The 117,386-nt window shown below is 39.4% G+C and overlaps 1 protein-coding gene and 1 long non-coding RNA gene across 11 annotated transcripts; one reads left to right on the top strand and one right to left on the bottom strand.

The window, feature by feature from the left end:
* Nucleotides 1-14,170: 14,170 nt before the first annotated feature.
* DISP1 (dispatched RND transporter family member 1) lies at nucleotides 14,171-101,852 on the bottom strand. Of its 10 annotated transcripts, XM_068676068.1 has the most exons (12): nucleotides 101,700-101,815; nucleotides 97,825-97,915; nucleotides 88,415-88,558; nucleotides 68,912-68,940; nucleotides 68,029-68,104; nucleotides 48,888-49,424; nucleotides 30,511-30,540; nucleotides 26,650-26,773; nucleotides 25,289-25,416; nucleotides 24,840-24,937; nucleotides 22,781-22,878; nucleotides 14,171-17,829 (listed from the first exon to the last, which is right to left on the bottom strand). In XM_068676068.1, exons 5-12 carry the CDS (start codon nucleotides 68,037-68,039, stop codon nucleotides 14,182-14,184), a joined length of 4,674 nt encoding a protein of 1,557 aa, XP_068532169.1. In that variant the 5' UTR covers nucleotides 68,040-68,104; nucleotides 68,912-68,940; nucleotides 88,415-88,558; nucleotides 97,825-97,915; nucleotides 101,700-101,815; the 3' UTR covers nucleotides 14,171-14,181. The 10 variants fall into 10 exon arrangements, with proteins under 10 accessions (XP_068532169.1, XP_068532166.1, XP_068532168.1 ...); XM_068676065.1 differs by lacking the exon at nucleotides 97,825-97,915 and having other exon boundaries at nucleotides 101,700-101,839; XM_068676067.1 differs by lacking the exons at nucleotides 97,825-97,915; nucleotides 101,700-101,815 and adding an exon at nucleotides 101,566-101,690.
* Nucleotides 101,853-104,813: 2,961 nt separating this feature from the next.
* On the top strand, nucleotides 104,814-105,832 carry LOC137853572 (uncharacterized). The gene is made up of 3 exons (XR_011094581.1): nucleotides 104,814-105,033; nucleotides 105,286-105,357; nucleotides 105,436-105,832. It is a non-coding gene; the product is annotated as an uncharacterized lncRNA (long non-coding RNA).
* The last annotated feature ends 11,554 nt before the right edge of the window (nucleotides 105,833-117,386 follow it).

Genomic DNA, 117,386 nt, shown 5'->3' with positions numbered 1-117,386 from the left:
GTGATAAGATTTTGGAACTTTTCAGCCTGAGATTTTTGGTAGGTTGCCTTCAGTAACTAGGGAGTGTCTGGATGATTTCTGGATGAAACTATCAATGATTTGTGCTATATAACAACCTACAGTTCCAGACTACTTTTTAAACTTTCCTCAGTTCTCTGAATTGTCAACATTGTCCTTCCCACTGCTCAAACTTGAGAGGTAAGGCACAGAGAAATTAAATAGTGCAAATCTCTGGAGAGGCCAGGATCCAGGCCAGAATCACAGGCCTTCTGATTCTTCTGATTCTTGCTTTAACCACCCCTTGGACCATCCAAACAAAAAGAATTTGGAAGAATAATCCAATAATTTACTTTTTGCGTCACTTAGTCATTGAACTCACTTTTTGCCAAGGACTGGGTGGACACACAAAACACATCAGTAGGGAATATAATTTTCTCTGATAGCAGTTTCACTGTATGGTTTTCATGACCTGTCTTTTCTCAAGTTCTAAAAGCTTTTGCTTCACAGGGAAGGAGGCTTTGTTTAGAGAAGAAAAAAAAAAAAAAAAAAAAAAGGCCAAAAAAAAGCAATTGCACTGCAGTTATTCTTATAATGTCTCAAATTTCAAAGTGCTTTTGCTAAGCAAAATATCACAAACAATTTTTGTATGAAAAATGGAAATTAGCAAAGTAGCAGACCTACTGCTACCACAGGGATGGTCTAATTTTAGATTAGAAAAGATGGTAATTGAAAATAAAAATGCAGGTATAGGGAAAACAAGAATACAAGGAAAATAAGAATACAAGGAATACAAGGGAAATTGGCACCATGTTCTGAACATCTTGATGAGAATAAAAAATTCCAGATAACCTCACTAAAACTGCATAGTGATCTATGATTTTTTGATAGGCTGTGGGGATGCCATAACCTAAAAGAAGATGCAACTTTTCCTGAGGAAAAAAAGAAGAAAAGAAGGTAAAGGATTCTGGAGATTTAGTCGTCTCCACGTACAAAGTTCATCAGTATGGTAGAAAGAAAGATATTGTTCTTCAAATCCTACAGTGCTAAAGTTGACATGAATTCAGACCTCACCGGAGCTGTATTTCACCTGTGGTCTTGGTTTGTGGGGACTCATGTTGCCACACACACAGCAGAGCAGAGCAGAGCAGTCTGGGCAGATACTGATTTTAATCAAGTTAGCTGAAAAAAATCATCTTAGAAGGTGACTTTACACTTAGAAGAGACAGAGCTAAAACAGATACCTTAGGCTTTGTGACACAGAGGCAACTTAGTGCCAGTGTGAGCCTTAAAGCTGCGAAGGTTATGTGGACAATTTGACACAGGCATACCTGACATTCTTCTCAAATTGGAGTGAAAAGACCAGGCTGTGATTTATACAAAGGGGAGACAAAGCTGCACAAAGGCCAGGGGCAGAAAAGAGATCAAAGTTCTCAGACAGAACAAGCTAACCTTATCAGATTGAAGGTTTTATTCATTTCAGAAAATGTGTAAAATATTACTTTCTACAGCACCAATCTGATCGTTATAATCATCTTCCTATAAAACTAAACATGTTTCAGCCTTATAATCCTTTTTTGTTCAGCTGTGTTTTCTTAATCACTTTTCCTTTCTTTTACTTTTTCTGAGGCAAAATGGAAGATTCAGGAAAAGAGACAAAAAGAGAAAATGACACACAGCCACACAGAAACCTGGGTATTTTCTGTGAAAATGTTGGTGAAAATTTTGAATTATTAAGGTGCTTGTGCTATACACAAAGGTCTTCAAAAGTAAAACATTTTTTAAAAACCATTTTTCACCTATCATTATTTTTCTACTTCATAAACACTAAAATAACACTCTGAGCTTTACAGAGCATTTCAAGATTTTCCAAGCTGTATTTGAACAAAATCATGGTAATAAAAGCTTAAATATTAATTCTGGAGGTCCAAGTATCTGAATTTGAGTATCACTCAGCATTAGTTTAAAAACCAAGTGGGTAACAAGACTTGTATTTCTTATTCTCTCTTCAGCTTCTCTTTTTAAAGGCAACATTTACAGGAGCACAGGGCTTATTGTATTTCTTATTAGTGCCCAGTATCCCATGCTGAATGGCAACCAGACTAAAACTAGCACTTGCTACTGCCAATCTGTGGCCACTTCCACTGAAGTCAGTAATTTCTAGGGCTGATGTACAGAGTTAATTTCTCTGTCATCAAAATTTCAGTGTTGAAATTTCTTTTATTTGTGCTTTCCTTAAGAGTTTTCTACTTCAGTCATTGTGCTGGGGTTTTCTCTTACAGCTCAGACCTCCCAAATACTGAGATTTCTGACAACTCTATGCACATTCCAGAACTTTGACTCTGTTAATTCTCTGCAGGCTGATGGAAAGACAAGGTAGAACAGCAGTCAGTCAGCAAGACACACTTATTTTCATCTCTCATGCAGCTGGTATCTGAGAGCATCTCAGTGAGGCCCTAAGGGCAGCAAGGATTTTGATTTACTCCAGAAACTGCTTTATTAGACAAGTGGCTTTCTTGGCAAAATTTAGAACAATCTCTTAAGCTATAAAGGCTCAGGGAAGGTTTTGACTTCCTGTGTCACTCTAGCAAATATTGCTTGCAGTGTATTTTGTATAACCTCCCACAGTGACAGCACTTAAAATTTCCTGATGGAATGTCAATATCTTGTGTGTTTAAAACCTTCATTGTTCGTAATATCAATAATCATTACACAAACACAGTAATGACTAATTATTTCAAATCTTCATTAACTTCAGTACCAACAGGAAGGGGAAACCAGGGCAGGAAAAACCTGCAAGAGCTGTTACACATTGCCCATAACATCAGTCACATCACATCAGTACACTGTCTTCCTTGTTCTTCATTTCTCTCCAGCTCGGATATCCTCTGGCAGAACCAGCTCAGAGAACAAAAGCTGCGTTAGACATTTGTATGAATAAGAATAGTATCTAATATTATACTAGCTAATGAAAAATGACCAAAGATAGCAGCTGTAATGCTTCAAGGGGATAAACTGATCGCCAGCTGAGGTCAAGAAAAAATAGCTTCCCCACCCTCACCCCCACAACACTTCAATGCAATTACAACAGGAGCACAATGAGAATTTAAACCTTTTCTGAGGTAGCCACAACTGGAAGCACTGGAATTGAAAACATTTTCTCCTTTGCCTTGAAAATTCTTATAGCAGAACAAAGAGTAGAGATGGTGGCAATTAAGGTAAAGAAGATTAAGGTAAAAGAAGGAATTTTCTCTTTCCTCTTTAAGTGCTGGCAGATGAGCCACACGTGGTGGTTTGATGTAATTCTTGCCAACACATTCATGAGTGACTGTTAATGAACTACAGGTAATTCCCAGCATATTGTCTGCTTATCCACCAAGAACCCATAATGCAGTTCCAATAATTTTCTGCACACACTGTTTAATTCTAACTGTTCTAACTGCAGGTCTTGCAAGGCACCTTGTGAAGTCTGGCTTCCTAACTCAACTTTAAAGCACTGAAGCCCACTACTCAACAAGGTAGTAATAGACACTCCCAGAGGCACATGTACAACTCATGATCAGCTCATCTGCCTCTGCATACACCCATTTTATTCCTGTTCAATTAAACACTCCTCTGAGCAGCTAGTTCTGTCTCTACTTTATTTACTGGGCAGAAGAAAGATTCTTCTCTCTGCCAGTGCTGTAGATTTAACCCATGATCTGAAAATTAGGCTCGTCTTTCAATTTCTTACATAATTTTTAATAAAAGTAGTCTTGCGATCACAGTTAAGATGTAATTTAACTCCAAGCCTTCTCTTGGAGCCATGTAACTCCTGAAACAGGAGTAGTAAATATGTATATTATTTACCTGGCTCTCCTTACTGCATGTATTTATGCCTCTCTGGTAATATCCTTGCCTTCCATAGTTGATCTTATATTTATGTTTAAAGTCTAGAACTACCACAAAGAGCCGTAGAAGCAATGCAGAACAAAAATGCTGGACAACCAAACTACCAGCCTTATTTTGGCACTCTTTTTATTGTTGTTCTATCCATAATAATGCAGAAATCAAGCAAATACCATTTACTGCCTTGCAGTCTTCCCTCTTGAGGGACAGCATTCTTCTGTGCTTGGGGTGAACATTTTAGTAGAGGAAAGGTGGTTTGGAGATTTAGAAGTACTAGGAAGAAGTTCACAGTTTAAGTACCCAAGTATGAAAAAGCTTTCTAAGGAAGCTCTGAAACCTATCCTCAAGGAGTTCTGAATCTGGATTCATCTGATATCTTTTGAGAGGTTTTTCCTCTTCAATCATCAACAAAATGCATACACCTGGGCTGTGTGCTTGGTGTGGTCCTAGAAGAGTACAGCAGTTGCTGTGCTCAGAAATAGATTAATGTTCACCTTCTAATGTTGCTGAAGCTTGAACCATTTATTCATTTAAAAACTAGACCAATACCGTATATTGGTATTGAAATTAAATGGGAAGAGACCAAGAGCAGGCTTTAGGTGTCCACTGTGGCTTCAAGCCTAGAGAAGAGGGACAAGCAAGCACATGGTTTCTCCACTGAAATGTGTGCATCGTCCTCAAATTCAGCTTTAGATAAAACAAATTAGCATAGCACAAACTGGAGGTAATGAATGAATTGACATACTGTGGCCAGATCCGCATAAGGGAAGAAAGGACAAACTTTCTTAGAAAGCTGGAAGTAAAAGATGACATTTTAAGAAACTGATGTAAACCTAAGCTTCCTCAAGGAAAGTGTGCTGATGTCTTTCAAAGCTTGATCTGCATAAGCACTTTAAGTAAACACCATAAGAAAAGGATTTTTTTTAACAGCTTCACCTTTATGATCATATCTAACTTTTAAAACAAGCTGAGTTTATGCCTGCTTATTTATTTTCTATTTTTATACAGACATTCACATCTACATATATGATGCTAGAACTTTACAAGAACTGTTTTTGACTTGAAATTGCTCACTTTTCTTCATCCCTTGTTACAAGAAAAGATGACTGTAAATTCTGTGTTCAGAGAAGCTTTGTTCAAAACCTAATTTATTAATCTTGTCTTGTGGTGACAAGAGGAACAGGGTGAGTATCCCAAGTGAGAACAGCAACCCTTTCCATTGCCTGGTCAAATAAAAAATTTCACAGAAATGAAGTAACCCCTTTGCCAAGCTTGGTACCTCAGAGAGGAAAGAAAATACTTCACCTGTTCTTCAGCTTGTTCAACTTTCCCATGTTATCCGAAATCCGGGTTCAACCCACTGATACATTAGTTAACAGGACAGAAAAAGACTATGTTGCACGGTTAGTCAGAAAGACGCTGCAAGCTTCTGGGGCCATTCCAAGGGAGATGTTCCACATTAGGTACAATTCACTGCTCCTAAATTAGGATTCTGGGCTCCCTGGATAGTCTCTGGGAAGAGACACAAGTGTTTCCAGAAGGTTGCACCTGGACTGGATGTCTGAAGAAGACAGTGCTAGTACATCTCAGTTTGTTATGACATAGTCAGTAGCTTCTGTTCCGCCTTTAATTTGTGTGTTTTCTACAGTGAGAACAGGGGGGTTTCAGGCAGGACATCACAGCCCAGGATGCACACCCACATAGCAGCAGCAATCAGCTCTAGGTGCTGGCATTCTTTTTGTCTGTACGTCTTATTTCATTTTACTGAACTATTTCAGCATATAGCAAAAATTCCTACCAGGGAGCCAGATCTGAGCTCAAATCACCAATTACAGATCAGCGACTATCCTACAGAAAAGGAATATCAGAGGCTGAGAACAAGAGTGTTTTGGCACAGTTCCAGTTTGTGTTCCCCATTTCCCCTCAACTGTAGGAGAGGTTACAAATGAGGTTTGTCTAGTTAGATACTCTGGAAACAAGACTTCAGACCTTCTAAAGAATAAAATAAAATAAAATAAAATAAAATAAAATAAAATAAAATAAAATAAAATAAAATAAAATAAAATAAAATAAAATAAAATAAAATAAAATAAAATAAAATAAAATAAAATAAAATAAAATAAAATAAAATAAAATAAAATGGAAAAAGAAAAAAGAAAAAAGAAAACATCATTCTGAGGGTTGTGATAGCTTTAAGGAAATCCAAATTCAGTTAGGCACATCTAAATGTAAAAACACAAAGAGGCTGTGGCTTCCTTGCTGTCTGGGTTTCCTAAGGAAGGGTGGACCCATTTCCAGATAGCATGAACTTGGGTGGAAGGAAGGGGGAAGACACTGGCAGTGACATCCGACATGGATCTTTGCTCTCCTTATCTTAAAATACAACAATGTGAAACGAGAGCAAGTGTGAAAGCCGAAGACTCCAGCAGGGTTTCACATCAGTCAGGCTTTTCAGGCTAAAGTGTATCAAAAACCAGGAATGAGACAACAAATGTTAGACGTCAGGACGATTTCTGAGCTCTTGCATAGTGAGAAGGCAAAACAGATTTAAATCTGCAGCCTTTTAGATTTACAGTCTCTCCCAGAAGCTCATGCTGCCCCTGCTCCATTCCCAGTCCCCAGGTGGCAGAGGAGGTTACAATACAAACAATAGCCATCACTGGGGCAAGGACACTTAAATAAATGAGTCCTGCCAGCTCTCCTCCACTGACAAGAGGCTCCAACAAGGCTGTACACAAGTAGAGGGGGAGGCTTCTCCTGCAGCAAGGCCTTTTTGCATGCAGCACGACTGCATGGATTTGAGGAACACACGCACCAGGAGGGAGCCGCTCTTGGATGCCCGAAGGAGGGGGAGTAACACACAGAGCAGCACAATGACAGTGGACAAAAGGCAAATTTAGACCTAATATCAGGAAGATAAATTGCTGAGAGTTCTCAGGACTGGAGACTAATCCTCAAGGGGGCACAGTGCCCTCCCTCCCCACGCACACGGCTCCATTGCATAGGCTTATCACACCTGCTCTGCTGCTTGAGATCAATCACTCTCTCATGGTCAGAGAACCAGGAGAGAGATAATAGTGCCATATTCAAGGTCTGTGTCTGGGAACGTATATTTAAAAACCAGGCACACAAAGGCATAATTGCAGCCCCTCTGAACGAGTTGGCCCCTCGCGGTGTGATAACCAGCTCATGGCCTTGGGGCTGCGTGGTCAGGCACTGCAAGGGAAGCTGAGCTGGGCCGGGAAGGAGAACAAAGGTGGAGGTGGTCCTGACGGGAGGGCTGTGAAAAGGGCAAGTTAGACATGAGGCACGCGTGTAGACACTCACTAGCAATGAAGTATATCGTGCTTTTGTTTTACTGCTATGGGTCAAGTTGTTATTTTTTCTGCCAGTTGTTTCAGGGAGTTTTAAATCTAAATGTAGATACTTTGAATCATCTTTGTGTGCAGACCTGGCATTTACACTTTTTTATTTTAAAGGCATCATGAAATACAATCATGAAGCACTAAAAATGGTAAATGCAAACAGAGTTTATAAGTCCCTGCAGTGCTGGGCTATATATAAAAATACTGAAGTAATGATAACAACTTTAAACATAAGTTTATAATAATAGGAGTTTAAGACCGGGGAATATTATTTTAGATTTTATATATTCAAAGTAAATATGAATTTAAACATAAGAGCATAGTATTTCTCTTAGCACACCAAAACAGAAACAGATCAGGACACTTTTTACATGTAACCTGGGTGAAGTGAAAAAATTGGACAATCAGTTTAAAAGCCAGGAACTTACCTATGAACATCCAAGTGTGTATTTGGACCACCAAGATATCCAAGCACTTAGACGCAGTTTCAGCTACATCTACACAGCATCACGAGGCCTTTTGACTTTTGAAACATCTGTGCAAGTCAAAGTTATCAGCTTCTTTCTTCAGGGGATAAACACAAACACAGATTTCCTCTGCCCTCCTACACTGCCCATAACAAGTAATCATTGTTATCATGCTATTATTAGCTACTGTGTTTAATGCTTATTAATCTGAGATCATAAGAGTTCTTGTAGTCTTAAATATTATGGCTTATACACATTTTCAAGTTATTTAGTCCCTCTGTATTATCTACAAGAACATTTCAATGCAAACAAAGATTTGGGGTACCTCTCTCTGCGTCTCCCACTCCATCTTAGCTAGAATAATTGAAGGCTATCAATCTAAGCAATTCAGTGCACCTATGGAGCTGTCTCAGACTCTTGTGTACAGGCTTGAGCACCTTGCAGTTAAAATATATTAGTTCAAGTCCCACATTGCTTTTCAGCTGCAAAAAAGGGAAATACCAGGCAGAGCTACAGTTGAATTATAGTCTTCATTAGGACACCTTTTGGCAAGGTATCTTTCTCCAGTGATGTTAAAATTATTTCACATATTCTTCTCTGGAAAGTGATACCATCAAGAGGTGTCAGAGGAGAATTTCTTGAATTCTTCTTCTACAGCAGTATGCTGCTCATCTGGGACATATTAAGCAAGGTCCTTATAGAACTGAGAAAGTAGCAGAGCTTATCTCCTGGCAAGCCACTGTAATCCTAGCATTTTTCAATTTTATGACGTTTTGTTTAATACTTCTTGAATTACTTTTTTTTTTTTTTTTAACTTTCTTTGTGTGAAAATAAGGTTACACAAAAGTATATGAGAGTAAGTCATTATCTGTCATTTATGTTACAATTCATAATGCTTTAGAACAGGGACTCATCTCTTTTTGAGGATTATACTATTTCAGTGCTATGCCAAATAAAACACCTCCTAATGATGTAACTATGACTGCTGTAAGTATTCAAACTAGTGTCAATGTAACACTGCACTCTTTATTTCTGCCTGTTTAGTGGTGAAATACTGCTATGAACTGTTAAAAAAGCTGAAATTTTGTACTCCCCAAATGTAAATAAGTTTCTCTAGTGAAAAAGAAGCTTATGATAAACAAACTGTATTTCAAAAACTTCAGAAAAAAAAAAAGGGGGGGAATCAACAAAAGGAGAGGAAGGCCTGCTACATGCAGTTTTATCAGTACAAGAAATAGAGAAAAAATAGTTGCCGTCAGTGTATAGTAATGTCAAAACGAACTACATTTGTCACTTAACAGATTCAGTACTATGTCATGAAAGAAACAAAGCTACTAATGCATGTAAGAAAAAGCAAAAATTTTAGTCAGATGAGACAGATCTATGAGTAACAACACAGAATAGAAGAAAGGGTGAATAAGGACATCGGACAGCCTTGCTTCTATGACAGCCATGAATTTAATTTTTGTCAGATTGGAAGGAACATATGGTAGGAAACGGATTGATATTCAACCATGCCATATCAGATCACTTGGAAAAGATCTGGGGCAAAGCTCGAATGTATTATAAAATAGATATTTGAAACAAGGATTGAAAACATAAATAAAGTACGTATATGAGCATAGATTATTCCTGTAAGAAAAAGTGAAGGAGAGTATCTAACATTGTATTGCAGGATGGCACTGACAGAACTCCCCACTGAAAGCACTGCTACACCCATTCTTTCTGTATCGTGAATCTTTTCAGCACTGAGTTAACGTGCCTAAATTTGACGATTTCTATTCATTTTTGCATAGCACAAAAACATCTCCCTTAGAAAGTGGGTTTAGGCCCAAACATTAAAGTGTACTACTAAGTTTTATGAGAGCCAAAACCTCAGCATAATCATACGCAGAAAACACTGTTTATGATTTTGCTTAAAACATAATGTGCTCTGAGGATCAGGGCACTGTAAAATAGTCTTATTATAATTACGAGTCAGGAATGAATGATTTGCTCCTTTCCTAAACCATAGAGAAATATGCTAGAAATGATACTAAGATGAATCTAGGAACAATTCTTAGTTAAGTGTTTACAAGGGTTGAAGAAAGTTTAACCCCCAGAGAAAAACCATCTATCTGATCTGAAGACCCATTGCTGGAAGAGTTCATCTTATAACACTACAGTCACTGTGGCCAGCCCACAGCAAGAGAACAAATGCTACCCCTGTTGCTTTTAATACAAATCTGCACAAGTTTTAATTAACAGTAAAGGTTTGGGAACTAGAATCAACACACATTATCAAACAGCACAATTTCAATAAAAGCAACCACCACCTGCTGCTCTGAAATGTGTTTACCTATTTGCAGGTAAATTGACATCTATCAATACCTTAAAAAATCAAATCCAAATACAAGTTGGGCATATCATCTTTAATACACTTCAGGAATCAGATGAAAATTTCGTGTCTTCAGGAAGTACTTGAGTCTACAAAACTTTCTAAAGTGGAGACCTTAGAAAAAAAACCCTCAGAACACAAGCTGCCAAATAAAGGGAGACAGCAGAGTCCTCAGCCTGTGAGACTACTTGGTGCTCAGTAGTTGTGGCACAGTGGTACCTAAAAACTGCAGTCAACACCAGGGCCTGTCTGAGCTCTGCATCATCTATTTTATGGGCTCTCCAGGCTTCAGAGACGTTATTCTGATAACGTAAGTGAGAAGGTGAGATATAGGAGGAGAGTGGAATGATTGATGCCAGGCTGATACTACCTATGAAGTAAGCAGCCAAAGGATAATGACATTACGTGAGGGTGGTTTTGTGATAGTGACACTGGATCCAAATTCAGAAGTCTGAGCAGGTATATTACACGCTCAGAAAAGCTATTGTCTTTCTTGCAGTCTCTCTTACTTATTTAGACTGATCTTTTTTGTAAAGGCAAGCATGATTTAACACTCCGGGAGTACTCAATACTTAGAGAGGTACAGCATCCCAGCTGACCACTGTAAATCAACTGCTAGATGTACAGGCACTTCAGATATTACTGGCAGAAGTAAAATTTAATATAGTTTGCCAGCATGTGGAAAAAATTTAAGGTCTGATTCAATGAAGTCAGTGTGAGTTTGGCTTGAATCAGCCATCTGCTACCTATATTAAGTAGTATAACATAAAGTAGTATAACATAAAGAAACTCAATTCTGATCACATTTGACATTTCTTACAGTGCTAAAATTTTGTCATTTGTCAACTTGTATTTTTAGACCTCTCTTGGACTGACTGCCAGGGCTCCATATGGCAAAATTAGAAGTGTTCCTAATCCAAAGCATTTTAAAGGAACACTACCACATTAGTTAATAAAGAACAAATTAAAGCGATTGCAGATGGTTGTAAATTGATGGATTTTTTTTTTTTTTTTTTTTTTTTTTTTTCTTAAAAAACACGATGGAATAATAACATAATAATTCTAAAAATCCTTTATGTTAGTATACTACCTACTGACCCATCTACAAACACTTTGTATGAAGTTGCTGCATTCAGAGTGATTTTGACTATGGTGTAATATTTTAAAGGGCTTACTTTAAATTACCATATCTTTTGTTGTTGTTGTTGTTAAACTAATCAGCCTATTACCCATACTATAAATGTTATTGTAACCTAAGTAACAGAGACTAAGGCCAACAAAGACAACTACAGTGTCTAATATGTTAAATAGTTTCACGGAGGAAATGCTAGGTAGTGACCTGGCAGCACCCTTACCCCAAGTGAGCAGGCTGCAAGAGAAGCACGACCACACTTGGGCACCACACCGCATGCACATCCAGATGCACTGCGAAATCCCAGCAACAGCAAATCAAATCCTGGAAATTAGAGTGCCCAAAGCTCATCATCTTCACTTGGGACTTGGTAATCTTTGGCAACTCTTAAAAAGGCACGTCCTAGCAGGATACAGTGCTCTTTGCTAAGCTTGCATGCAGTGGAACAGGATCCCACCTATCCTAGCTTGCTCATAAAACCTATAAAAACTTAATTATTTTTTTTTCTCTCATGAGTTTCCGGGTATAGGGTAATACATAACATCACTAGCCTTCACTGGAACCAGCTTCTCTTCTCTTCTCTACCATTCTCCAAGAGTCTTGTGCTGGCTTGAATTTTGAGTCTGTGCATGAATGGACAGAGACGACACATGCACACACACACACAAACAATTATTAAACTTGCTCTACTTCATTGATTGCTTCTTTTCCAGCTATGTGATTTAGAAAGATAAAGAGGTTAGTAGGGAGGCAATGGCAAAGTCACAAAAGACAAATACAACAGTGATAATGTTCATTAGCCAAGTACACTAGCTCATTTTAAGCTCTTCTAAGAGTACATCACAACTCCTTATCTGCCCCTATTATTTTTTAACTATATCAACTTTTAAGAACCTATAAATTATAATGAAAATACAACATCAACCTTCATTGCTTACCTCACCATTATAAAAGCATTTATTAATATAAGCCATAGGAAGGGGTCTCCTTATGCAGAACGCTGTTATGGAGAGCTCACCCAGAATAAATCTCAACTTTGAGCTCCCTAGCTCAAAACGTCCCATGTTCTGTAGAGGTAGTAGCTGGGATGTCCCTAAGGCCCATGTCTCAAAGGCACAGCTGTGAGTAACAGCTGATGTGACAGGCACTACGTGAGTGTTACACACTGCTTTGGAAAGGTCTGACTGAAGGTCAATTAAACTATCAAAACACTGGTTTATTTGCGCCTTACTGTTGTCTAATGGATTTATTGCCCAGCATGTTACATACACCCCTCACAGCAATTGCACTCGGTCAGGTGCAACGGTTAAGGAGAAAGCTGGATAATAATGCATGGCAGCAGCACAGTTTATTTCTTAACCTTTTTATTTTCCTTAGATTACTAGCACTGCAAGTCTTAGCTCTCGATAATTAAAGGCCTCTGTGGTGCACAGAAATCCTCAAATTGCTCTCGTTACAAGCATTTAGAAGGAATCTGGCTCTAAATTCAGTTAGGAGTTTTAAAAGACCTAAAAAATATTTCATTATATACCTAGGAAAGAATGCTACTCTACTTAAACCACGTAAAATCAGTTTATCTTTTTCTGTAGAGTTCAAGCTTTTACCCTCTTCCAGTCACTGGGATATACATGTAGAAGCAGTAACATCACTACCCTCAGACAAACCGAAGTGGTTTGATAGTCATCTTCTATGTCCCTTCACTATGAACATCAGAACAGAAAAAGCCAGGCTTTTCCTCCAGTGATTCATAACACACCCAGTATATGATATCACAACACTCTATGAAATCTATCTTCTGATATCTATGTCACATAAATTAACACAATCAGCGTAACCGAACCATTACACAGATTCGGCACGAGGGTACATACCAGTTATGACATACTATACAGTTCCACCTCTCAAATTCAGTTTCTCTGAATGATGATGTAGACCAGCTAGCATCTCCATGACCAAATGGTTATCTGTCATTTGAGTAAACACTGTAGTTAGACAAATACAGTGTCTGAAACCTATTTTCTCAGTCACAGGGTTTAGATCAATATTTCTAACTACATCTTGGAACTTCTCTGGGTAAGCAAAACTCAGAGCACGATGTTTTACTTTATGCATTTGAGCCTTCTAAACTGACTTTGTCTGATACTACTGAGAGTAAGCCTGGAACACATGCTTTAACTATGCCTTTCTCTACACTATTACTTCTCATTTATATGCTTTGTGGGAATAAGCACAGTATTACAAGGCACTTTATGCCCATTTTTATAACTCCTGATGTTACATATGTCATATACATGAATTATTCATCTCTCGTCATCATTGAGATGTAAATAACTTTCACTTACTGTTGTTTCCACCCGTATTCTCTAGTATTTAATAGTAGGTCTAGAGAGTAACTGGCAGAAAGAGCGGTTTAAAATGTTTTACTGCACTATATACATAGATTCATAACAATGGCAGTGAGAGCACAGCTGACCTCCACAAGAGTTTATTTTTGTTAGGATTTGGATAGGATTAATGGTTAAAAATATTCCCAAAACACGTTCCACTGCTCCAATCCTGAATGAACAGTTACAGCCCTGCCGTTGTTTAAGGTTCGCACAATGGTCTGAACAAAAGCCTGTAAGACAACAGCGGAATACGGGAAATGCACTTAAAAAAAAGCGGCAACCATGCTTCATCCCAAATATTACTGACCTCTCAAGCCCTGGCTTCAGCAAAGGGAGAGTTTATTTGCAATACTTTATATTCTGGAGATGGTTTATATGGAGAAAAAATCTAGACAACATCAGGCTTTACGACATGTAATGCTTTTATGAAATATATAAAGGTTACTCTTATATAAAATATATATTTTTCATTCCAAAATGCAAATTTTAATTCATATTTACTCAGGACTTTCTCGTTTAATGTCTTAAACTTCTATAAGAAGGACACAGTGGCCAAATTAAAGATTTATTATAGTGTTTTTATTAACAAACTTTCATTGGAAAGTTCTGGGCGCATTAACATAGGAGGCACATTGGCTTCGATGTTTGGCATTTGACAATCAACAGAATTGCACTTCACTGTCACAGCCTTGCTACAACAGTGTGAATTTTCATGGCAACCTTCACAGTGAGCCTCTCCCACTGACCTATTCAGCAGGTGGTTTTCATCATTTTGGTCAGCATTCAAAACCTGGTCATTCTGCAAAGAACGCTGATCTATCATCTTGCTCTCAGCTTTCTTTTTCTGCTTTGACATAGAGGCTTTCTTGCTTTCAACCCCGTTTGCTTCTGTGCCGCCCTTTTCATCACACTTGTCTGTCTTCTGGCAGAACCCCTTGTGGTTGTTGGATACGCTGTTCTCACATTCGGAGCAATGCACAAAGAGGGGACCTACACTGCGGCAGAGAAATTGCGAGGAACTCATTACCTTTGGAACTGTTCTAATGTTTTCCTCGGGGTTTTGGTGAGCGTGTGAATCTGTCCTGTTTATTCTCTGTTGTGCCTGAAACTGTTGCACTGACTGGAGGAAAAAATTTTTAGGCAGCGAGTTCTGCGTCATCGTTCTTTTGAGCCTTCCTTGGAGGCAGCTGCAGTGGAGGACATGCTGGACTGGGTGCACATAACCTTCAGCAGCTTGCTGTAAAGCGTTTATGGGACCCACAGGGTTTGGGAGCTGTACAGTTCCAGGTGAAGGAGAGCACTGGTAACAGAAGGGATCGCTTAGCTGTTGACAGGAGTGAGGACTCCACTTGACTGCTACTTGTTGATACGGATCTGGACAGCTGCACTGCCTGTTTTGAGAGAAAATTGGGCATAGAGCATGTTGGTCGATAGACGACTGTAACACAGCTGAACCAGCAACGTTTTTTATGCTTTTGCTCACTTCACTATTATATACCGAATGCATAGGCATACAGGTGTTTTGGGGCATGCTACCAAAGAGTTCTGAGCAAATATGAGTTTCCTCGTATGTCACTTTCTCTGCAGGGTTACAGATACCCGCTTGTGATGCCAGTGGCTCAAGCTCATAGTGCTCATGCTCCATTTCTGGTTTTTGACTTCTGGAGTCCAGCTGATACTTGCTAATAGGATGCGATTTATTTTGACCTCTGCCTGCTTGGGCTCCTGAAAGGGTCTGAGAGAAGGCATTACACCGCAGTTTTTTTGGTAGCGGGATTTGGCCACAAGTGCCCTGAGGTCCAAGGCATCGGCACATGCACTGGAAGAAGAACGTTGCAAAAGCCCAACTAATGCACATTATAAGCATCATGAAAGTGCCAAGCTGCGTGTATGCCAACACTGTGGAGGGCATCATCATTGCTCCAGCTACAAATGTTGTCAAGGCAGCCATTGCAATAGCAGAACCCATACGGCTTAAAGAAAAAATCACTTTTCCCTCTCGGTCAGGGTCAGGAGCAAGGCGATAAGCCACTCCATAATGAACAGCAAAGTCTACTGATAAGCCCACAGCCACTGAAATAGTGACAGATTCTAGCACATTCAGCTCCCATCCAAGAAGAACCAGAGAACCTACAGTGACAAAAATAGTTCCAGCTATTGAAACTATTGCGTAAAGGCTTATAATTATATTCCAAGTTGTAAGAAGCATTACACTAAATGCAACAGCAACTGAAAGACCCATGGCGATAAGAGTACCATCAGAAAGACTGTCCTGAAGATCATAGAATTCTAAATTGCTCACAAACCAGCCATTGCTAAGGCCTTCAGGAGCAGAACTAAGCTCATTTGAAATCCATGAGTCAACCTCTTTGTAGAACTGATGCATTTTCTCATAAGCCAGTGTGAAGAGGTAGGTGCTTTGGAACTCCAGCACCACTGCCCTGATGGTGTCATTAAGGTCAAAGCGAGGCCCCGGGGTTTTGCTATCTAAATGGTACCCTGTGCTTCTTTCTAGCTCCATTATAGCTCTCTTGATGCATAACTCAAAAACTTCTTGTTTGTATGGAAAGCTCCAGTGGCTGCAGCAGGGGTAAAGAGATGGCTCATCACAGTCCTGATTTTCCATCCACTGCTTAAATGTTTCAATAAAACAGCTTGTGAAGTCTTGTTCCTCAGTCTGATAAAAGAATGTTTGATTTCTTAACTTCTGACAGAAGCGCAAAATCCAAACCTGTGAAGCGGGGCTAGCAATATTAAAACTGCTATCTAGCTGCAGCTTTCCTTTACTTTTAGGATTTAAAGGGTCGCCATTATCTTCAGGAGTGACACCCCAGATTACTGTAATAGGCATGTGGAGCTCCTCTCCGTGGTGGACACGTTCAAACATAAAAAGTTTTTTGTATTCTGCATCATATCGTTCAAATGGGTGAGAAGACCTAAATACCTGAAACTCAGAGAGCTCCAATGACGGCAGTTTCATCTTTGGATTTACACACACAATATATGCTCCACCGATTGTTAAGGCAAGGAACCAGAAAAGCCAAATGTAACGGAATTTGATAACAATGCATGGCAAAACTTTTTCAAAAAATATCCTGGATGCTTCTGAGACTGCAAAAATAATCTTGTGAAACATTTGGCACAACACTGTCCAGCAGTTTTTGTTGTTGTACACCCTCTGCTGAGGTTTTTTAAAGCAACTGAAAATATTGAGAAGATACCGTTCATGTAATACAACTACAGCAGGTAGCCAGGTAACCATCAGAACATAATTTACCAATATGGCAGTGCCGGCATAAACACCAAAACATCTGATTGCTGTGATATTGCTGACATAATTAGCATAGAAGGCAGCAGCGGTAGTAAAACTGGTGACAAACATGGAAAGAGCAGCGTGCTGCAATGTGATGCTCACTGTCTCAGAAGTTCCAGCATGAGGTTTATCAAATTTTGTGTAGTTCCAAACATCACATAATACAAAAGCATCATCCGCTCCGATCCCAACAAGAATAATTAATGCTGTGAGATTCATGAATGGAAAGAACTCAAAATTAAATACTACCCGATAGAGAAAATAAGAAACAATCAAGGAACTAATTATTGCAAACATAGTCATCAGCGTGATAAACATGGACTTCGTGTATACACACATAACTAATAAAACAATTACAATGGCTATGGCAGGATACACAGTATCCATCAATAGGTAATCTTGAAACAAACTATGTTTTATTCCAAACTCAATCCCTGTGACAGTTGTTACACCATCAGAAGAGTTCCAGTTCTCGAAGTTGTCTAGGTAAATACTCATCATGCTTTCTCCTTTCTCAGTTGGAGAGAAGAGCATGCTATATTTTAAAGCTGGTAAGACATAGTCAGCTGTCTTTGGGCTTAGGAAATCCTTGTCCACTAGATAGTGAAGGATCTGGTAAACAGCATTGTACTTGGTACATTTGCGAGGCACGTTTGTACACTTGAGTTGGTCCTTCCTTTTGGCATTCATATCCCAGCAGTCCGGCCCCAGGGTCCCATTGTAGTAGTATTTGGCACATGTGCGAAGCAGCTTTAGGGTGTGAGAGACATCTCGTTCTACGATTTTTTGACACGATGACCTGTTGTTTAGAATGGCAATATAGTTGCCCAGGGTCCAGCTGGGACAGCACGAAGCAGCAGTGGCTCTCTGGCAGAGATCGCCAAACTGGGAATGGGATCTGATCTGTATAAAAACAGGCAGAGCCAAAAATTCATTTTAAAGTAACAATCTGAATTTTTAGAAACACTCAGACACACAAAAAAATCCTTAAGTGATAAAAATTCAGTTTACAGTCCTTTCGTGTTAACATTTTAAATTCCTATTTCTGCATGCATTGGTTTTGATCAGCGTCCTCCTATATATACCAGACTGAACCAGCAGTAATTCAGTGTTCTGACTTGCTGACGCAGCACAGATTTGGCAGAAGAGTTAAGAATACTGTATTTCTATTGTTTGAAGATGTCTTTTTTCCAGACTGAGGACGGTTAATTCTCTTCTATTATCTCGTACTATAGTCCTGAAAAGAGACCATCAGCTATACCTTAACAGAGCTTCATTCTGCTTTCAATCACATCCTGACGTTCCTAGCAGAAGCAGGGATTTATGATCCAGAAGAAAGGATATGACAGCTTTTACAATGACTACCACTGCCTGACCTATCTTCCACAATCCTCACTTTTGAGTTTTTTCTTGTTCTCATATAGCTGACAGACATTTCTCCTGAACAGGTCAGCGTTCTACTGCTTAGGCATCGCTTGTCCAAGTCATGCAGGGATTTCCAAGGTGCAACATAATTCATCTGTGGCATGAAGCCCCATAAAGTAAGCGCTGTTGCACAGAGATGGCAGTTGTGCCTCTGAACATTGCACCCACCATGGGATTCTTCCCATGTCCCATGGGTCAGCACAAGAGTGAAAAAAACAGAGAAAGATGCAGCAGGAAGGACAGAGAAGTTACAGGAACAACCAGGCACCAGTGGCAAATGCAGACAAGGCATAGAGCTAGGTCACAGTGAGGGGAATCTCTGTTGTCAGCTCAAGTGAATGCCCCATGCCATGGAACTTCTACCAGAGCTTTATGAAAACGATAGCAATTTTAACATCTTGGTTAAGGAACCTCCTTAGCTAAATGAGTGTTAATCTGGTATGTGGATAGCTTCATTTCACTTTAAGAATATGCCAGATTTAGTTGAAACTACTAAGTGCAGGACTTAACTAAACTGCCATATGACGCTTTTGGCAAAACTAAAGCATCTTTAAGTAAAATTGAAACTGCTAAGTAACAATGTTAGATCATGGAAATTTTTTTAAGTTGGTAAAACTCATCCTTTATCCAGCAGAGGGAATTTAAGTCTTAAAATTTTCATGTCTGTTGCTACACAAAACTTTCTGGCTTGTTGTATGTGCTGAATTAGAATTAATCCTTCAAATACTTAGATATATTTAAAATTTCAGTCTTAATCAAGTTGCCTATAATGAACACATTTTAATAAAGTTACTAAAGCTATTTGCTAAAGAGTTTACAGGACTGGGACCAGAAATAATTAACCATGTATATTTTAGATCACCTCAATTCAAAACATACTACTTTGCTTTTCTAACAAAATTGCATGGGTTTATTATTAGCCATCATTTATAATGCAGACAAAACCTTGCACTTGGGGATTCTCGTGACGGTTACAAAAGCTCTAATATGGACTTAATTTTGTCAACCAATTTCTGAACAATAACAAAGTGGCATTCCAAAAAACCAGGATAATTCACATTTGATTGTTTCCAGATAAAAACACTCACACATGCAAACACAGGAAAAACTGAACAACCTATTAAATAAAAGGAAGCACTGGAATAGCCTATCTGTGTTTTTCATGGCACACCTCCAGGTTTATCTTATGAGGATATAATAGGCAAACCCTTGGGTCAGGCAGGCAAATTGGTAGGAAAGGATTGTATTGTCTTCTCTGCATACTCGAGTTCAAAACAGGACAATGAGGGTTATATGCTGTTCTTCAACACTTGCTGCAGGCCATAAACATTCACCGGTAAAGTAACTGCTGCCAAAGATAAAGTAACATGAGCTGGCAGCTGGAAATGAAAAATTAAAATGCAAAATTTAGCTTGGGATAGCTTATTAAAACACTATGTAAAATGTTAATATATTGTAGCACTGGGCTTTGTTAGCGATCCAAAGGTATCGCAAAGGCCATTTTGCTGTTGCCAAACTTGGTCTGCCACTGGCAAGACTTCCATTTATTTTGGAACAACTAAAGAAACCAAGCAGTGCAACCTGCGCACATGCTGCGTCTGTAGGCAGGTCTGCCCAAATGGATATATGCAGTGACGGAAATCGCAAATACATGTTTTGGGGGAAGCAGTCTGAGGAGATAATTTACGGTCTTTGAAGTTTATAAAATAACTGTTTATGGTTTATAGGGAAAACATCCTGCAATTACCAGGTGAAAGAAAGGGCTCTTCTCATTCAAGTAGTTACAACGTTTCTTACAGCTATTTTGTATATAGTATTTCCATGAAGATTATAGGACTATCATATGCTGAGCAGCTGTACAATGAAGCCCCTGACTGTCAGTAAAATATACAGTTGAAGTAGATACAAGCAGATGGGAATAAAATTATCACATGGGGTATATTGTTAGCTCATATTAAAAGCAAATACTCTGTGGTGCTGAAATCCCACTTATCATTCAAAAATTACATAAACACTAAGGTTCACATTTCCAGAAACCACTGTCCAATACAGAAAATTTTGCCACTAATTTAAACAGAAACAGAATTTTGACCCTCAACAGTGATGAATTCAACAACAAAACTGACAACAGCCAGAGGAGATTTGGTAAGACTGGAAGGCCACGGGAAGTGTCAATTTCTTCTGATAGCTACAGTGCAAGTCAGCCTCCTCTCTAGAGGCTGGTTGTTAGCTGAACTTCACATTTAGAAGTGGGACTTAAGTCAGCACTTCATTTGAGTTCTAAAAAGTGTTAGAAATGCTCATAAGTTGCTAGAATTGTTTAGAAATGTTACTTGTAAATAGCAAGCATTAAAAAAAAAATAAAGAAAAAAGCTTCAGGCTTTTCTCAATCCCAAGTCTCTTATTTTTATTACACATTTACATATATAGACCAGCAATAATTAAAACACCTAACCATATCAGTTTATTTTATCAACTACCTAGCTAAAAGACCATGCCACTATTCATGCTGCACTACTGCTGTCCTCAGCTGATGTGCCTGATTATTCTCAAGTAAATATGTAAATTACAACAAAGATCCATAGAAACATTATCTGCAAAAAATACTCTTTACAAAATTTACATCATTCTGGATGTAGCTGGAGCAGACAATATTTTATTTTCTCAGGTGTTCTTATTCTGAAGGATGAGCTACTTTCATGGAGTCAAGATGTGTGGTGCTTGGTTTTTTACTTTCATGCTTCCCTCAGAATGTAAAGCCATACTTGAAATAACATTTTACTATAGAAGTATGTGTATAGGGAGGCAAAAAGTCATCAGAAGTAATGAGAGCATTAAAACAGTATTTTCCAGAGGTAATTAACTGTCTTTATTTTCTTACAGATATATTATTTTTTATTCAGACAGCAGTGTTTTGCAATGATCTCTATCATCTGCAATTTGCCTGCATCAGCTGTGACTGAACGTCTACAGTGAAACACAAAGATTAGCATCTCCTCCCTAACTCTCAATTTTCACCCTTGCAGAAGGTTATTCTCAACTATACCTCCTGACTGAACCAGCCATCTGATTACTCCCTAGCTCAAATTATTCAAAAATGGAGCTGGACTAATTTAAGTATTACACTTTCTTCTCCTGGCTCATTCTGACCAAAAAAGATAATGGCTAATCACACAAGCCATCCTGGTAGTGCAATGATCTCTGATGGGGAGATAAAGAATATTTCACAAGCATGTGAGGACAAAAACCGCTTACAATAACAGAGGCCAACCAGAACAAAATGCATGTCAGCAGACTTGTAGGGAGGTTCATTATACAACATTTCACTACAGCTTTACATCTTAAGCAGACAAATGCAAGCTATTAGTGAAAGCAGTTTGGGAGATTTGCTGAATTAAGACAGTTGTCTGAGGTGCAATCATAAATTAATAATAAGTATTAATAAGTATTCCTCATTGAAGAAATCTGGTTTATTAATTGTTATCATTTTTGTTCTGGAGGAGAAAAAAAAAAGTATCTTACCAGGAAATCAACGCATTATTATTAACAGAAGCAAAACTTATTGCTTAATTTCCATATGAAATCACCAAAATTTATAGTTACTCAGCAGTTCAAAGAAAAAATGTACTCATATCCAGCAACGACACTTACATTTTACAAATATATCACCTGAATGCCTACTTTAGTTCAGCCTGTGTCAGTTAACTTCTATCAGTTGAAACCAGACATTGATTTAAATCAGTGTGCTAAATTATTTTCTAACACGTGTTAACAGAAGCTATGGTAGCCTCTGAACTTGGTTGTTAAAATAGTTATTTTGGCTATGCAAGGCACTGAGTACAAGAAAAGCCATACTTATACTGCCCAAGAAAAATTACAATGGAGCCAGACAGACAAGTCCAAAATATCTTTGTCCTCTTTCTAAATTTAAAGAGAAAACTATTATTACAGTATCAGTATCAAGAGGTAATTAACTGGGCTATATTTCTAGCTACTGTATCCATGTTCTTTGATGTCCAGATGCCGACATCTTTTCTTTTGACCCCATAAATCTGAGTGACCCACTGGCTGCATATACTATAAGGATTTGAGAAATAATTTATGGGAAAGAAGAACGAAAATCCATGGAATAATACTCTAAGAGGAAACACAGAAAAGGTTATGACAGTCCTTCCTGCACAGAAACTTCTAAAGTAATCCTCCTCCACCCCATTCTGGATGGCATTAGTAGCAAAAACAAATTCCTCTGTATAATCTAATTGTAGAGATCGTTTGATAGCTTCCTCTGTACACAAACTGACAATTTTACAAAGATGTGAACAATGTCAAATGCTCTCATATACTGCTGGATGACAATGAGCAGCAAAATAAAGCTCAAATAAACACTTTCTATCTGCATATTAAATAATGGTACAACATCTCTACTTACCCTCAAGTTATCTACATTGCACATTGACTTAATTGCATTCAAATTCCATAAATTCTCTCCTTCTGTTGATGTAAACACCACTCGTGAATAGCGATCACCTGAAATTACAGAAGGATGGTTTATGGACTATTTGGTTGCGTCTAACATCAAATACCGATGTAAAATCCCACCATTCCGATGATGCCAATGAATTTTTTTTCAGGTTATGGGAATCTACCTCTTTTTCAAGATAATATATTTATCTGTAAGACTTAATCCACATGAAAGTTTCAGTTTCCTTAAAGTGCTGATAACAAATATGGCATCTTAAATATTACATACCACTTAGAAGCTCTACACACTACTATTCAAGCAAGCTATCTTCTGAACTATGACAAACAAACAAACAAAATCCAACAACAGAAGATCTAATCAGCAAACTACAAAATTCTTGGCACAGCATAATGGCAGTGCATAGATAACAGAAATCAAAGGCTGATTTAGTAAGACATTCGGGAATATAAATAATAATTATAAAGATGTTTCTATAAGACTTTTTGCTTTAGAAGCAAATGACTGCAGTGGAAATTGTGCTATCTGTAAGGCCATTTAAAATAATTCTACAGTTTAGATACATACAGCTTAAAATAAAAATTAAATCATATTTATTAGAAGACAGCTTTTAGGAAAAGAAATCATTACTTAGTGGCAGAAGTCCTTTATGCATAGATGACAAGGGAAACGTATATTCATGGACATACATATGGTGCTGAGGAACAGTATATGGTACCTTGGGTTAAGAAACGTTATCACTTAATTATAGTATTTCCAAAAACAAAAGGCTGATTTTTTCCCACTGCTGAGAATATGCAGAGTTGTTGCCCTTCACAGAACTGCAATGAAAAGACTCAGTGGTAGTGCCTTATGATCTCTGGCTGTGCTTTAGGATCAAGGAAATGGAAATCTGCTGATCCTAGAGCAGACATAGGATACCAATGACCAATATGGGTCAAGAGGAAAACAAGTGTTTTCTTTACATAACAAACTGGAAACTCCCATAGAAGCACAATTCCTTCACAACTGACACAACTGAGACTATGCAGGAACAGTAATGGAAAGAATGAGACTATACAGAAATAGCTGGCAGGAGTTAATTCTGCTTCAAGCTGTAGTTAATGCTCAGTAGTGTTTCTAATACATTTCCTCTTCCTTATGAAATAACTTTTCAGTCTAATTTGGTTCTGCTCACAATGATGACATTGTTCATATTGTCTCACTTTACATGTAAAACCTCAGTGTAATTGAAAAATAAATAAATCTGGTTTTCACCCGTTTTTACTGCTCATTGCTCTCTCTCAGGTCAATAATATAAATAAATAATTTCGTAACTATATTTTTGTGCTCTGTTGTCAATCCTGACATATACAAGTACCAGCAACAGAGCCCATGTAGGCATTCTTTGAATAAAGGTGAGATCTAGATGACAATGTTTTGTCATATGCTTTGTAAAAAGTTCAATAAAGACTTCTTTGTCCTCCAGTTTAATTTAAATCTTTTCAAAAGCCTTTACTACTTTAAGAATTTGTGTGATTTTTGATTGTTTTTGCGATCTTTTGGTTTTGTTTTTATAAACAGCCTAAATTCTGGGCAGGATATGACCTGTGGATGTCTTTTAGGAAAGAGTCTCATATAAACATCTAGAGGAAAAGTAATTTGTTTTAGGTGTTTTTTTTAGAGTTGATGGCACAGACAAAACACAACTTCTTCCCCAGTGTGAGTTAAGTGCTATGTCTATAGGCATACATAAAACACTGCCCTTACAGTGATTACAGCGTTATCAACAACGGGATATCTTTACAGGAAATGGAACCACTTTAAGGATGTAATTGCTTCCTAGGAAGAACCAATAGAATATAAAATTTTAGCCCAATAACTTCAAAGGCTTCTGCACACATAAAGAAGGTGTTTATCATGAATATAAGCAAAAATATTTTCCTAATCAGGCATACAATAGACAGAAGAGCTCAGATATGATTCAACTGTCAGAAGCTTATTCTCCTTACATTATTTCTCCACTTACTTGGAATATCACAGAAAAAGGTATCCTTGTGAAAGTTCCATTCTGCTTGCCTCTTTTCTCTTTCGTAGTGATCATCTGACCATCTGTCATCTTGATGACTGAAATGGAATAAATGGCTTTAACTTACTTTCCCAAAGAAACTGTTAAAAGACGTATCCAAACAAGTTACACATCTCAGTAGCTCTTCTATTACAGTGTGACCTCTTTATTCAGGAACTGAAACATTCACTGCATTTTTTGTTATTAGAGACTTCAAAGGTTGACACAATATTTCAAAAAATCTTACCATGGGAAGTATCTAGGTCCTTGAAAATTGTAGACGACTAGAACCAGTATGTATTGAAACCACTGACACTATATACAGTAAATTCAGTGGGTATTAGAGCAAGTGCTATGTACACACAAAAAAACATAATAGAATAAAATGAATCTTTAATATAAATTCTTACCTTTTAGCTTGCTCATCTGCATATTTAAAAGGATAATTTGCAAGTGTTGCTTTGTACCCTGTGTTTTTCACCATATTGTTCCATGTAACCAGTCTCTGTCCTATTGCTGTCCCTCGTGGTTCAAAACCCTAAGAAAGAGTGTTATAAAATTCCATTAATACTTTTCATTGTTTAGCTTAAACAGGAAAGTGGAAACATGACCAAAGTGATGCATAGTTTTCATTACAAAGCATAGTTACTCCGGGCATCTGCTCTAAATGTAAAATGCTTTATGACAGGCCAGTTTGACAAAATAATGACCAACTATATAAACTGACAAGGGATTATAAATTCTTGCACATATTACTTATCTCCCCAAAAAATGGTGATTATTTAGTCTACTAAATGTTCAACTTACTTTTCAGAGTAAGGGAATTCTGTAACGTCCTCTTCTGTATCTTAATTACAACTCTTTACTGATTTTTATGATCTTTATGATCTTTTTTTAAAATGATATTTATGATTAAAAACTTTCAAATATACATATTTCCCCAAAAACTAGGCAGGTCTTCCATTTCAAAAGTGACTCTGAAATATAATTAGAATAACTTGACTGTTTTCAGTAAACAGCCATTCCATATGGATATGTACAGATACATGCTACTAAAATACAACTAACAATAAATTACAGGAGTAGTATAATCATATTTGAGGATGGAAAAAAATGTATTTTTCCATAAAGCTACTCATGGGTAAAATAGCTGAAGAAAAATAAGAAATGAGCATAGTATTTAACAGAATCTGATATAGATTACTTTCAGTCTTTCAATATGGATATCATTTCATCCCCAGAAGGCACTTAGAATACCCTTTCCTTTAATGGATTCTGGCCCTCACTCTTTGAAACTTGATTTAGAACGTATGGTCTGTGTTGTACTGTGCTGTACATCTAAAACTGGGATGAATTTACATTATTCAATGTACAGCAGTTCTGTTGTGGGGCACATGAGATTCAAATGACAACATGCAGAACTAACTGAAACTCATGGATAACACACACTGATGGCAACTGCATCTTTGTTATCACTCTTTGTTACCAATGTCAAAATCTAATACTTTGAATATTATTTAGGCTCTTTAACATTTCATTTCTTTCATGGATCTATTAGACAAAGCTTGATTTTGCAAGCTTACTGCTGATGGAAACTCAATGGAAATTGGTTCCCAACGAGATTCAAAGTACAGGGAATCTTTTCAGGCACATTAAGTGTCAGGGGAATATATCAGTTGCTGTACTTGCATCCACTGTTTACCGCTAATATTGAAAAAACATCAAGCCAAAAATACTTATTGGACAGTACAAGTGACTACTATTCACTTACCAGCAATGGATCAGAGAAATCTGGAAGATCTGGAACTAATATTCCAACCAGTGCACACACCACTATTAACACAGTACACATGCCCAGGACCACCACGGGCCAGTCAGCTATCAGCGCAGCATAGCTACATGGAGAGGAGCAGAGAAAAATATGTTACATAAAAGAAAGTCATGCACAAACAAACCTCCTCCCTCCTGAAGCACTCTACTCGTATATGAAAAAGCTTTTCACATCAGATCCAGGAAAAATGCAGTCTTTATCTTAGATTTTATTTATACTGCTACAGAGGTGATTAATTATGGGCTACTGAAATAGATATTTCTGTTGTTCAGTACCCGTTAGGAATTTAAACTGCCATAGGAGTCATTTATGTAACATTTTTATATTAAAAATGAAAACCAAACATATGTGAAATTAAACCTCTAAGTCTAAATACAAGTTTTTGAGATTAGTATTTCTTCCTTAACATTACACTTAATTTCTGGCATGGATATTATCCTTGTTCGGGACCACTAGAAAATGAATGTTTTGTTAAAAAATTCAGGATAGAAAACATCAATTTCTTCTTTGAAAGTTTAAGCTTTTTTAAGAAAAAATATCAGAGGAAAAACAGATTTTTAAGCAGAATGCAAAAGAAAACATTTCCTCCATATTTAAAACTACCATTTAAAAACTATACTCAAAACCTATATCCTAACTATCCACGAAATCTGTTTTAAATTCAAAGATGAAAGGAGTTGCAACATGACACAAGTTAATCAGCATTAATGTTTTAGTCTTCTAGAATAACATGTATCCTTGGACTTTAACTCCCAGTATGTTCTCAACTTTGAGAGTGCAGGAGTTTTACAACCAAATCTAATTTTCACTATTTTTGGAAGATATTTTTATTTCTGTTAAGTTGACAAAAGGTATCAGGAAAGAAAACAAAACCCAGAAACCTTAATTCCTTAACATTTTTTCTTCAAGTGAAGAGTTGAACTCATACAGCTTATGTTTCAAGAGTAACATTGTCTAATCTGGGGATCAAAGAGTACTGAGAGTCCCACAAAGTTTAAAAGGCATTTAAAAAAAGAATTGTAGGCTATGAATCATTCTGCACTGATTGTCTCTGTACACACTAAATATTGATCATGAAGATTTATACCCCATTTCCTCCTCAACTTGGCTGCAACGTAACATGAAAGCAACTTTATAGCAGAGCTAGATTATTGTACTACCTACTACTATTGTATTACTATCTTAAAAGGTTGTTTCTTTTTCAGTTTTAGGCCAACCCGTTACCTAATCACAATTTGATCATCTGCTCTAGAGAAATTTTCCATCCCATTCCTAAAATGGGATGTAATGCCCAGCTTCTCGCTCCAGCAAAAGCTTCCCATTTTTCTAAGTGTATCAACAGCAACGAGCAAGCTCATTGCTGACTTTCTGTAGCATGTGGAAGTCAGTATGCTCCAGGGGTCTAAGCACAGCTTTAAGGAGCAAGGGAGTCCAAAGCACTGGGTGTATCCCAATATCCCATTTGGTAAATGTGGAATCATTCTTACATTCTCACACAAGAGGTTAATTAGCAAAAGCTTGAAAAGCAATCTGAAGCATTAGTTTTTATTAAAGTGAATCACAAGGGGGCAGCTTGCCAAATGAGCAATTGTACAAAGTAGGAGTGAAGGGAAGTAAATGACCTAATAGAATTTTCCTATTTATAGGATTAAATGTTTTCATAAACACCAAGTGCTAGACTGACTGGTTATTACAGACATTTGCTCTGCAGTCATAAAATTCTACCTAATTTATTTATATTTTCCTATTCACTAGAGCCAGATATCCCTTTGTCATGTTGTTTCTGTGCTTCCATTGTCACCTGAGCAGCCCTTTGGACACTAGCAAAAGAAAATGTGTCCTAGGTGAATTGTTTAGCAAGTTAATAAGTCACATACAGAAGACAGCAAGTGTTTGCTTACACTTGTACAACTGTCCTGCTTCTGACAACATGCACTGAAATTCAGACAAAGTAGGCTGACCTGAGATGGAACATTAAAAAAGTCCTAACCATGCTACGTTTTGATTTTATCTGAACATAATTCGGTGCCACTGAGGGCTCTGGTTCCAACCAAGGTGCCTACAGGCATCCTAGATGTTGTCTCCCTCTGAGTGGCTAAACACATGGCAGTTCCTTTAGTTTTCACCCATTAAAAAGCCAGAAAATTAGTCTAATTACAGCAAAGCCAATGCCCTGAATTAGATTCTGTGTCTGATAATTTTCAAATCCAAGAGAAAAATCTCTTCCAAATCTATTCCTCAGTTAAGGCATCACTCCCATTCAGAAGGCACATCCTTAGTGCCATGCATGGGCCTTAGCACTTTGCCATAGCGTGGTAACGCCTCGTGCTTTTTGATGCCTAATTAAAACTACTCTTGAACAACAAATCAGGCATATTGTGACATTACTACACTAGATTTTTTTTTCTCCTTCTAAGTATTCAAGCACTACATGATGAATTTTTTGTATCTATGATGTTGACTGAAATCTTTTAGGCCACTCATTCACTGCTTTCCATCTAGTTGTTAGAATGGCTGTAAATATGTGCAGTTTCCACTAATTTCTTTCCTCCTGATATTTCACACACATGACGAAGTATTTCTTCTTCATGTTTTAAACAAATACAAATGCTCAGGAGATTCAGTAAGTAATTCAATCTAGGCTAATTTCACAATTTTGGCACCACTAAAGACTAGTTTCAAGCACTTTACCCCAAGGTGATCTAGACTCCAGGCATTTTCTTAAAAATTAGGAAAAAAATAAAAAGCATTTTGCTTTCCCTTCCATTTTAAGCAAAAGCATAAAACTTGGATAGTGTCAAGCTTTTCAGTTCAGCACTTATATGCAGACATACTCAGTTTAAACCATTGCTCAGTCTCACATAGAGAGACAGAAACATATCACATACAAATTCAATACAAGTAATCACGAGCAATGGCTGTTTGTGTGACTGCACTTGTATTACCACAGATTTATGCAACTCACACTAGATAGTCAGTGAACAAGCCTGTTTTTTACTGAAGATAAATCCTACAGGTGGATTATGTTTTTAATGTATGTTCACTTGCAATGATTTCTTGTTGCTATTACTGATACGTGAACAGTTTAGGTGAGTTGCTCTACTGTTTTCTAAGATCCCGCCATTCCTCAGAGCACATGCTGTCCAAACCCAGCACTCTTGATTGTGTGGGGTTTCTGCTTTGGTTTTAGGAAGCAGTGAAGTTCACTACGATGAAATTATCTGAACTCTTCTGTCAGGTTATCATTCTCGCTGACACAACCAAGCTGCTTCTCAGAATAACCCTTCATCGGAACAGTAATAAGCCACAGAGTTTTTAAGCTTCTGCTGACAGTGTACATGTATAGAACAAGAATGGCATTGACTGTAGTAAAAATTACAATAAGATATTTGCCAGAAAAGCAGTCTGCATAGTTTTAAAATTCTGGCCTGGTATTTTGTCTCTAAAAGCCTCTCCCAAAGCAGCTATTTACAGAAAGCCTACTTAGGCCACTTTCTGTGGTCTATTCTCTTCCTGTTCCCACCGGATCCACAGCTGTTTGATTACGGATGTCAAGGGGCAAGTCCCTGGCTACACCTTTCTGTGTTTATGTAGGGACCCGTTGAAGACCAGTTCTCCTAAATGCTTCAGAAATCCACTACCCACTGTGTGAAGAAATACTTTCAATATAAATGTTTTTAATTTGATGGCCTACTATTTTTCTCAAATGAACCTCATTCTTGCATGGGGAACAACAACTTCATGATCACTTCCTGTCTTTATGATTCTGTAAATGTCTCAAGTGATGGTATTATACCTTACCTTTTTGGTAACTTGAATGGTCTGGCTGGCCTGGAAAAGGAGGAAAAAAGAGTAATTGAAAATATATGAAATATATGTGCACATGCCAATTTGGTTAATTTTTCTCATACATGGATAAGCAACTAAATGATAAAAATCAGCTGTTTCAGAATATGAATTATTTTAGAAGGCATACAATCATACTCAATTGAGCCTTTGCAAACATGTAATTCAGAGAATAATTATAGCTACAAAGACAGCTGGGTTTTCAAAAGTGGAATTTTATGCAGCTGATTTTTGGGATTACTATTTAAGAGGCTGTTCCAGTTTTCAACAAAAGACCAAATAAACAAGATAAAAATTCAGTACCATTAAAAATCATGAGAAAGTTTGCATATGATGGGAAAGGACAACCAAAACACCATGTTCTGATACTGCAATTCATGGACCTTCTTAATTGTCCTTCATAATTCCATTACAGAAAATGATTTTGGCCAGGATTTTTGTCTTACCATAATACAGAGAATAGCATGACAAAACGTACCTACATAAAATAACTTTTCTATGCATGTTTCTGTTTTTTATTAAAAATGTAATATAAACAACTTGATGAGGAGACTGCAAACCCAAATGCAAATTATTCAAATTATTTGTCAGCTATTGATCAGCAAGTCCAGCATACATTTCACTTTTAAAAATTCCCATGAAGTCCTTTCAAGATTTTCCTGTCTATGAACATGACATACAATCACTCTGAAAATGTAACCATGCTCTAGCCTGATTTAGTTATGAACTTGCTTTACCATCATGGCCATATTTAATACTATTTCTTTAAAAAGTATAGAGAACAATTTAAGAAACAGCTGCTTGCATAAAATAGGGCACTAGGTACTTCTGCACTGTGGTCTCCAAAAGAGTGAAGATTTGCATATTTTCATACCACTGGATTAATAGCTCAAACTTTGGATCCTCCAAAGGTTTTCACACAAATTTAAAGCTGAATTCAGTGCTCAAAATTTGCCATCATGTGAGGAATAAGATTTGTCACATTGGGTTGAAATTGTAGTCCAGGGGAATAAACATTCTGACATAAGCACTCTGAGGTAGCTACAACCATGCCTGTGATAGGTGACGGTACTGCTTAGGCTATTTCTAATTCAGAGCAACTATAAGGGTCAAGGGGAAATAATTCATATAAAACTGAGCCTCCAACTCTACACTCTGTTACAGCAAATAAGAAGTATATAATCATGCAAAACAGCTCCTAACACAGCAGGAGGTCACTTCAGACATACATTCAAAGTGTTGCAAAATAACATGATAGCAAAAGGTATGATAAAAATATAATTGACAGAGTAATATAAATTCTGCAATTCATGTTATCCTTTTCTTCAGCAGAGACCATGGAAGAAAAACTTAAATTAGCAAAGGTAACAATGATGTTAAGCCCTCTTCTATTCTATATCCTCATTCATTGTATATCTCAGGCAATATAGCACAAATACAACTGCGATGTAACATTTCATCAATGGCCTGTATCAGGAATGGTGCAGCCAGCAGGAGCAGGGAGGTGATCGTCCCCCTGCACTCTGCTCTAGTGAGGCCGCACCTCGAGTGCTGTGTTCAGCTTTGGGCCCCTCACTACAAGAAGGACATCGAGGCCCTGGAGCATGTCCAGAGAAGGGCTACGAAGCTGGTGAAGGGCCTGGAGCACAAGGCCTGTGAGGAGCGGCTCGGGGAGCTGGGGGTGTTTGGTCTGGAGAAGAGGAGGCTCAGGGGAGACCTCATTGCTCTCTGCAACTGCCTGAAAGGAAGGAGTGGGGAGCTGGGGGTCGGCCTCTTCTCACAGGTAACTAACAGTAGGACTTGAGGCCATTCCCTCTGGTTGTGCCAGGGTAGGTTCAGGTTGGAAATGAGGAGACATTTCTGCTCAGAAAGAGCAGTCAGGCACTGGGACGGGTTGCCCAGGGAGGTGGTGGAGTCACCGCCCCTGGGGGTGTTCAAGGAAAGGTTGGACGTGGTGTTTGGGGACATCGTTTAGTGGGTGATAGAGGTGGTAGGGGGATGGTTTGACCAGATGGTCTTGAAGGTCTTTTCCAACCTTAATGATTCTATATATATATATATATATATATATATATATATATAATATATTATATATATTATATATATATGTATGTATTTCCTCAAGAGAATTTAACTTTGAAAATAAATAAGAATTAAAACAAAAACAACAGATTTCTATCAGTTCTAACCCACTGCTGTCTGGAATTGCTCCAACCTGCCAAGTAGTGGAGATGCTAAATGGAACACGAATGTAGGGAGCAGAGTAATACAAATTGCTCCTAGCAGCCAGGAGGAAGCTGGAGAAAGGGATAAGGAAAGCAGAATACACAATTTGCAGTTACAGTAACTCAGTTTGAGGAAGTGTACGGACAAGAACTTTCTCTTAAATTTAGCCACAGAAATGAAGGCTAAATTTATGAAGTATCACCAACCTTTAGTTTGTAGTCCAACATGCACTAATCTGTATTTCAGAGATACTGAACACACTAATTCTAACAACTAATACCAAAAAATTTTCTGGTTCTCCTGGTGCCAAGAGAAGAACAGCATACTTGTCAGAAACCAAAATTCACAGAAGCCCAAACAAACTCATTTCTGAAATGATTTTGCAACAGTAAGTTGCCTGAGGCTGAAAGAGAAGCTGTGGCAGGCTCATGAGGCTTCTCATCATCCTGACTAAACCTTTAACCACAAAACAAACTTTTCTCAACAGAGGCTAGACTGGACAAAAAGAAAGTAGGTATTGGGGTTGGAAACCACTAAACCTGAACCTTGAGGGAGTTGTAATGGGACTCTATATGAGAGAAATGCTTAAACAGGGAAACCTTTCACGGACAAATTCAGCACCAGTGAAGAACATTAACTGAGTCTGTGCTTCCACACCTGCATGGAAAGGGGTAAAACGACATAGTCAGAAAACAGATTTTTGTAATTACAAGATATGCTTTTTGGGTTTCCAGATTAGAGAGGAACATACCCACACATTTACTGTTAATACAGTGACCCAAAGATTAATTTCTACCTTTTATTTTTTAAGATCTGCATTTCCACATATGCTCAGTTACTTGTGAAAGCAAGTCTCTTTCTCATCTGTGCCGTAATGCAGTTCACCACAAGCAACAATGCCATGCAATTATTTAGCACAAAGAACAGCCAAGCAAGGACCACAATTTCAGCACTAGTGGCCATAATTCAGGTCTCTACTGACCTGTATAGAAGTGTATACGGCAATTCCAGTTTATATGGACAGATAAAATTGCCTTCTGTATGCTTGGATTCTGTCAATTTTAGTGCCGCTTTTCCAACAAAGTTAATCTACAAGGCTGAAAAAAAACACCAGGTTCTTTAGTTGATTATTAACTCCCACAGAGGTAATGTTTTCCTCTGCACAGACTGTAGCACCGCTCTCCACATCACCTCACACTATGCTGTATGATTGTTCAGTGGTCTGCATGAGCCTGTAAAGGGTTATCTGGTTCATCCAGAGAGCTGTGTCCACATCACGATGCAATCCCCCAGATCTGAGGGTTTGCTCAGACTGGGAGGTACAGAGCAGCCACAGAACCATCTGAGCTCCTAAAAAAGCTGGTGAGATAAAATTTAGTTAGAAAGGACCAACATGTAATTGATCCTGCTGTGGGGATGATGCAGGCACCTTCTCAATGTATCTTTGTGTGTATTCTCTTTTTCCACTGCTCTCACAGTCCCTTCTGCATGCAAAATCTTAGTAAACATGCACATCTTAAATCTTCACCCAACTTTATCCCCCATTTTAATTATGTCTCTGTAACTATACGGCAAAACAAGTTTTCTCAACAGAATCTAAAATTTGTTTTAGATAGGACTTCCAAAATTAACTTTGGCTGATTTGATTTACATAAAAAGAGTAAAAACACCAACATAACTGTTTCCTATCCTCTCTCTTTCCCATCAAAACCAAACTACATTTCCCTCTGTTTCCTCCACCTGCAAAATGTATTCAGTGCTGAACAAATGATGATGATTAAGTTCTTCAAAGTTAGGGAGGGTTAAAGGTCACACCTGCTATCAAACTGTTTTGTTTCGAAAAGCGTGCATTAAAAAAACCTGTGTGTACCGGAGTGAATTCCAGCAGTGTAACCAATCCCTTGCAGCTGTTGTGATGACTCTATTGTATCAGTCAATAAGAAAAGTTATCCCTGAAAACTATGCACAAAAATTCTTTAGTTATGCTCTAAAATACAGAAATGCATGGTAAAACCAGATCTTTCCCACTTAATTAAAGCTGCTGTGTCTAATTTTTGAAGTATTATACTTCCACTTAGTTTAAATAACACCCCCAAGCTCTAAAAAAAGTCTAGAAAAAAAAAAAATAATAAACAAGAACAGCAACAAAAAAAAAACAGTTTTCATGAGAAAGAAATGGTGAATTCCATAACTGTATTGGGACAAAAGCCAAGCTGATGTTTGTATTGAATTACCCTTGTAGTTCTCACAAGTTTGATACCAGAAAGTGACAATTGCATTTGTTTATGACATGACTAGCAGAACAAAGGTATTACATAAATTACACTCACTGATTAAAATCCAGTATAAGCTATGCCAAGGGGAAATAAAAGGATGAGCAATATTCTACTACCATTACTGCAAACCTCATCTCTACTCAACTGACGCTTTGCTTTAAGCTTTTCTTTTCTAATGGCTAGTTTAGCTTGAGCATCACACAATTAGGAAGTACAAAATGAAAAGATAAATAGATTCGCTAAAAAGCTCCTAAGTTCTTCAACATGAAACTCATTTGGTTGACCAGCATCCTTCTGTGCGAGATGGTGAAAAGGAGTGGTGTTTTTAAAAAGTGTTGCTGTAATATTAGACTGCTTATTAGGCAAGCATTATTGTCTAAAAGCAACGTGTCGTGAGCGTGTTCCTTCAGCATGGAACTTCTCCAAATTAACTTAACACTTAATAAAATTGTGGATGCCTTATTGTTTACATAGTGCATTTGTTTTGCTTGTCTAGTGAGATTCAGAGGAATACAAACCTGGATGTAACAGATGACAGTACAATTACCTAGATATGCCAAGACATTCTTTTTGCAGTCCTCTCTCAACAAATCTCAATTGTGAAAAAACTATCAATTAAAGTAACCACTTTCACCTCACACCAAAAAGAAGCAATGCCAGCTGCTTCACGAGTGGATGCAAGAAAAGCTGCAGGAAGTAGCTATGACAGAAAATTACAAAAACAGACTATGTTTTGAAGCATACTTTGATGAGAGCTTTTTACCTACTGTGGAGTAAGCAACATGTAAAAATGCATTGGTGGCTATCAGTAAACTAAAAGGTAGAAAAAGATACTAATACAATTTTTGACCACAAGCATTCCTGCCTACTTGTTTTAAGTGTATTAACTTGTTTATACAGTAACTTGTTTTATCAAGTCAGTTAAAGAGGGTCGATACATTTCAAAACATGCTTTTGTATTAACTTGGCTAAACGGGGTACTCCTAAATCACATTAAATCCCTATTATAATTCTGGATAAAGCCCTGGTTAAATATTTGGCTTCTGAGTTATTTCATGACACTTACACACAATTAATTTCTGTTACACTGTGTGCAGATAGAGACTGAAGCTCAGATGTAGAGGCACTTTTCCCCTTTGTTCCTTGGAGGAACCACGAATGAGTCAGACTAAGCTGAAATGAATGCCTGTCGGGCTATCACCCCAGATACGAAGCAGCACAAAGGCACCGACTGGGACTGCTGCACCCTGTTCTAAGGAATAAGGCAACAACTACAAGAACCATAGATAAAGCTAAAAGAACCATCGATAAACCTGAAACTGCCAGGGCAGGTGCTTCCTGGGTAAGAGAAGCAGGAGAACTTCCAGCCTTGGCTAAACGGTGCCGTTGTAGAGAACCACACAACAGCTGAGGCTTGAAGGAGCCTCTGGAGGTCCAACCCTCCCTGCCCAAGCAGGGACACCCAGAGCAGGTTGCCCAAGACCACGTCCCGGTGGCATTTGACCATCTCCAGGAAGACTCCGCAGTCTCACTAGGCAACCTGTGCCAGTGCTCCATCACCTGCACTGCTAAGAAGTGATTCCTGATGTTTACGTGGTTGCTGCTGGTACAGGCATTTCTTGATGATGCACTGCTCTTCTTCATCCCGTTACCTGCCATCAAGCAGTTCATTTCTGACTTTCGGATGGATGGGCAATAAGCATCTCAAAAAGATAAACACCGGTATTTGCAGCCACTTTTCCTACTTCCCTGTGGAAACTGGTCTCAGATGAAAAAGTACCAACTGCTGAGAAATGCAGCACATCCAGCAGAGATCCACGCTCAGCTGCTTTTAAATTACAAACAGCAACAATGGACCATAATTTCAGGGTTCAAATGTGTGTCCAAGTGTAGCACACAAACGGTCTCTGACAGAAACTTGGCAGATGAGGAAAAGCCCAGTTTTCTAAACGAGAAAACTAACTGGTCAGATTGCCAGCCTTTGTCATTTCAGCTCTGAGCTCCATAAAGTTTTGAAAATAAAAGCTTAGTTTGCAGCTATTTATCATAGAAGCAACTGAAGAAATTGTCACAGGGATGCAAAGTGATCCCCAATGGTACTGCAGAGAGCAGAGCCACAGGGGCAACCACGACAACTGCTCTAGTAAAATGGGATCCGGAGCAAATGCAGCAGATCTGTAAGAACTTACCTTCTGGCAGCATGGACAAACACCGAAAGTTTGCTTAGTCTTAATTCTGCTTTCCTCATGCAGCTATTCTTAAAAGGCTTGCATTGTTTTTCTCAGTACAAATAATAGCATGTCCATAAAAACACACAGCATATTTGTGAAATAGTGTACTCTACAGGACACAAACTGTACCTTCGTTTTGAAGCACCATGTATATACCACAGGTGTCTAAACATAGTGATACAAAAAAATCATTAAAAAATAATTTCATCTTGTATTTAATTTAAAGAGGAGTCCAAAATGTTAAATTAACTGTGCTTACTGAAAAAAAAATAGTATCAAGAAATTATCCGTGGAAAAAAAAATGAATTTCAGTTAAATAGAAAAAAAAAATAGAATGGAGAAATTAGACTTTCCTTCTAGCAAGCAACTCAAGAAGTTGAAGAAGCTTTAGTTTACTGAACTTAAATCATTCCTGGCTGATCTGGAAGAAACTGAAGATTTCAGGCATTTCATCTAAGCACAAAACATACTTTTCAACAACAAAAACAAATCATTTGCGTCGGGGCCAAGAATTATGAGGTGCTTAACCTCAATGCTTTGCTTTGCTAGAGGGACACTATTCCATTTGTTTGTAGCTCTGGTTACAAGAAGTGATAAAACAGCCTTTTGTCATTATTACACTCAAGAATAAGCTAAATCCCTGCAGGACAGAACAAGATACGCATCACGGTGTACAAGCTCCATTAGAACATACAATACAAAGCAAATTTCTACAAAGGAAGAAAATCCTACGGTTTTTAGGATGTTCTTGACCCATGAGTACCATTTCAATTGCTCTAAAGTATCGAGATAGCTTTCGCCACTTTGTGAGGTAACAACACCTACCTGCTTTATCATTTTAACAGTCAGTGCAACCACTCAAACAACAAATGCAACTGCTTAAGTTGCCAAAAAACTTTCTGTAAGCCTCCAAATTAAGTTTTTTACTATGATGTGCAGTTTTCCCCAACTCTAACCATGAACTTTCTCTAGATATTCTTTAAACATGCAGTATTTATTGTCTTTGCATGTAGTTAGCTTTACTTATTTACATCTGTAAAGGAAACAGGACAAGCCACAGCAGAGGGATGCTGTTAAGATGGAACTCTTTTTTTTGATGGACTATTGGTTTTCACATCTTATCGAAAGTGAGAAAAATGCAAAGAATTTTCTTGTTCTTTCCCACATAAAGTATCAATAAAAACCCATGAGGATTTAATTTTATCTCTAGATTATCAGGGAGAGATGATCTGAAACTAACTGCTATTTCATCCCACCAAAAAGTGTAAAATCCCAGTTATATTAACGTTATATTTACGAATTATGTCTGCTAAAACTTTATTCTTATAAATTATTATAAATTATTATGAAATATTCTTATGCATAAATTTAAGCAAAACGGAAGACGTAGAAGAAACCAAAAATCAATAAGCTGTCAATTCACATTTTTATAGTTGAGGTATCAAACTTTGTAAAGGTTTTGTCTCATCTTCTTGTATTCTTACCTACCTCTTCAGTCCCAAATGAGGATATGTTCTATGTTTACAGAAGTATGAGCAAATAACATTGCCTTTCTGAAAGGAAAACAACTATGAAGGAAGGTGTTACCAATAATAAAATCACTGTCCAAGTGATTCTTAAACTGAATCATAGAATGGTTTGGGTTGGAAGGGACCTTAAAGATCATCTAGTTCCAATTTGCCTGCCATGGACAGGGATACCTACCACTAGATCAGTTTGCTCAAAGCCCCATCCAACCTGGCCTTGAGCACCTCCAGGGATGGGGATTCCACAACTTCTCTAGGCAACTTGTTCCAGTGCCTCACCACCCTCCGAGTGAAGAGTTTCTTCCTAATATCTAATCTAAGTCTAACCTCTTCTAGTTTAAAACCATTACTCCTTGTCCTATCACTTCACTCCCTGAACAAAGGGACCTCTTCAGCTTTCTTGCAGGCCCTCTTTAAGTACTGGAAACTTGGGATTACCCTGAAACACGTGCAGGACCTTCTGGAATTTCATGAGGTTCACACATGCCCACCTCTCCAGCCTGTGTACATCCCCCTGGATGGCATCCCTTCCCTCCATCATGTTGACCGCATTACACAGCTTAGTGTCATCCACAAACTTGCTGAGGGTGCACTTGATCCCACTGCCCATGTCACTGACAAAGATGTTAAACAACGCATGTCCAAATACAGACCCCTGAGGAACACCACTCGTCACTGGTCTCCACTCAGACATTGAGCTGTTGACTGCAACTCTTCGAGTGTGACCATCCAGCGAATTCCTTACCCACCAAGTGGTCCACCCATCAGATCCACGTCTCTCCAATCTAGAGACAAGGATATCATGCAGGGCAATGTCAAATGCTTTGTACAAAACCCAGGTAGATGATGTCAGTTGCTGTTCCCCTATCCAACAATGCTGTAACCCCAGTGTAGAAGGCCAACAGACTTGTCTTCCTACGGTAGAGGTACTGATTTAAATTTACCACAAAAGTGCCTGCTCTGCTGGCCTAGAGCATGCACACAGTGCAAAACCAGACTCTTTTAACATCAGTGGCAAAACCCTACATAACTGAGATGGATTTTGCCCACTTTCTGCTTTGAAAACATCATTTAACTTTATGAACCTACTTTGCAAAAGTAAAAGGTAGTTTTGGCATCTCCCAATCACAGGTTTCCAGCTAATGGCAGCATACAACAGATTGCTTTAGTGGGAAAATACACTTCTATCAAGTCAATATATGGGGGAGGTCAATGCAATATTAACACCCTATCTGTATGCACTTTAATTTGGAAGTTACTTCAATGAATTAAATATCCCAGTATGATTTATTCTATGCTAAAATTATAATACAATTTTTTAAACATAGAGATGACTTAGAATTGAAACGCTCCTACAAATATCTTCAAGGTTTGGGGTTCCTGGCTATTTTTTTCCTTTTCTTTTGCTGCTCCATAGGAACTGGATACATTGCAGGAGCCTGTGTTAACTGAAAACCTATGTGTAAAGGTTCTACAGAACCTCATTTTTGCAATACTGACTTCTGATTGCTTCCCTCTTTCATCTTGAAGAACTGACTGAATATTATCAACTGCTAAGAAAGCTGGCTCTGTTCCTTAATAGAGTCGAGCTTGTTCACTTGTCTTCAACAGGACGTAAATCATCTCCTCTGTAGGAAAATCTGACAGTCTATGAGGGACCTAAATAACATACACCCTAAAATATTTTTTCTTATACTCTTCTTTCCCTCAAACTCTTCTCCAATGAGTGCAGCCAGTTTTGAAGAGTTCTCAGTCTACCAAAAAGAAAATTGCCAAACATACTTAAAATGGATTGTCCCAATTCTAAATGGCACTGTTTATATACAATTTAAAGTATATTCTTCTTCAAAACGTTTACTTGAAGCTATATATACATAAATATATATTCCTTTAATTTCTGAAGCACTGAAGGCACGTATAGTACTGCTTGGCAAGTTAAACAAAAGTTCTGAACTATTCAAGACAATAAAAAAGCATAGTAAAATACCACCATGAATCATTATCTGAAAACAAGCCAGCAGCTAATTTGGTGCAGACTAATATTATTTCAAGATCCTTCACAAGTCTAAAACCATTAGTCTTTTTTCTTTTCTTTGAAATCACAGTGAAATTAATAGATATGTTCTGGGATTTAACTGATGACTAGAGTAGTTTTCAGCCGTTTAACTGGCAAAAATTTCCTTCCTGAGAAATATTCTATTTCAAAGCTGTTTATATTACACTCCCAAGTTGAATGGAGCAATGCAAGGTCATGGTCACATCTTATATTTCTCTGACAGATGGGAAATTAACGTGACCCAACAAATCACAACATACATACACAAAAGGCTCCATCAGATGATACCAAAGACAATGAGAGAGGTGTACAAGAGCACCTATTTTTGTAAAGGTATTTCTCTGCAAAGGCTGAAGCCTGTGTTTTTATAGGCATTAATGATGTTAAGTATATATAAATTTGACTCTGGAACAGGGAGACTTCAGACTGCTGTATACTGTGCTTCAACTGGTACATGCTTCAGTCTTCCTTCCTGGGCAGCTACAAGAATTTGTGACTGCAAGTCACCAGAGGGTTCATTTTTGCTCTCAGAAGCTTGAAAGATACCCTTTGAACAAAGCTTTTTTTCAAGACATTTGTTTATTCAACAGATATACTGAACAGAAAACTCATACCAGAGTAACAAAATTAATGTCAAATTGCTCAGGTATATTCCCCCTCTTGCCACACCCTCCTCCCCCCCATCTGTGTTGTTTTTTTTTTTGTTTTGTTTTTGTCTTTTGTTTGTTGTTTTTACTGCTCAAGCACAACTGATTACTTAAAAGCATGTACATCGATTATTACTTCCTAGGAGATGAAGAACACATTGAAATATCATCAGAGAGGAAGGACAAGTGATTTTAGAATGACCTACAGACAATTACGGAAGCTTACAAAAAGCTTTGAAAAAGTCCACTCCTCATGCAGCACATTTCCTCCCATTCAGGAAAACTGAAAGCTTTCAAGAAACAGGAATACTCAAGTATTTCGTTTCTTTAATGATGTGGAAAATGAGGTAACTGGCTATGTTTAGTTTAGACTTCTGTTCTTCATTGACTATTATCTTGTTTCACACGTGAACCTTATCACAACCCAGTATTAAGTTAACGGTGCATGAGAACAACTACACATGGGCAAAGCACTTCAATGAACTGCCACTGAATTTAGCTGTTCTGCTGTATTTTTTCTAAATATAATGTGTACATAAATGGTCAGTTTTAAAAGTTGTCTCAACACACAGACTAGTCCTTTTCAAGAGGAAACACAGCTGATGCTGTTTTTCCACTCAATTTAATTCAAAAGGAAGGACTTTTTTTTTTGTATGTTTCTCTCACATTATCAGCTAATTACACCTTCTGAAGACTACAGTTCAAAGGCCCAGCAGATTGCTAGTTTAAGTACTAGCTACCCTATTGTTCAAGGAAAGGTGAGGGATGCAGGGCACGGGAAATTCATTTTTCAAGCACACCGAACCTGGAGTCGGTAAGTGGCAGGGACTAAAGGTCACAACACTGCCCAGCTGGTACTCAGCTGTACTCGGGGCATAGCACAAGCTTTAGGCATCTTTTTTTGCTGTTGCATTAGTGCTTGATTCAAAGCAATGCTTGGTAGACAATTACTAATGCTTAATTAATACTACTAAAAGCCTACAAGAATCCCTTAAACTGCCTAATGAATTTGATTTTAAGTGCACTTATTTTTTTCCCTACAGATGTTATTATTAATGTGGTCTGCCAGTAGATTATAAATAACATTTTTTATTCTCTGCATGTTGTTTTTTGCTTTCAGCTCTGTGCAATATTAACCAAGTTATTTTATGTTTGCAGAACTGACAATGAACAGTAATCATCATGGGAATAGTAAATGAATTAACAAAACCACCATAAACCTCTTAAGTCATTGGTGAACACGGTACCTTAAGGCTAAGGAAAACTGAATAAAATAAGTCAAAATGAGAAAGCACAGCTCAAACTGAAAGCAAAATCCAGATAAAGAATGTATTTGGTCACAGGCAGAGCTCTTCCTGCACATCTGCACAACAGAGAACCTGCAGTCGGACTCAGATCCAGAAAGATGCACCAAATTGCTATACATTCCCTTTCCGTTCATCACCTGTATTAAAATCCAGGTACGCCACTGGGCTGTTAATACTGAGACACAAAAGGGAGCACCTAATTTGTGGTTCACATTTGCCTCCATCCTCTTCATTCTGGGAAACCATGGGATAAAGAATTCCTATTTTACCATGGAATAAAGGAGAATAAAGTCAGAATTGGAGTGTTTCCATGCAACTTACTAACACGCAGGTATTCCCCATCTACAGCATGAATCACGATATTTGTAACATCGTGTACCTTGAATGAAACAACAGGAACAGCTTCTGCCTTTCAGCTAAAGAAGGTTGATAAAATGGTTCAGAAACAACCTTCAAAAATCTCACCTAAAAGATTTTTTGTTTTAATATACATATTTAATCTTCCTATGGGAAGGAAGTTAAGCTTTTAATTAATCTACAGCACAGTACATGCACACTTATTATAAAGACATTAATGCACATTATGCATATATATAAACATATGCATATACATTATGCGTAATGCATAAAAATTAAAACAAAAGAATCCTTGAATGTGTCGAATATAGTAGAAGCTAAGAATTTTCAGAACAGAAAATATTTATATAGGTGGAAAACATTTTGTTTCAAAATCTCTATGTAGGAGTTCTCATGAACAGTTAATGTTGCTGAAATGAGAGACTATATTCAAAACTATTATATACGCATGTATACGCATAATCAGCTCTGCGAGCCCTGCAGAATGTACCAGATAACAATTATCCTTTTCCTGGAATCAAGCAGGGAGCTGTTTCATAACAAAGTCTTGTTACTACGATTGGTATTTGGCAAATATTCCCTTGCTTTTTGAGGAAAAAAAGAAAAGAGCTTTTTATTTCTTTCTGGTTCTAATATTTGTGCCAAGTAACTAGAAGCAAAATAGAAAATGGGTAATTCTACCTTCACTTCACAGCCTTTTCATTTTCATAGCATCCCTTTTTAAATTATCAAAATAAAAGTACTGAAGTGTAGCTGCAGTAATGTTTAAACAGTGTGTGGCACACAACCCTCTGAGATACAGCAGAACTCAGAATCCCAGAGCCTAACATAAATCCGCAATGTCAAAACAGTTCAAAAGAAGGCTTAAATCTAACTGGAAGGAAGATGCGCAAGAAAATCTTAAGATACCAACACTTTACCATTTTCCTGACTCTGCAGTACCATGTTTTTGCCTTGCTCAGTCTCGCAAGTGAAAATTTGGAAGCCAGCAATTCAGATGTGAATTGCAGCCTGGTTATTTGTGCTGCTCTGCTCACCTCACAGGATTTTGGGTGCTCAAAGAATTTTAGTTCATGAAGACAGGAAATAACATGAGCAGCTCCACTTCTCTCATTCTCTGATGATTCTCCTCATTCTCTGATGAGGAGCAATTCACAAATATCCCAGTTTTCAATGTTAGCCAAACTAATGATTCTGTAAGGCTTCAAACTGATTTTATTTTCATGTTCTAGCTTGATATGACTATATGGTCACGGAGAGACCATTCCATGTGTCCTTTCATCCTGGTCTTTTTAAAAGAGATTATTCAGATGTTTCACAGAGCAGTTTTCTTTACTTATCTGCTTTAGTCAAAAGCATTAACATTATAGTCCTGAAATGTAAATAATGCTAGATGATATAAAGCAGGTCTACTCTAAGAAAAGAGAACTTGTGTGAATTTATGGGTCCAATACTGCAGAACTGCAAGCAGTACATGCCCTGGCAGATTGGAGCCATTTCCTTATCACCACTTCTTACAGCTCCGTGACCTCTTCTCCCTTACCTTTTGTCTCTGAGTTCATAGATTCAAGTTTTCTAAATTGTATCACAAAACACAATTCCAAAAGAGTTATCATCAAGATTAGTAAGGATACAGTTACTTTTTAATTAGTGTTTTCCCATCAAAAAGTGCACATACAAATCTGAAAGAAGCAATTTAATTGGGTAGCAGACACAACAGCTATAGACAGCATTGTTACCACATGCTTTCCACAAATCTGTGACAACTTACTGAACCATTTCTGCACATTCTTCCTCTTCTGCCCCTATTTACATGTATACATTCATATATAAATAACAGATTTTGAAAAAGACCAGGAATGCTCAAGAGTTTTCTGGTTAGACATTTCTGCAGTGTTTAGATCTGCTGGAATATGGAATTGTTCATTATTTATTTTATCCTTCTTTCATCCCAATAAACATGCTACTAGGCTGCATGGTTTCACTCTTCCCTAGTGACTCCTAACTCGGTCCTTCCAGTTGTCAAACATCAGTCTTCATGATTTTTCCACTTCTTTTGGGTAACAACAGATTAACAGCCTTGCTTGGATCCTCTTTCTTATTTCTACTGCCTACCCGGTGAAGGTTGCTGATAATTACAGAAGCAGATGGAAGCAAAGGAGAGGCAATAACCACCCACCTTCCAGGGCCACACATTTGTTGATACGTAAGCACTTTCAGACATAAAGGATTACTTCAACACGAGCCTTTTTAAGGGACATGGTGGAAAAGTCTTCCAGTAGTACCTGAACAGAAGAACTAATCACACCATGTTCCCAACTGGTAAGTCGAAAAACCATTTGTTAGAAAGCAAACCGAGCCCCTTCGACCATTACATTCTGATATGAACAGACAGCTGGAATTTCACAGGGCGTGTTTGTGCTGTCAAGATATTCTGCCTACTGGAAAAGAGGTATGAACATGTTAAAATGCATAGCACCTTAAAAATGTACACAAAATAACACAAAATTTTGTTCAGTATCTTTCAACCTCAAAAAGATCTAAAAATCAGAATCATTATGGGCAACAGTTACCTACTTTACCTGCTTTCATAATAGACTTAGAGTTGTTTGCCACCTTTACATCGTATACCACCAATCACTACAAATGTTTTGTTTAATTTATGTTACAAGCCTTTTTCACCCATCTGAAAAACTACCAGTTGCCTAGACATTCAAGTTATGGTGCACAGTTGACATTTCTATGTAATTTAGTTTACACTTCAAAGCTGAACACTACAAAATTCCACATCTAGTCACCTTTAAGAGGACAGGACAAGCGTGGCATTATTTCAATTTGTCTTCTTTATATACTACAATCCCCAATGATACACCAGACCCACATTCCTTTAACATTAGGTCACTAGCAAATGTTAAGCCTTGGGCTTAAAAACCTGACAAAACCTGTCGTGCTGAAATAATTGGTTACCTGCCCGGAGCTGTAAGCATTAGTGATATAGTTTGCAGAAAGCATTCGCCCCCCTCTATCAAATCACACCCCCCAGACCTAAAACTTTAACAATACTCGAATGCATATTTTTAAATTATGAAGGACCAAAATGAAAGCTAGTTTGACTGCATTCTGAATTTAGTTAATGTATCATATGAGAACCTGCATTTTAAATAACCATGTTAAAACATGCACATATTATAGAACTGGATGATTTCCAGTTAGCCTAGAAAAATTAGGAAAAATATCTAGAGAAGGAGATGTTGTGCAGATTATAGGCTCAAAATATAATAATATCAGAGTGTGGAACAAATCATTTAAAAATATGTCATGTACAGTGTTAATCTTCTCTTTAGCACTGCAAAGTAACTACTGATGAATAAGACTGCTGCTTCTTGAGCATAGAGCCATTCCTCTGCAAGGCTGCATCCAGTTGCAATGCCCCCCCCCCCCTTTTTTTTTTTTTTTAACATCTACCAACGTACTTTCATTGGCAATGGTCTTACAGCATGATAAACTGGATTCACAATGCAACAGAAGGCTGTAATATTCAGACACACTTTGTAGGCTGTTCAGAGAGAAAAAGTGGTTGGTTCCATGCTAATAACTGATGCATGCATTTTCCATCAGTGTAGATACTGCCAGTTTAAGGCGGTAAAATGTATGTGAAAGTCCAGTTTTCTCAGCATGGCAAGAGACTTGAGTCCTATTTACCATGTTTAGAGCTAGAAACAGGTGACAGCAACTATAGGCTGGGTGGCATTTAGAAGACTGATGAAAATATTTAATTTGCATCTTGCAAGCATCTTCTTGATGACAAGATTCAGTTCTAGAAGGAATTCCAGAAAATAAACAAACTTTTGATAGCGATATGTAGAGTATGCTAGTGCAGATAGCTAATAACTACTAACTACAGGTGCTTTAAAGGCCAGATTCTATCCTTATTTTGACTGTTTGACTGCTAACATTAAGACGAACATTTATCAAATGATAAATAACTTATGTACATTTATGTACTAATGTATGTCATGGTAATGTAGTGCAAGATTAAAAAAGCATCTTGGTTCAAGATCCTAATCAGAATAGCTCAAACAAAAACATACTATTTCTGAAATACTATGGAAATCATTATTCTATCATATCTTAATTAACTTTTCAGTTCTCTTATCTGGAGTAAAAACAGAAACACAGATTCTGCATCAAATTTGTTCCCTTCCTCAAGACCATGGAATACAGATGAAGTTTAACAGACCTGTTTCAGAATGAGAAAAACAGCAAAATTAGTGCTGCCATTTTGACACTAGAAAGTACAACTGACCGATTCAATAATAGTTCAACTTCCCTCCATACCTCTGCATACAGAATTATATGCAAGTTTTCAACTTTTCTTAATAGTTAAACACATATGGAATGGGGGATTGAAGCAGTTCCAACAATAAAGATTTTTTCCTTTTGTAAGAGGAACGACTGGCAGGGGAAAGCTGATTTATACTTTGTATTATCCTTATTTTCATCTGCTTTTACCTTAAGGAAAAAAGCTTTATTCACTTTGACATTTTCCACATTGGATATCTGTCCCAGTCTGTCCCACTATTCTCAGAAGTTTAAAATTAGTGCATACATTCCATTGAGGCAAAATGCATATAACTGTCTGAGAATAACTTGTAGCTCCAAGTTTTAGAGCAAGGATGCAAATGTTGGACAACAGGGAGATGGGTAGCTTTTATTGCTCCAGTGAAAGACCATCCAATCTGGCTTAAGTGCAACTCACAAAAAAATAAACTTGCATAAAAAAGATGTTTACATGTAGAGCTTAGGGATATGGTTTAGTGGGGACTGTTAGCGTTAGGTCAGAGGTTGGACTCGATGATCTTGAGGTCTCTTCCAACCTAGAAATCCTGTGATTCTGTGAAAAAGCTTAGAGGTGTCTTACTGCAACAGGGAATTTGATTTTTACAAACTGCCTCTTGGACTGACAGTGATCTCCCCCAGAACCAGCAGGCTGTAGCAGATTTTCCTTGTGATTGTTGCTCCCCCTAGCTAGGATCACTGTCACTGGATCTCCAAAACTAACAGATAGAGGCAAGTTTCTCTAAAGTGGAGGACAGAAAGGTTCAAAACATGGAACAATCCAAAGTTTCTCAGTCCTAGCACAACTTTAAAGTTTAGCAGATAAGCTGAAAACACATGGAGGCAACTCACTGAGAAAGCTGATTTGACAAAGAGAAAAAAAACAGCCAACACATTTATGAGTGGCGATGTTGAAAATAGTTTCTAAAGCACCTTTTGAGGTAAATATGGGTTTTGTTTAGACAATGTAGATATGCCAGTTCTTTCAGTGCTGTCTTAGCTACCTCTGCATTAGTTCATTTCACATAATGCAGGTGTTTATTGTGTCTTTGAAAAGAGTTAAAGGGCTTCCAAACAATCCCCAAGAATTAAAAACAGCTTTTTTTTTTTTTTCAGAAAGAACTCATTCATTTCAGTAATATCCATGTAGCAAAACAAAATTATTTTCCTGACTTGGATACTTCCAAAAAAACCATGCTGTTAACAAATAAAAGATTAGCTTGTAAAAACACTAGAGAAAAAATTTTGTTCATCTTCCTTTTCTGATGTGTTTTTTTTGTTTGTTTGTTCTTAAGAAAATGACATATTTATGGAAACAGCTACCCACCCAAAGAACTAAAAACAACCACAAACCTGCAATCTGCTTACCTTATCCTGGCTATGTGTTGCTGCACAGGCTGATGCTGAAAATGGTCAGGCCACTGATGGTGAAGGCAGAAGGATGGGGAGGGCTGAAGACAGCAGGCAGGTTGATATATGGGTGGGTGTTTTTGGCAAATAGATGCTGAGTACTCAGTGTGTGGCTGCATGCAGCACGAAGTCATAGGAGATGATGCTGAGCTGCCAACCACCGAATGACATTCTTGCTTGTTATTATGGCTACTTAAAGAGTGATGGTATGGGCAGGGGTGGCAGCATTGCGACAACATCTGCTGAGTTCTTTGGTTGTCTAAAGGCAGGAAGGAGGGTTTGATTGTACCGTTGAGTTGCAGGCAGCCGTTTGGACTTGCTTTTGTTCTTGGTGTTTCCTTGGAAGAGAGCTGTTGGACAGCAACGTCTCCATCATTAGCTGCAATGATGCCTGGGCCAGAAGCATTTGACAAGATGCTGCCATTGCTCAGAATCACCGACTCGCTGACATCACTCATTGCCATGCTCCAAGTTCTTGATGGATAGGAGATGTTCCTGAAGAAACAAAAATAAAGCTTACAGAGCTGCAGTGTTTTCAGACGCTCAGAAATAGCTTTAGCTTTAAATTAGTAACGCTCTTCTCATCTCTCTTAACACAGGGCAATGGTCACATGTCATCAGGAAGGTTTTGAAGGACATTCTTGTTCAACTAAAAGTTACATTAAGTAATTAAAGCAAAACGCAAGTCAAATGACAGTCTCTGGGTCACAGCCAACAAGTAATGGCTGAGAAGCAGGGGAACAAGATCATTTTGTGTAAGACTAAGTAATGGCCACTATTTATGAAAGCAGACTTCCGTATAAACTGCCTAACGATCCACAACTTCGCACTGCAGCTTTGCCTGTGTGCTTTGAAAGCCAGCAGGAGAGAGGACCACACAGTATAAACTGTTTAATCACCACTAATGTGTGGCTTTGGTAGCTTTCCTTCTTATCCTCCCATTTCTGCTGAAAACCGGGCATGTTCATATCTTTGAAGATGTTCTTTGAAAAATCCTTATTTAAATAAATCAAGCATCTGTCAAAATTGCTGGGTGGTAGACTAGCTCTTTAGCAAAAGTTCAAAATGAACTATTACAAATAATAAAAATATATAATATGACAACACGCTTTTCCTAAGCTTAAAAAATAAAAATCCTAGCATTCAATTATGGCGGATTGAGAAGCTGATCCTTACAAGTGACGTATTCTATAAGCAATCAAGAAATGCACTGTGCTGAAAATAAAGGATATTAAAGATTTTGTTCTAAAGTTGTTTGTTTGTTTGTTTGTTGAGGAAAACATAAATAAGTGAAAACTATTAGTTTTGGAGAAGGAAACTATTGATTTTGAAGGAGCTTGTCTCAAACTCAAAACTGACAATAGATAATTTCCCCATGTTATCTCCAGTTGTATTTTACTAAGATTTGGAAATAAGCTAGAGATGATTTTGATAAATAACAAGGAAGGTCAAACATCACACTTATCTAGGGTAAGAATTTGTTTCCCAAGTTACATGGCTTTTTTGGAGGGGGAGGATGGAGGAGTAAGGAGAAAGAAGAATGAAGGACAAACTAATTATAAGCTATTTACACTAACAACCCAACATTTGCTTAAAAATTAGGATCAGCTCATTATAACTATTTTAGCTAGTCACATTAACCTTCCAGTACCGAATTCAAACAGCAACATTCCAAGTTGAAATTGCAAGGCTTGCCTTACAGACGCTGAACTTTGCAGAGAGACACAACACAAAGGTTAAGACAGATAAGCGAGAAAGTTTCTAACTCATTTTCTTCTCTGTTACCTTTGCCGAGTGCTCAGAGCTAAGCCTTCCCAGCCAGCTGAGCTATTTAATTGCCTGAATGCTAATTCTGAGCAGAAAGCGCTCTGCACAGAGGAATGCTGCCCCCAGCAGCCCCCCTGCGCAGGATCTCCCCGAGACATAACTAAATCCTTCGCTGCTGAAACAAAAATTAATCCCGCGCTATTTGTTCTAGATCATGTGCGGAGTCAGATTCCCTGGGAAGTCACTTTCATTTAGATAAGCAGTCAGAGCAGGAGAATATGTGCTAAACAAGGTGATTTTTCCCGAGTCCAATTCCACACATTCCTGCCCGATACCCCCTCCCGGGGCCAAGCGAGTCAAGCCCATTGAAGACTTTTCACAGAGCACAGAGAGTAAATTCAAGTGCTTGGCTAAAGTTTGGTTCAGCCTGAAGAGATGCATTAGTCATGTGAAATGGTGCTGTGTTTGAACAGTCAAGTTTTGTCGCAAACTGGAGGCAGCTTCAAAGGCTGCTGGAGTGGACGAGAGCAAGACAGAGGGACAGCGAGGCAGAGAAAGCTCCCATTGAGTCGGCTGGCAGCATTTTAGGAATTTCTGCCTGATTGTTTTCATTCGCTCGTGTAACAGATTCATTGCATGCTGGTGTTGTCGCATTTCTTTTTCTATGTTAGTTGGACTAAATATCATTATTTGAGACTGCTGGAAACTGCTGAAAGTTACAGCTCTGCAGGCTATTATTGTAATTGAAAATCAGGTATGGAGATCCTGCAGATACCGAGTCCTTGGAGATGAAAGACCACATTCTTTTTGCTTTAAACCCAGGACATCTGTGCACGCAGCAATTGAGATAACACTGCATAATTTTTAGTGGCTGTTTCGAATCACTTTATGAAGGAATCACTTTACGAGGTGTGCCTGCAGCACGGAGATGCAAGTGTTACAACTCACACCCTTGGGAGCTGGTGCTCTCCGTGCAGAGACATTCGCAGTGTCTGTGCTGCTGAACACCAACACAGGGATTATGACTTTAGTTTCAGACAGCACCACAGCCTGCATTTAATGTGATGAAAAATAAAATGCCTTATTTTCAGTGGATGTAATATCTACCTGCATCTTTTTCAGTTTAAACTCAATTTTCAGAAAATAGAACTACAGATACTAGTAAATTCCAAGAAATGCCAGAAATCACCATCAGCAGTACAACATGAGCGATATAACTCTGCCTTTGTTCCCCTGGTGAACAGATCATCCATGAACTATTTCAAGCTATAAAAAAATAACAGGTTAAACTGATTCTTCCTTCAGAAGCATTGAAAAGCGCTTGAGCTCTACCCATTTTCATCGAGTCTGATCAAGACGTGGAAGTATCTGCTCACCCTGAGCCTCTTTCCATGTTCTCTTAAAGTCAGCAAAACTACTTTGCATGCTTAAGGCAGTCCCATGATTAGGTGTTTTATTCCAACAGAGCTTAGAAGAATTGTTGCTAAAACTAATTGCCAAAAATCGGTTGAACCGCTTGTTTTCATTTGCTTTGGTAACATTGTGTGCTCTGCTTTTTTTTTAAACGAAATGTAAGATGGCTGATGTTACTTGACAAGTCCAGTGTTATCTCAATTCGTCTTGCCCATTTGAAGGTACTATATATTATGTCCTGTGATATTCCCTGTGTCATGCTTTATACAAGTGTGCTGCTCCACTGGCACCAAAATTTCACCAGCAGTTGTTGTATCTCTGCTGCGTTTTGTCTCCGCTACCCCAACTGCAATGACTGGGAAGTTTACTGTGAAACGGAATGGCCCAAGGAAACAGGTAACTGAGAATCTCGCCTTTAGAGGATGCACAGATAGGGAAGTTAAATGCACTATGTAAAATAAGAATGTATTAACATGTAGACTTGGGAAAACAAACCTCTGCATCCAGGGAGGAAAAAAAATGGAGCAAGAGTACTTTAAAACAGTCTCTGAGAATGAGGGTTGTGGATACATTGTGGATATAACATCGGTTTGAATATATACAGCCCTACTTAACAGAAGAATACGTTCAATTAGAAAAAAGCATAAACCTTGATGTTTAATATACTATACTTGGTTATCCACCCTTCTCTTCACCTCTCCAGCTGGACACACATTATTTTAAACACAAATGTGTATTCAGAAATTATACCAGCTGGACTGCTAGGGAAAGAAAAGCAGAATTACCCACTACTACTGGATGCTTGATAACAATAACTGCTAAGAAAGCACTTCAGCAGTAAGTTTGGAAGAGTGTCATATCTGGACAGTACCACAGTCCGCAGAGGCAATGTGACGTAGTGACAGTTTTATGGAGTAATCCCTCTATTATTTGTAGAGCTAACAACGAACACAGCCTACATCTGCCATCTGTATTGTGAGCCCTTCAGGAAATAAAGTAATGCTGTACCATGCTGGAACTATGTAGGATTTGGTGTTCCCTAACTAGCGTGTTCATTTGAGACTTGGATTAAGTTCACCTGTTCCTTTGGCTTCAACTGAAAGATTTTTTCTTCACTTTAAAGACTTAAAAAAACATTGGTTCAACAAATCCCATCTGGCCTCATAATGCCTGCAATTGAGAATGACAGAAGTGCAAGTTCAAGAAGGAATGATGTAGTGGAAATTTAGTATAGCCTAGCATATTAGTATAGATAATGTATAGATTGTTAGAAGATGAAAAAAGTTCACTGCTGTATTTTTGGTATTTTTAACCACTTAAGATACGTAATCTAAAACTCTGCATCTTGTACCAAAATAAAACCAAAGAGTTTTATAAAACTATTTTCTTTTCATTTAGGGTAAGACAACTGAAAGCTGTTTTTAAAGTTATCAAAAGCCTTGCAGCTCTACCCAGCAGCATGCCACCCAGCCCACCAAACTGGTCTGGGTTTTCTGGCCCTTCCAGCCCTGTCAGCCACAAAGCACAACGGTTCTGACGTGAGCTTATGTCTGGAGGGAAGCCGGGGGGCAGGAGTCTTTTCATGTCAAAAGTTCATCTGAAGCGGTTTCACTCCAGAAGCAGTGCATTCTTGAAATAAGCAACGTTTAACAATCCCACTGCTACCCATTAAGTCTCCTTCCAGATGAAATATTATAACGGGCTTGCAGTCCCTTAAGCAGCTACAAGTTTTTTCATGTGGCAAATGGGTTGTGCAGTCCCAGTGTAAACCCTCTCCAGACTGGGTTCTGTGCCAGTCAGTGCACAGCCACCCGAAGGAGGGTTTTCTCCTCCTTCACTTCACCAGCATTCCTTGCAGCTTTGCTTTTTCTCAGCGCTCCCAGAAGTAACAGGTGGTGCCTGGTGTTTGATATTGGTTTTTATGGGAGACGTCTAGTTATCTATCACCGCAGTGTTCTTTAGCAAGACAAACAGCTTTTTAATGTTTTATGGTTGTTGATCTCCAGTTTGGCTCTCAGCTAGACATTTTTCAAATTCTCCAGCTCTTACTCCTATGCATTCATATGTGGTGCTTGGTTTCTCTCAATACCCTGCCTCCTGCTTTTCTATTTCAGCTGTTAACCACTGTGTCTTCCTGAAAAGCTGTCGCTATACAAAATACAGACACTAGAAAACAAGCACTCTCTGTCCTTTCCACTTCGTTTTCAGGAATTTAAAGCATATTTTATATATACACACATATGTAAGTGTTTTTATCTTCTGGAACAATCTCTAAACCTCACCACGCAAGTTTATGTAATATACTTACTAACAAATCTACTTCACTTTGAGGATCGATACAATGCACTTCCCACTTTTGAGAAATGCAACTACGGTCAGTTTATTTGCTGAGCAGTCTATAAATATAGATTTTCTCAATGTCTCCCTGTTAAGCAGATTTTCAACCACCTAAGCATTTTTGCCATGCAGCAGTAGTTAGAATACAGTTGTGAAGCAGAAGAGATTTGCAGAATGGAAATTTCTCCTCCTCCATTTTCATTTTGACTAGGTTTTGAAACCCAGTGATTCAAAAAAAAAAAGTTAATTCTTCCATTCCTCCCAACAGCTTGACCTGCTAAGAAGCCGTCCCGTCTTGAACCTGAGACACCAAGATTTCATTTCCTGCATCGCAGGCTGGCTCAGGAATTGCAATTCCCGTGACAGGGAGTTTCCAGATGTCCCCATGCCAGCACCACAGCTCACGCTGCAGATGGGCACCGGTGAATCAGTGTTGCCGAGCTGGCACACAGCATGACCCCCCCACCAGCTGTGGGGGAGGGAGCTGGAAAAGGCTGCCGAGGGTGGGAAAGATTTTGCAAGGACTTCAGAAATACACTTTGATTTTAAGCTGAAGTTACTTTTCCTGGCACAAACAGTAAAACAATATTTACAGAAATCATTTGCCAAGCTGTGTGTAAAAAAAAATAATCAATTGCAGCGCTTTAACTACAAAGTCGTTCTAAAGTCAGAGTTCATCATGAAGACAATTCAGCTATCAGTAGAAGTAACAACAAGGAGCCCTGAAAATTCTCTTCCACAAGTTTTGTGCAACCTTTAAGTTTCATTTAAAAACTCTTAAATATACATGCACAGGGAAAATGGAAAAAGGTATTAAGAAAATGAAAAGAAGAAAGCTCCACATACGTAATCAGAGTTTTGGAAAGGGAAAGAGAGAGCTACAGACAGACGCGCTTAGAGCAAAACACAGTAAGAAAGGAATGCACAGCTCTGGAAAGCAGGTATACCTCAGCACGGTTTAAGAGCACGGAAATCTGTTAAAAAAACCCAAACATTGGTTACAACTGGTAGGCTCTCATCGCACTAAATCTTACTTACTTGATTTACTGACTTGCCGTTACCACGTGAAAGATATTTAAGTTTTTGTAGCTGCAAATATTCCGAACCAAAATAGTGCTGATTCAGTTTACAAAGAGAGGGGAGAAATATGCATCCTTCTGTGTGTAGAAGGTATCGGCTGTATTGAAAACCTTTTTTTATTTGTAGTTCCTCTTGCTGTGGGATGACCATTCAGGATACTATAGGATAGCACAGCGGAGACAGCCAGAAACGCTCTTCGGGCACAGCCGGGGCTGCACGCTGTCACCCCCTGAGCACGCTGTGCCATTCTGCACTAGGTTAAGAAAACTCCTGGCCGTCTATTTAGAAACAGGGCTTTTGTTCTCCTGGTTGCACGCTGTGCAGGAACACCCGTCAGGGCTGCCACCAGCGCTAACCCGCACCTGCCGGCAGCACGGGGGGGCTCCCATGCGCTCCCCAGAGCCGAGGCCCACGGCCGGCGGCACACCTGGCCGCACAACGCGGCTCGGCGGCCCTGCACGCCCAGCCCGGCCGCGGTTGGCTTCGCACGGCTGCCTCGGTTTTACTTCAGCGCAGGCAGCGCCCGGCACGGGTCCCTGTGTGTCCCTCACAGCGCAGGGGGCTATGAGGGACAGAGCACAATGGCGAGCTGCACCCGCGCCCCCCCCGCTCCCCGCCCGGCCCCTCACGCCCGCACTTACCGCCGGGGAGGCTGAGGCGGCCGGGCGGGGAGCGGAGCCGAGCGGAGCGGAGCTGAGCAGAGCGCGGCCCGGGGCGGGCAGCGAGCAGCCGGCGGCCGCCGCGGCGCTGAGGGGCCGGGCCGGGGCCGGGGCGGAGCCGGAGCCGGGGCCGGGCCCCCCGCGGGGCGAGGCCTCCCCGCGGCCGCCGGCTCCCCCCTGCCCGCCCCGGGAGGCGGCGTTGGGCCCGGCGGGGCCTGCCCGAAGCCGCGGCCTCCGCCCCGCCCGGCCCTCGGCAGGCAGCAGGCAGGGGAGCGGGAGCTGCGCCCGCTGTAACTTCGTTAAAGCGGGTTCTGGGCTGGCCTCGGCCCTCCGCGTCCTCCTCAGATCGGTTGTGTGGTGATTTGGAGCCCCCGCTGCCATGCCCAAATGTAGGAAGCAGCGTGTGGCGCTTGGAAGGAGCTCAGCGTGGCACTGGACGCACAGAGCTGCAGCACCGGGAGCTTCTAAAAACAGTGCTAGGGGAAATGCCAGGGGCAGGCTGCAACCTGCTCTACCAGGGTACGCTCCTATCGGCTGCAAAGCCTCAGATGGTGCCAGGCAGCTCCCATTTTTCCCTCAGCTCTGGGTATCTCTGAAGCAAACCTCACAGTGACCTCAGTAGCTCTGGTCCAATTCTGACACGAGACAGGTCCCTCCGGCTCATTGGATCCAGTCTTAAACAGGTGGTGAAAGACTGCTCTGCTTCCCTACTGTTTTGTTTTTTCCCCTTAAAAAAAAGTGCCTTCGATGTTGCTTGCCTTTCTCGCCTTTAAAAATAATTTTACTGGCATCAGCTGACCTTTCTCCACCCCCCACACCCCATCGGGATTGTATATAGAGCATTTTTTCTGACGTTAATGGATTCTCCCATAGAAAACTTACTTTCCACCAGTGTAGAGTCACTCAGTGCTAATGATGCAGGACTGTCTGTACAAGGAATTCATATTTATTAAATGAAATACCAATACTGAAAGACACAGCTTGAAATCAGGTCAAAATGGAAGTAGGACTACAGAACTGTATTTACTTTCTGAATATCTGAAATATATAATAATTGCTTAGAAGTATCACAAGAATTATCTACTGGACAAAACTACTTCTCCAAAGTCAAACTTCTACATTGTTTTCAAATCTATATTAATGAAGTTCTTAATTATGCAAATATTACTGTATATCAGTTCACTGCTGATACTGTGTCATGCCTAATTGCTAACTACCTCGAAGAAGTTACAAAAGGCTCATTAACATTTTCTCACTGCCTCAATATCTGGAAGAGTACTCCAGAAATCCACAGGATCACAATCTATTAAAGTTCTAAATATTTTATGTACTACACAAAATAGCATTAGTATATCTTGGCTCATCAACTTTCTGCAAGCACTTTGTTCCCCAGGATGATAGTAAAGTGAAAATATGATGCATGTTCATAGGTTATGCTTAATAAAATGTTTCCTGTACGAACTGGATTTGAATACTTTATCATATATTTGAGTTACAGACCTAGTCAATTATTGGCTTTACAGCATCTGAAAGGCAAACTCAACACTGTGAGTGGTTACAAGAAGAAATCTTTTCCCCATATATTACACTGTGCCCCCAGAACCTTGTTTAACGCCTGCCGGCACACTCCCAATTTTTGGCATCACCATACACCCTTCATCATCCACTTCTGTGCTACGTTAATGTTGCTGCGTGTCCCTCTGTGCATCTCCAGTGACATCGAGTGCTTACTTCATCACTTGCCAATGAACAATCAGGAAATAAAACCAAGCTCTGCACCATGTGGAACACAGGCAGAGGAAAAAAACAGGGGAGGTGGAAAGGATGGAAGAACTTAGGATGATTAAAGACAGATCACGGATGTCAGATTTGATCTGAGGAGGCCCAGAGAAGATAAATGAGTAACACCGTGCCATCCACCATCTGGAAATGCATGGATGCATAGAATCTACACAACGTCTGCAATACTAATTCTGTCTTGCTTTAAGTCAACATAATGCTCCTCAACCCACCAGGAAGTTCTTACCTATCTAGGTATCTGTCAAGACATTTTACAAGCAACAGCTTCTATCAAATACAATGAATTTTTAACTCCTCACCATGCACAAATAAGAAAATGAACAAGAAGTTTGACTGAATTAATCTTCAAGATGGTATAAGTCTTATATAATCTCTTACAATGTTATCATTCCAATCTCTTATCAATCTAATCATCTCTTATAATTTGCCATACGGATCCGTTAAAAAATATGATTTAAAGTAATGTTTTTCATTGTATGCTTAACTTCAGTATAAAATCAAATACTAATGAAAATAATAATGTAGATCCCAGAATTCTACGTACATCCTTCAAAAATTAAAATACTGTTATGAGGATATCCACATTAGTGTCAACTGAATTATAGTATAATATATACATATATATATATAAATATAATATATTGTGTAATATATAAAAAGATAAGCCTAAAGTGAATTCTAGCTTAGACTTGTATTTACAAAGCATGGCTGAGCCTGTGTCGCAGGGTAGGAAGTCTGATCACTCTTCTATTCAAACAAGCTACAAGGAGCTGGCAGTCTTGATCACACAATTCTTTCCTGAAGACATCAGGCAAGGCCAACAGGCACCATCCCCTCCTGCTAGCTTGGGCTGCCCACAAGCAAGAGCTGCTACTGAGCTACCATTTTTCCAACACTGAAGCCTCAGCTGTTCCCTGCACCTTCTCTTGGCTGGGTATCTTCACATGCCTCCGAGCTTAACATGACGTTAATCACAGATGTGTATTGTCACAGCAGGCTCTTTTAGAGAGATTCAGAAGAGGCTGAAGGACTTTGACAATGTTAAACTTTAATAGGAGAGCTGGTGGCTTTTGCTGGGTGCTCTGGGGACAAATTGATGCTGGATTACGCAAGTGCTCAGGGAAAAATCTCAGAGGCTTTTGAAATCCTTGAAGGCCAGACAGGGCACCACAGGTGCTGCAGAAATTCTGCTGAATTGCTAATAAATTGGAGGGAATAATGGAATAGAAGAGCTAATTAGAGGTTAAAATGACAGCACTAGTTCTGTATGTGGTACATGCACTCCACAAGCATTTTATTACAGCTACAATGATTTTTTTATTACAATTCTTATGCATTTACAGAATTTCCTGACTAGTGATTTTTCTTGGACAAAATATTTGCTATTGCACCTCAGCTGCTATGGTCTGGCACTGCAGGCAGCAGCTTACCAAACAGCATTTAAAACAATCAACACCTTTGGGAAAGACATTATGAAGCCAACCCTATACTTTTCATAGTAAAACCCTATTCTTTTCACACTAAACTATGTTTTTGTGCAACATTTGAGGTAATATTGAAACGGCATCAGCTACCTTAATTATTCAGAGGCACACATTGGGAACTTCCAGATTACAGCACTACCTAGGGGACATGCCGGGAGCACAGTACTCAGGAAAATAATCAGTCTGAGGCAGCTTGACCCATCAGAGATTACTAGATCAGCTCTGGCCCCGTCATACCATACAATTTTGCAGAGATACCCAACTGCCTACACAGTGCTCCCAAATGCTCTTAGGTCAACCAATTATGTGGCAAAGAAACTGACTTGTAGGGCTGCAGTCTCAGACAAGTGCGATGGCTTCTAGACCTAAACTGAGCCTAAAAACAAACAAACAAAAGAAATAACTGTGTTCAGACAGTATTCCTGCGATGGAGACTCAAAACTGGCATTGTGAACACACAGCGGAGCTAACTCACCATCTGTGCTACCCATCCACAGACAGAAAGAGTATTTTAAAGAGAAAAAGCAGACAAGTGAAGAAAGTACTTAAATCTGTGGGTTTCTTTGTTTGAGATACAGGAATATACAGGATGAAGGGGATGAAATTCAAAGTACTAAGTATCTAAGTATAAGAGCTCACTTCCTCTTATGCTGGCATTGTTCTATACATTTTATTTTTCCTCAGGGGGCAGAGGAGATAAGCTTTGATATAAATATAGGTTGCAACATAAGCAAAGTGGATTCAGTATCATCATATCCCTATAGCTGAAGCTTTAAGTACTGAGCCTTCCCTTCTGACTGGTAATTCCACAAGGATGAAATACTGTCTGATCAATAGATAACGTGAAGTAAATTGTCCGTCCTTCTCCAGTTTCCACTCGTCCCTGAGTTCATCACTCTTCCATAATTGATATGCTTAAGAAAGGCTGAGGAGGAAGCGAGTGTAGACAGCGAAAAGCTTTGAACCCAAAGGGGACAAGAGGAGATGTCAGATGCTATTGCTGAAGTATGGGGGGTGGTTCTTGGGTGTTTTTAAGCTTTCAAGATAAACAAAGAACTTTTGACTTGTGTGTGTGTGTGTGTGTGTGTGTGTTCGTTCTTGGATGTTTTTACACTTTCAAGATATCAAAACTTCTGACTTGTAATTGGGAGATTTAAACTCTACAGACTTCATTCTATGAGACAGATACCAACACATCCTTTCAATGTTCTGGAAACTGGATGCTTAAGGTCACATCATCTCAAATAACACTGAAAGTCAAAGCACAGAAGTAAATTTCTGGGGGCAAAGAGTGAGTTTCATTGTCCATAAAGCTCCTAGGACAATATCATCTCAGTCCCTTGTGTAATTAAAACGTCAGTCCAATATGATATTGTAAACAAAGTGGGATTCTTAAGTATTTTTTATTGATTTTTTAAAATGTTCCTAAAGTAGAATAGTGACATTTTCCAGGCTTTCCACCCCCCACTAAAAAAAAAAAGACGCGCTAGCAGTATTTCTTAAAACTCAGTATCTAATTGAAAAAGGTATTCACAATGTCATGTTACAGCTGAAGTTTATGAGATGTAAAACCGTCTAGTTCTGTCTACTTACAGACTAGAAATACTAACATGAATTAAATTATTTTTCAGTGAAGATCTAACAGAGGCAAGTCTTTTACTTTGCATGTTTCCAGATCACCACACTTGCTCTGCATTGAAATATGTATCTGAGGCTCCAAAATAACTAAGGTCCCATATCACACGATCTTCAGAAGCTAGTAAGTTTATAAGTCCCCTACATTGACATGAGCATTTAGGCCATTTATTTACACCACAAAGAGTTGTGTATTAATCATGACAGATTTAATACTCTGCAAAATGCTTTAATATGGAAAGTTCACAAGCTAATTGTACTACCATCTGAAAGTTTCCAGATACTACTATGAAGACATCTTGTTCAAGTACAACCACATCTGGAAGCAGAATTGGAGATGCATATTTTCTGATTTATCTAAAAACTTACAATGTTTCCGAGAAATTTTTAATAGCTTGTCTTCAGTTGTACAGTTTTATCCCATAAAGAGAGCTCTAATAAGTTGCACTAAAATGCAGCTGCATAAACATGTTTACACAGTTCCATTTTCTCATCCACATTCCTTTCCCACAGGTGTACCTTTTCCACTACGAACTGCACTGAAGTGTACCTTACGTAAGTGCACACATGCAGAATGTCACTTGTAAAATAGGCCAGACTGACCACGGAGGGAAAAACTAACAGGATACTTTATCTGAACGTAAAATACACATGTGACATAAGAAGTAGTACTAATTCCATCACTCTCACAACACCAGTATTTAAATTACAAGCACCATCTTGGCATTGCAGTGAAAGTCACTATCACAATATAAATTTTCCCAAGTGACAGGAGAAATGCACTTTGCCAATGTTGTTACAGTAATTACTACATTAACTTGTCTGTAATCAAATAATGAAGCACTGCATTTTTCCCATCGTTTGGGAGAATCCATACAGCTGTAGTCCATAAAATGTTTCTCCAGTTAAAATAGAAATAGCAGTAGTAACAACAGAAAGGTTGCTTTTTCAGATTCATGTTCTTAGTTCAGGGAATAGCAAGGTATTGGAATTAAAATGATTTTTTTATTTAAAAAAAAAAAAAGGTATCAATTGCTTTTAACATAGGGACCATGGTTTTGCAGTTGTCTCACAGAAACTAAAAGCGTAACATTAGTATTTATCGCAACTGCAAAAGTATTGCTAATTCATAAACACCAAGATAGCAGAAAGTTACTCAGACAATGAAAATAGGTACTTACTAATTTAAGAGCAAATTTGGTTATTGCAGTTCTGAAGTATTTCTCCCACCTATTGAAATTTTAACCTAGTGTACTGTTCCTTTGCTTCGTAAAAGGTGAGAAACATCTACAAACATATTGATTTTTTTCCAAAGGATTTTCAAAAGGAATTGCCTAAACCTTTAAATAACATAAAAAAGCTCCCTCTCCTTTTGTACACAACCTCTATCACACCTTCACCTCTCCTCATTAGGAAAGTGAAATAAGCGCTGAAGTTTTTTCGTTCACAAAAAAAAGATCCAAGTGTTTTGAGTAAATGAATATTGCTGGAGCCCATAGAGAAGGTTTTATTTGATGTGAGCTTTTCTGACACGCTAATGAAGGCCTGACAGACAAGGCAAGAGAAAATGTTATTTGAGCACAAACTCAATGTTTGCTCACTAGACCGCTTGCCTTTCAGAAGGTTACCCAAACACAACTCATGCAATGTGAAGTCAATCTTTTCTTGCTGTCTTTTGGCAAACAGATGTGAGCCTGGGAATTTCTCATACATTCAGATAAATTGAGAACCAGACCTTTCACTGCATTAGCCTTCATACCTTTAGAAGATGTCAGATTTCTCTGGGACTCTCTGATTTCACACTGTTTAGACTAAACCCCAATTACTGCCTATTGTACACAAGTCACATCAGTTCCAAAGCTGCTAACTAAAGTTTGAGACATGTTTGAGACATTTTTAATCTGCTTTGCAATGTTGGAAACCTTGAGACAAGTCTAAAATATGAAACATCCGTGTAACGTTTTTCTACATGCTTTTTCTAATGCTATCTATTCCTCTTAATATTACAACGAAGGATGTTGGAATGTATCTTAAAAACCTGATTTGGTGTTTTCTGTAGCAGACAGATTCCCTGGAGCCAAACAGTCCTGAGCTACATTCTTGTCAGTACAGAACTACACTTGTACACCCTCCAGATCAATTCTCTACTCAAAAAAAAATACTTTGGAAGAGTGCAGGGTATACAAGAAATTGCATTCCAATTGTATTACAAACCAAGAAATCTTATTTTTCCATATGATGCCATTTGACAAACTCCATTTTTATATTGAAGATGTCCAGTTTTGACTGGGTATCTACAATGATGTACCAGCAGACTTTTCAAACCCAATGATACCTCTTGGGATTTACATTCAAGTGAGTATGGTTAGATAGCTATTTAAAGATTGAATTCAAGATCAGGCTTCAATTTGATTACTTCTCCTACAGTGTCTATGATGTATGTCACCAATTCGCTTACAATACATTGCTTTTTCCTGTGACTACAGACTACCCATTTAAAATGCATTATACATGCTCTGTTTCTAGGAGATTTGTCAAAACAGTATTTGGCTCTAATGATTAGACAAAACTGTCATATCACATTACCTCTCTTCACATAAAAAATAAGGAATCAGAAGGGGATTAGTTGCTGAAATATATTTATGAGTATTGTTTCTTTCCATAGCTAGGGTTTGAGGAACATGAAATACTCCAGGACTCTGAAGCAACAGGGCTGAGCCTGGTCTTCTGCACAGGAAATAGGGGTATGGGAACTAAGAGACGACTAATAACTTTTGGTCATTACAGAGTAAAACTGTGGAGAGCTTTTTATACTCTGGCAAGCCAGAATGGCTGGGTATATGCCAGCTGGGTATACGCCACAGCTGCACAAAGTCACCACCAGTAACCCACCTCCAAATCCAGACAGACAGGCATACAGCAGCTGCTGAAGACTTCTGGCAGCCTTGTGGTGCAGCAACAGCTGCAAAGCAGCTCAGCAGCTAGGAGAGGTTCGGTACCTCTGCAACTCTCTCCCTTCCAGCTCACTTAATTGGGCTGCGTACCAGTCCCAGGGCATGGGCACTGCTCATTTTAATAAAGCTAACAAGTCTGTTTATTACTCTGCCATTGAACCTATATATAGCAGTGTTTTAAGTATTAAAACCTGAATCATTTTTTACAATTTTAAATCTTATTTAACAGAACAGACTTGTTTAGTCTACAATATTTAACAGTCACCAGTTAGATCCTACTTTAATCTGAGCAACATCACATCAGGTAACTCACCTTCCCTGCAAGAACTCAGGGCCCAACCAGGTACTGAAAGCTGATGAGCAGCAAGAGGAAGATCACCCTGTTTGTCAGAAGATACTCATCTTTGTATACTATGCCCTTTCCAAAACAACTTATGTATAAATGTACCAGGGATTTCTGTAAGCTCAGAAAAGCAAACCGAAGTTTGGACTAGTTGATCCAAGTGCAGAGCAAATTGTTATTAAAAAAGCAAGAAAATATCTGTCCCAAAGAGTCTGCTTTAGAGACTAAGATAGAAAACAATCTTGAGGAAAGCATCTTAATCATTTGGGGATGATTTGTTCTTCATACCTGTTTAATACATACTTAGTTTCTTCATACTTGTATGGTATATCCACTACCCTTTTTCTCACCACAAATAAAAGGCATCATGTGGATCTGGTAATACATGTAGGAGAGCCTGCAATACCCACCAGTGTTCTTCCCAGTTTTCCAATACAGCTGAGAGACATAGGGCAGGAGCAGCACCAATACGTATGGGAAATGGGAACAGGCTCCTCAGTTACTGGCATATAAGCAAGGAGTGAGAGCAAACCACACTTTTCATGGGGGTAGGGCACAGGGAAGGAGGGAGAGAACGGAACCAGAATGCTCGTGCTAAGTTAGAGCAAGAAATTATAAAGCTAGGAGATAATTTGAAAGGCAAGAGCCTGCCTATCATGCTAACATGCTAAAACACTCACCCTTCCCTCCTCACAGATTAGTTTTAATCCCAGTAAATTTCCCAAATTCAACTCACCACACACCTGCACAAGCATGTTTGCTGGTGTAAAGACAGTGACTATTAGGCAAGAATGACCAGCAAGGGGGGTTAATTTTTTCAGTGGCACCTGCTCAGTGGCTTTGGTGACTGAGGTCCACTTAAAAGCATACGTGCATACAGTGTGTACATTATGCATACAGTAAGAGCAATAGCTTTAGAGTTGATGTTTTTCACTTAAACTTTACATGCACTTTTGAGCAAGTTTTTAGTAAACAATGCAACTATAACGTGACTGCAAATGGAAAGGATAACGATAAGCAAGAATCACAACTACTGGCTTTAATTTTTCAGTAAAACAAGTTACTGCTGAGCTAGCTTTGAATTCTCACGAAGTAACAAACCAAGCCCAAAAGGCTGTGTTTCAAACGCTAACAAACTGAAGGTCCAGTCCTCTACATGCAGGGATTTCTGTCATTAGAACAAGATGGAGAAGAACTAAATTATTCACAGTCCAAGTCAATACTAAAAATAGTTGGGGCACAATTTGTAAGGCCACTGAAAGGATTTTACACCTCATTGCTTCCTTGTTGAGTGATTGCACTTTCCCTTTCAAAGCTCACCATTACAACAGCTCAACAACAGCTCTCTTACATGACTTTTCTTCACAAGTGTGGCATTACCATCCCCTGGCACAGCTACCACAAACACCAACCAGAAGCATCAGTACTCTTCAGACTACCAGGCAGAGAGTGATTAACATGGTCAGGATTCTTGCTCACATGACACATCGAAAAGATACCAGCCATCGCAAGCCAGTTTGCAAGGCCGAGTGAACATGTGAAAACAAATGGTATGAGTAAAAATCACAGCACAAGGACCTCCATCTGAAGTGATACAAGAGACGTGCTGTGTGTTACTGAGTTCTGTACAGTACCTAAGAAGCTCCCCACACTTCAGAAATAAAAGAAAAGCTACCTCCTGTTAAAGTTACTACATTCAACCTCCTTACATTTTAAGATGGAAAGAAATATTCCCCTCAGGGAAAGGGGCCCAGCTCATAATTTCTGGATTAAAGCCGTTGCTATTAGCTGCAGGATGAAATTATTAGTGACAGGTTCACTGAATTACCTCTTTACAGAGGTCACTAGAGCTTCCTAGAAACCTAAAACTGCCATTGTAAATTTAGCTAATAACAAGTAAGTTTTTTGAACTATCAAAATTAGAAGTAAATACAACAAAGACCCTGTTTTAACACCCAAATTTAGTCATGCACTGAAGTAAAATACTTTCTCATTTCTCTTCACTTCAAAGTTACAAACTGGAAAATACATGACTGTTGGCATGCATCACTAGTAACTCCACATTTTACATCTACAGATGTGGACACAGAATGCATATTGGTTTTCAATATGCTCATTTCTCTCTTAAAATGATAAAACAGATCAAGAATAATTTCTGACAAGAACTGCAGCTTGATCGGCACACATAGAGTAAGATTAAACAGAAGTTACTTTTCGTCATGCAAAATTCTTAGTTATGAAAAATAAAACAAATATATCAAGAACTTGGAGGGGAAAAACATCTACAACATCTTACTTCCATTCTGCATTCATTAGTGCCTTTCTAAATCTTTATACAATTATTTACAAAGCACCTTGGACAGAAATTGTTCAGCCCATCATTTTGCAGGCTTTACTTAGTTCTGTTTATGCTTGCAAGACTGCTAATAAACTCTGCACTGTTTCATGTAAAATACATACACAATCCTCAAAGTGCAGCCTGTGTTTCCTCCCTCACAGGTAAGTGACCTCATTATTGGATTACAAAGTCCTGTTTCTTTTGCTTGTGCTGTCCCTCACCCTGGTCCTACAAATTTTGCTCTCCTAATCGTACAAAGGATGCCCCTGATCCCAATCCAGTGAACAGCTGAATAGTCAAGTCTCTGCTGCTTGGTGAGAAACCTGAGCTAGAAGTCCTTCCAGGTGGAATTGGGCATAAAATCCAAGTCTCCCTTGTTTTTGGAGGTGTCTACAGTTGTTTATAAGGTCATATGAAAGTGTTAAAAGGCATTCAGAGACACTTCTGTTGTAACAGGACTTGGACACTGGAGCACTGGTAGGAAAACCACCAAGCACAGCCTCTGCTCTACAACACGACAGGATACCTGGCTGCTGACACTTCAAGGGTATTGAGTCTTACATTTTCTTACTGCAAGCTCTTTGCTCCTCCTCAAATCCCCCAACGTGATGAGCACCTTTGTCCTAGTCGGCCCTCCTAAATTCTGATGTACCTTGTTGGAAGCAACCAAGAACCTTTAACGATGATGTTTTATCCTAGATAAAAGCATTTTGGAGTCCCCACTTTTAAAATAACCACTTTTAATTCCACTGGTTCATAAGACTGGCTGGTAAAACGTTGTTGCAGCTGAATTATTGGGGAAGAAATGCAACCCTCCCCAAAATGGTCACAGTAAATCCCACCTCACAATGAATGTCCCCTTTGCTGTCACAACTGTCCTATGTTCATTACCACTGAACAGGAACCTATTGAAGTTCTGATAATTCCATATGCCTTATGTGAATCTAAAGTGTACTCTTAGTTATCGGTGAAAAGGTAATGTGCAAAGATACACAAATCCCACTGACCTTGGTCACAAGATCTCTGAAATACAACCAAAACTCAACTGTTGTCATATAGATCCTGTCTGTAGAGTAAACTTTGCAGTCAAGGCTGAACTACCACTGGGTGCAGAACTCAAAGTCTAAATTCAGTTTACAGTTCCTTTTGTAATTTCCCTTTCTTCTGCTTAATATTTTAAGGGGCATTGTTTAAACAATTAATACATCTCATGCAATAACTAAAGATACCCCGTAAGACAAAGTGACTGGAAAAGTGCTTTATTAATCAACTGTGAGATTCACCATCACCTTTTGTGCATGGCACATTTGTTTCTGAACAAAGCAGGCAAACAACCTCTTCCGTGCTGTGCCAGTTTCCATATCGCTGTAGCAAAGAAAACCACATTGTTAGTTTACCTCCTAGCACCAAGTGTAGCTCTTCAGATCTCTAGGTTGAGCAAATGACCTTACTGAAATAAGAATGAGTTGTTCCACTGTGGAGAATTTAAGAGTAAATTCAGTAAGATTCAGGCAAAATGGGACAGGCACTTACTTACCGAAGTGTGTTATTGCCACAAAACAAAAACAAACAAACAAACAAAAAACCACACCTTACAGATAAAAAATAATCATAGAAGTAGGTATCTAAGATACTGAGAAACTCATAAGGAAGCTCAGGCCCTGAAGTCCTGGAGTGGTCCAAATTACTCTGTTACAGATATTTCACTATAGTTGCATTCTGTGGGTCTAGCTCCCCTTGCAGCAACTGTCACCTAAATCTCTGCTAGCCTTCAAGACATTAGGTGATCTGAAATTCAACAAACTCTGTCAGGGGCTGCATTGAATTACCTACCATCTGGAAACTGTAAAAATCAAAATTATATTAAGGGTAATGAAAAAATATTAAAGCACAATGGTAAAGTTTGACAGCCTTCCAAGAGAATTAACTAGAAACCTGCCTCTTCTGATGCCCCACACTGCTCACTGCGATACAAGTGAGAGCTATGAGCCCTGAGGCATCAGAAGACTGAGTAGGGTCTCCTACATGCAGACAGTTGTCAACCAAGCACCTTGAAGATAAACTAAAAAATTGTGGATTTCTTTATAGAAAGGAATAATTTTAATTTCTAAATCAGAACACCTTAAAAAAATGAAGTTTCAAAACATATAAAATCTTTGCAAAAGCAGTTACCTTTCTCCAGCCAACTCTATGGTCTTTTTCTGAAAAGAAAAAAAAGGAGTGTAGTTCAAAATGAAGTTAAAGGATTATTTGGAGTTGTCTTGCATAAACACAAGCCAAATATCAGCTTAAGTTATTATAATGGTCTTTATACAGGCTCATAAGTCACACAGCAGATTTTGGCAGAAACAGAGCTCAAGCCTTTACAACATGCATGTTCAGTTATTTGAACACAGTGCCAGAAGTTTCCCAAAGATAAGTTCAATATACCAGGAAAAATGTTTTTAATATCTGAAGAGTTACTCAACCTGAACCGAATGCATCAAGATAAAGAAAACATTTTTCTCTCTATTCTGAGGACAGACAAATCTTGCTGCTCAATATCTAACAGCTGCTGCAAACAACAGATGCTGGAAGTTCTCTAGGACTTAGAAATCTTTTAGAGTATAAAAGACTTCGCAATCTTAAAAAGAGTTTCTGTAACAAACTCTTACAGTTTCTGTGCTGTAGTTCTGATTTCGCTCTGCTTCATTTATTCGTTCATGCTACAGCCTCTGAACCTGATGCCCAAGAAGTACTCATACCAACAATAGCTGTCCATAAAACTTGTTCACTTCACAGTACTGGCCTTAACTCCATGAAATACCAGCTCTCGTGGCTTGTCACAGAGTAGCTGAACAACAACATGATCTACACTGGCAGAATCTAAAGAAAAAAAAAAGATGAAGAATTAAAAATGCTTCCCTTTCAAAACATACTTCTTGCCTGGGAAACTGCACTTGATTCTACATAGAACAATTCTGCTTATTCCTTAATCCAAAAATGAAAATCATAACCTTTAACCGATTTACTGAAAAGCTTTTTTTCCTACCCACAATTTAAGCCAAATGCATCTCAGCACTGGATCCCAAACTTTAATTTCCTTCTACTTCTGCTATTGTTATGCCAGCACTTTAAATATTTACCCTTCCCAGATTCCTAAAATGGAAGGAGACATGGCCCTTTTGTAGTGCAGATGATTTGCACAGACCACAAGTAGTGGAGAAATTCTCACGCTTTCGTGGGAGGGAACTGGATTTAGAGGACACTTTGTTCATGACAGGGTAAACTAATCTTTAATAAATTTCAATTGAAGGCTCTTTCTAACACAGAGGGATTATGTATACCTTCCTTCCTCACATACAATGACAGGCATTGAAGGTATTAATAAACATTCCTTAGAGAACTGAAGAGCCACATTTTTCATAAAGCGTAGATGCGAGTCAATTGCATTTGTATCTGGAAACACTTAGCACGAAGCTGGTGAAAAGTTATTTTACCGTATATGCCATTTCAGCTTATCTTCAAAAACACTAAACTTATTATAAATAAGGACTCGGTAGAAGTAAAAGCTGTACAAAAAAATAAGAAACTAAATGCAAGCATTAAATAACAAGAAAGAGGAAAAATAAGTTCCCGTTTCACGGCTAATGAATGTTTTGGAATCTGCAGAGGCAGCTTAGCTACTGCTACCAAGGTGGAAAAACAGCCAGGTCTCTGCTGACACCGCAAGCATTCAAAGCTATCTACAGGAGAAATGCTCCATATCCCATTTATTAAATCAAATCTAGCATCTAACAAAAGTAAAGCTACAGTAAAATCTAAAGGAGATGTAAACAAAGGATGCTGTGGAGTAATACGAGACAAAAACAAAGTCAGTCTTCCTTTTCTTCTTTTGTAAGCACTGAATTACCTTCTACTTCACAGAAGTCTGTTGCTAAGGCGTTTATTCCCCCTGCTGCAATGTAACAGAACATACAGAAGACTAATTAAAGCCTGCTAAAGCCATTGCTCATGACATCTTAACTGAAACTTAATACAATTTTAAAACAAAGAATGCTATAAAATATTGATAATTTTCACGCTGTGCTTTAACTAAAAAGAAATCCCTCCAGACAAATCTTTGATCGCTGAGCCTCTTCATTATCCAAGTAAACATTTCTTTGCCTCTCTATTCCATAGAATGGAGTTGGATTTCTCTTCCCTCCGTTAAGGCTGCAGAAAACCTGGGGGATCAGAAAATCAATGAGATCATGACTATAGATCCCAGAATTCCCTGAGGACCTATAGAAATAGAAGCAGTAATTGACATGGGGAAATAATAAAACAGTTTTCTGCAGAGGGTGGACATACCATTCCTTACTACCCAACTCTGAGCACTACTGGTGTCGGAGTGCTCTGTGCTGGAAGGAATCTGCATGGCCAATTCAGAAAAGAGAAAAAGCAGAGACTATCAAAACCTGCTCTTCAATTTAATGGAGCAAAACAACTATGGAAAAAGTTAATTTCTGTGAAATCTGCAACAAAAAAATTCAGAGATAGTTGCCGCCACCTAACCCATTTCACACAGCTCTGACACCCTACACACCTGTCTCCGTACTCTCCAGGTAGGGCAACATTTCTTTCATTTACACATTTCTTTGTTTTTTTCTGAACTCCGCCTGTCATTTCTGTGTTTAAGCCCTTGGTTATTAGGAAAAATAAGGAACAAAAAATAAGGAAAAAAATTAGGAAAAATAAGGAACAAAGTCTTCAACTTCAGTACCAGAAACTCAGAAAATTAACTTATAAGCAGCAGTATTTAGATAAAGAAAGAAATCTCTGCATCTGTCCTGCAGGCAGTCTTACTCTCTGCACAAACACCATTTGTCATTGCAAAAAGTTTACATGTGCAGGAGGGTTTAAACCTGTAACCAAGAACATCCTGTGTGCGCCCAGGTCCTCTGGATTCCTGTGACCAGTCTCACCCCCTAATCATTGCAGTGAACTGCACTGCATTTGCATCTTCCACAACAGTGAAGCGTCAGGCACCAAAAAGCTCACTTACGAGTCACGTCTTGAGTTTGGAAATAGCTTTAACCTAAATTGGCAAACTCTGTGTCCTCCTAAGTGAAACAACTAGGAGATGAAATCAAATTTTGTTAGTGAGATTAGGGAGAAACTAACATTCTAAGTAGTCATTAAGTCTCCCATCCTCCCCCCCCAACTGACTTCACCATAAAAATATTCCAGAAAATTGTTTCTAAATTATTCTCATTCAATTAGTAACAATACGATTACCTTCACCAACTCCAGATCGAAGCAGTCAGCTACTTTAAACTGTCAAAAGACCACTGCTATTCCTCACTGAAGCCCCTATCTTTTTGAAAGAAAACAGGGGAAACCAGTGCTAGAGCTTTAAGCCCATGACAAAAGAACTTTAAAATAGCAGCGAATACTGTGAAATTGGAGGTAAAGTTCTTTCTCAAATCTTTTTTATATACTTAAAAAAAAATGTGTTGGAAGATGAATAAAAAAGGAGCAGAACAATTCTTTCTACCATTTAAAATACAGAGCTTGACAGAATCCTGTACTTTAAGCTTACTGAAGGGGTAAAGGCCTAATTGCCCAACCCATCTGTGACAGGATTTATGGCCAACTGTGAGTACCAGAATTCAAACTGTCTGATAATCATGAAAGATTTCAGATTTTGCATTTCTTTCAATTATCTCAACCCCACAGCCATGTCAAACCCTGTTCACAACACACCGTGGCTCAGAGTCACAGAACAGCTGAGGTTGGCAGGGACCTCTGAAGTTCATCTGGTCCAACACTCCCCTGCCAAGCAGGGTCACTTAGGCAGGACAGGATGGCATCCAGACAAGTTTTGAATATCTCCACAGAAGGAGACTCCACAACCTCTCTGGGCAACCTGTGCTCTGACACCCTCACAGCAAAAAGTGCCCTCTCATTCAGCCAGAACTTCCTGTGCTTCAGTTTGTGCCCGGTGCCTCTTGTCCTGTCACTGGGCATCACTGAAAAGAGTCTGGCCCCATCCTCTTGACACACTCCCCATAGATATTTAGACAAATGGGTAAGATCCCCTCTCAGTCTTCTCTCCAGGCTGAACAGGCCCCCTCAGCCCCTCCTGGTATGACAGATGCTCCTGTCTTCTACTCAGCTTAGGGAATGCCAGTAACCGTACGATTTGGAAATAACTCACATGCATTCACATGTTCCCTAATAGCACTTAAGAAGCCTTTTTTAAACCAGGTTGACCTTGTATTCTTCTAGCTTGAGGTCAGAAAGAGAAAGGAGAACAAGCCTAGACATTGTCAACAGCCATCCTCTAAGCAACAACAAAAAGTGATGTTTACTATAACTTGGTCCTAGGACATAAGCATAAAACACTGGTCGACTCTCACTTGCCTTTGCTTGAAATCAGAAACAAAGACATCACTTGTCTTTCAGTCTCTGAAAGACCACGATGGACAAACAAAGGGAAGTTAGTAGAAAAATCAAATATCCCCTCTCAATTTATCTCAATTCATGAACAAGCTACAGAAGGTAGGCTCTTATCTCAGCTATCTAGAGGAAAAAAAATAATGCTTCTTAATAGCATTCATGATTGTGATTTTTCTAAGCAATCACTAGGATGGAAACAGTAGTTACTAAAGGTTACACGGAACAAATTTTTAAAACATTTGTTGTATTAAATGATGTGCTTTCCCATTTACTTGGTGTAAAGGGGTATACTTCAACCACATCTGCCTTAAATGCAGACAAATTAAGGCAGCTAGCAATACTGGAAAACTGTAATAGCATCAGTTATGTGGATACATGACAAAGAAATATGCTTCTAACACTGAATGGCAAGCTAAACAAATATGTCTTGTCTAAGCTGAAAAGCAGTTTTCAAGAGCAGCACAGAAGAGCCAAGGTTAATTTGCATAGTAACAATCAGCCTTAAAATGGGAGATGTTTAGATATAGTTAACAATCCTGTATATACTGTGAGTAGTAACATCCCCAAACCAGGCCACATGATTTGCTTTGAAAGGCTTGTATGTCTGATATTCTCTGGAACCTTGCCCTCTCCTAAGTGGACTGAAGGATGTCAGCTCCAGAGAGCAGACTCAAAATGGGACAGGAGAAAAGACATCTGGAAAGAGGTATCCTAGTCCTAGGCAGGGTGATGCCCTTTTGAAAGGGGCTGCATCAGCAGAAAAGCTATTTGAAATAGCTCTGTGTTACACTTGAAGTTTAGATTTCGGTGATACTGAAAATTTTCAGTATTTAGTATATAAAAAAAAAAGCAAGCTTCAAGATCCATATAAAAAAAAAGCGTTCACCAGAAAAGGTGCAAATACTTCACTGTTATTCCACACATTACTACAAGCCAACACTATGCACAGATTTCCTGCAGTCTAACTTCTGTGGATACTAGGATTGTCCCTAATGTCTAGAAAAGATGGCACTCTGGCCCTGGATTAGTTACCTTAAGCACAAGTGAGCTGACAACTGTAACAGAAGCCTTCCGACACAGATGAATGTGAATTAGGAACTTCCCAAAGGCTGCACAAAGCAGTCTTCACCTTCCTTGTCCAGCTCAGAGTGTGACTCAGGAGAAACAGCTGACTGGGTGCATAATGAAGTCTCCATTGGAAACCACATTCATGTGTTACATTTGATGTACTTCGGGCAAGTGAAAAACTTCATTAGAGCATTTTGAACAGGTTTCCAGAAACAGGGGCACATCGAATTAGGGGCTAAAGGAAGAGGAGCTGTCAGTTGTAACTGCATCAGAAAGAAAAACAGGAACACATTTCCTGGGGTTTTTTAAATTACACTTCAAGAGCTATTGTTACTAATAGCTGCCCCAAGCTGTAAAAACTGCAACCACGAAGGGCAAAAGTCAAAGAAACCCTACTGATTTTCCCCCAACTTCTCACAGAATTAATAAGATCATTTGTGAGCCAGCCTTGAGGTTATCAGAAATCTCTTCATACACCCACAGTATACTTTTGCAGCATTTCTGTTTACAGCTCCTTAATGAACTGCAGCACTGAAGCGGAAATCCTCTTGCCTGCTGGTAGACAGTGCTGGAATGCAACTTGGATATCTACATATTTTGTATTTCCAGTAGCAGTCTGCAAGAAAAATGAAGCAGATTGGTCTTTTTAGTACATAGTCCTGAAGTATCTTTACAAAAATACATTCCCCACAACTATAAAAACTTGCATATTGATGTGATTGATAACACAAGCAAATTGTCACGATCATTCATGATATAAGACAATGCTCCATTTCAGAGTGCCATAGAAAGTTTTCTAAGAAATATTTTTTAAAAGAATGAAGTCTCAGGCAGATAGAAACAATGCAATCAAGAATTACATAGTTTAATTGAGCATCGTTGTTTTGACACAGGCTGAGAAAACCTAAATAGCATGGGAATTGGATGAAGGTTCAAACATGTTCTTGTCAAGAAGGAACCATAGTTTACTACAGGTATGCCTTCACTACACTGAATTTAGTTACTTACAGGGTTTTATCCCAACCACCACCATGATTCAAGCACAAGTATCCTACCTCATATATGAGCACTTGGTTCCCCACATTCCTACCTAGCCAAAGTAAGACCGACACCGATTTGAGTATCACCTTCCAGCATCAAAACATGATTTGCCAGCCAGAAGCTCAGACATCCACTGCAAATTCATGATGGGAAGTCAGCAGGGTTCACAACCAGAATCTGTATGCCAAAAGTCACCAGCTACAGGATGGCCTCTCAATAAGGTGAGAGGAATGAGCCAGAACAGAGCAGAGAGTAATAAATCTATGACAAAGCAAGACCTCACCATGCCCTTAATGTCAAGGGCTCAAATATTCAGCACTGCCAGACGTGTTGCACATCTGAAAGTGTTATGCATTTGGAGAAGAAGTTCCCAGAAGAGAACAAAAGGACTTGAAGAGACTTAACTGACATAGGAAACAGAGTAAGGTTACAGAACAGCAGAGACTCAACATCATCATCATCAGGTTGGAACGCAAGAATCTGGCCAAGATACGGGCCAGGGAATAACAATGCTAAAAAACCTTCGCTCCTTAAAAGAGGGAAACATAACCAAGGCAGTCAATCACAGGTAAGAAGTTGGCTTTCTGTTATTAACTCGAAAGAAGTTATAGTATTTGTGGAAGGCTTCTGTTTGTTCAATCAGGGCAATAATCATCGCAGAGCATTAAGATAAGGCTTTCACAGTCACAGCTTGAAAAAACATTTTGGAACATTTGATTTGACTTCTCTTCCTTCCTACATATCAGACAATCCAAAATGGATTCCAAGCAAGCAGAGAAATTAATGCTTTTCAGTCAGCTCTGCCTGTTTTACTTGAAACAAGTTGAACAGAACAAAGCCAGCACATCAAGAGAGGAAACGCAGATGTACGCAAACTCACGTACATTTAGTGTCTGAAATGAAAAGTTCAGCCGGATCATGGGCTGGGGTGGGGGGTGCACACTGGAACTAGCCTTAAAGCACAGAGACATCCGAAGTCATAAATCTTACTGCATGACGTGCAGTTTTAAGAATTCCCAAGATATTGCTGCCAGTTGTTATCTAGGCACTGCTGATTCACCGTTTGCTTGCATGTGTTGAAAAGACCGGTGTCATGTGCAACATTCTGCATCCAAACTCAGCATCTTGTTTGCATTAGCGTGAACTTTCACCCAGTCCTGACTGATTGTGCTTTTTGCACAGGAAAAGCTTCAGATGGGTTTTAGAAATTCCTTTGTCGGCAGATTCTCCCTCCCCTTCCCCTGATGTGTACATATGCACACAATCCATTGTACTTGGGGGGGTGGGGGGCGAGAAGAACAAAGCGTTCAACTGATTCTCAGGACAACAGATAAACACGGCTGCATGGAGTTTTGATAACTACCAGTTATCTACACGTTTCATCCCCAGGACTGGAAGAACAAAGGCTATCTGTTATTTCCCCTGTGCTTCAACATCACCCAGCTGGTAGAACTGCTCCTTCTGCCTTGAAATCAGCTCATCTACATGTATTGCAGTCCACTCCAAACAGCAACTTCTGGATCCCTTCTACTGTGAACTTGACTTGCCATCTGAACAAGAGGGCAGCAGCACAGTTTGGCTGCCAGACATCGCTACCTTCAGCTGGCCCTACATATTTTTTACAACTGTTCAGTCCATAGAGTATTTGGGTATTGTTTTGTGATTTAGAACAGCAAAATGTCAGCCAAACCCCCTAAGTAACGGGACGTACATACACTGGATAGAGCTACCTATGACTGTAGGGATGAAACAGACAAGTTGTTGGTTATACCTTACGTAGATTACAAAGTCCACCAGCTCGGAGAAGAGTTGCCTCAAGTGGTAAGATGAGAGGATAATTTCCATCACCTGGCAATGACATGTAACTTTTCTCATCTGCCAATCCTGACAAACAGATAAGAAGTTCTTAGGGTATGGAAATCAGGCATCTGTCCTGGAGCTACTAGGACTGACATCACAGAAACGTACGGTAAGAAGGGACATTTTCACTGCCTGGAAGCCTTGTGGCTGGTAGCATCTGGAGGAATCTATCAGCTTTCTACATAGTTTTTGTAGACTTTGCTTAGGAGTGGTGACCACCTTGGCCCCAAGAAACAGCAATTTTTCTGTGAAAGGAGAAGAGTTTGGGGTTGTAGTCGTTCTCTTCACATACTTCCAAGTGAACCAGTTATATCCATAGTGTTTCAACAGAAAAGTCCCATATTCTTTTGATATTTTTTAAACCAACTGTACAGCTACAAGTAATTTCACCCTGTTATCCAGAGTTCAACTACTACAAGCTCAAGAACTTTGAGTCCTTGAAATCTTCCTGCAAACACCTCTATCAAACAGGTAACACTGACTTCTTCCTTTTGTGCTGATTCACCAGTAACCTCTTCTTTCAGTTTGTCTAAAACATTTTAAATCTCACTTCTACTTTCTTTGGTTGATGGCTTCTTGTCAGAACTGTTTTAGTTAAGACTAAAGTTATGCTAAGGTGAAACTTTTACATGGCAGGTTTAGTAGGCATAATATTACAGCTTCCTTCTAATAGGAAACTAGCAGAGATTTTTTATTTCACCTACCATAACTTCAAGCAAAAAAATTTCACCAGATCTCCCCAAAAAAATATAGAGGACCACATCTACTCTGTATTGTTTGACAATATTGACAAAACAGCAATTATCAACAAGGAGTTATTTAAATACTAAATATTGTGGATAACAAGAATTTTAAATGTGCTTCTAACCTGAAAACAAGCATTGAGAACATACAAGATACCAAACCACTAAAAACCCAAATCAAGGGTCAAGAATTCCTAGGCACCCAGGAGGCCATTTCTATTGCAGTTAACCATATATGTGTGTGTTTGTGCGTATATATGGTTAGAAACCAATACATAGATCAGTAACCTCATTTTTGCACAGTAAGAAGTTCGTACTCCGTAAAAACCTCAGAAGTGATGGGAAGGGAGTAGACTTGCTCTCAAGACAGCCTAAAGTTACTTTAGCACACTCTGAAGATAATCCCTAGGTTAGAAGGCTCCCACGCATACTCCAGTGAGAGCCACTTGATGCATTTTCCACTGGGTATAGAAAGCCACACGAATTGGCAGTATGAGGAACCTGCCACTGAGATGAACTGTCACGCTCATCTCACCTACCACATGAGTATAAAGTTCCCTACTCAGCACCCAAAATGTAATCCAAACTGTGATTTAAATAATCAAAAGGTAAACGTTTGTGTGTAAGCCGATGACAAATTTCTAATAGTCTTAAAACTAATTTATGTCGGGAACGTCTCTCTTGTTTATATGTTCTTGAGATGGAAAATCCAGTACGAACTGTTTGTGAGCATTTGTCAAGACCACATCTCTGTAAAGGATACTTTGGGCAAAAACAGAGGTTCAGAACAAAGCTTCTCATCAGCACTATCGGAGCATCATGCCTCCTAACATGTTGTAACTTTCTCCTATAAAATCCAATTTTTCTTAAAACTTTGGAAGAGCAGTAGTTTTTACCTGGCTTGACAATAAACAGAGCCCGTTTTATCAGCCTCGCAATGGCAGGGAGGGATCCCAAGGGAGTTTCTCAGTGGAACTCTGCGTGGAATTTCAGCAAGGTAATTAAGTGTAGACCACTTCAAAGGGGGATGTGTCTACACTGATCACTGTAACGTGCAGTACTGCAGAAGGGGAAGTCAGTACTTCAAACAGCATTTGAGTAAAATATGGATTTAAAAAAAAAATAAATGTACTCTACATGAAAAGGCACTGACAGAATATTCTAGCAGGCCTGCTTTTCATTTTTCAGTTAACATTATTTATGCCTGTGTAGAAATATTTCTACACAGACAGCAGAACTTCGCTGTTAGCTCCAAATACCTAAGCATAATTAGAATGGTTTTAAAAATTAGTTATGCCATGGCTCATAATCTTTCTGTGCAGACTGCAGGGCAGAGCAAATTCAGTTTGTCTTCTCTCTAGGTTACCTTAAGTAACCACACCTGAACTAGTCCCATTCAAATTCACAAGCATTTGTTTAGTGTCTCCAGCTCACATCATACAAACTACTTCTGTTGATGTATCATGCATGCCAACATCCTGGACTCTTTGTTTGCTAATCTTCTACTCTAAAATCCCAAACTTCTGCAGACAACCAAGAGAAAACACTTTTCTGTGCAGTACATATTACCCTGAATGTTGATTATTCCTAATAAAGCCCTCCTTCATGCCCACTGCCTCCCCACTAAAGATTTGCAAGTCAACTTCTCTCCACAAAAGCTAAGCCATCAGGATATTAATTTTATCCAGTTTGTCTGGTGCAGAAGTTAGGCTTGCACCATTGTTTGTCCTCAATCTGCGAGCACAAATGAGAAATGTTTAAATAGCAGTATCAGAGAAATGACAGTATTAGATAAGCTGAAGTTAGCTGATGCTGCAAACTATTAACCAACCTACGGAGTAGGGCAACTGACCACTATTTTGGCAAACAGGGGTTCCAGTTGTTTACATAGGGTCTGGAATTTTAGAAGGAAAAATGGGAGTTCACTTACCTTAATCCCAAAATGGATTTTTTGCTTGTTTAAATTAATGTGCACCTCTGAATTTATAGCAACTACATCCCAACATCCACTCTTACAGACTGACAAGAAAATATATTTTGGGGACTGAGGTGTGAAGGCTCAGTGAATTGAGCCTTTGCCTAAGATGATATCAGCCAGTTGCAAAACAATTCTAGGTGCAATGTCAGAACTGGAAGTACAAGCCAAAAGGTCTGGCTCCATCTCAAGAGATCTAGACAGAAGGCAATATTTCGTTTGTAGGATGGAATACACAGAAAATATACCCGTCCTCTACAACAGGAAGTCTTTGATGGATGACCAAATAGGTCACGTCTCCAATATACATCAATAAGATTCAGGGAGGTGTTTATTTGTCTTTGTTTGTTTTTAACACATTTCAGTCGTATTTTGTTCGATGAGCTTCAGACAAAGTATGCTATACTCTGCAGATTTCCAAACTTCAAACATATGCTAGCATCATGTACACCACAAAAAAAGAGAACGCTGCCTGTTCAATCGGATATCTCTTCCTGCACTTAAGTACAGATGGAAGCAAAGCAGCTGCTGCCACTAATATCACAGAGCTGAAACACATTTGAGAAACTCTGCTCTGTTCTCTAGGCTGGGTATTCTCTTACAGACTTCAGCAAAGCCAGGCAAGGTAGAAAGTAAACGCAAGTAGTGACATGTTTTGTTGCCCCCCCAACTTTAAGAAGTTAAGATTTATGCAATTACCACTTTGTCCCATAATTGTTAAATAATGCATTATAAGTGCACGTTTTGTTTTACAGCACACAAAAAGTATGTTCCATGCAAGGAACCAATGAACAATGTAATTTGCCAACTAGGTCACTAAAAGAGTAGTCGAAAAGAGTCCTGTCTGCAGCACTGGCTAATATTGAAAGAACAAGGAGGTGGAAGGATGAGGTAATGGAAATAGGGAAAGCAGTTTATCACTCCTCTCTCTCCCCCTTCCCTTGTAGAGGGACTTTAATCTGAGCACACAGGAACAGTAGAAGACTATGTTCCTACTCATGACCTTTCCTTGAAAAAGTGCAGTACAAAGTGTCAAGAAACAACAGAAAAGTTGGGGGGTGGGTGGGATGAAGAAGTCTGGCATTCCAACACTCCCACTCCCAGTTTAAAACTAGGAGGCAGACCAATTGCTATTTCACAGTCTGATGATTTGCTCTACTTTCCACGAACCAAGAATGTTTCAGAAGATTAAGCTTAATCTCTGTTTAATGTCTCAGGTTAATCATGTTAAGGAATTGTTTCTGGAATCCAATGTCATCAATGGCAGCAGTGGACCTCTTAAAGTGAACGTTCAGTAAGAACCAGAAAACTAAGAATCTCCTCGCTTCAGAAGACAAGCCAGAAGTCTTTTTTCCTTGAGGATTTGAGACAGGTTAGCTTTGCACGTTTTATACATGCACATGTACATTCAGAGAAGTTACAAATCAGGACACAGATTACATACTTCTCTCCAACATCTATCAATAATGAGAAACCATTAGCAATTGTACCAAAGCATACTTATTTATGGATTATAAAAAGTATAGCTTGCTCGCATTGATTATAAAAAGTATTGCAGCTCATGAAGTAAAGAAACTACAATATCATACACAGTTGGATAGACAGCCATAGGCATTTCCTTTTTTGTGACTGAAATACAGGAACGATTGTACTGAATCAACCCACAAGATAATGGATTTCCTCAATCCTCAGCAATGAGGAAATAAATTATTCTTCAGAGAAAAGCATACAACTGCCACAGGATGGACAGTTTCCCTATGGGAAATTGTTTCTCCATCCTTTAAGTTATTTGAGCCATCAGCACCTAACTATGATGAAGGTTTATTTTTTGACTGTTTGAGAAAAGTTCCACATTTGGAGTCCCTGACTTACTTGCATTTAAGTCCCCGATATGTCAGGGGCCCTACGTCCGCAACATCAACTTTGCAGCCATACAGACAAGTTTTCTGATATCCAAATAAATCACACCATTTATAATCCAATACTTCCAAAAACTGCCATTTCTGCATTATAAAGCAAGTACATTTGTAGAAATAGTTGGTGTAAGAGTAGACATCATTAAGGGGATAACACTTCAATAACAGTCCTGAAATACTGCCCTCCTACATTTCCAAGCAAAACATGCCATTCTGAAGCTCCACATTGCTGTGGGCATCTAGTCTATAGAGGAAGAACTTGCTTCATAGAACTGCAGAATTATGAAGTTGTTGAGGGACCCCTGGCTGAATATTCAGCAGAACCACACCAGCATGGCCAACTCAAGGAGGCTGCTCAGAGCCAACACGTGACAGGGCAGTGCCATCTCCTAGAGTGCAGACTACACGACCTCTCTGAGCAACCTATTCCAGCGTTCATTCACATGCACAGTAATAACATTTTTTCTCTTTCATTGAAATGGAATTTCCTGTATTTCAATCTGTGCTTGTTGCCTCTTGTCCTTTCACTGGGCTGAGATGAAAGCAGCAGGAGAGCCACAAACGGAACTGCTACACATCCAGGCAATGAAGCAAATGGGGAAAAAAGAAAACAAATCCATGACTCATGTGTATTAATTTGCTTTCAAGGGCAAGATCAATGTTTAAGTTAACCACTGGTGCAACCTCACCGGCACACCCTGCCCTGTTACAGAACCTCATGGGCCACAGCTCCCACTAAACTTCCATCCCATCCACCAAGGGACAAGGATATTCACTGAGTTTTCACCTCTGCAGGAGGATGCACTATATTTAAAGTTTTTATTTGTTCTATTTTGTAACTAAGTCACTACCTGATCAGGTATGGTAATAATTAAAAGCAATGGAAAGAAAAGAATCAGTAGCCCTAAAAGGTAACACTTTATTTACATAATTGCCTTTTAAATCTACTTCAACCAACTTCTCCACACTCAGTTCTTTAGATACTGAAATGTCTCATTTGAACAGCTCTTAGAGATGCAATAATTGTGCTGTAAAAAGCAACCACTACCTGAGACCTCTTCATCTTTAACTGATTTTTCAGGTCTTTCAACTCAAAGCCAAGTTCTTGGTGTTGCAACTTCATTTTTCAAATCTCTGCTTTTATTCTTCTGACAATCAGCAAGCTTCTTCCAAATCTCACAATTTCCATCTAACCGCCGTCACAAACCACACTTTTGCCTTCCGATTAAGATACTTCCCCAGAAGTCAAGAAAAAAGAAACCTCTATATCATAAGACACTGAAGCTACAGAAAATTTACTGTGAAAAGAAACGGAACGTGCCATAATAAAAAGTAGATGAGAACAAGTGCAAGAAGAAGCTACTCAAGGTGGGGAATTTCAGTACACATTGTCTCAAAGAGTTAAAGCTCACACATTTGTGAGATCATGTGTTATGTTCCCACCTTATATCATTTCCTGCTCAGTTGCCTGCATCTCCTGTGTTTGTATACATGGCCTTTGTTTTCTTCCCCATACCTCGCAATCCTATGGGCAGTTCGATGAAGCCACCAAGCTACACTCAACATGTGGAAATCACAAAGCAGGAGAAAGAGTTCAATGCCTTATTACAGCCAGATGTCATGGCTCTTAGTGGAGCTCCATGCTCAAGTGTCAATAGGAAATATTGCTCCCAGTTGCAGCCGAACAGTGGAGAAAAATCTAACAGAAGCAAAGCAAGTTGTTTGCTAAAAGCAACAGAACGTTCAAAAAATCTGTATGTGGCACCTTGATACCTTTGAAATCAATCGGCTTTTACAATTCATTGCTACACAATAACAAACATGGACTACAGCAAGATTTAGTGCACTACAAATTTTTATGATTCACAAGAACATTTAGCTGCTCATACTGTTAATGCCAACAGAGACTACCGGAGGAGAGAGAATCTGATGTGTAATATGTTAAGCTTTTCATGTCTCTGGCTCAACTCCTAACAAATAACTTCACTCTCTCTAAAGTGATAAGATTCCTCGTGATAAGATTCCAACCTCATTCCTGCTCCACCAGTCCTAGCGGCTTCTGCCCCCGAACTGAGTTGCTCCTATTGGCAGAGATCACAGAAGATTTTGCCCTTCACATGCACATCCTAGGTTAGGTTTCTTCCTGGTTGGCAAACTTGAACTGAATCAAAGGTGGATCTGACGCATCCCAGAGCTGGTTCAGAGACGAGGCTGTCCCACATTGACTTTGCTGCAAGGTACTGCTTTGCCCTCAGAACAGTAAAAGAGTTTAACTGCTTGCTGAAACATCTGTCTTAACAGTCTTTGAACAGGACATTTTAAAGTTCTAAGTCCTCCATTTATTATAAAGGGTGCCTGGATGACTAGCACTGACTGCGTACTTAACCTTTCAAACAGCTAGATTTATCCAGGATGAACGCAGTCCCAAGTCATCAGGACAAAACTGCCCCAGCAAACAGATTCCCCCAGGCACCCAGCACAGAACCTCCTGCAACAGCCAGATGGAACAAGCTGAACTCAACACAGCCATTTCTATACCCGTTAAGTGCCTCTATTGAGGACCTATCTTATTTTCTCTCACTACTTCTCCTCAGACATCCATATACTTTGTTCTTCCTAAACTTGCTCTTTCTTCAGCTTTTCAACTTTGCACTCTTCCAATTCATTTTGCTCCTCTGTGCTTTCAAGAGTGTTATTCCTCCTAAACATACTTGACATTTCAACAGGCCTTTCTAAAATCAGAATTTCCATTCTGCCTACCTACCACTATTAATGCTCACTCCTCTGCTAACTCCACTCAAACTACCAGAACATTAGAACAACGAAGTGAATAAAGTGGCATAGTGAAGGGGAACACCTCTCCCCTTTATTAATAAACCTCTTCATATCCTAGGGTAGATTTCATGTCTCTTTTCATGCTAGTACCAGCATCTAGTCCATATTTATTTTTTACTACCCAGATTATGGTGCTGCCAAAACAGTAATAAGTACCAACTCACTCTTCTCAAGAAATTAACTTCTAAATTTCATCTCTTAGAAATAGTAATTCTTCAAAATCTTCTAACGACTATTAGAATGGGAGAAGCTATGAAAAATGCAATCTGGCTAAAGCAGTTTTGAAGTACCACATCATATACACCTTTCTCGCATTTCATAATCACAACATTAAATTTTTTTTCTCACTCTGAATTATGAAAAACTACCTAATCCTTTGGTATTCAAATTCTTCTCATATGCTGAACAACATACACCTAGTACTACCAAAAACGGAGTAGTGCTACTACATCTACTACATTTGCCCAGTAAAAGCATCTCCAGTTTAGCCTCAGTAGATAACCTGAGCACAAGATCATAACAGAGGTCAAGATTTTTATTACTATGTGGCCTAGCTAAATAACTGAAATAAATATGCATACACTACTGGTTTTATAAACCTGTAGCTAATGTTACTAAATACACGTGTATTTGCATCTGTTCCATTGTTTCCATGCACAGAATGTGAAGGTGGAAGTACACAATGTTTTTACTGCTGCACATACAAGAAACAGGCCATGCATTTAATTTAATTTCAGAATTGTGGCTATTCCTTACAAGCTTTAACAGAGCTGCTAATTCAGCTACAGCATCCCAATAGTAAAGCCACAAGACAAATATGCATCCCAGAGACAGAATATGAAAGAAAGGAAAGACCATACCGACTATCAGACCCTTGCCAGAAGAGCAGAAACTCTGCATTATTTCACATTTGTAAAGATCTTTAATTCAGGCATTCATGACTTCCATGATGCGTTTCCAACAGTCTGCTCTAAAACTGAGGGCCACTTTAGTACTCTGTGTGAAGTTTGTTGTAAAATGCTATACTTCTGTTCAAAGCTTACTAGAACTTACACTGGCTTTCTAAGGATTCTGTATGCTGTATGTACACAATATACTGTACATACATTGCATTTCTAATACTGTCAGTTGAAACAGAACAGGAAACAAAATAATAGTTGCAGGAGAGCCTACAATAAGCTGATTTAAGTTCAGCTTGGCTATACCCATTTTATGTAAAAACATGAAAACTACAAGGTAAATATATAAAAATCAAGTATTAACGTATTTGCAAAATCAGGAAGAAAATCCCAACTTTCAGCCCCTCTCACATCACTGCTTATGATAGGTGGATTTCTGTCAGCAAACTTAGTTATGGCTAAATCATTTCACTAAGGCCACATTGTGTAGATGAACCCATCAGAATCTGCATCTGTTCAGACAACTCAGTAATTCTACCCAATTAATTTTTGTTGTTGCCACCAGAAGTGCTATTTACCCTAGCTATCAGTTTCTCATGGTTTATGTGAAGTCAGCTGGTCTTATTCTAATTGCTACTTAACCCCAAGTAACACAGAAGAAAAAAATCCACAAGCAACAAAACCTAAGATTACTCCAGCAAACACCACGACTGGCACCCTGTGCCAACCACGGGGATCTCATTCCGAACTGATGAAGCAGTTCCTGGATGCCAGTGACTGACTCCTGAAATTATCAACAACCCCAACAGATTTTCATAGGATATTATATCAACAGATCAACACAGAACAATCAGTTTTACAATGCTTTCAATCACCTCCAGCTTCTCCCATAAATAGAAAACTACAGATTGATATTTCACTTGTCAAAGTCCAAGTCTGTATGCTAATTTTTTAATCAGACTATTGCCATCCTGTCCCAAGACCTACTCAAATATTCTTCCCAGAAGTATTTTTTGACAGAACTTATTAAGCTGCTTACAAGATCTAACTTCCCTTAAAATCAGGGAATCCTATTTTGTATATTTAAGATACTAAAAACCCATCCAAAAAGCACACAAGCTCATTTTTTATGAATTAAAAGTATCAAAGCTTAGATTTATATATCTATTCCAAAGAACTGAGACACCTTTCTTTTTTTTTTTTTTTATAAAAAAAACAAAAAGCAGCAACCTGTATTAACTATAGTACAAATAGCGTCACTGCCTCCCTTTAGTAAATAGTTTCATTTCACCAGGGCAAGTTCTACTGTAGCTATTTCTCCCCTCTCCAAGTTTTCCTGTTCCATAACACTATGGAAATTCAACCTCTTGCTGTGAAAGGGCTTTGACAAACTGGCATGTGGCCAACTTGCAACTGATACTACAGTTTAAATACCTTCCCAGCAAAGTTGCACAAACTTCAAAATACTCTGGGATCAGTCATTAAAATGTTTTTGTTTCAGTTACAACGCTAATGAAAACCAAATGTCTAAATTTATTTTAGCTAGCTTAACGGTCTAGGGACTTGGCTCAAGAGAATCAATCCTCATTTACCCAACTGAATAGATTAGTCACAACATCGTACAGTGATACGGATAATACTTTTAGAAGATTTAATTATAAAGTGTTTCAGCCACAGATTTAATTAAGGAGACCCAATTAATTGTCTCAATTTGATTCTTCTCTAAAAAGTCTTCAATTACAGTGCATCTCAAACTGGGCATTTTAGCAGCAGGTTTACAAGGTTCCATTTGCAAACAGATTCAAGACCCAACACTAATGCTACACTACAGCATAAGCTCTTGCCAACTGCATGGATTTATCTGTCCAAATAGGGTACACGATAACAGATTCTGCCTGAAATTTAGGCTTTCCTAAAGTCTTTGCCTGTAAAACTCAATGCAGTGAAGTCTTTTGCTAAGTGTATCTGTATGTTGTAGACATGACACATTGAACAAACGGGAATATTCTGGATGGGAAATGCAGAACGCAAAACAAAATGCTTTGTACAAACCTTTCACCTCCGAGTCATGACATTCTGCTGCTGGTTTAATCTCTACCCTCTATAGTTAGGCCAACAAGTTACGTTGTTTTAATACAGGCTTCACAATTGATAACAAACTGATGCTTTGGCAACCTTTCCCCCGCAAATTCACTTTAGAATACTTTGTACAAAATTCTGTCCAAAGCAAACAATTCCAAAGCTCTGTTAGAACCAAACCAACACATGCTGACAAGTATTTTTCAAAAGGCCTGAAAAATGCAGAAAAAAAATTCAATGACAACACTATTGACCGTCATCAGCATCTCAAGATATTTACATGTGCCACTGATTTACCACTCAAACCATTCAACCACACAATTAATGACAACAGCTAGAGAGCCCAAAGCATCTGGGAAAAAAAATAAAAGTTTAACTGCAAGGTTGAATTGAGGAACGATAGTCTCTTGCTAAATATGAGGCATTACAATGCATCCTTAGAAGGAACACCCACCTCCCGGCGCCCTACCCCAGCTTCCAGAAGGCTGTCACACCCTCTCTCCACAGACAGGAAACTTGGAACTGAAGTTTTAATCCTAGCCTATTCTTTGGGACCAACTTCTCAAAAACCAATGTACTGAACAGCTATCCACATTCATCCATTTCTGTAGTAAAATAATTGCATCAAAAGCAGATTACTGAGCATCAACAATATTGAAGAATGAAGTCTCAAATTTGCAATACTAACACTGAATTTTATGCCTCATAGAAAAAGCCTATTTTTCACATGAGAAATTTGTGAACACAATGTAAGAAGGGAAAAAATGGTAACAATTAAATCTTCCCCAGTGGAGCAAAACTCAATAGTTTCCATAGATTTGTCATTCTCCTTTTACCTCTTTTATCTCCCTCAGTAGTTGGTTTAAAGTGTCGTATCACTTGAGCTGCCCAACGGTGGTAATACAGAGAGAAGTCCAGTTTAGGAACACGGTGGCTGCTCAACTTCCTTCATATCGACACCGTTACAGGAGCTGTCACCCCTTTGCAATAAGAAATGAACACTGAGTTAGCATTTCATATTTTTTACTTGACTGTGCATCTGAGGCTTCTCACCAGACATTAAAGGAAATCTGAAAGCATTTCATAGGCTTTGCTCCATGAACATTCATAATCACAGAATCACAGAACTGTAGGGTTTGGAAGGGATCTCAAGAGATCATCAGGTCCAACCCTCTGCCAAAGCAGGTTCCTTAGAGCAGGCTGCCCAGGTAGGCATCCAGATGGGCCTTGAATATCTCCAGAGAAGGAGACTCCACAACCTCCCTGGGCAGCCTGTCCCAGTGCTCCGTCACCCTCACCAGGAAGAAGTTCTTTTGCGTGTTGGTGCAGAACTTCTGTGCTCCATTTTGTGGCCATTGCCCCTTGTCCTGTCCCCACAAACCACCAAAAAGATGTTGGCCAAAACCCACATCTCCCACACTAAAGGTATTTGTAAACATCAGTAAGATCCCTTCTCAGTCTTCTCTTCTCAAGGCTGAAAAGGATCCTGATGGCTGGTAGCATTGGCTTTGGAAGCTAGCCAGCTGTTGGGTCTGGCCAAAAGGACTGATGCAAAATGAGGTAATCCAACAGATGTACATAGCTCTTGGGGTTTTCTTCCCCTGTCACTAGCCCAAGTGGCTTTTCTCACCATAGCACTATTTCCAAGTATCAAAGACAGACACATAGGATGATCCAAAAAAAAAAAAAAAAAAAAAAAAAAAAAAAGAAAAGACAAAAGACACTTATCTAGAAATACACTTGGAGAAGAGGCTTGAAATTGAACAGGCAGAGAAGCAGACCAACCCAAGAGCATTTGGTCACTGATGATTTGCAGCAGATAGTTGGTATTGCTGAGCTACAGCTTAGTATCATGAAATAAGCATGGACTGCACAAAGCAAAAATCTCCTATTTTAAAACATCTTGCTGAATTGAATGAATTTGAATGAAAATGCAAAGCCGGGAAGCTGCATTTCTCAGTAATTCCAATAATTAGTACCTTCATTTAATCCTATACGTGTAATAAGGGCTCTTCCAATTCATATTCACTGTCTTCCCAAAGAAGTAGAGCTTTGTCCAAGAAAACTGGACTACATTTTGCCTCGCTGCTCTGTGAAATAAAGCTTTCCCCACGCACTGGATGTTTGGCTAAGAGAAGAACTGCACTAGGTGTGGGAAGCAACTGGTATCCAGCACTGTGCTACGCTTGTGACACGAGATCATGTCCAAGCTTCTCCCGGTAAAGAAACTTTCCTTTGCCTACAAAGAGGGATGGGACAAAGCCATCCCAACAGTGGAGTTCCAGAACAATATGTTTATCTTGACATGCACACAGGGCTCAATTTTACCAAGAAAACTGCAGTTAATTATTTGCCTCATTAACACAGTCAGCTATCTTTTATGGGGCTGCTTCTTTAATATGTTTTTCTTCCTTATTCTTCTTTCACTTTTCACATGACATTCACCTTTTCACTCTTTTCCACTATGTTGCCTCTTGACTTTCGGCTTCTCTTCCAGCTTCTTCTGACAAGGAAACTAACCATGTGTCCTGTAGGAGTTGTTAGCCTTGTCCTTAAGGACTGTACAGCTTAGAATAAGACATTAGCAGTATTTAGTCTACTTGTATCTTCACTATAACAAAGATGAGGTTTATTTCCTTCAGCTTTCAAACATATCTCCCTACGTCTCTTCCAGTGTGACCTGGGAGATGAGCAAGTTACTATTTGGCTCCTTTGTTAAACACGCACTTTTCCTGGTGGGTACGTAATAGCAGGGTCTGGCAGGCTGTGCAGGTAGTTTGCATGGGCTTGAAAGTCAGCACACCAGTCTCTGAATCAAGATTTGAGTGCTTGCATGAACACATTCGTCTTTGTCATACTTATTTTGGAAGAGGAGAAAAGTAAAGTGAGAGTTAGGAAGAAGCTAAGCAGATGGTTTAAAAGGCAAAGAATAGTCCCGAAACGTACTTTGAGTGTTGTGTTATGCAAGAAGGCTCTCCCAGGCATTTAATCTACCTATGCAGCAGATTTATGGTTCAATTCTCTTGTTATGCCAGCTGTTAGCCAGGCAGAAGTCGCCACCCCCTTTTCCCAGATCACAGGAAGACTTAGACCTTCCCTTGCTTCATGAAGATGCATAAAACCCAGGTTTTGCAGTGGCAATGCTGCATTCCTTAGTTCCTGGGCTCTGAACGTACGTTGTCTACCTATTTAAATACTAATTGACGTGCCTCCAAAGTACCACAGGGCACACGACTACGCTTATTTTACCGCAGAGCAAAGAAGCAACCTAGACACACACCTGGACAACGAAAAAGCTAGTAAAAAATGAAGACACACACGTGGACATCTCTGCATTAACTCATTCCAGAGTGAACTTGATCTATTTTTCAAGTAGACAGAACTTACGTTCACCATCCAGTTAACTCCCAGTGAGAACGGCATCATTCAGACGCAGAACACTAATTTGAGAACAGCTAGCACGAACCTTCTCCCCTTCATTCCTCTGTAAACAAACATTAAGATCCTGACATATCCATGGCAACCTGTGCTGTGGAAACCAGACTTCAACATAACCTTTTAAAAAATGATGCCAGTTCTTTCACACACAATACGCTGAAGGAATTATAAACCCCGTAGGGTGACACTGTAATAATAAATTTGAATGCAAATGTCAGCGGAGACCTAACTTAAAACCCACACCTGCAGAAAGAAGCCCACAGGGATTTCAGTCTGATGCTACCAGTTTTAGAAAGCTATTTCGTTGCCCTAAAGACCCCCCACACCCCCTCATTCTTCAACACTACTGGTTTGTCTAAGTAGCATTAAGTCATACCAGCACATCCCCAAGTCTCTTAAGAAAGTTCAAATTAAAAAAAAAAAAAACAAAAACATAGGAAGTTTTTTTTTGTTTTTTTGTTTTGTTTTGTTGTGCTACAAGTGGCATCAGTTTATACAGATACAACCAAAGAAGGCTAGGCAATATAATAGAACTGGGATTCCAATAAGACTTCTGTAAGCTTTCTGTACCCTTACAAATCTTGAACGAAATCAAGCCACTAACATACAGCTGAACTCTTTGAGAAAGGAGCTATCTTTAGCAGTAGTGGGGAAGAACAGAGCGAAAGAAGAAAACAGGCAGCATTTTCCATATACAAAGGTTAGGGGAAATATGAACAGTAACTCTACTGTGATGGATATTTTTAAGCTACTAGAATTTTAACTAGTTCTTCTTTAACCCAAAAACACCATAACAGACAAATTCAAACAACTTAATCCAAGAATTAAAAAACCTTTGAGCCTTCATACTAGCTTTTAATGCAAAGAGATATGTATCTGAAGAATTTTCATACCTGTAGCTACAGAGAAAAATTAATCCTTAGAGCACTACATTCTTCACGTGGAAAGCAGGGCCAGGAATTAAACATGCCCTTCAGCAAATCATAATTCAACGCCATATCTAAGATGAAGATGCCGATGCTGACAGCTCTGTCTCCTATGCCCCAATTCCTGGTGCCAGGCTGCACTGCCCCTTATTCGTGCACCGTAATTGCTAATTCTAAGAAGAAGCACATGCAAGATAAAGGCTGGCATCTGCTAATGAGGGAATGTTTTTGTGTTATATCTCGATTTTAACTGAGTAATGCAGTCTGAAATCTAAGTTTGGGATCAAACTTACCATGGGGTTTGATGAGTAATTTCTGCCTTATCCCCAAAACTCTGTATGAAGTTGAAGACATTTTTCTGGAAGTCTGTAGCCACAGGTACACGCACTCAGCATATCAATTTGATATTTACAGTCATGAAGTGGAATTGAGCCAGAAGATACATAAACGTATTTTCCCCATTATGCAATATTACTTTCTTTGAAGGGTAGGGAGTAGAAATGAGGGAGTACAGATGTGCTATTTCGATAGCAAGACGCATTAGCACAAAATAAGAAAATGATTAATACAGACCCAGTGCTATTAACCGCTTGGATACCTTTTTAATTTGTATGGCCCGGCTTTCTAGAAACTAGCCAGGATTTTCTAGGGCTATAAAATAAAGGTTGGAAAGAAGTTCAATAAATCAGCTAATCCATGCTCTCAAAATGGGATTAGAAAAGCATGGTCTAGACATAGTTAATCCATGCCTTGAAAGGCACTTTACAAATGGAAATAACATAGCCTCCCGTACCAATCTGTTCCAATGATTCACTTTTTTTCTAGTATCCATTTACACATCTTTGTTGCAGTTTAAACCCATTATTGATGGTTCAAATCTTCACAATGACTATAGTGAATACTTTTTTTTTTTTTAATATCTCAGTTGAACACAACTTTTCCCTATAGCCTCCTGTTATAGAAAAGAAACTGTTCTGATTTTTTTAAAACAAAAAATATTTTTCAAGACTACTTCTAGAGCATAGAAGCAAGTAAAGAGAACAAACTAGCTTTTTCTGAGGTAAAATGCCTAAACTCCGAGTGAAGAACTGTCACATCATTTATAGTTACCCTGCTTACGTATTACAGTATGCCTGGCTTTACTTGAAACATTTATGGTCACGGAATCACATCCAGTTTAATTGCAATATTCCCCAGACCCTTTGCATAGAACTCATTCTTCCACTGTCTAGTTGTATGGAGATCATCAATAAGGACAAGATTCAAGGTTCTCTGTTTAATCTGAAAGGCATATTCCTCCCCAGACTACTTTTTAAGCTTCTTCAAATCATTATGAACCCTAAATGTTTTCCAATACACAGACAGAGACCCCCAGCTTGGTATCATCTGCTGCTAAAGTGAAAAGTTAAGGCTTTGTAGCTTAAGTCAAAATTAGTGACAGAACCCTGCAGAGGCCGTTCAGTCTAGACAACCTTCTGGTCTGACATTGATCTATGGAACTATTGAAAGTTTTCCACCAACTTCACAGTACTTAGAGAAACACCTCCCTGCTTTTTCATGTAGGTAATATCATTAGAATAGCCTCATTAAACTAAAAACACATTAGTTTCTCCCAAAGCTACAAGATTTGATAGCATATTAGGGAAGGAGATTTGACTGCTTGACAATTTGGTTTTGAGAAAAATCCACATTTATATTCATTTACCACCTTTGTACTCCCCATACCCCCTCAAAAAAAAAAAAAAAAAAAAGCTTATAAAATAGTTAATATTTATTTCAGTGTTTTCACAAATAGTCTTCCATTCCCTGGCAGTTCTTGGCCATCTCCTTTGATGCAGGTACTTTTTCTTTTTTTCTTTATCCTACCCCTCTGGAAGGAATTCCACCTGTCTATATGGAAACTAATACGTCTCTGCAGCCAAGAGCCAGGTGAAGCAAAATAACCTTGGCTGAATTTCTCCCCCTTTTCAGATAAGCACTTTTGTAAGTGTTTTTCATTATTTTCCTTATGCGAGGAAATTTCATACTTCTGTTTCTGGAGGAAGGTATAATCGCAGTTTACCCCAGTAAGCTTATAGCAGGCCACTTCCTTATTACTCGTGCCATGAAATAAACTGTTCTGGAAGTACACTGCCTCGTGCCCTTGAACTGCAGTACACTGAAGATGATGTCCTGGGTACCAAATACGGCAAACAGATAGAGACAGCCCATAGAAGAACACTTCCTGAAGACACAGCACACGAGTGTAAATAGCTTAGTTTGAGGTGTTGTACAGAATAATGCCTTTGTATCATGCATCTCTATAATTTAACCACATTGACCTTTTAATCTTGATTTTAAAATTAACTTGTCTTTACCTCTGTGTCAGAGCTATGACCTCAGCCAACATGTGCTCTTAATCAAGTTTGTAGTGAAAAATATGTACTTCCATTACAGCATGAAAACATGATAAATGTATTTTTTTGGATGAAAGAAATAGTTCGCCCAAGCTAACCTTTTCCAAAAAGGTTGCAAACAAATCATTTCTTCAAATACTTGCACCACTCAGCTCTGCTATTAGTTGTCTGCTCCCTAATTTAACAGTAAACATCCAGCACCATCTTATATTCAAGTTATCAATAGCTCAGTGTGGTAAACTGGGAAAACAAAGCCTTATGTTAGACAGAAGTGATCTAAGTGGTCACTAAGTAGTTTACGAACGCTAAATGACATGGTTTTGCCTCTTGTTCTGGTTAAGCCGCACTGATCACTCTTGTGCACATCTGACCACGTGTAGAGTTCATTCAACTTGTGAGCCATAAAGATAACCAAAGCAGGTAATTTTTTGCCATCTTAGCAAGTTGTGTGGTCTTCAGCCATGAGCCTCTCAGCATCAAGAATCTGCAAAGAAGGAAGCAAGACCACACTTCTGGGATGCGTGCTCTTGCAGAAGTTTCTGATTTGTACTTCCCAACAAGCACTGTCATCACAACCCAGAGCACTACCCGCAGTAAGAGCGCAGCTGTTGCACGTGGCAGCTGTATCTACAACTACCTGACTTTCAAATTATAGATAAGAGACTCAGCAAGCTAGTCTACACAAGTCTTAAGTTCACCGAAATACAAGATAGCAGTGAGAAAGAAGAACTTATGCAATGGCACAAAGTGGCTGAATCGGTTCCACCACCCAACCTGTCCTGCCCCCTCTAATAAACACAGGTGCTGCCTTTTGCCCATGTTTTATCACACTAAAGAGGCAATTGCCAGAGACTATCCAGCAGCAGCTCATACATAAATGAATACTTCTTATTAAGAACTACCAACATAAATATTTACTTTGTTCAGTCTTTTTGCTTACTATTATTTGTTTTCTACTCTGCCCTGGTCATTCTGATTAGTTAGAGCTGTAACAACGCAGAAAGTCTGTAACAAAAATACAAATACATACTCCCAGGGAAGGCAAAGGAGATAACACAGAATATTCTCTTAACAGCATTCACAAAAAAAAGCTTGCTTTAAGCCTTGAAGCACAAAGTGGCATATTCGCTTTGGGCTGTCATTCAGACCCACTATTTCCAGTTTGCTACATTTCAACTCAGAAGCTCTGACACTGAGGTAGTGACTGCCTACCGCTTCTCTCAAAGGGAGGGCAATACTGAAAGGTAAGGTAGGCAAGCTGAAGCTCAATTTTTGGCAGGCCTCAAAAATAGGAAGAAGCCTCAGTATCTCATAATCCCACTATTACAGCTTCAATTTATGTTCTTCACAGATTTAGCAGCCTAAGTTTGGAACACAGCAAGGAACTTGGAACAATATATTCAAATAGCCTTTGGGTGTTAGAGGAAAAGATGCCAATTCAATAAAAAAAAATGTTTGACGCATGCAAACAGAAGCTGGCCTCTCCTGTGTAGATAAAGAGAAAAGTTCATTTATTTCTGAAAGTCAATAATCTCTGTATGCATACATTATCAGTAAAGCTGCGACAGAAGGTAGAGCTTCTGCAAAGTAAGAGATTTTGAAAAGCTAAGGAGGACCAAGTCCCCACAACCATCCACCTTCTTTACACTTCGGTAATGAAAACCTGTTTCCAAAAAACTGTTTTAAAACCCCTCTGTTTCACCATAAAGCACTTGGGTTTGTACAGCTTAGCATTGAAGGCAGTAACAAACAGCCACGTGACCCTCTTGTGGAAAGGCCACAGGAAAAAAAAATCTGTCTGGAGTTTGTGTTGGCTAGGCAAATCAATATACTTAGTCATAACTCGGCAGCACTACTTACAAAGCGAGTAATTGTTTTCCCACTGATGCCATCTCTACCACTTTCAGACAGAGAACAAGTTGCCAAAGTCCTGCGTTCACAGGGATCTTAAACTGGCTTTGCCTCCCAGCAGATTAAGCAGAGAAAGACAGCTCACTGATGCAGCCGGTCAGCAGTAGTCCTGGGAAGAGAGTTACATTGCCTGGCTGACCACTACACTGCCTTCTTCACCAGCCTTTATGTATAAACACCACCCAATGATATATTTGCTAATACTATACTGTTTCCCTTGATGCAAATCCTCCTTCCCACCCCCCCCCCCAATAAATTCTCACTGTCAAAAACTTACATGACAACTAATTCAGATCTACAAAACTTGTATTTTTAGGGCCTCAGACTTCACTTCTACAAAAGTGACTTCTAACCTACGTTAATAATTCTACTTTTAATTGCTCTTAATTCTATTATGTTTTTATAAGGGTATCAGCATGACATACAGTTCACATGATTTAACTTCAAAGAGTTCAGATTAAGTTACTGAATTCTTGCAATACCTGCTGGAGGTTTTTTTTTATGGTATTAAAAGAAACTATCGACAATAAGTGAGAACACATGTTTCAGACTAGGGTAAAGTCTATTCCAAGAAGAAAAACTCCCTTCAGCTTTAAATAATTGTTTAAAACAGCATACATATCAAAATATTTTAACTTACGTATTCGAATTATGTGACACAGCACTATGAAGTTTTCTAAGCTCAAAACATCGTAACCACAAGAATCTTTAATTACTCTTAGTTCTCAAAATCGCCCTCCTTCCTTCCACCCAAAGGTAACGCACTTCGCCAAGTTCTCGTTCAACTCCAAAAACTGTTGCCCAACGTGGGTGTTTCGATATTAACTATTTTTACCTTCAGGAATGGCTCCCATCAGCCACATTGCTGAGCAAAGTAACTACTTTCAGACAATAGAAAGGTGAAAAAAATCTTAAGGCTTTTGGGCTCACTTTAAGTCTTCACTACCTTCAGAGTGAACTTATCTTCATTTCCATCTGTAGGCATCAAGCACCCGCAATATCTTACAGTTAACAGCAATGTGTGTAACTCAGAAGAGCACAGATGAGGCCCCACAAAAAAATGCTTCAGTTCCAGCACTCCCTGCAGCACAACTGAAATCTGAGCTGCACCATTCCACTCACATTCCAGGTAGAATAGATTTTATGTTTACAAAATACATCTTCTCTAATCTCCCTACTGATGCTCCATCCTGTATATAAATATTTAATCGCAGACAGGCACTTCACAAAAGGCAGCTTGAACACATAACAGTGGAAAATGCATCGTCCCTAAGTTAAAAATGTAGAAAAGTGTGTATGCTACACATACAGTTTAACGCGGCACTGGTTCAGATGCCTTAAAGAGATATGCATGGAAAGAATCAATTTCTTACATTAGTCATTATTTCCAAAATATTTTTAAAGAACACTAATTGATTAAACACGTACAAGTCAGAAGATGATCATATTGTACTTGAGCATTCAAACCTGAAGTCATGCTCATCAATTCTCTTCAAATGCTCAGGAAAAGAGTAAACACAACAATTTTGAAAAGCAAGCAACAAGCACAGTGTTAGTTGTAGGAATAAGACTTACTGCCTTGGAGATTCACTCCTTGCTACAGCTCCAACAGGCACGCTTTATGCTTTCATAAGGATGGCAGCAGCACAGAGACGTATCAGGAAGTCTAAAACAGAAGACTGTTTACAGCCCTTGACCAACCTTAGTCACATAAAGGTAAAAGATAAGAATCTCTAGCCCTCTAAAGCTTTAATTCTGTAACAATGCAGAAATAACAGCAGTTCAATTCCTGAACGCCGAGGCTCTGCACAAGAAGGCACTATTGCCTAGAATGCAGGCTTCATCTTGGAACGTAAACGTTTTCAGATGACAAGGAATACATTTCCTCCTATTAAAGCTAGAACCAGCTCATTACCATTTATCTGCATGTCAAGATCATTATCAAGGGGAGACTACAGAAGAATAAAACACAGTATCCATCTGCTAATAGTTATGGCTTAATTCAGTCATTTTTATTAATTTGTGCTACAAAGAACAAGAATTATGTCATGCCAGAGACAGCACAAAAATGGTTTTATCATGCTGCGTTTGCCTGTTTCTACAAAAACAAGTTGGTGCTATAGATTAAGATACACAGCAAGACCTTTCTTCAGAGGCTTGAAAACAGAAGGCTGACATGATTTCCAGACGTAGGCTGAGTCCACCAGTCTACCAGATTGCAAGTTTTTCCACCTTTACCAAAGAAAGACGTGGAGGGAGGAATGAGAAGAGGGGGCAGAAAGCATTTCATTCTCAGCTTTTGGAAGCTGAGCACACTGCAGCCACCACTCCAGGCTCTGCACCACCAAGGACACCCTGCTCCAGGGGTACCCATACAGTTCCTCTCGCCCTGGGCCACACAGTGTGTGCTGTCTCTATGCCACAAGGCCCCCAGATCCACACCTGGTGCTGTGTTTCCCCTCACAGCACCAGGCTCTGCATGCCCCTTGCCCCTGCTGTCACCTCCACCACCATCCCCAAGACCGGGCACCTTACAGGCACCAATTCTGGTGCCTTCCCCTTCTTTCAGATCTATTTCTACCTAATCTCAACTTTCCTGCCAATTGGCTTCTCCCTGTGTCTCTCCTCAATGCCATCTTCCCTCCTCACAGACCTTTATTCTTGTGACAATGATTCTGTGATTTGTGTTAATACTGCACGCTAGAGAATCTCCCACAGAGAAAGTTAAGCCACATAGATAGCAGAGGATATCCTACAAAAAAACAAACAAAACACACCTTTTACTATTACAAAGTTCCTTAACACATAGCTCATGCTTTCCTAACCAGGGCATCTTCTCTGTCACTCCAGTTTTCACCAAGTCAGATGGATCACGCTCTTTGACACCCAGAACATTTCTCAAAAGCTCTTGATTTGTCAAATCCGGTGTTTCAGAAGTTACTTGATCGATAAACGCACACCTCTGACTACTGCAATACCCAAAATAAAAATTCAGATGGAAATTTGCTGTTCTACCAACATCAAGACATGCAACAGCAGCATTGGTGTATTAAACCTTATTAAAAAGGGATCCCCTTAGAAAGGTAAGTTACTGTAACATTTTCACAGTTCAGCTAAAAAGTATTTTGTTTATAACAAAACATCAATCCACCAGTAGCTATTTTTATTAAAAATCTCTTCATCAAGCACACAGGAGTTGAAAGTTTTTGCTATTTTAGCATTATGGTCTCAGCGAGCATATAATTTAGAGGCTACAGTCCACTCTCACACCAAGCAGTTAAAGCAACCTGCTTTTTCAGGGCAGAAGAAAAATCCCTCTTTTTTTTCTTAAATCAAGAAGAGAATTTTCACACCTTCCAAGAGTGTTTAATTTTTGTTGCACTTCACACCAAGGCACAGCTGACTTTGTAAAAGCTGCTCACAGGAAGCCACACTAAACTCAGAAATACCATATGGTCACTGAACAAGAAAATAGCCATGGTTACCAAACCAAATTAATTCCATTGATCACTTTGAAGAGAGATAGCAGCATGCTTGCTAATTACCTGAGGTGCTTATTATGTATTTCAAAGTTTGAAGGTAATTCTACACTTCTATCAAAGCTAATAAATCAGTCATCTCTGTTAAAGGCTTAGAGGAAAAGTAAAGCTTACTGCTCAAATCTATGGCTAACATATGAGAAACATTACTATGAAAGCCATTCAAAAAGCCTCCTCATGGGAAAGGGTAACATTATGAGAACTAAGTGTTTTCACATGTTCTTTTTACCTTTGTTCTTTTATAGTCTTATTTTTCACCTCTTCTATGGCAAGATTTTTTTGGAGGCTACTAAGCTGAATTCCATCTCTTTCTCCTCAGGGCCCTTTGGGACTGCTCTCCCCCTATCAACATCTTTTGTTCCTGCTACAGTAATGCTCTGATCAGTCAAAGACAGCTTCACAGGGCTTTTTCCAACAAAATGAGGAATCGGTAACAGTAGCAGATTCAGAAGGAAGAGGTAAGGGAAAAAGAAAAGTCAGTTAAAGGAAAATATAACTACTTTCTCAGCAACGCTTTAACATGAAGAACAAGCAAGCTTCCTCCTGAAGTCACGTCTCATCGACTAATTAGCCAGAAAAGGCAAAGTCACTGGCGTACCCACAGGAAAGCCCAAACCAGCACGGCGCTCCTCCAGGCTCCGTGCAGGTGAACAGCCACTGGTGGTTTATCAAATTATAACCCAGAAACAGACTTAATTCTACTCTAGTGAGTTTCAAAGGCAGATTAAAAAAAAAAGAAAAATCCAATGGACGCATTTTATTTCCTACGTACAGACAATAGCCCCAAAAGGGAAAAAAGCTTCCTGATTTATGCTGTAGTCTCTCAGATCCTAATGTGGTCTTCCATATTTTGCACTACAGTATCCGGCCTTAATTCCAACATCCACCTGCTTTTAACTGATGCGACACATTTAAGCTTTTAGCCCCAAAACAACAGTATTCTCAAATTAGGCCATTATATTACCACAGGATGTTACTGTGAAGCAGGATATCTTCCTGTACGATTCAGGTTTGCCTTTTATTTAACAATTTCTAGAATAGCCAATACAGCAACCATGGCATACGTTTTCCCCCCTAAATAGAATGCTTGTGGCAAAGGCTGCCGTGTTGGGTAAGCTGCCAGTTAAAGTTAATTACTAAAGCATCAAGTTTCTTTTTGTTGGTGGTGGTTGAACTTATTAGTTTGTATCCCAGTTCAGGTGTACCTTCAGCAATCAGCACAGCAGCCTCTCAATACTAGCTGCAGCTGCTGGAAAACTGAAGTAACAAGTTATATTTATTGTATGTTTTCCTTTAGGTAAATGTTTATAAACACTGTTTGTTACAGACAGCAATTTAGTTACCGCAAACTTAAACAGGCACAGCAACAGCCTATAAATGCTGATATTTTAAGTATTTATGCTTTCCCAATACACATTTTCCCCCTGCAAAGGGGAGTTATCCCCTCGGCTGTCTCCCACAGCTGCTTCTGGCTCCCATCCCTTAGGCCGGTTAAGGATTTTCTCTCAAGCAGATCCAAAACTCCCAACTTTTTTCTTGCCCTCTTCTCCTCCAGCTCTACCAGCCGGCACATTTAACGCCAAGCCCGTCGGTGCTCTGGATGCAGCAGGACCCTCAGCGCCCCGTTGCCGTTCCCCAGGTCTGTAACAACGGCAGCTCTTTTGTTCGCCTGTCACAGCCCCACAGCTGCTCAACAGGCTACCGGGAGTTCTGACCGGACAGCCCTCGGTCACTTAAAACACAAACACGCCTCAAGTAACTACAGCTGGCTCCTCACCCCGCTCCTGAGGAGAATCGGCTCTACCGGCTGCCTGAGGGGGCCGGCGGAGCTGCCGCGGCCATTACCGGCACGGCCCCGGGGGGCTCCCCTCCTCACCCTCCGCGCTGCGGGGAGAGGGCGGCGGCGCCTACCTGCGGGCTGCCCGCGCCGGGGTCCCCGAGGCGGCCGCGGCCGCCCCGCCCGAGCCCGGTGTGGCGGCAGGAAGCGAGCGGGCTCGGCGGCGTCTCGGCCGTGGCGCAGTTACCATGGGACGGACGGAAGGCACCGCCAGCGGGGCGGGCGCGGGGCGGGGGGACGGAGAAGGGGCCGCGGGCGGAGCCATGTTGAGCGCGGCTCCTGGCGGCCGCCATCTTGAGTGCGGCGCAGAGCGGCCGCCCTCGGCCGGTTGGGGTTCGCGGCGACCCAAGGAAATAAAAATAAAAATAATATAAATAAAAATAGGCCGCGAGTCGATCAGTTCATGGGCTGCCCTCAAGGACTTACCCAAAACCTATAAAAATGAAGGAACGTGGTTCTGACACGAGTTTTCCTGTCAGAGTAGAAGTGTAAAGCCCCGAATAGGAACAGTGTGCCGCAAGGTGCGCGCAAATGGGTGTTTTTTAATGTTCTCCCCAGAAAGGTTGTTTCAGTGTGATATAATATTCGCAGTTTTAAGCAGAGATCTGAACAGATGGAAAGTCATACTGGGGGTTAAAAGAATGCTTTTTCAGTAAGACAATTACCACGAGGAAAAGAATGCAATTTTACCATCTGAAAACATGGGATCTTCCTGAGGAATTTCAAGTAAAGAAATGAGATCAAGTCACCCAGACTGGGGTTGGTCTCAGAGGGACCTTCACACCATGGCGATATAGGGAACATGCCAAAGATGTCGGGAAGAGCAGGAATATAAAAGCTGTGATGAGGACCCTTGGTTAGCATGGGCAAACCTTGGCCATGGCTCCAACAGCCAAATCCACAACCACAGGGCTGTTTCCTTCCAGATATAACTCATCTTCACAAATCCCTTCTCAGCCCACCACAGCTGGCCTGCAGTATCACACTAGGTACTCTTTCAGAAACAACAACAACAACAAAATATCAAGAAAACAAAACAAGCAAACAACAAAAACACACACACAAACACCACCTAATATTGTGTACGAAATTACACATAGGAACATCTGGATAAGCAAATCAAGTGCTGAAATCCCAGGAAAAGCTTGTCACAGTCATAATTGTGCTGCCTTGCACATGTGGGTTAGTTTTTAATTGCATGATCACGCCCCATTTTGTCCAAAATGATCTTTTCCTCATTTAGCACACAGAATGGGCTGAAATACAGTTGCATTCTTACTCGCAGACATGGTATTGCCTAAGCTTTGAGGGCTTACTTTTGCAGTTTATGTAAAGCTACATATTCATGATTTTTAAGACCAGAATAAAATACTAGAAAACCTGCAGTGATCCCTTGCACACAACAGGCTGCTAGGGTTTAATCCCTTTGTGAGAATAATTGGTTCTTCAAAGGTCACTCTGAAGCATGTGAAACACCCAGGGTTTGGGAGTCAGGGTTGGCAGCCTGAGTCAGAGACACCAATTCCCTCCCTCTCCCTCTTCACTCAACATGGTTTTTATTAAAGGCTCATTATAATTCTGCATTCTGGCTCAGATTTCATCCTAAATGCCAGCAACATCTGCTGTATCAGCCCAATAACTTGCGTTTGATCAGACAAAAAATGCTGTGAAAGTTGACATATTTAACTCTGTCGAGACTCGGGCTTGAAGCAGCATGCCAGGAATGCAACAGTAAATGGGAAAGAGCAAGTGAATTTAAGAAGAGATCTTCCTGTGAAGCAACAAGAACAAGTGGAAGAGTAGAGCTCAGCCCCTCCTGCTCCAGAGGGACCCTGCTGCCAGGTCTTGTCACTTAATTCCGCATTCTGGTACTTAATCTCTAATTGTGCTGATTTCTTCTCTAGGCTCAAGTGACTACTCAGTCATCTGGTATGATTCTGTAATTCATGTGACACCTTCCTTTTTCTTTTTTTTTTTAACCACAAAATATATCTGCAGAATATTATTTATGCCTCAGTGAGCCTCCATTGAAGTATAGGAACCTCGAGAAATTTAAATAAAATTTACACTTCTCAGCTCCTGTCTTCCAGTGCCATCTAGTGTTCAAACTTAGAAAAGAAATGACTAGGATTCCTCGTCAAATCAATTTGCCATAACTAACGTATTTTGGAAACTGAAAGATGGCTCTGATAGAAAGTATCATTATCAATTAATAACCTATGCATATATAAAAAATTTATAGATATATCTGTTCATATATTTATTTTATAACATTACATTCGAACACAACTTTTATATAATTTAAAATCAGTAACACAAATCATGTCTATGTGTATATGTATCTATATAGCAGTTATTTATTTCTGGTTATTCTGTTCTTGGTAACTAATTAAATCACTTCATCAAACAACGGTTGCAAAAGAGAACTTTTGCAGGAAAAGAAAAGAGAACTGAGATAACCCTACTTCATTTTCAGATCCCACCCAAAAAGGAGTAGCCATCCATCAAAATCCAGTAAAAAATTTACTCACAAAGTAAAATTGCAAAGCTTGGACTGACTGATCATTTAATGCATCTGCAAAAGGGAGTGAGCTGCTTTTTTGAAACAGGGAGACAAAAAATGAGGGATTATCCAGAGATCGTCTGTCTTTATTTTCTTATAATTCCTCCCTTGATATTTTTCTCAATACTGACATTTGGTTCTTATCTTCAAACCCCATCCACTATCAGTAGTTAAATAGTTCATAACCATTGAAAGTACCCTCGATCCCTCTTTACTATTAAATGCATAAACTTAGGAGAAAAACACATGGATATTAAAAAGTCTGACCATGTTTCTATGAAGTAAGTGTTTATCAGGCAATACAGATAACTCCCCCTTGAAAACCAAAGATTCTAAGGTGAGATACAAATTTTAGGTGGAAAATACAACAAAAGGAATACGAATACAGAATTTCATACAATAGTTTCTTGCAGGGTTTAAGAAAACCCTACTCTCCTACCTACTGATGAAAGAATCCAAAACTAATTATTATCTGAATTAGTCTAGTTAGAAAGGAAACAAAGCAAGGTGCTTAGCTACTTTCATTCCAGTGAAAATTTAATTTAATTAGAGCAATTTCAGATCACATTCCTGGCAGCTGTGTTTATCACATTTTCTTCAAAGGATAGGAATTAGCATTGACTGACATCAGCATCAAAGCTCATTTATTCACCCGCCCACATCCTACCAGCCCTTCTGAGCTTGGCTGTTTATTTAGTGCTTTAATAACACCACAGTAAATAAGATTTCATTTCAGAGTCTTCATGTCTTTTTGTCAAAGAACTTAGCATAGGCTCCTTATAACATCGCGTTAGAACCCATCTTTGTAGAAAGATGAAAGAGCAGCAAGCTGTTTCCCTGAACAGGTATTTTAAATGGTTAGCAAAAGAACAAGGATGTAGACGGGGATCCCAAAATTCTTTATTTTTGTGGCAGCAACTAGAAAATCTCACTCTTTTAGCAATGTTGGGGGCGGGGGGGGGATGCTAGAAATGATCTCTCACCGCTTAAGTGTAAAGCTAGCTAGGTCACTAGGGTTTTGAACGTGGGGGATTGTTGGAAGCTGTGTGGTGCACAAGACTCAGCTCTCTCTTTCATGGCTGCTGTGTCCTTGCCAGCTCATCTGGAGGCATGAACGCTGCCATACCACTTACAGGACATGACCTTTTATCATCTCCTATGAGCTACAGGTAGGTTCCTACTGGCAAACTATCTTTTATTTGATATTTGTGCAGCACCTCACAAAACAAGACTTGATTCCCAATTAGAGCTGCCAGAACACAGGACTAAGGTGGATGCATCATAGCTCTGCTGCCTCTTCTGGAGGCATGTACAGAATTGCCACCACATCAGACAAGACACCAGATACATCAACAACATCGATCTGCTGCCTACACTTCAACCTCAACCCGCGAGTGTTGAAAACAAGTAGTTATATTGGGGGTCCATGATTTTATTCTACAATTATCAGCAGTATGACTAGCCCACGGTCATGATCGCTCATAGATTGCCAAGAAAATACAAGAAATGATGCCACAAAAGAAGAAGCACCTTTTGCTTGCTTTCATAAAAGTACTATAGCAAACAACTCTATTTTTCAACAAGTGGAAACCAATTGAGTTGATGTCCCATTTTCATGGGTGTGCCCCTCTCCTAAAGATTCCCTCCAGATCTCAGCCACCAGTTTCCTCTTTCTCATCCTTACCCCTACCTTGCCAACATGGATACCATCAGGTACAAACTAGAAACAGCAAAAAGAGGCAACCTGCCAAAAGCCAGAGAGGGTGGAAATGGAGCCTCCTGTGTGTGTTACCCAGGCAGAAATAGCTGACTGCAATGGCTTCCTTTGTTATGCTCCCCTTACTCATGAAATCACGAGAAAGCCTTTGCTCTCCGAGCAAAGATGTGGTGTGGGCGTCTTCTGCCTTACGGTGAAACATCAGAACTGATGGTGGAAATAGCTGTTCCTTCCCCAAGGCTTATTGGACTAGTCTCCCCTAGACAGTGTTATAGGCATTGGCACCAGCTGAAAAGAAAAAAAAAAAAAAAAAAAAAAAAAAAACACCTAATTTAAAAAGTTAACTGAACTTGAACAAGGTAACTGAACTTGAACAAGGAACAGCAGAGCTATATATTTTCTCTTTAGTGAGAATATTATTCTGAAAAGAAGTTAAATACATTCAGTTTAGACTGAAACACAAGTATAAATTCAATTTACTGAGTATTGACTCAAATCCTTGGTGATTATCCCTTTTATCTTCAATCTGGGAGTCATGCTTTGCTATATCTGCACTGAAAGCAAAGCGAAAATCCTATAGAGAGAGCCTCTAATCATTGCCAAACCATTACTACACTTCCCAGAGCTGTGCAGGGAAGCAGACATCCACCTAAGAGGAATCTCCTGTACCAGTCTGTCAATGCCTGCCTATGGTCCAGAGGGATATTCTATGATTTGTATTAAAATAAATAAATGGTGTATAGAGGAGTTACTTAAGGCACAAAGCTCTTTGCAGATGCTGAATGGGAAATGTAAATTCATAACCCACCTAATCCTTCCTCAGTTCTCCCCACAAATAGAGAGGGTACCTCTTAGCCCGTTCTGCGTTCAGTTATTCCCGTATTTGTTTCACCTCTTTTCCAGAGATGCTCTGAGGAGTACTGGGGACAACTCACTTATGGATGCCTGCCTGGATTTTGTCTGGCAATGTTTTATCCCACTCTTCCCTCTAAAAAAAAAGTTCTACATTTGATACCAGAGGGTTTTTTTTCCGCTGCTTTGTCACTGCTGGAGCTCATGGTGTGGTGTGTGCTGGTATATTTTAGTAAGGCTGGCTGTCTTTTACGGGCAGCTTTTGCTGCTCAGCTGCTGAACCTCTGTGCAGCAAGGACAATCCAGAGGAGGGTGGACCTGCAGCTGGGGGCAGGAACCCTCCCAGTCATCCTCGTCTGTGGTCAGGCATTCCCACAAGTCCAAGGCTAAGGCACAGGATACAGGACTGAAGGGATATCCCTTGCTCTTGCATCAGGCTCAGCAAAGCCATGGGAACAGATTAACTTCATTAGCACAATTGGCTATATCTGAAGTTTAGTAAAAAGGCAAAAAAATCCTTCATGAACAGGTTCCTCTGTCATTTTCAAGGCTTGCTCTATTAGAAGCAAACACCTCCACCCCTCAAAAACAAAACAAAACTAAGAAAAAAAACAATGGGTGAGAGAACGACTGGTGGGAATAAATTCTACTGATTTGACCTTTATATTAAAATACAATATCCTGAGATCTGATACGCAGTAAAGTTATCACAAAACAACAGAAATGTGTAATGGAAATCGTTTAGATTTCAACATTTCCTCCAGTTGCACTGACAAGCCTGCGGAGTGTGCCATTTTACCCGAGATGTTTACTGAGGCTGGTTTATAGGGCAGGAGTTGAAAGGTGAGGAATTCAACTCTCCAATTCTGAGACTGGAAAGAAACAGAAATGCCAAGGAAACAAGATACTCATCAGCCTGTGAGAAAGTGATGGAAAATTCATCGCTTTCAGTCACACACGGCACTTGTTATGCAGAAATAGGCCGAACTCTTCGGTTTTGCTCGGAGGCTGTGTCACTTCCAATCTTCCCTGTGCAACTCAAGCATGGTTTACCGTGGCAATTTGCATGCAGATGAATTAAACTTCTGCTTTCAGTGACTGTGTTTCTGATACTTAGTTTTGACTAGCTCAGAAAGAAAACAGCTTCCATGGAGGGGAATGTTATACTTATAAAAACCTTCATGCTGTAAACCATTGCGCTCAGTCTGAGCCTTTTAAAACAAATGAGAATTAAAAGGTTGGCAGGTACAACAGAGCAGCACTGATTTTCATTTTCAACTGACAACCAGCAACTGGTGAATTTTATATTATGTGTAGCCAGCCAGAAACCACACAGGCCCATGCAGAACCAAACTTTGTCTCAAACGCCATGAATATGTCAGGGAAAAACATAATTTAGAAATCTACTCAAAGTATTGCCCAGAAAACTCATCCTGCAGAGCGCTTTACATAATTCACTCTTCCAGATGTGCTTCTCACTTTCTTAACACATGAGAGTCATTGAAAAAGTTCAAGGCAGAGTAGCTCAGGACAATAATCCCTCCATATCTCATAAGGAGCTGAGTGAAGCAGCACATGAGCTAGATTAAGGATATTCTTTTATTAGGTTGGTTGACCTATAAAGCCAATTCCTTATGAATACTGACTGAGGTTTTAGCTTCTAGAGAAAATACGGAAGCAAGAATTCATGAAATCATGATCATTACTGTTTAACCACTTCCTTTACTGAATATTTTAGAAGGTAAATTTTACATGTTTTCAGTCAGCTAAAGGTTTAGTTGTTTTGTTTTGTTTTTCATTCTGTTACTCTGATGAATGAGAAAAAATCTTCAGCGGCCCAGAACCAAGCAGGATGGATTTTGCAGGCTGATTTAGGTGTACAAGGATATTGAAACGCACCATACTGTCCCACAGAGTAAGTTTTCCATATTCACAAGTATCAACTAATGACAGGTCCAAGATCAGTTAAATAGGAAGCAAATGGCCAAGGGAGGAGATGTGTTATGCCACGGCCTGCTAATGATTTATTATTAGCCTGTACATTTCTTTAATCAGAGACATGTTATAATGGCAACGTTCGATATTTAGTAGTCAAGAAACTTCACAGGTCATGTTCTGAAACCTCATCAACATTTGCAAAAGCACTTTGAGCAAAATCCACTGTATCCTTAACTGACCCATATTCAACACCCTGCACCCAAGGTGGCTTTTTTCACCATGTCATTTCTCTCACAAGTCTCTCCACTATATCTGTGTTCCTCAAGATAAAAGAGTAAAACATTCATTAGATAAAAGGTAATTAGATTTGGTATCTTATATCTGGAGCACTGACTGATGCTAGCTGTCCCCGTGCTTCCAGTTACCTTGAGAGCAGAGGCTCGACTATGTACATACGTATTGCAGCTGATTTAAGGCTGTAGCTCACATGGTGAAGTAACACTGAGACATTTGCAATGCCAGAAGCTGCAAAAAGTATTTAAAACAAACCTTGAAAAGCAACAATATGAAAACATCAACTGCTAATCTGCTATTAGGTTTTAGAAATGGATTTATTTTTTTTTTTCAGCAGCAAAAAATTGCAAGAAATCAGTGGCAGAGATGGAGTCTCCTACGGAGACCTGGATTCTCCTCTGGCTCAGGTTTCTCTCAGGCTGGAGGTTTCTGCAAAGCCTTCTCTGTTGCCTTGCTGCTCTCAGGTTACTCCCTTCCCTATCCAAGCCTGATAAAAGGTAATTTAATACATTTGTGTATCAAATATTAAAATTTAAGACAGTCACAGAGAACTTAGAGTAGCATTTGATTAATGAATATCAAACTCAAGCGGAAGATCACAGGAAGTATTAGTGGAGCTGAGATCTCCTTTTAAAATTCTGCTATATCACACCCAAAATTTGGAAAAGCACATTGCCTTTTTTACAGTTTCCCCTTTTCAAAGCAGACATTCATTTTAAAAGAACAAACTGGCACAAGCTGGCATTTCAGGCCTCAGGGGAAGCTGTGTTGCTCCTAAAGTGCAAGAGCTCATGCCTAATTCATTTCCAAAATTAAAATCCAGCCCTCAGCAATGCAAAACAATCTTAAAATGACAAAGCCATAAGCTTCTATTCCCCCATGTTAAAACAAACCTGTCTCTTGTACAGAACGTTACTGTTGGAAAAACTCAACTCCATCACGATTTTCATCCATCCTTAGTGACAATTTTTTACCTGGATGATCAACTGCACAGCGTTTCCTTAAGAAACACTGGGACAGGTCTTTGATGAACTAAATGTGCAGTAATATCACCATTATCATAGCAGTCAATAACCAGTCTCTCAGCATAACAAAGCAGGGCAGGTTATTTTGTTCCTGGCAAGAATTAGTGAAGGGATAATTAGCGTTGTGGTACTTTATTCAGCTGGATTATCCAAGAGCCAAAAGCACTAACAGAACCAGGAGTGTTGGAGTGTTACAACAGAGCTATCACACTCACAGAGACTTTCCGTGAGTTGGTGACAGCAAAAGAAAAACATTTTGTAATTTACTTTTTTAGCGGAGTGTTTTTGTATCGCCCACATTCCCAAGAGACCTTTCTGCTTAGACCAAGTTTTCTAAGGTGCTTCTCTATTTCTTTAGATTTTTCCTCATGAGATACTGCTAACACAATACCCTGACTCTCGTCCCAAAAATAGGGCCAATATTTTTCCCCAAAGCTCAGAGCAGTGTTGATTTCTGATTCTGCTACCAGAAAGTGACACTAAAATGAACAATGTGACTACACACCTGCATCACCTTTGCCATGCACCCCCGCCTCATCAATCTGGGGAATAAAAACCCCTAAGGCTGTGTTGACTTCTTACTCATTCAATGTCATGTATCATTTACAGTCAAAATCAAGTATAAATACAGTAACTGCAGAGCATACCATACGAGAGGATCGGTGCATGTCATAGGACACAAACTAATAATCATGCTCAAGACTCTCCTAAAGCTTTTAAAGAGCTTTAAGTGAAAGAGTGAAAAGTTTTACAGAACCAAATTTGCTCCAACAGTAAATTGTTCAGGGCTGAAACCACTTTTTAATATCTCATGTGGCATAAATCATAGGAGTAAAGTAAAGTGCATCCTCTCCATCCTCCTGAGATACAGGTCTCATTTACCTCCTTCAGGCCCTGTAGTGTTCCACTATTGTTGCAGATTTGTATTTAGGTTCATTGAATCCAAATAGCATGGCAAGCATTCCTCCAAGCAAACCACAAGCTGAAAAGACACACAAAAGAAATAACAACTGGAACATCATCTTCATACTCAAGGGCTTTTGGCAATGGGCATTTCATCTGATGGCAGTTAATGATACGAAGCAATCATCCATATGAGCATAAAGGATCAGCAGACAAGCTGACACAGGGCACAGTTCATTTACTTAGTGGAAACCTCCTCCTTGACTGCTTGAGAGTCTCCCCCTTACTTATCTCCTTCATAACCCAGCCCTTAAAGTTTTTTTCCAAATGGCTGGCCAGCGTTTCTGGGAGAGCCATATCTCACTTACTCCATTTGCTGTCTAAAAAATTTCTTCCACACCATGTTTCAATTAAACTCATCTCAGTTTAATTCATTACAGGACCTTGGTACAACCTCAGAGCAATTAACCACTTCTACCTCCTTACATACATCCGCCTTCCTCTGCGGAGGGGATAAAAAATTGAACTGACATCTTTAATGTTTCTGGAAGCTGCTGATCTCCAAAGAAAATGAACTCCTTGCAACTGCTTCCAGGCCCCACCTTGTCAGGCGCAGCACTGCCCTGCCTGCAGCGAGCTGACAAACACAGCCTGGAATAAACCTCTGGCAGCACTGCTTCGTTGTCCGGGTGCCAGCTCTCTGAGACAATGTTCTTGGCAGCAGTTGTTATTATGACCCATTTTCTTTTACTTTATGCCCTCGGTTCCTGGCCCTGGGCCGGTTTCTCCTGTTTCACTGCTCCTTGCACCTTTTTTGTATTTGCACCCTGTTCTCCATCCAGTTATCTCAGTCCAGTCTCAAATGCTCAACTGCTTTTTGTAAACCTGCAGCAGAGTTAGCTCAAACCCAACTGGCTCACTACCTCCTAATTAATATACCCCATAGGTCACACTGATTGCAATACAGCAATTAATGTCACGTACTTATCAGAAACTTTATTTCCAGTCTCTGATAATCTGTTGTTAGTGCTGATGTATTTTGTGCCACATGGAGAAGAAAGGGACTTCCAAATGTTTGAAAACACGGGTAGGAGTGAAATAATGGTTTTTCTCTAGTCCATGTTAAAACGATTCTTTGTTTGTTTCACCGCTATAAACCACAGAGGAACTAGAGTGTTTCAGAGCCTTGAGATTGAACAGAGAGGGTCATAGATCCAGCTTTTGCTGTTCCTGGGAATGTTTGCCCAGGATCCAAACACACAAAGCTGTAGAGAAGATTCATGTGTGGAAGGAACATAGGGCAATCCATAGAAGTACTTTTTTTTTTCCTTTTCTTCTTTCTTTTTTTTTTCTTTATATTTCTATTTCTTCTTTTTTTTCCTTTTTTTTTTTTTCTTTCTCTTTTTCCTTTTTTTTATTTTCTTCTCTTCTTCTTCTTTCTCCTCTTCTTTTATTTTTTCAGTATACTTAAACTATGTGAAAGTACAACCTTAGAGTGAACTTAGTTAAAAGAAAGACGAGTGGCAGAGTTCAAATTTAGGACAAGTTTCAGAGTTTCTTTTCATTGCATTTTTTCATTAAATCCCCTACTTACATTGACTAATGGAAAAGGAGCTGTGTATCCTGTGATCATGCATCATTTTCCCCCATGAGTCACGCCTCCTTATCAGTTGGAGTTAGCAGAACCTGCCTTTGGAGCGGGTCAGCACTGCGGGGTGAGTAATGATGCTGTCCATAGGAACCCCACCCTTGATCATGGAGAGCCTAGAAGACATGAATGAAACAGAAGACAGAGGAGCAAGGAGGAAGAAAAGATGTTTTTATAGCAGAGGCAGCTTGCGGGTGACACAGTGAGTCAGACACTATGGCAGCCTCCCATTTAATCCCCACGTGAACTTTGACAGTTCATAGTCTGCTTGATGTGTGCCTGCCAGGCTCTGGCTTGACATAATTGCAGTCCTTTGGCAGCAGTGTTGACCCTTCATAGCCACTACAGAAGCACACAATAGGAATATAATCCACGGTGCAAAATACTAAATGTCCCATGATATTTCTAGCCGGGTACTCTGAGTTAGCTGACTATGGACAATTTTGACTTCTGTGTTTGTACTGTAAAATGTACATTTGCAGAGAATGCAGTTACTTATGTGCCACTGCTCCTTGAGAACCCCAGGGGAGATGGACAGGTCCCTATTCTGTACAGCATTTCAGCATTACACAGCAAATAAAAGAGGTCTGCACAGATGTGTAAAAGACACTTAAAATACACCACGCTCTCAAGCAAGTAACTATTATCTGCAAAAAGTCAGGCAGTGGTCCTCTGGAAAAAAAGTGGAGTATGAATTAAAGCCTGTTATGCTGCATAAGGCCAGAGGACTGAATTCAGGGTCCATACAGCTATTCATACTTCTTTGCATGACTTATTTTGCCATTTTAAGCTGCTTTCTGCTGTTTAACTGTAATGTAAATCATTTTAATTTATAATTAATGCATTAAATAGTAATAAACAATAATTTATCTATGCAGCTGTCATAATGCTATATTTATCAATGTGGTGCTTATTTAAAAAATCACTATAGCACAAAGTGTATTGAACGTTAGAGGAAGGAACAGCAGTAAATAGCTTCATGTTGCTTCGAATAAAAAAGGTCAGCCATGGGTCTGATTTTTCCTAGAAAAGTTGCTTTGCAGTGAAAGAGCATACAGGGATTAGTTACCAATATTTCACTGCCAGCACAAAGGGACAGACAGCAAGGCTCTGACTATACTTAGTACATCCATTAGTGGATGGTTTGATGTAATGGATATATCTATGAATATATGAATATATTTTTGCAAACAATTGAGAGCATTGTGGAAAATAGGAATACAATGCAAAAGAATATCTGCAAAATATACTGGGAAAAAAAAAAAAACGCCACAGGATGTAAGGAAATTATTTCAGGGTTCTGCACTCAGACAAGATGGGAAACAGCTGCTTAGGTAGCAGTTATGTACTACTCCGTCTTGGTGAGCCCCAGCTGGAGGCTTCTGTTCTGTTTGGGGCATGACAACACTTGAAAAGCACGTGGACAAATTAGAGAAAGTCCAGAGGACAGCAGTAAGAATGAGTAAATATATCTGGAAATAAAACCAAGGCAGAAAGATGCAAAGGCATGGTGTTGTTTAGTCTACAGATCGAAAAGGAGGCATGGTAACAGTCAAATATGGGAAAAGATCCTGAAAGACAAAAGGATAATTTGTTGATAGGGCAAGAGAGAAACTTGAAATGCAGATGGCATGGTCTACATTGCATGAGGAAAGAATTTTAGTGAAATAATTTAAAACCACTAGAATCAATTACCTAGGGAGCTGATGTAGTAACCATGACTAGAAGTCTCTGAGAATAAATCTGACAAGCCTGTCAAGAATGACTCCATCTGTTTTGGGGCAAGAGCCAGACAAAATGGCCCATCCTTAATTAGAATCAACCCATTCTGGTTCTTCTGCAAGTCCTTTCTGCCACATTGTTCTAATTGGCACAAAATTCACAGCATACTTAACGTACTGTATTCTGGTTGTTACCTACCTGTGTGATAATCAGTTTCTGCCATTATTTTCAAATTGCTCTTTTACTTGCACTAAGGCTGCCTCTAGGTACCCCAAAACAGGGACAGCTCCTTTCTGGCTATTGTAAAATGTGTCCTTCTGAAAAGACCAATACATTGATACCAAGCAATCTGGTCTGAATATTTCATTGTCAATAGTTTATATAATCTGACTGAAACAAAATTTTAAAAACCTTCAAGCATTTAAAACCCTGGTGATAATCCCTTGAGATAATACCAATAAATATTAGAAGGGGGAGAAAAAACAGCAAAGCATCAACTCTGTTGTTTGAGTAGTGACTGCATTTTGATTAATATATCATTAACATAAGCCAAGTGATAAGAGAAGAGAAGAGAAGAGAAGAGAAGAGAAGAGAAGAGAAGAGAAGAGAAGAGAAGAGAAGAGAAGAGAAGAGAAGAGAAGAGAAGAGAAGAGAAGAGAAGAGAAGAGAAGAGAAGAGAAGAGAAGAGAAGAGAAGAGAAGAGAAGAGAAGAGAAGAGAAGAGAAGAGAAGAGAAGAGAACGTACTAAGAAATGAAGCAGTTGCAATTCAAACTGCCCAAAACTGGAGATACAGCCCCCAGGAGAACATGAAATATAGAGCAGAAACAAGAATAAATCTTTAATTTTAAACCTAAAGACAAGCTCATCCATGAAGTTGCACTAAACATTGTCTTGTACCACTCAGATTTTAATATGAAGTAATCTGCCACTTTGCAAAGAAAGCCTGTTAATGTGATAATTGATTTGAAAAGCCTCACAAGCCATTATCCACGGCTAGATTCAGCTAGAAAATTATTTGCTTCACAGAATTCCACCATGAAAAGTAGATTTCATTAGGATAGTTGAGATATGCAACAGCTACCTGGAGAAAACAGCTACTTGGAAAGATGTGTCTCAGAGATGCATCACTTGGAGGCACTTGCAGGAGTAAAGCTTCTTGAATCACTTCCAAGACCAGGACAAAACGTGAAAGTTCTGAATATACAGATGTAGATAGATAGTTGGTGAGTCTTTGGAAAGTGTTTCATCCAAGCTGAGTTGCCTTCTTCCTGTTTTTCCTGCTGGAGCCCCAAAGAAAAATAACGAGCTCATCATGTCAACAGGCTTGCTGCTGCTCCTTTTCTTCCTCTTCCGTGCTGTATTCTTCCATGGTATCACCATTTCCAAAAATAAATGATCCTCCTTGGAGATTTTGCTTCTTTGAGGTCTTAATTGTCTCCATCTTCGTTGTTCCTCTCATTGTTTTGTAAGGTAGTATCCTCCTCCTGCTCACCAAAAAGATAGCCATCACGAGCACAGTTCTAGTACAGTAGATACGGAAGGTACAAGTCTCTCTCTTCTTGATGCCACCTTCCCTCGAAATTACACAGCATCCCAGGCAAAGCAGTCTTGAAAATGAAGACTCAAAGAGCTCAAGACTAACACTAGATGGGCAGGAACAATCTTGCGCACGCTGCTTTTGAGCAGCTTTAATGATCTACATCACCTACAGGCTCCTGTATTGCTTGAGAGACGCAGCTTTTTTTTTTTCCCTTTTTTTTTCCTTCATTTAAGGTGATTCAGTCAGATGAATTTAAAAATAAGAACGTTCTAAAAAAAATCAAGAAGACCAAATTCTGAATCATAGAGACAAGTCAGAATCTCAGAAAATGTAATTTCACTGCCCTTCAAAAGGGCAGAGAAAGGGTGACAAACACAGCTGACAGGCATCAGAAGATCTTAACATTGATTTGTTTAAGAACATGCTTCTTTTGGTCTATTTGTTATATATATTTTTACTAATTTTGGTTGTCTAGAGACTTGAGCAAGGGCTATCAAGAGGGATTTCAGTGCTTTGGGACAATTGGTTAAAGGCAGAGGTAGTGTTTGCCTCTGTCCTTCCAGTAGCAGGGAACAACACTGAAAGGCACGGGCAGCCCCCGCTGATCGACACGGGGCTGCAGGGCTGGTGCCACCAGCAGAAGTTTGGGTTCTCGGTCATGGGATGGTTTACACAACACCAGGCCTGCTGGTACCTGATGGGTTGTACCTTTCTCAGACGGGAAAAAGGATTTTTGTGTAGGAGTTCGCAAGGCTGATGGGTAGAGATTTTTTAAAGGAGGGAAGGGATAAAGCGAGGCCCAGCGGTGATCGGCTATGGGACAGCACACAGAAATCTGAGGGAACATGTGCCATTGAGATCCTTCAGTCTGCGCCATGAAGTGCAACAAAGCATATTTCAAATATTTCTACACCACTGCATGCAGTATCAGGAACAAGCAAGAGCAGCTTGAAGCCTTGACTCAGTCCCAGAGCTGTGTCACCATTAGCATAAGCGAAACCTGGTGGGACGAGTCCTGTGGCGGTGTCACGACGGGTGGCTACGGGCTCTTCAGCAGGGTTGGGCTGCATGGAGCTGGCAGTTGGCAACGACACAGCTGAGAGCCTCTGGGTAGGGATTAAGGAACAAGCAAATAAAGGGGATGGTGTTGTGGGAGTCTGCTGTAGGCCATCCAGCCAGGATGATGACACTGATGAAATATTTCAAGGGATCATCCACCCTTGTCATTAGAGGTGGCTTCAAGTTGCCAGACACGAACTGGAAATTCCACACAGATGATACAAACAGCTCCAGGAGATTCCTAAAACACCTCAATGGTAACTTGTTGGTACAGGTACAGGATCTCCTCTCTCCAGGGAAAGAGGCAGGACCTGAGGGTACAGCATGGAGCTGGGACAGGGGAGGGTCAGGCTGGGGGTTAGGGAAAGGTTCTGCACCTAGAGGGTGGTCAGGCACTGGGACAGGCTGCCCAAGGCAGTGGTCACAGCCTGAAGCCTGCTGGAGTTCAAGAAGCCTTTGGACAACGCTCTCAGACACAGGGTCTGATTTTGGGGCAGTC

This window comes from Anas acuta, chromosome 3, assembly GCF_963932015.1.
Source record: "Anas acuta chromosome 3, bAnaAcu1.1, whole genome shotgun sequence".
Taxonomy (NCBI): domain Eukaryota; kingdom Metazoa; phylum Chordata; class Aves; order Anseriformes; family Anatidae; genus Anas; species Anas acuta.
The sequence above is the reverse complement of the archived record's forward strand: the minus strand, read 5'-3'. Positions and strand labels throughout refer to the sequence as shown.

Bases quoted from the DNA above. Each gene is read 5' to 3' on its own strand.
- DISP1 (XM_068676063.1), bottom strand. From the start codon at position 101,815: ATGGTAACTGCGCCACGGCCGAGACGCCGCCGAGCCCGCTCGCTTCCT. The intron at 25,417-26,649 runs GTAAGTGAATAG...ACTCTTTCTTAG, and splicing joins ATTTCTCTGATCCATTGCTG to GGTTTTGAACCACGAGGGAC. The intron at 22,879-24,839 runs GTAAGTGGAGAA...CTGTAATTTCAG, and splicing joins CTTTTTCTGTGATATTCCAA to GTGATCGCTATTCACGAGTG.